We start from the raw sequence: 144,179 nt of genomic DNA, 5'->3' as shown, positions 1-144,179 counted from the left end.
TGATGCTGTAATGACAGACCCAGTCAATGATATCAGGATCATCGGTGTCATAACTGTTACAGCTCTTCTCCTCATATCATTAGCTGGAATGGAGTGGGAAGCGAAGGTTGGTTTGACAGCATAAATTCTGTCTTTGATCATTACATGTGTTAAGGATCATCCCGAGCTGACTTTTATCTCTTCAACTTTCTCCAGGCACAAGTAATATTTTTCCTGGTTATCTTGGTGTCTTTTGCAAGTTACATAGTGGGGACATTCATACCTGCTAGTGAAGAGAGACAATCCAAAGGGTTTTTCAGTTACCAAGGTAAGATCCCATGAAATACCTGTATGTTAAGCCTACAGACATGAAATATTAACTAATATCAATCTCTGTTATAAGATCATTCATAATTGTTGGTATATCGGAATATCGTAGAACAGATGTTATCTCATAGGGCTGATAATACCTGTGCCATTTAATTTACCAGACTATATACTAGTGGACAATAAGCAATGTTATTTTATTTTCACCTCATGCTTCATAACCAATTATGTCTCAGCAGGACACTAACTATTACTCTACATCACATAACTAATCCTTCCATTTATCCCAGGTTCCATCTTCTTGGAAAACATTGTTCCCAACTGGCGAGGTGAGGCTGGAACATTCTTTGGCATGTTTTCCATCTTTTTCCCATCTGCTACTGGTATCCTAGCTGGTGCAAACATCTCAGGAGACCTAAAGGTAAAGCTAGCTTCATCTTATATATGTTATTTGTGTACATTTTCTCACAATAAAAGTCATATTATAGCACACTTGCATTTCCAGCTACAGCTATACATTTTCTGCTCTGATGTCTATTTAAAACATAAAAGAGTCAAGATTTAGTTAACTCTTCTTAAAATCCAAATTTCAGGACCCAGCAGTGGCCATTCCCAAAGGAACACTGATGGCCATATTTTGGACCACAGTCTCATACCTTGCCATTTCTGCCACCATAGGTGAGTTTTAGCTGGATCAATGAAATAATGTTGAATATTACTACTTTCCCATGTCACACTTTCTTTCATTCTAAACTTGTGTCCATCCTCCCATCTCCGTGCAGGTTCTTGTGTCCTACGTGATGCTTCTGGCATTCTGAATGACACCATACCGCTAAATGAAACAGACTGTGAAGGACTCAGTTGTCAGTTTGGCTGGAATTTTACAGCATGCGAAGAAACAGAAACTTGTTCCTATGGACTATCAAATTACTATCAGGTAAGGGAATTTCTCAGTTTCTTAGAGCCCAGGCAACTTCTTCTGATTTTGAGACTGGGGGCTAGATTTACTAAACTACAGATTTGGAAAAGTGGAGATGTTGCCTATAGCAACCAATCAGATTCCAGCTTTGATTTATTTAGTGCATTCTACAAAATGACAGCTAGAATCTGATTGGTTGCTATAGGCCTCATCTTCACTTTTTCAAACCTGCAGTTTAGTAAATATACCCCCGGGGTCTTTAAAACAGCATAACCCTGAGCAAACAATTTTGATATAGAGCTATTTTAACAAGTTTTAAACAACTTGCTTCCTCAATCCAATTCTCTTTTGTTTTATAATTGTTTAACTCTAAGATTATAAGCAGTACTTACATAGATTTGGCTCAGAATAAGAAATGTAACATATACTAACAAATACAATTGCCTCTTAATAAACACCCATACTGTTGCATTACATGATATAGGCAATTTAGTTAAATGGATATCCCATGCTTTGTTGTGTTGTGCAATAAGTAACTGTTCTTTTCTTATACAGTCCATGAGCATGGTGGCAGCATTCAGCCCTCTCATCACAGCTGGAATCTTTGCAGCTACTCTTTCCTCAGCTTTGGCCTGCCTGGTATCTGCCCCCAAAGTCTTCCAAGTAAGAAATTTTTTTATATATCCCTGTATTTCATTCCTTGCACTCTCTAATCTGTGATCTGGTAATGTTATATTTTCATTGTCTGCCTACTAACACATGAATACTTCTCATTGTATCCATTGTATTTCATGATGTTAAAAGCAACCCACAGCAGTGGCTGCTTAAAGCTGTATTTTAACAACAGTCAGAGTGCAATGGATCACCTACATGTTCATATTTACATTTCTATTTTTCTACTATTGAGTACTTAGGTTCATATTTAAAATCTTTAATGTCTTATCTTATATATCTAAACCTTCCCTGTCTCTAACACATCTTAATTCTCTACAGTGCCTCTGCACGGACAAACTGTACCCTGTTATTGGATTCTTTGGGAAGGGTTACGGGAAGAACAATGAGCCTATCCGTGGGTACATTCTGTCTTTTATTATCGCTACTGCATTCATCCTTATTGGTAAGTATATCTTGCAGCCACTATAATGATCTTCACTAACTGTATAGCTTATAATGGTATGTCAGGCCGAGTATAAACAATTCTATTATCATACTTTATTCCATATTTTGCCACACATATTTCAATGACTTACTGTGTAGGGAATTAGATATGTCATAGACTTTGCTCTTGTTGGCCAATTATTACCTTTCAAACATGTATACATTAACCACAATTCATAAAGTGAGATATTTAATTACTAACATGGAAAAAATATATAGCAAAACACTGTGGCTTGTTAGGACCAACTTATAAATGGAATTTACTTTTGCATGGAGTTTTTTTGCGTTAGTCCAGTGGTTAATTATCTGTATCAGCCACGGATTGTATTACCATACTTATTATATTTAACATCATTCTCTGTTAAACCATTAGTTATCATTTAACACTAATCATATCTCCACAGCTGAACTGAACACCATCGCTCCAATTATCTCCAATTTCTTCCTCTGTTCCTACGCTCTCATCAACTTTAGTTGCTTCCATGCGTCCATTACCAATTCCCCAGGTAAAGATAAAGGTTTAATATGCTTCTGCCACTACTGTTATTTTTTGTTACTAACCAAAAAGTTATCAAGTGATGGATTTATTTTTTTCATCTCCCTGTCTCTTTTTCAGTTTTGTTTCCTTTTTCAACTGATATTAGCTGTCACTATCATGATTTGTCTTACAAGTGACACTGCTTGTAAATTCACATGCATCCAGTAGATTATGAGTGATAGAAGATTTAGCCCACAGTTTTGATGTGCTTTAATCTGCTATTATTGTTTTTATTCATATTTTATTGTATTTTTTCCAATAGGCTGGCGCCCGTCTTTTCGTTACTACAGCAAGTGGACCTCTCTTTTCGGTGCTGTAGTGTCAGTGGTGATTATGTTTCTCCTGACATGGTGGGCAGCTATAATTGCTGTGGCTATTATTGTAATTCTGCTAGGTTATGTCACATACAAAAAGCCAGGTGAGAGTTTTAGCCAGTACAACAAGACAAAAGTACAACTGCAGTGTGATAAATGTTTGTGGTACAATGTAGTATTGACCAATTTCCTTTCTCTACTTGACCTTTAGATGTGAACTGGGGATCCTCTGTCCAGGCTGGGGCTTACAGCATGGCACTGACCTACAGTATGAACCTGAATGAAGTGCAGGAACATGTCAAGAACTTTAGGTATTGTGATCGGTCTAAGCCAGAGTCCCCAGATGCCTTATTCTCTGACATTGTATTAACTTTTACTATTCTCCACCCATCCAGGCCACAGTGTCTCGTATTTACTGGACCCCCCAACTTTCGCCCTGCCTTGGTAGACTTTGTCAGTTCTGTAACAAAGAACACAAGTTTGATGATCTGTGGAAACGTTGTAACTGTAAGTATAGTATTCATTAACCCGTAACACTGGACTATTTGTTATAGAAATAAGGTGTGTGAAACAGGGGCTCTAGTGCTGACTTTGAATGTAATAGCTATAGTTTATGTTATGTAGAAATATGTAGGATGTAACTTAAAACGAAGCAATTATATATTTAAATCAATGCTATTATCCACAGGACTCTAACATGACGCCAGACTCCGATGGACATCTGCGGTGGTTGAACAAAAGGAAAGTGAGATCATTCTACAGTGTGATTCATGAAAGCACCTTAAGAGCTGGTGCCAAAAGCTTAATGCAGGTACAGAAACAGTTGATTCACTGCTGTTCATTCAAATTGACTTTTCCGAGCATTAGTTATATGTGCCTTGGCTTTCACATGACAATTCAGGTTTTGATACTGGAAAATGTATAACCTCAAATTACTATTTTCCTAAAATATACACTTTTAATCACCATATAGTGAGAATGGATCAATGTACTACTCTTTCTGAAATGATTCATTTACATAATTGAGTGAGCAAAGGTTATATATCATTTTCTATTTAAAAATGCAGACTTCTATGCCATATTAACATAGCTGACACTTACTTCAAATAATGGCTTCCAGCACTCTTCAGCCAAAATTTCTTTGTTGACCTTTTTAGCATAACTTAATGCCAAATTAAAATTAACTTGCTCTATTGTGAAATATGCTACTGCACAGAGCACTTTAATGACAGTAAGTCACTGCATATCATAAAATAGTCTTCACTCAAACCCATTTATAATTAATGACAGACTAAGACACACCTTACTGTGTTTTCCTAAATGTTACTAACACGTGATCATAATATGTTCTGTCAATATAGGTCTCTGGTCTGGGTCGTTTAAAGCCAAACACCATGGTGCTGGGTTATAAAAATAATTGGCAAAAGGTTCCTGGCCAGTGCTTAGAGGAATATGTGGGAATCATTAAGTAAGTGGCCTCTTACTTACTTTCCCCTGCTCACTCCTTGTGTCGTCCATCACTTTAGCTCTACTGTCCATACTTCCAACTACTCCACAACTGCTTGCTGAATATTGTTCCCATACAGTTCTCTCTCTTGCTACTATTATCTATGCATCATTTTTTTTTCTTATCACCCTGATATTGGTGAAAGCAAATCAATATTATATTTTTTACAGTGATGTATTTGACTGTCAGTTTGGTGTATGCATCGTATGCATAAAGGATGGCCTTGATGTGACACAGAAGTTGCAGGGAGAATGTAAGTGTGACAGAGGGTATATTTTCAGTTGAACAAATGAATGTGAATGAATATAAAAATGGCTTAAACTAAGAGATAGTAAGCAGATACATTGAGTGTATTGTTTGTACAGTTGCCCTGTTGATGTTGATAAATTCATTGTATGTTATACAGTTCATCGTGACATTATATTATATTGTTGCTGTTACCTATATATAGGAAACTGGTCATATTTTTCTCTTAATTCAAAAGGCCAGTGTTTATTTCTCAGACCTGGAATACTAGTTTTTTTTATATATGATCCAAATAAATATAAGCATTTTATACTGATACCACGCCTTGTGCCTTCCAGGTACACTCTGAGCATGGTTTAAGGTTAGTGTGGCCTAAGTGTAAAAGCAGCCAAGGACTGTGCTACAACTTTCATTGTGCTGGCGCGGTAAACAGAATGAAAACCTTTACATAACATGCATATTTTGCTTCTGAGGTTACAATTTGTTGTCTATATGGAATTATAGAGTGACAGATGTAGGGGTAATTATATTTCTGTGAAGCCTTAGTTTCCTTGTTTGTCTTTCTTTGACGACCCTAAATACAACGTGTGAGGATTTACACTCATCTGAACATGAAATACTCTCCTGTGACACTATGTTTACAAGAATGATTCAGTTAAATAGGAAAGCATAGGTGAAAAATGCAGCAAGAAAATGACTCGTCTGGCACTAGGCTTAGAAATCAGCAGTATTAATGGTGATTTGATTGGATGGAAAAGAACATATATGGAACATTGAATGTTGGTGTATGCCATCTATAAACTATTATGAGCTCCACTTAATGTGCTTCATAAATCACTTTGAATGACTTTCTTTACCCTCAGATAACATGGCATTCCAGGACTCTGATAACGAAGCAATGTCTGATAACGAAACAGAAAAAGAAAAAGGTATGGGCTTATATTCCATATTATAGGGTCTTTGCACTGCAGGTTTTGCTCTCTAATGCCCTTTTGTGATGTGACTACTTTTGCGCAAATACACAGCGAATCACACTTGTGTGCAAAGTTGGCAGCACCTGCAGGGTGCAAAAAAAATTGCGCCATCTATTGAGATGAGTTGGGTGGATCGGGGAAACGCCTTGCTGAGTACAGATTAGGAAAATGAATGCACATACTTTTGCAGCAGCATGCTAAAACAAGATTTGGTTTTGCAGGAGGATATTTAAATGAAATAGTGGAGTAGACAGGACGCGTTTACTGGAAGGGTGCACAGCTTTTTAACCCATCACGGAGATACCAGAGATTTGGTGTTGTACTGTACTTTTAATTTAGATGCATTTTGCAACTACAAGCTGCACTTCAGCAGGAAAAAGCATTCTAGGTGCACTTCAATCAATGTAAAATAAACACACAGTGTAACACATGTAATACATAGTCCCTTCACTCACAAGAGTAATTTAATCCGTCAATAAAGCTAAACTGAACTGAATTCAGCTGCATCCGCAAATCAACAATGCTGGGAACAGATTGATTTTACAATGGTAGTTCCAGGTACTGGGAAGTGGTCCTGCACCTTGAAATATGTTATTTGGACAAATAGGCTCACATGTGCACATAAAAAAGCACTTTCTGCGGTCTGTAAATTACCCTTTGTGTCTCTGCCATAATCAATGATCAGAGTCTTGATTTGTTTTGTTTTGTTTTTTTTATTTTGTCCTCATTGTTTTGTTCTTTAATCCAAATTCTTCATCGTCTCTTTTGTTTCTAGAAACTCCATGCACAGTCCCAGAGATTATGAATCAGACCAATACTCAATTCCAGAGCCGCCAGGGCAAGAAAAGCATCCACATTTACTGGCTATATGATGATGGAGGTGAGTATGTGACAAAGGCAATGCAATTAAAACTATATATATATACTAATCAAAACTAAGCACAGTTTTATAGGGAAATATTACAAAATATATTTAACATACCAACCGATGCTTTGTATATACATTTAGATTAACTACAACTGCAGTATTCTAAGCACTTCAATATTTGCTCAGATGAGTTTGTTTTTTTTACTGCCCTCAAGGTCTCACCCTGCTCATCCCATACCTGCTGACTCGCAGAAAGCGTTGGAGCCAATGCAAGGTACGAGTCTACATCAGAGGAACGCAGAAAAACGCAGAGGAAGAGAGGAAAGAGTGAGTTATTATTTACATGACTTAAGGTGGAGGGTTGACAAAGAGAAACTGGGTTGTAGGACAGAGAACAGTTGAACAATTATATGAGTGTGCTTTGACAGTTCACCCTTCCAATCTCTCTCTGCAGAATGCAGTCGCTCCTAGGGAAGTTCAGATTGGGATTCCATGATGTTGTGGTGCTGACAGACATTAACCAGAAGCCCCAACCCAAAAAGTAAGTACATGAAAGTATTGTACTGAGATGTCAGTTATGTATGTACCTTCCAGGGGCAAGATATCTAGCAAAAAAACATATTCCATTCATTCTCGAAATTCTATTTAAAAAACCATGACAGACATTTTTAGTTAGTTATAAATGAACATAGATTATAATTTGTAATACACAAATGTTTTTTCCTATTTATATGTCTGTATAAGTTTGATTTGTAGTTGTTTTATTTGTTTTTTTTGAATAGCCCCATCTAAAAATCTTGTTCTTGCCTGTCAGATATCTAAAGATGTATCTTCATGGAGCCTTGTAAAAAACAAACCCCTACACTTTTGAGTATAAAATTTAGTGTGTGACATAAAAACCTCCTAATATTCTGTATTTGTAAACTTTTTCTGTCTTCACAGCATGCAGTTGTTTGAGGACCTTATAGCTCCATATAATATAGAAGAGCCGAGTGGGAATGAATCAGAAATCCCTCCCTGGAGTATCAAGGAAAAGGACCTTCTAAACCACGCACCTAAGGTACAAAAAATGTTACATTTGCTGTGATTGTTATCTATATACCTCAATACTTATAAATCAATGAATTGTTAGTTCAGAGAATCCATTCTCTTCCCTTCCACTTACTATGTGTAGGAGGCTCCTTTCCTTCACTTTGTAAGACAAACCCATGACTATCTTATCAGCCTGATTGTCTTCTTATAACGCATTCTTCCCTTCCCATAATCCCTCTGTGCGGGAAGCTGGTATTGCTGCCTCAGCCAGACATGGTATCTCAGTTGTAAGCTCATTATCAGTAATACCACTTTCATACTGCCGCCCTGGCAATATCCCAGTCTTATGACCCGGGATATTGACGGGTAACAGTGCAGGACACCCTGGCAAATACCGGGTAGACTGTGTTCAGACTGAACACGGGTCTGTCCGGGTCTCCCCGGCAACATCACAAGAGGAGCTTTGATTGGCTCCTCTTGTGATGTTTTTTTCTTTCTTTTAACTTTACAATAGCTTTCAATGGGACCCAGGTCTAATTAACGGGTCATCCGACCCGGGAGTTAGACCTGGACCCACTCACACTGAGCCTCGACCCGGGTTGTCTGGGCTTCCCCACCGATAACCCAGGTTTTTGAGGCAGTGTGAATGGGGTATTAGAGGCCTTCCTCCTTTGTACATGATGAGAAAGAAAAAAGGGGAATTGTTCTGTGAGCGAGAATGCTGACAAAACGGGTGTTCCAAAGCCTGTCTGTGCCCTGTGACTGTGGTTGCTACCATAGTAACTTGTAGATCGTTAATAGAGGTTTGAAGAAAAAAGAGGTTTGAAGAAAAAAGACGCTTTCTCCACTGAGTCAGCCAATTACATGAAAACCTGTACCTGCCTTTGAAAATTCCAGTTGTAGATTTATCTTTATAATAATATGTACACAATACATCCAAAGTTGCAAATGGTTCCTAATTTATAGGACAGCCCCACACTTCAAAGATTTATCGCTGAAAGATCCCCCTACGTTTTCAAGCATGAATATTTAGAATAAAATAAAAATTACTATATAATCATGTTTAGTGAACATATTGTGATGGGTATTGTAGTACACAAAGTTCTGACTAGTCTGTACCTACTGCATGTTATGTACCTGCCAAGCAACGGTTACCTGAAAATTACTTAAAAATATTAGCATCTATTTAAATCACAGCAGAACCAAAATAGCCAAATCTTTACACAAAGTCCAAAATACAATAGCCAAATGTCATATACACTTACGTTGGATTGCTGTGTTGCAGTTTCCTTTTCTCTCTGCAATACAGAATTCTTATGGTCTTTATGCACTAAACCTCTCAGCTGCTGTCCTAAACACTACACTTAGTAATTACTAAACTGCGAGTTTGAAAAAGTGGAGATGTTGCCTATAGCAACCAATCGGATTCTAGCTGTCATTTTGTAAAATGTACTAAATAAATGATAACTAGAATCTGATTGGTTGCTATAGGAAACACCTCTACTTATTCAAACCTGCAGTTTAGTAAATATACCACTTAGAATTTTTCTCGTCCTTCTCTACATCAATTTATGTTATTTGGTCTCTGTAACAGTTCTTCCCTAAGATAGTAATGTTCTTGTCCTTTACATCACTCATAACTCTGTAGAACTATTTCTTATAAGCAACTCACATACTCCAGTGCCTTTAACATTCAGAATAAGTTTTCTTGTAATAGAACCTGCATTCTTGTTTTAACACAAGGAATAAGCATTAGGAGTTTCACTTATGTATGTGTATCTGACTTTCTGTTGTTTTTGTCAGTCGGAGCGATATGTGAGAATGAACGAGATCCTTCAGGAGAATTCACGGGATGCTGCTCTTATTGCAATGTAAGTACAGTACTAGAAATTAGCTTAGCTATTATTCCTTTTCTTCTAGGGTATGGATAAGTGCATACATCCATTAGGTCATTTTGTTTCTCCACCATTCCGTTCCAGGTGAATGGAGAAGAGATAGAAGCTGACGTGGAGATGCAGGATGATGGAATGATAGGAGAAAGTAGAACAAACTCTACTTTCTCTTAGCCATTCTGTGTATGCTAATGCAACGGTGTCAGTGGCTGGCTGGGCTGTGCCACTGGGGTACCTGCATTATTTTTCCTTTCAAATGGTTGTAATGCGCTTACCCCCTGGGCTAAAGTTTACCAGCAAGCCCCTGAACGGTGTGCCCTGCACTAGTCTCTTTTTATACTGATAAATGATCTTGATGAGCTTCTGTCTCTTCTGTTTATCTGTCAAAAAGCAAATGAAGACTATTACACAGTTATCAATTCTGATTGATTTACAGAAAGATTAACTTTATTTAAAAGTTATGGTAAATATTCTGACAAAGCATTTCTTTGTTGATAACCCAATACCATGATTGTCAGAGGCAAAAACAATGATGTCTTTTGTAAACTAATACCTGAGCACTGCCTGATATTGAATGGAACAAGTGTTTTGTTTTTTTAAATATAAACCTATTCTCTAGATTTGATCATAGTACAGATTTTGTTAAACAGATGCAAGTCTAACACTATACTATCCATTTTTGAAAAAGTGTTAACACTATATGTGCCTCTCGCTATTTTTACAGAAGCCTCCCAATTGCAAGTAAATCAGACTGCCCCAGTTCCCTCTACATGGCTTGGCTTGAAAGCCTATCTCGTGACATAAACCCACCAATCATCTTCATCCGTGGTAATCAGCAAGACACACTCACAATATACTGCCAATGAGCCAAGAGCAATGACTGAAGGAGTAGAGGCACCAATCTGAAGTTATGATTGACATTAAGAGTTGTAATCCCCTTTGATGCATATTTTTATGCAAATGAAAGGTGTATTTTTAATTGCTTATGTGCAAAATATTGTATATTATTCAAATGAAAAAGCAAATGTATGTAATAGTTTAAAAGAGAGATGTAATAAAGTCATAGAAGAATGGTATGCCATAATAATCAAAATAAAACACAAGGAGAGTGGATAGCTTAATGTTTAAAAGGCTTGTAATATATAGTTTGTTCTTATTGCCAGCAAAATGTATCACTTTTATATCACTTCTAGTGTTTATACACTAAGGAATTGATTACCAAATATTGCCGTTAGCCATATAAGTATTACACATTTTTAGTGGAAGAGTTGTGTTTGTTCTGTTCTCTTTGTAAACCTGTAATATACCTTGTAAATAAAATTTGCCTTATAATAAAGGTGTTGCAAAAGGATTTCAGCTGTTGTTTTGCCATAAAGAATATATATTTCAGCAATCTTAATGGAACAAAACGGAAGGGGTGAAAAATACAATAGAATATTTTTATTAGAGAGATAAAGCTCTTCAGTGGCACTGCAATCCACTCTGTACAGAGCCTCACATGATGTCTCTGAATTTCACTGTAACAATAATGTAATAAGTACTAAAAGGTAAATCACATATCCTTTCAGTAGAGGTACAGCATTCGCTTATGAGGAGCTCTGAGTGACGATGTAGCTCTAAATACCTTCTGCACTGCAAATATGGGAAAGTGCAGTGACAAATTGAAAAAATAATTTATGCAAGGGGATTCTAATTCTTCAATTGAGCACTTAAAATGGACAAGTCATTTGCCTACACTGAAGGCAGACATTTTGTGGGGCAAACCAATATTCAGAATTTGCAAGAAAGAAGTGGTAGCACTGGGGCATATAGTAAGCCTCAGTAATGTCACCAGGTCCTGGTAAATCGTTAAGCTGTATTCTTATGTGTTAAGTCCAAAAAACACATGATTTCACTGTGTGCAGGTCACTGGTCAACTTTAAAGAAAAAACAGTAATTTACAGATATTATTTAATTACTTAATAACTGTCACATTCTTAAGTCCTAGGGTTAAATGTATCAAACAGAGTTTTCTGGCAGGTTTGAACAGATTCTAGCTATAATTTATTGTCTTTTTGTGTGAATAAGGTGATTCAATGTCATTGTGAATCTGATGATTTGTCAACAATTCCATCTTCCGTTGCACCACTAGTACCAATTACATAAATACACCACAGGAGAAGGGGCTGTTGGAGCTGGATCCAGATCACAGAGAGTGTGAAGTAACCTTAGGGTAATTTCAACAATGTCTTCTAATTACAGGACAGGAGGGGGCAAAGCTAGTCAAACAGGCCAGGAAGCACTCATTCCACTAATTTTACTATTTAAGTGTGCAGCAACAAATATGGGAACTTACACTGCTAATAACTATGGCCTGCATATTTGTGGATATCCGCTTGACTGTAAGGCTTGGACTACACATGGTAGCCCAAGTATGTCTATGGGTATAACATATTATATGTAGTATTACTTCACAAGACGTTTAGCACACAGATTATTACAGGGCCACAGGCAGCAGCAACTATTGTAGATGGTCTCATAACAGGGAGGTAACGCTGAACTTGTTGAAAAGATCTATCTGGATAAGATGTTTATATAGGACCTGTCCCCTCTGTGACAAACATAACTGTCTGCCTCCAGATCCTAACTTGTCCCGCAAGGGAGCAGTGCTCTCTGCCTTTTTATATGTAACAGAAACAGTGGATGAAAAGAGGTGCCCACTTTCCTGTTTAAATACTGGCAATATTTTTTGTTTACTAGTTAACCATCATGAATATTGAAGTACATACAAATATCATAAAGCTAGATAACAGTTACTTGTAGTTCCCCTGTTCATACACATGAATCCCAAGCGGAAAACAGTTTTCCTTCACGCTATTTTCAACTTTCTCAGATTTCCCAAGAAGTTTTAAAAAAAATGGTACTTTAAATCTGGTAAAGGTGTAGGTAGATGTGTGTAAATTATTTTACTATTAGCTCTTTACTACCGTAACTTTTTAAGGTGTGTTGTATAATATATATTTATTATAGCTAATACATAGATTGGAGTAGTGCGTTATCAACTAGAAGGAAAAAAATAGATTGAGATTCAAAATGTCATCTTTATTTTTAAACATGGCCTATAAAATAACCGAGGGACCAAACATATACACGCTCTGTCAACCTTTCAGAAAACAAGTACTTTTCGGTTTCCTCACCAATCCTGAGAGGCTAGTCCAAGCATCTGGAACTATAATTGTCACAACACGTCAAAGATAATGAATTAACAGTATTCAAAAAAAAAAAAAAAAATGAATCCATGTAATGGTTATAGAACATGCAGATTTCCAGTGTTTACTTCAGTGAAACAGATAATTTCAAATTAGATACAAACTGTGTAATCAATATTCATTTTAATTATATTTTCTATATTTATGGAGCTGCAATTGTTGCTGTGGCCTGTTACAATTTGTACTGACTGCACAAGATCTAAACAATCATATCTGCCAACACACATGGAGAGCTGGACTGTATATTGTTTCTACAGTGATTGGACTTAATAACAATACTGCAAAGGTCCATGCATTGTGAACAATGATCAGCCAACCAGAATATTCCCCAGACCTGAACAACCATATCACAGTTTGGCAAAGCTATTATAGTGGACCCACACATGGTGCAGGTTTAGGCAACAGTCAGTAATTCTACATCTGTGTGTAGCAAGATTTAAATTTCAATGGCTATTTACCATGCTGCAGTATCACCAATTACCTGACTAGACTGAATTGGCCAACATTGAATGGAAGCGATATTTTCAGGGAATAGACTGCTATGTAAGGCCCTTGTAGAGACACAACGTACCTGTGGTATAAATCAATATACCACAGTGAAATATTAGCATGACATTTTATTTTTAGTATTACAGACTAAAGGTCACTACCCTATTAGTAACATTGAACATAAAATATTTTTTGTGATATTTTGGCTATCATATTCATTATGTGCTCCTAAATGCTAAAAGTAAACATGTTAAAAGCTAAATGCTAAAGACTGAAAAATTATTGATCTATACAGAGCTGTTGTTGGGCATAATCACGTCATCAGATCCTACTCTTTCCTGAAACTTACTGCTCTCGGCATTCTTTTGTGTGTAAAGGATCAGCAGTGGATAAGAAGAGCTGCCCACTTTTCATGTTAAGCTAGATAACAGGTAAGCAGTTTTCATTTGCCATATTCAACTTTCAGAGATTTAAGTGGAAAACGTACTTTAAACTTGATCAAGGTGTGTGTATGTCCTCCTAAGTACTTTCATACAAGATTAACCTGTGCCCTTGGTTTCCATTTCCTTGCGACACAAGTTGAGAATAGTGTCATCTGTGTGTGGAATCTACTTTTAGTGAAAACCACTCAAAAATATAATAAAAAAAAAATCTATACATGTAATTTCCTGGATGCGTTCTTCTGTCAGAGAAAACATTAGGTTATTGCTTATTAAATATGACATTATATACCTGACACCTATGCTTCATAATATATGCTTACAGTGTGGACAAAGTATTTACTGTAGAGAACTCATCCTTATGATTCAGGATGGGAAAAGTCATACTGGGAATAATCTGGGTGAACATATGTCTTTCTATTGCTCTAGTTCTTGCAGTGAAATAACAAAGGGAACTGGACACAGTTTATTTTTGCTTACACTAACCCAGGAATTTGAAGTAACAAATACATACTCAAGTCATATATTCTTGTTACAGTCTTTATACACATCAGATCAGGAGAACCCTGCATTTGGGAAATACAAAAAACTAAAACATTTTTGTTTTCATGGAGTCAAAGTCTACATGGCACAGAGGCACACGAGGGAGAAAGCACCACAAAGTTTGCTTTATGGCTGACATCAAACACTTAACAGGACCATAAAAGTAGTGGACAATGTCCAAAATAGAACATGTCTACAACAATGATTAAAACATTTTCTATATATTTAGTATTGGGTGTATGGAGCACCCAATACTAAAGATGATCAAGAGTACATTCCTTGACCCTATGATTTTATACCAGAGAAACTGTACGTTTATGGCCATGTAAATCGTTGCATGTCAGTGGCCATATAAGTACATATTAGCTACAGTGGAACCTAATGATATTGAGCTAGTGACCACTCCTTTCCTTTATATGGCCATATAAAGGGTTATAGGGCAGTGGTCACTCCCCATAGCTTTGCTCCTGATCTTACTGTCACACAAAGCCGGCCGCAAGGCTTTTGACAGGACAAAATAATCTAGTCTCCACCCAACATTCTTGGCTCGGGAATTCATCATGTAGGTCCAGAAGGTATAGGCAGATGGCTTCTCAGGGTACAGCTCACGAAAGCTGTCCTGAAAGCCTTCGGCCAGCAGCTCTCCAAATCCTTCTCTCTCTTGTGGGGTAAAACCAGGTGTTTTCTTGTTGGTTTTGGGGTTCTTCAAATCAATCTCTTTATGCGCAACATTCAAGTCACCACACAGAATGAGAGGCTTTTTGCTGTCCAGCCCCTTTAGATAAGCACGAAAGTCTACATCCCAGCGCTGGCGGTAATCAAGACGTACTAGGCCACGGCTGGAGTTGGGAACATAGGTGGAAACCAAGTAAAAGGACTCAAATTCTGCAGTGATTACACGACCCTCTTTATCATGCTCTTCAATTCCTAATGAAACAGTAAGGACAAAGATAATGGAGCACAGTCTGTACTAAGAACCAATAAAGGCGTAGTGTGGCAATAGCAAATAAACAAAGATTACAACATACAATCTACTAATGGGAATTTTTGGATCAGAAAAAAAGAAAAAACAAAACAAAAAATAAAACAGATGGGTACTTTCAATGCACCATTGAATATTAGCAATGATAACAGCAATACACCAAGTATTATGCAAATAAAACTATACCACAATTTAAATGTTTCCCATTCTTGGGTCGCTGTACTTACCAAGGCCATATGTAACACTTAGCGGCTTTTCCTTGCATAGCATTGCCACTCCACTGTAACCCTCTTTTTCATCAGAGCAAGCCCAATACTTGTGAGGGTACTCAGGCATGTCCTTAATGTCTGCAGGCAGTGCCTTCTCAGCACACTTTGTCTCCTGAAGGCAGATGATGTGAGGGTCCTCCTCTCGTACCCACTACACATGATACAAACAAAAGTGTGAAAAATATGGGGACATTTAGATACAGGTCATCTTCTAATACATTAACCTCCAGAAAAAGTAATAAACAATGTGCAGATTACAAATAGAAGAAAAGATGCACAAACATAAAAATGGCAATATAAAATATGTACAGTCTTGGAAACAAAATTCAAATTTCAAAAGCATTTCATATGCTTAAAAGATGCACTGCACTTACAGACAAACCATCCTTTTTGACCCATGCTCGAAGACCATCAACATTCCAGGAGCTGATCTTCAAAGTGTATTTCTTTCCATCATCTGTGGTCAACTTGTCAGGGGAATCCTCATACAAAATTGCAGGCTCAGCATCCTTGCTGGCTTTCTTTCCCTTCTTTTTCCCAGGTTCTGAGGGATAGAGAAAAATACTATGAAGGATGAAATCCGCACAGCCCCTGCCTATCATGTATGCGACACCTGACATTTAATTTACCCTCATCCTCCACAGGCTCTGCCTCACAAGTAACGTCTTCCTTCTTCCCTCGTTTTGGCATTCTGACGATGACAGAAATCAGACGCACAGACAGAGAACGGAGCGTTTTGAATCTTGCACCTGTGCAAGACAAATGATGAAGTCTAATGTATCTACCATTCAGGCAATGAAGAGTTTCTCAAGAAATCAATGTACCAACATCTCAAACAAATAAAACAAGGAAATTGCTTTATTTAACTATTGACTCCACTTGGTCTCCTTGTTATATTTTTTTATGCTAAGAACAAATAATGCAATTTATTTTTTCATACTGCCGCTAGTCAGTTGTCTACACTGCACAAACATTTTTAACTCCAATTAAAAAATAAAATAAAGCGCATTAGTTAAAAGAATGTGATTTAAACCTACAACAAGCATACCCTGTATAATAGGATTGCTGTATGCAATATTGAGGAGTAAGAATTTTAACCAATAACTTTGCTATTAAAGTTTTACATTTTTGTAGTTTGGTGGAAACCCCGAGTCCAATATGTCTGTGTAAAGTAGCCATCACCCATTCTCAAACCTATTATTTGCTCATTAATAACTTCCATGATTTGAATAAAACTTGTAAAAAAAAATCATCTGCAACTGAAAGATAAATGAAGCAGTATCTCACATGAAGAATTTATTTACCACATGATGCTACTTTACTGACACCCATTTGCCGGTATCTGTTTAGACTCTCCTGTTTTAAAGAACAGGTTCTCCTATTCTCCTTCAGTTTTAAGTGTTATAAATTATATTTAATTCCTCTTATCTTACATTTACAGATTGTAGTTTTGCTTGCTCAGTTTCTGCACTATTTTACATTGATACTTGATTTAAGTTTAAGACCTTCAATTATTGGAATTGGCACATGCAACCCGTAGAAACATACATATACAAGTTCTTCATATCCCTCTCCACTTCTATTTCATTTCGACAAGGGAACAAAGAAAAGATGGACAGTTGTGTAGACATTGCAAGAGAAGAAATTAGTACTCTCATAGAGACCACTGATTTCTAAAGAGAGGCACAGTATACTATAAGTGCACCAGTGGACACAGAAGTCTAACAGAAGGGGCTGACAGAACTGGAGTTGTAAGAGTAGAGCATGTTCTATATTCCCCCACAAAAGCTTCAGTGTGCGATAAGCCAATGTCACTACATAGAGTTAAATTATCCCTCTGGGAGTATCTCTCCTCCGTTCATCTGTCAGATAAGAGAGAACATAGGGAAGGCCTATGTGCACATAAACATATGGTAATTGTATGGCCTATGTATGAAACGAGCCATCTGTGCAGAATCGCAAGTAATATTAATTTAAAGATCGGTTCAAATCATGAATCCGTCCATTCTGTTCACACCCATCATAAATTAGCCATCTATCCGGCTGGACATTCAGAATCTTGGCGGCAACCAATGTCTGATGCTGTGTCGCTAGTTATTAAACAAAAATTGCAATGAAATCAAAGCAGATATATTGATGAAATCTGATAGAACCAACATGCATACAGCCTACACTGCAATCAGTGGTAACGTGTGTTACACGTAACATAACGATACCTAATGCAGCTATGCAATCTCTTCCAGCGCTGCCTGTGTGCGGGTATCACTGGCAGTAATTACTGCACATTAGCCATCACTATTCGGTACGTTTATAGCATGTTCCCCGGTACCCGCACACAGCCTGCAGCCGTGGAATCGGTGAGCCAGGTAAGATGCACGCACCGAGCGCTGTACCTGCAGCAGCAGCCGATGCACAACACAAAGACGCCGGAGCGGAAGTTCCACGCGCTGTACGCCGGAAACACGTCACGCACGAGACACACAACAGAAACACGTGGTGCGCAGAGCCTCGGCGCTGGGGGCGGAGCTCCGTGGTGAAGGTACAGTACTGGGGTGGTCATTACAATCACGCATGGTCCCCAGAGCCATGTAGGCGAATGGGGCATGTTAATGTGGGAAATACACATGTGATGGGTATAGCTTGTCTGGTGTGTAAAAATTACGAGCTTGATTCATTAAGGAAAGTAAAGCAAGACATAGGGATAGGCCATGTGTTATATCAACTTTAAAGTTTAGTGTAAAAATAAAGCTATTAAGTATGTGTGTGCTACATGAAAAAAGAGTCAGTGTTTATCTTATGTGCAAAGTAATAAACTAATTTGCACCCTTTGCATTGTGACATGGTTTGTCCAGGAGGGAAATTACTCATTGGTTTGCCTTACTTTCCTTAATGAATCAGACCCCACATGTTTAAGTTCAATGTTGGAGTCAGTAAAACTAAGCATGACACTTACAGAACTCATGGAATTCATCTTTGCCTTCTTTGTATCCCCGGCCACTCAATCAATGTGCAGCTCTGTGTAATATGTTGGCGCTATATAAATAAAGAATAATAATATATGCAGATATTAGTAGCACACAATATTGCACTGCTTTACTTTGTTGCCAATATTACGCATTCCCACTAAATCATTTCCAATGTACTTTTCCACTGGGCTAAACTTATGGGAAAAAGGGGAAAATGTATTTTTCTCCAGAAAACTAACACTGATACATTTTTACAGTAGATAAAACTTGCTGTTAAGATGTAATTATAAAGATGTAGGCTCCATTTGGTATCATTACAGATCTATTATCTTTCTTTCTAGGTAGCCACAATGACCATTGTTCTTGGGTTTGAAGGCAGTGCCAACAAAATTGGAGTGGGGATCATTCAGGATGGCAGAGTCCTGAGCAATCCACGAAGAACTTACATTACCCCTCCAGGGCAGGGTGAGATGGAACCACTAGAATATTATATCTCTCCATATAGCTATTCCTAGGGTAGCGAAGACAGTACAGAGCTGACCTTTCTGAGCTGTTGCATGTACTGTGAATATTTTTTTGGTCTACTGTATCATGATGATTTGTTAGCCTCATTGTCTAAAGCTGGGTGCACACTACACTGTTTTCATCCAATAATCGGCCCAAACAGCCGACATACGACCGCTCGTTCAAAAGTCGGGTCAGTGTGTGCAGTGACACGATGGTCGAAAGTCTGCCCAAATGGACGATTATCGCCTCATTTGGTTGGTCGTACCGTTTAATATTTTCGGTCCAATCTCGTTTCCGCTGTGTAGTGTGTATAAACTTCCAACCGATCCACAACAGTGAGTACGAAATTTCAGTCATTGCTCACGACAACATGGCTGTAAAGAGTCTCTAAAGTGACGTCCGCTCTTCCCTTTATCGTCCTAAACAAGGCTAGTGTGTATGCAGTCCATGGACCGAGCGATCGGATCATCGATCGCATGTAAAATCGCTCTGCATAAAAAGTTGGTTGAAATTTCTGTAGTGTGTACCCAGCTTAACCTATAGATCTTTACTGTTTCTGTTGTTTTTTTTAACACATTAAATATGTTAATTTAACTGAATAATGCTGCTTATATCTACCATGCTGCAGGTTTCATGCCCAGTGATACTGCTCGACACCACCGCTCCTGTATATTGGATGTGCTACATGAGGCTCTAGAGGAGGCTCGGTTACAACCAAAGGACATTGACTGCGTGGCTTACACAAAAGGTAAAATTAGAATTGTCACTTTTGGTGCAAAAAGCAGCAAAATATAAAATATTTAAAGTCAAGTGTGTCTGGAATCCCTAAAAGGAGTTAGGTAGGAGAATGGAGTAAAAGTCATTGGGCCTGATTCATTAAGGAAAGTTAAGTAAAAAATTAAGTAAGTATTCTCCTGGAAAAAAACATGTGACAGTGCAAGGGGTGCAAATTAGTTTATTATTTTGCACATAAGTTAAATAATGTTTGTTTTTTCATGTGTCACACAAATACTTAATAGCTTATTTGTACACTGAAATTTAAAGTTGATATTTGTGTGCTACATGGAAGAAAATCAGACAGTATTTAACTTCTAATAAAGTAATTTGCACCCCTTGCATTGTCACATGGTTTTGTCCAGGAGACTACTTGCTTATTTTTTTACTTAACTTTCCTTAATACATCGGGTCCATTGTGAGAGTAAGGAGAAATAAGTAAAAGTCTACACTTGCTGTGCTTTTGTCAGAGTGTAGCACAATGTGTGCTGATGGCTGCACACATAGCATCAGGCCTAAGCACAGCTTTCAAAGATAATTTGGATTTCAATGCTGCGTGACTGAAGACTTTAGAATAAGTAAGGGATTATATGCAGTATTTTACGGGCAGAACCAAAGTATGGTTCCAGATTTTGCAGGTGTTGGGGAATTAAAGAAAAATCAATGGTAACACACACTAGTGCAGATTTTGCCCCCACTGTGTTGGTCTCTCCAACCCCACCCAATGGCAGAGAAAACAATTGGGAGGGAGACTATGGTGCTCTAGTGAGAGGAGGAAGCAGAATTTGAATAGTAACTGTAGAACTGATTGTATCTTCAAACCATTAAACAGTGACAAGCTGTTTTGTACTGTTTACTCTAAGTCAATACAGATAGCAGTGCATTTTAATAGGTAAGCTCTTATTAGTCATAGGGATGCTTTGAAGCCAATCCTGAAGACATATGTCAGTTACTGACCAAAGCTGACAAAAGCAATTACTTAAAGGAATTCGTATTCATTTGGACAATCCCCATTAAATAACTATTTCTAATTCAAATACTATCTACATATATGTTGGCCATTTTTGCTAGAGGTACTCATGTTGTGATCTTTGTTTCTTCAAGCTCTATAGTATGCAAATGAGAGGAAGAAATAGATGAAGCTGGGATTCTAGTAGAATGAAAAGTAAAGAAGATAAATCAGTGTTCAATCAGCTGTTACTATTTTATAAATAATGAACCTAATCATCTTCCCTATGCAGGACCTGGAATGGGAGCACCTTTATTGTCAGTAGCAATAGTGGCACGTACAGTAGCTCAGCTGTGGAAGAAACCCCTACTGGGAGTGAATCATTGCATTGGGCACATTGAGATGGGGCGGCTGATTACAGGTGCCGAAAATCCCACTGTTCTGTATGTGAGTGGGGGCAATACACAGGTATGTCAATAGAAAGCATAACATATTGGTAATGGCAAGATAAGGCATTTTTACCTCAATGTGACTATTTATGTAAACAAGAAAGTTAGACAACTTTATGTACAAGAGTCATTCAGGTAAATTTGGCTATAACTTTTTTTCTATGGTAGAAAGGCACCAACCTTTGTCTCTTGCATAACATTGTTTATTTAGACTCCATTTTGTGGAGTGGGTGCTCCTTCAGCTTCTCCATTGTATGATTATAATATGTTAGGGTGGTTTAGTGGTTAGCACTTCTGCCTCACAGCACTGGGGTCATGAGTTCAGTTCCTGACCATGGCCTCATCTGTGTGGAGTTTGTATGTTCTCCCGGTGTTTGCGTGGGTTTCCTCCAGGCGCTCTGGTTTCTGCACACACTCCAAAAACATACTAGCTGTTTAATTGGCTGCTATTAAAATTTACCTTAGTCTCTCTCGGTTTGTGTGTGTGTATGTTAGGAAATTTAGACTATATGCTCCAATGGGGCAGGGACTGATGTGAGTCAGTTTTCTGTACAGCGCTGGGGAATTAGTGGTTCTATATAAATAGATGATGATGATATTGTATCCCTCCTTCCCCTCTAACTTCCAGCCACCGTGCCAGGATTGAACCGCTCAAAGAGTTAGTGTTAGGTGTTATCCAACCATAACTGACATTTTCTTTATTGGTCAGGGCATCCCTGGCATATGACTTCCATTAGTTATAACATAGCAACATATAATATCAGGGCAGAAGCTTCCCCACAAGTATAGCTTTTTTACACTCATATTTAGTGTTCTCAGAATGGATTGGTGGGTATATAACTGTGGGTATCATTTTATACCAGTTTCACGACTGTAAGTAGCTCTTTGGTTTTAGAAAAAAAATATATACAGGCCGTTTACACAAGACTAATTGGAATAAGCTGAAAAGTCTTATTTCATAGCAAATCACCATAATAGCATATAGACTTGCTTTATGTTATGAACTCAAGGATTTGAAACTTTAAGGCATATCAGAAGGGATTTGTTTTCTATCCATCATGAGACATCACAGGGGAGTAGAAGAAATGGTATTAAGCCCCTTCTTATTGTCTTAAATTTTGAGGAAGGCAACATTTAATATGGGAGTAGAAGTTCTTTTAGTCATAGTGCAGCCAGTTGAAGTTTAGACCTCTGTTTCTACAGTGGCAGAGAGAAATAGGGATAGGCAGTCCGTATTTGTGTACCTCTGCTGTAATCTTTCCTTGTAATGCTGAATAGACAAAAAACACATATATCTCAGGCACAAAGAAACACATGCCTGGACTCCTTTGTATAACAATACCGATCAATAATATAATCCATTAAACAAAGGTATGTCCAGTATACAACAGCATAGTTCCAAATAGTCTTAATTTGGAGAAGTTCATAAATGGTTTCACATGGAGTTGAAATCCTGAAAGATAGATCTCCTTATGATCTCATATATTAGGGAGAAAAAAGAGAAATAATGGAAATCAGCTTTAACTAATAGAACTGCACACATAAAGTTCTAAATGACAGGTACAGCCTTATGGTGTTGGTGATGTGGAGTCAAACTTCCTTGTAATGCTGTTCAGGATGACTATACACTTTAATCTATATCTGCATACATAAGATATGTCAATATGGACCCAGTTAGCATAAGTATGTTATGTAACAGGTAGCTCCGCAATATATGGTATCCAAACATAATACCCTCTTAAGAAAAGTCTTGTTAAATGTTGAGTCCTGTTGAGTAACACAGAATAATGGTTATATCAGGAGAGCAGATGCTTTATCGCAAGTATAATTTCTTACCATTTTACTCATATTTACTCTCAGACGAGTTCAATATCCAACTTTATTAAGTAATTTAATTAGTAATAAGCTCTCTGATGTAAAGTCGTATTGACGAGACTGTTTAAGCAAGTTCAGATTAACTAAAGCAGGAGGGTCTTGTATCCACAGCATGCAAGTAATAATATATTGTTACATGTTGAAAGTTCAAGAGTTTGAAAATCTAGGCAGATAAAATAGGAATTTGTTTTGTATACACTGGCATCCTCAGAGGATTGAATCTTTCCACTATCTTCAGTTTAGAGGGAAACGGCATAGAAAATAGGAGCTGAAGCTCCCTTAACCACTTTTTAATGAGTTAAAAATGTTTATTTCTGCTTCTGCAGCTCTAGGGAGAGCTTTGGATAAATCTAAATAGTAGTATTTTAAACTTTTATAGAGCCTTTGTTCCTCAAAAGTTGGCAGATGTATCTATAACATTAATTCACCATCTTAGCAATAAATGTCACTGGGATAGGCCTTTAGCAGGGGTGGGCAAACCTGTCCTCAAGGGCCATATCCAGTTCATGTTTTTAGGATTTCTTTAATCATGTACAGCTGAGTTAATATATTTGGCTGGGTCAGTAATTATCCCACCTGTTTCTACAGACAGAAATCCTAAAAACATGAACTGGATATGGCCCTTGAGGACAGGTTTGCCCACCCCTGGCCTTTAGGGTAAATATATCAAGCTGCGGGTTTGAAAAAGTTGAAATGTTGCCTATAGCAACCAACCAGATTCTAATTGTCATTTGTTTAGTACATTCTTCAAAATGACAGCTAGAATCTGATTGGTTGCAATAGGCAACATCTTCACTTTTTCAAACCTGCAGCTTGATAAATGTACCCCTTAGACTTTTGAGCCTTCGCACTTCCTGACTATCTACACGTGCAGTCAAGCCATGCCCTCTAAAGGTTTCTTTAAAATGTAAATATGATTACAGAAATGTACTTGATTTAGTTTTGTTATAAATATGTGTTTAGTAATATCAACAAATCTGGTGGTAGAAACCATATTCTGTGGCCCTCTTGTGCAGGTCATTGCATATTCTGAGCACCGGTATCGGATATTTGGCGAGACAATAGACATTGCTGTAGGAAACTGCTTGGATCGGTTTGCCAGAGTACTGAAGGTAACATACATTCACTATTATTCCACTCAGAATCGTCCATGTAAACCATAGTCTTTTATTAAATAAATACATTGAAATAAGCAATTTTTCAGTATGTCCCTTTGAAGGTAACTAAATGTTGCTTACTTTGCCCCAGAACTAGCATTTAGCTCCTTGAATATGTGACAGTGTTATAAACCAAAATCTGATGTCTTATTTCTGAATATATATTCCTTGCTGGGGTAGGTGCAGGGTCTGTTACAATGATGCATTTTTCCCTTTAAACACCAGTTTAGCACTAGTGGGCAGCCCTGTAGCATGGTTGTTAGCATTGCTGTCTCAGCGCTGGGGTCACGAGTTTGATTCTGACCTAGGCCCTATCTGTATGGAGTTTGTATGTTCTCCCGGTGTTTAATTGGCTTCTGACAAAATGGATCCTAGTCTGTGCATATGTGGTAGGGAATTTAGAATATAAGCTCCAATGGGGCAGGAACTGATATGCATCATAACATATTCTCTGTACAGTGCTGCATATAATGATTGGCTCTATATAAATACATTATGATAATAAATAATAATAGCCCACATGTAACTTTATTCAATATATGTATTTTTGCTCATGCTAAATTGCTTTCTGTTTTTTTGTCTTTTTGTTTATTTTTGCAAGATATCTAATGATCCCAGCCCTGGTTATAACATTGAACAGATGGCTAAAAAGTAAGTATAGAAAGGTTTTTATTCTATTTATCCATTGCCAACTCACTTAGTAATAAACAAACTGCCATTTTTGATGTTTTATTTAACAGCAATAATGCTAGTTTACTCTTCTTCCTTTGGAGCCAATCAGTAGATTACATAATGGTGCTATATATATATATATATATATATATATATATATATATATATATATATATATATATATATATATATATATATATATATATACATACATACGATGATGATGAAGGCATAACAATTGACAGTTCTGTTCCTTAATGAAATTCATAACACACATCTGCCATATCTGTCTTGCAGTAAATAATTGCTCTGTAAGGAGAGCTGAAATCTTCTTTAAGGATCACTTAAGCTAAAATACAAAACAATTATTTCTAACTTTGATAAATATTTACCTAAAACTTCTGAAAAACTGAATATATTTAACAAAAAAACGATAATTTCTCTTTCATTCTATCTGGGGGACACTGCTACTATGGGGTTGTATGAGGGGAGTGTGGAGTGTTAACTTGTTAAATGTAACATGCTGACAGACCACTCCCCTCTGCAACCCCCTGCAGTTCCTCAGTTTAGATTAAGTGCCCAAGGGAGTTGGGCTTACTTTTTATACTATCTTACGTTTCAACTTATTCTTTTATTTCTTTTAAAAATAGGTTTTTTTTTTCTACAAACTTATCGCAGGAGTGTGCTCTAGAGAGAGAGGGCACACTCCTATTAATGCAGCCGCAATACAGCTGTACTATTGTGAGAACCGAAGGCTCTCACTGACAGCACCAGCAGTGTTTAAGTGTTGACAGGGGCTTGAGAAGCTGCTGTCACACTAACAGCTTCCCGACATACCTGCGCTGCCACCCAAGGGAGAGAGTGCCGGTAATCGGAGCGATGGCGGCCGCCATCTTGCTGGTTGACACCAAGGTCCTTCCTTATAAAAAGGAGGGGGGAATCTTGTAAAGCTGCACAAATCATCAGGAGATGAACAGAGAATCTCAAAATGGCTGTGGGCTATCTAAAATAAGAAGCCACAGCTATCGATTCTAGCTACAGGAGCAGGAAAGCTTGGGGTGCGGAACTAATGTTTATAGAGCTCCCCCACCTCAGCTTGGATTTTTGTACTCTCTTCAGCCTGATACTGGAGACGCTGCTAACAGACTCTTCCTACATACCTGTCTTAGCTGGAAGACTAAGTACCGAAATATTACTATACTCATTGCTAGCAAAATAGGGATATATTAGTAGCTGGGATGCAAGTAGCATAATTATAGTATTCAACTTAAAAAATCCTTTTTTTCCCACATAGGCTTGTTACAAGATACTACTTTTGCCTGTCATAGATTAGTCAGTATACTTGTATTTATATCAAGCCTGTATCTTGTGTGACTGTCTATATTGCTCAATATTGTGACACTTTCTCCATTCTAAATATGTCTGATAAGGAAAAGGCACCACGTGCAAAACATTTCACTTGTTGAAAGTGTAAACTTAAGTTACCAATTGGACAACAGGATCCAGGGCCGCTTTGTATTAGTTTCAACGTGGGGGCACAGACCACGCAGGCCCAGATTAATGTACTACCACTACCGGAGCAACCGGAATGAGCATCTTCTCTTGCGCAAGTGGTTGCCACACTGGTACAGCTGCTTACTAAGCCTGTAGCGTTACCAGCAGCCACTGCGATTCTCCTCTCCACTCCAGTATAAGTTGCCCCCCCTTCATGACAGACAGGTTACTAGTGACCACTGAGACAGCAATATTGGCACCAGCTGGTCCATCATCCTCTCTCTAACTCAGGCCTTCCTCCAGGAGAACCACCTTGGTCCTCATACCTGGTCAGAGGCCTAGATCGGTTAAACAGTTTCCTGGTCTAACCAAGACCTATACTGTCTAGAAATAAACATCTCCAGTCCGCTAATCTTTCCTGTCCCTCTAGGATTCCAAGAGATCATCAGAAGAGGAGCAGGAGCCCTTTCCTGACTCTGATTCTGCGCAGATCACTGACCTGGAAGAATCCCTTAGATATCAGGGCATTGACGACATGGTATTGGCAGTGCGTGAAGCTCTGGACATCATGGATTTGAACGAACCAAAATCTTCGGAGCAGGGTCTTTTAAAAAAAAAAAAAAAAGAAAGACGCGCTTTCTGTTTTCCTCCGTTTGTGGAGCTAACAGAAATCGCGGAAGCAGTTTCAAAACAGCCAGATCGGAAGTTTACTATTCCGCTGAGATTCCTGGCTCTGTACCCAGTACAGGAAGAGGATATGGCCCGTTGGAAACTGATCCCAAAGGTCGATAATCCTGTTGCATGCTTAGTGCACCACACTACACTTCCAGTGCCAGGAACAGCTGCCCTGCAGGACGCCACCGACCGTAAAGTAGAGTAGATTTTTAAAATCCATCTATGTAGCGGAAGGCACCTCCTTCAGATTCATGTTTTCATCAACGTGGGTTGCTAAAGCTATGGAAGCATGGGCTGACCAGTTGGCGGATGGATTGCAAGACTCAGATTTACTCCCTCGTGCCCTGCACCTAAAGGAGGCATCAGGATACCTATATGAAGCTGTCCAGAACGCAGCCTCCATTTCTTCCTCTATATCTGCATCGGCTGTGGCACCCAGATGGACCCTGTGGCTGAGGTTCTGGGACACAGATAGAGAATCTAAAAAAATCACTAGAAACATTGCCTTATTCAGACGCAGTGTCATGTGGTCCTGAATTGGACAATATTATTTGCCAGGCCACCAGCGGCAAAAGTTCTTTCCTTCCATTAAATGTACCAAAACCAAAGGCACCTAGATTTGGTTAATTTAGGCAGCACTTTTGGGGTGGCTTCTCCGCCAGATGGCAGACGAAATAGAATCAAACCAACAAGGGACACTCTCACAGAGTTAGGTCCTCCTACTCCACAAGATGCCCTTCTCCCAAGCTTCCAGAAAAACCAGCAGCCTGACTGTCTTCCATCCCTCCTTGCGTCAGCAGGAGTGGGGAGGCAATTGCACCTGTTCAAGGAACAGTGGACAGTGTCCTCCGAAGCCCAATTGATTTGCGGGATCATGATAGACCTGTCAGGTCCAGCCCCACGTTGGTTCTTTGAAATCACCCTGCCCCGCAACCCAGAAAGGAGACAGACAATGTGGCTCTGTGACGCCTCTTTTCTTTCTGCCAGAGTCTTCTGCCCGGTACCGGCCAACCAGAAAGGACAGGGCTTTTACTCAAACCTCTTCTTGGTCCCGAAGCCGGATGGCTCATTCCGACCCATTCTAAATTTAAAAACGTTAAACCTACACCTGCGGGTGGACAGGTTTCGCATTGAATCCCTTAGGTCGGTAATAAATGGATTGGAAGCAGACAAATTTTTGCCATCAATAGATATCAAAGACGCCTACCTTCACATCCCCATTTGGGAGGGACATCGTCCCTTCTCAGATTTACGGTGGGATTGGCTCACTACTGATTCCAAGCCCTACCCTTCATTCAGCCTCTCCACAGTGCCAAGGGTGTTCAAAAAAATCATGTTGGTATTGGCAGCATGTCTTTGTTCCAGAGGGGTAAAAATAACACCTCATCTGGACGACCTCCTTATTAAGGCCACTTCAGCTCATCTGTTACAACAGCACCAGACCCTTACCATCAAGAACACCATGGCTGGTAAATAAACCTACAAAAATCACAGTTGATCTCCTGCCAGCAGATGACCTTTCTGGGGTTTATCATGGACCCCAGCAAACAAAAGGTATTTCTCCCAGAGGACAAGACACGGTCCTTACAGGACTGAACTTCATGGCCTCTAGCCTGTCACAGACTACCCATCCATCTATGCATCCGACTCATAGGAAAAATGGTGTCGACCTTCGTCAATTCCATTCCCTCTGCTTTCAGTGGGATCTCTTAACAAAGTGGTCAGGATTCCATCTGCATTTGGAACGCCAACTGATTCGCTTGTCATCCGAAGTGAGGGTGTCCCTTCGGTGGTGGTTGGCAGTTCCTTTTTCCCGTGGTCCTGGATCATAGTCACCACAGACACCAGCCTGCGAGGGTGGGGAGCTGTAGCCCTTCACTTACGACTTCAGGGTCTTTGGTTGATTCAGGAGTCTTCACTATCAATCAATATTCTGGAATTGAATGGCCCTTCAAGGCGCCCAGACTGTCCTTCATGGATCCCCGGTCCGTTTGCAGTCCGACAATGCCACGGCAGTGGCTTATGTAAACAGACAAGGCGGAACCAGAGCTGCAGGAGCAATGGCAGTGGCAACGCAGATCTTGGCCTGGGCTCTGCATATACAACCTCCGTATGTTCCGCCCACGGCACCCTGGGATCTCAACCTAGTATTGAATATGCTACAGGGTCCCCCGTTTAAACCATGGCATTCTACAGAATTCAGATTCTTAACGTGGAAAGTGGTGTTCCTGCTGGCGATTGCATCGGCTTGCAGAGTGTCGGAGTTGGGAGCTTTTTCATTCGTGAGCCATCTGGTATTTCACGATGACAGAGCAGTTATCTGTACAATTCCTTTGTTTGTTCTGAAGGTAGTTTCAGCTTTTCATATAAACCAAGAAATTGTGGTTCCAGTGTTCAAAGAAGGGGCATCATTCGGACCGAATTCTATGGAATACCTGGTTATGGTCAGGCCTCTCCGGATTTATGTATGGAGGACCACCCACATTCGGCGCACAGATTCTTTATTTATTTTGTTAGATTCCCGTAAACGAGGATGCCCAGCCTCAAAGCAGTCCATTGCCAGATGGATTAAATCAACCATTAAGCAATTTATCAATTCCATGTATTTGCGTCCACGGATGCCAGTTTTGGCTCTAGTGCTCTATGTGCATGGCTGTCAGAGTGGTCCCTCCCTTAGGGGGTCTTCTTTGGAACGTCTCCATGGTAGCTATGTCCCCCAGATAGTATGAAAGAGAAAAAGAGGAATTTAATACTCAATAAATTTGTTTCTCTGATTCCATCTGGGAGACACTGTGTCCCCTTCCGTCTGCTCTTCTGCTGTATGGTCTCTGGTTATTTGGCCTATCTTTCTTGGGGCTTTATAATTAAACAGAGGAGCTACCATCCCCGGCATTAAATCATATTCACATTTAATAAATAGCCATCCTCCTCAAACTCAGCCCCATATTCAATTAATTGCCATTGCCTCACACATCATAGTAACGTAACCCCCCCCTTCCCTCACACATTATAGTAACATAACCCCCCTCCCCGAACACATTATAGTAACATACCCCACCCATACACTGCACACATGGGACAGCACCTGTGACATGGTGCCCACGCCATGTGACGGGGACTGGAGGAGGGAGCAAGCAGAAACACATAGGGGGAGGGACAGATCATTAGATCCGAGGCCACTAGAAGGAAGGTGGCTGGTTCCGGGGCAGGGACCAGCCACCAAGTACTATACTGTCCCCTGCGGGCACCCTTCTAGAGTACCTAGTCACGGGGCACGTGCTCCCCATTAATCCCACTGTGTCGAGAGAATTTTAGGGCCTAGAATCCTTGGTGGTAGGACAATATCTGTACAATAAGTGCACATATTTTATAAAGTATCTTGAGATAAATGTCATTGGACATACTTTCTTATTGAATCAACCTGTATTCTGTTGAATGGCTTTTTATTTTAAAAAGAGGTAACATTTTTCTTTTCCTAAACAATTGTGAATATAAAATAAAATTCTGTTAGATGATGACGTTCTTAACTTGCCATCCCTGTTTTTTCAGCTTGTAGGTTAAAGTAACTTCATTTTGATTCTTAGGGGCAAAAAGTTTGTGGAGTTGCCATACACTGTGAAAGGGATGGACGTGTCGTTCTCTGGTATTTTGTCTTACACTGAGGTGAGAGCTGCTGGCAAAACCAGAGAATTTCCTATCCTTATTTTTATTTAGGTCTATACCATCCGAGCTCTGCTAGCTGAATAATGATTATGGCATTTTCTGAGAATGTGATGTTCTGTAGCACTAGTAAAAAATTAGTATTATTCAATAATGTGTATATTATGCATAAAATTCTGAATTGGTGACGTGCTATCTTCGGAACGCATGTAAATTGCGTGAATTTTATTCTTTGGTCTTATTTTTTGAGCATAAGTCATTATTTTATCGTTCATTGTTATTAATTAATTAACATTTTATAGCTAGCCAACATATAAGTTAATTTAAGTAACTAGCGCTGAAGATTTTAAAAACAAACGGTCTGTTTATGTTTACTCAAGAAAACCTGATGACGTTTAGGGCTGAAGCTGTGAAGTAACTGGACTCTCTTTACATCCATAGGGGCATATTCAATTAGCTTTCCGGTCCGCAGGGATCGCGCCGGAACAGCCGCGAAACTTAATTCACGTTACCGCAATAACGTGGATTTTCGTTCGCAGCCCATAGGGTTGCGTACGAAAATCCGCATTAATGCGGTACCGTATTAATGGCAATAGTGCGCAGAACCGGAAAGCTAATTGAATATGCCCCATAGAGTTTCCATGGATAAACCTCATTTTGAATCTGTTTGTCACAACTCTGAGAATCCCATTAATGACCAGCTTAGTTTAGGTCATTTTATTGTAGTACTCTTTTATTGTACTATTTTCTCCACTAACATGGTAAGAAGCTTCCACTGGTTTTGTGTGATCTGCTGGGTCAGTCTGATCATATACCTTTCCCACATGTATTAATGTAACCCAAACAATAATCCTTAATACTTTGTATGTCTAGGATGCTTTGTCCTATCTTATCTATTCAAACGATATCCAAACACCGTTAGAGTGGGAATGTGGTAGGTACCTTTTGGATAGTATCATTTTAACCCACAAGGTACACCTGCCTAGTTGGTGGATTGGCAGTCAAATCATTTATGACATTCACATTCTTTCAAGACCCATGATATAATGCCATCTACTTCACTGATCGAACAGTGAGCACAGCTCATAGAGAACACATTACTTTTCATGGTCTCTCCCAGGCAGCTACATTCTGTCAGATGAACTGTGACATAAGAAAGAGGTCCCCTGGGAGACTGTATATATCAGTAAGCGGCCCGACTCTTAAGTCGACTTAAGTAATCTGCAAATTGTGCGTGCGATTTTTTTTTTTCAGTGGTTCGACTGAAAAAGGTACTATGTGAAACCAACTCAAATGCAACCATATCTGTTTAAGCAAATTTCAAAATGGTGATCTATTGAGAACCATTAAGATAGTCTGTTCTCATTTACCAAAATAGATTTCTTCATAAAGGTCAATAAATCACTATTTTGAGGTCCACTTACAGTGCACCACCATCCATTTAACACAACGCAAGACAGCTTATCACTGTTGAGTGGAAAACCTCTTGTGAGTACAAGTCTTGAACATTTAAGGTTTGTTTTAAACAGACAAGTTTCATATACAGTTATTAAAATATATATATATAATATGTCAAGAACATTTGTCAGGCTATTATTTCTGTTTTTAGGAATGTGTGGCATTGATGTTAGAAGATGATCACAGCTATTGGACTGAGTGCAGTCATCTCCCACCCACACTAACTATTTTCTGTTTTGTTATAGGAGCCTAGTAGGACCATTGGCCATATGTGGGTCTTCTAAAAAATAGTACTGTATGTGTTTTCATTGTGAATTGTGTGCAGTTGTACATTTACACTGTAAACATGTTTCCCTTTCCTTGACAGGATATGGCACATAAGATGCTGTCATCTGGAGAATGTACACCTGAAGATCTCTGCTTTTCCCTGCAGGTTAATATTGAAATACATGTGAAAGGGAGATATTCCCCAACAAATTGCTGTTGTAAAAAAAACAAAAAAAAACATTGGTGAATTGTTCAACATTATGTAAAGGGTAAATTCATATTTTATTGTTATGTTCTGCATTACAAAGTACATATAGTGGTGTGACAGTACGAGGGTTGTTTACTAACAATGCAAATATGACATGTGCACTAATAAGATGCATTTATAAAACATAGATAATTCTTTCACAAGAGTGGTGCTCAGCAGACTGCCATACTTTTAATGTAGGGTGAGCAGAAAATAGTCCACCTGAAATGTGGAACAAAAATGGGTCAGGGTTTAGATTGGAAAGGGATGCAGCTTCTTGGTGGAACCTGCGTTGCAATATTTATAAAAGCCAAGACTCACCGTATGGACTTAATTTGCCACCCTGTCAGGACATGGGTTGGAGATTTACAGATTGTTGGGGTTTCACTCATCGTCAGTTACTTGCCCTTCTTGACCACTCCAACTGCTGTTACTTGGCCATTGGCCAAACTAGCCACTCACTGACTATCCACTGTGCACCAATGTGGTGCCTCCAGTTGTAGGAGTACAGTTGCTGTCACCACCAGGCTACTTCATCAGCACCTGGAACTGCTTCCTTCTGGTGGTGTGTATAACTGCTGCAACATCTCTTTGCTGGTTACTCTTAACGACTAACTTTGGATCAGCACTGCTGGAAAGCAGGCAGAATGTTGACTCAGGACCCGGGATCCACAATGTACAGCTGATGGATAAGAGTGTTACCTCTTATCTGTAGGTCATCAGAATACAGCAGGAACTTTAGTCATAGCAATTTGTTTTGCACAGAGATGGCTCTTAAAACAGCTATATACACAGCACCCACTTTACAGTAGTAGATGTTCTACAATTACATGGGGCTTTTTTGCCATTAACAGACCGGTATACACGCACATGTTGGCAGGGGGTAATATCATCCCCTGTCCCTTTAACCTTGCTGACATGAATAAACCTTCACCGTGTTCTTTCTGCCTGCCATGAATCCTGGTTCCAATAAGTCTCGGCTATGAGACTTAATATTTAAATATTCCATCCAAACTAACTTTCAGGATTACTGCTCTGAGTTCTAGCACAAACCACAATCGGCTCCAGAGAGTTGGTAGCCAGATCCTGGGGCAGTAATCTACTTCCTGCCACTTCTGAAGCCCTCAGGGCTCCAGTGTGGTGATTCGCCTGCTGGGAAACTCTGGAGGCATCTTTAGAAGACCCTTCAGTGCAGGTGAATTATGGCATTTAGATGCCACGGTCCCTCTAATGGACCACCAGAGCTCTAGTTCACAATAAAACCGCATAATGGGGCTAGTACTTATAAACATTTTATATCTTTAAAGCAGTAAAAATACAGGAATACTCAGATGCTCTGCACCATGGTTATAAACCATTCCCGCAGCATGTGAGAAGGACGACCTGCCGCACAAATAACAATTGCAGGGCTCTATACTCATGGTGGTTTAAATGGGTACTGATATATCGTCTTGCTGCTGTGCTTTGAACGTGAATTTTAACACAGTATTAATTTAAAGTTTGTATTTTATTTTTTATTTTTATTTTTAATAAAAGCTACTGCCAGGTGTTTATGACGGGTGGTGTGGCCATAAGCCTACATTTTTAATAAATTTTATTTCTTTAAATTGTAACTCAAAAACTGTTGCTTTTCATTTACTCACATTTATATTTTTCTTGACAGGAGACCCTCTTCTCTATGCTTGTAGAGATTACGGAACGGGCCATGGCTCACTGTGGTTCACAGGAAGTGCTTATAGTAGGTGGAGTTGGATGTAAGTTAAATGCGGACTGACCGGCCAATTAGTGATGACTGAATATATTTATATTTTGATTTCCTCTTACGATCCTAACAAAACATCTCTTACATCATTCATCATAAATGTCATGTTTTGCGCAAAGAAAAGGATCTGGAAATGTAATGGTTAACCATTTCTTACATTATACAAATACCTCCTATATGCCCACACCTACATGATGGCCATACAACCTGTGATATCACAGTCAATACCATCATGTGACCGCACTGCCAGATAATTATCCTACAGTCATGAATTGGAGCCCGTCCAATTTTATTTCATCCACCCACATGTGGCCAAATTGAACAAAGATTTTGACGCATTGGTCAAGTGGCAGTATCAGCCTGTGTGAGACACCTTCAATTATTAACCAGTTATCCTACTTCAAGCTTTTCAACATCTTATTCCCTTGTGTAGTATGCACTAATATGTCTGCGGCCACAAGCCTCAAACACTAGAGGGCACATAGGTTTATGTCTTACAAATTCAACATTTGTCTGCATAGGAAAACTGGCCATTACTGCAGTAGTGTGAAGGTGAAAACAATGTAGATCCTGGAAAATGGACCCTCCTATTGCAGGTCTTACAGCATATTCCTTGTGGGTGGAGATCTTTATGTACAGGCAATAATGTATTGATCCAGTATATGACAGCCAGTGCAGGAACACGTTGTAAAGTACCTCTTCAAGTTAGCTGCCGGAGTCTGCTTCTGGCTTTCATTTTATATTTATTTTTGTAATTATGTGTCCTAATTCAGGTAACATACGATTGCAAGAGATGATGGAAGTGATGTGCAAGGAACGAGGTGCCAAGCTTTTTGCAACAGATGAGCGGTAAGTGACATTAGTGGAAATTGTCTGATTGCAGCCCTATATTCAGTTTTTCCTCCCATAAAGTGTCCCACTTGCACTTAATGACATACCATGGATTTTTACACACATTCTCTGTCTCTGTACCTTCTAGGTTCTGCATTGATAATGGTGCCATGATTGCCCAAGGGGGGTGGGAAATGTTCCGATCAGGTCAAGTCACCCCCTTGCAGGACTCATGGATAACTCAGCGGTCAGTTTCCGCAATGATTTTCATTGGCAATGTACAGTATTATCGAAGTAAAGAGCAGAATTACCTAATATCTCTTATGTCTCTACAGATACCGGACTGATGAAGTAGAAGTAACATGGAGAGACTGAGATTGAGCTGTAATGGACTGTCAGAACTGTGTTTCTTTCCATGTGAGCCAAGGTTTGAATTATTGGTCAGGAGACCATAGAAGTCTGGATCCTAACCCTGTCCATCTGACTAAACCTGATTCACAGTAAAGTCAGTTTAAAGCAGAGCGCTAATCTAATGTTGCATTTCTAAAACACAGACCAAAAGGCAAGAAGCTGGTATCAGTGATACAACTGTTGTATATATTTGTATAAAGTATTACACAAGTAATAACAATTAAATGAGTGTTCTGTTTTATTCATTTCACATTTATTGAATTATTGTATTTCTTATTGGTCCTTCCAGCACCAAAACAAGCTTGATCACAAAATTACAAACTCTTGCACTTGGCTCATTTTATTTACCTAAAATAATGTTCTTTTACTGACCTTGGAGTGACAAAGCATCTCTTTATATTCTGTCCCACCGAGTGTTGCAACAAAGAAATGACATTTTAGCATAATACAATTAATGCTGTTTGGCTGCCAAGTTCTTATGTGTCAACAATTTGAGGTGGAGCACATACATTGCAACTGCAGCCTGTCTAGTACCTTCATTGTACCAGATTTGGATACCAAGGGGGTAATTGGGAGTTTGAACATATTTATGTAGGGAAAAAAAGGTGTAAAGTAATTATACTGGACATGAAACTAAATTCTAGGTGTGAACCAGTTATCCTGCTACATATTGTGGGTATGGCACACTATAATATATGCACAATGCTATTATTATGCAGTTTTGGGAGTGTATATATGATGGGAGTAGGACAGTTTATTGTGGGGAAATGGCTGTAATACAGGTATGAGGTTTTTTATTAGGAAGACGTGAGATTGTATGTGTGGAGCTGTTATGTGGTTTCGCAGCTACCTGGGATACTGGGCTGTGTTTGGAGGACAGTCTGAGTTCTACATATTAGACATCTGGAAGTTTGATACGTTGGAGTCACTTAGTTGTTTGCTATGTACAGGATTTGTTTGGTTATACCATACTCTTATGCTTATGTTGTACTGTGACACATTAAGCATATATTTTTTCACCATATCACTCACACAAAATGATCTTTTTCAAGGTGCTAGTTTTGATATTTTGATTGACTCAGATATGGACTAAACAATTACCATGGCCCAGATGCTTTTTCTGCAAACAGAGTCTTTATGTGGCATCGTTCCATTGATGTTAATGGATGATATCTTACTTTAGAGGCAAATAAGGTTGTTTCCCCTAATTAATGCATACAGACATTCATTTTTCTGTCCAGACTACCATGTTACTGAAAATTTCTCAAAAAAATGTAAACGTAAAAATAAACGAGTTAGAATTAAGGATATTTTGGAGATATTCACATAATAGTAAAAGAGCAATGAGCAAACAAACATGTTATAAGTAAATAAATTTGCCAAATTACCACTACTGCAAATTCAAATGTCTGTCTAGCTCCACAACTCCTAGTAAATTATCTGACAGTGGTAGGTGTTTGCTATTCATTTAGATTACATAAGCAGTACATTTTGTATGTGTCTATATTTTGTAACCCTTTCTACTGCATTGTAACATTTCCATGTATTTTTTTTATAAATATGGTTTTAAAGGAGTACTAGCAGCATAATTGTTTAATACAGTGGACAAGAAGCAGACATCTTAAAATACATAAGAAAATGTAACAAGCACATTTCGTGTAAATTTGTACATCTTTTTGATTTTTATTTTGGGAAGATTCTCAATATAGAAGAGTGTTTTTTGCTAATCATCACACACGTCAGATTTGTTATAGCAATGTTGCAGTGGCACAAACAGGAATAAAACCTAACAAAATGATACCTACAGTACATAACCTTAATTGAGCAAGATATATGGATAAGTGAACATAGCTCATTAAAACACGTATCCTTTCCAGCAGATATTTCACAATCGTATACCCTTTATAAAATAATAAAACCTAGGAGTCATATCATGGTGCCCTACATTTACATAGAACTTTTCTTCAACTTGTTACAAAAGTGGGTATATACCAAGCCAGCTGCACTGTCCCAAAACAGGAGGAAAAATAAGAATAAAAAAAAAAAATCAACATTAGTTGTAATTAAACTTGCAGTTGTGAACCCAGCTCAACTGAAGCATCAACAAGTGACTAGGTTCATACAACTTACATGTCACATTGCATTTATAAAGTACTGACAAGAAACTACAATATGTACATGTTGCAAAAGGGGGACTACAGAGCCCTCTTTGTAAAGCTAGCCAAAAATGGACCACATCCTACTACTCTGCATTAATAGGTAAGTTGTAAGGGACTGAATATGAAATGACATATCAGCCATCTGTAGGAATGCCTGGTGATTGATATATACTATAGTCAGCCGATCAAGTCTGAATCCATTACCCACAATCTTAATTTTTGTTTGTTTGTTATTTTACAAGATTTAGGACATTTAAAAACAGTTCTTGATTATGACTAAGTAGTCATTTCCATTTTACAAATAACACAAAAACACTTGTTTAACACGACTTAAAGTTCCTCTGCAGTGCTCTGCATAGGTAAATATATTTGTATTTACTTTTCAGTGCAATCGATTAAACGGAGTACTCTTATTGTGAGTAGATTCATTATTCGTGTTTTGGTAAATTGCGGGTAGCTATTTGCTATCGATAGATTGCATTTAGTCAGTTAACATAGGCTACATATATGATTTCATTCTCCCATGCACTTAAGAACAGGGATCATTGATAACTATGGCTATGCAATACACCCAATGTATTATAAGAAAATAGTGCTCCATGGCCTATTCTATGTTCACAGTGAGCACATGAATTGTATAGGGCCTTTGTTAAAAGGGACTAGTGATTCCTAATTTAGGTTTGTCCTAGGTACAATTCCCTGCAGTGTAAAGCTCTACACTGTTCAATTGCTGCCTGAAAACTGCACATGTATTTGTAGCCTAAAACACCAAATAATGTGTAAAACAAACAAAAAAAAAAAAAGCCAACTGCACCTTTTCTCCAATAAGTGTTAGGGCACATCCTTAATTAGTAATATAAGCGCTACAAAACACATATTGAAGTGGAATTTCCTTTTAATGTTCTGTTTCTGAAAGGGCCCCAATAACTACTCTGGAAATAAACCAAGACAAAATAAAAACGGAAACAAAAACATTTATATTTTCCAATGAAATAAGATTTGCAGGAAGCACAGCAGCCATAGAAAGAGAAAATAAAATTATTTACAACTCAGCTGCACAAACATAAGAAATGATTGGACCCTACAGATTCACAATGGATTTCATCCTCCTAAGTTACACTTAGTTTATATCCCACCACTTTACTGATCAAATGGTATTTAACCCTTTATAAGAATAATGAGCAAGAAAATAAAAACATTGTAGGATACTTTTGGAGCACCGAATCTAACGGTGTTTGTGAGTGACTTTATGTAGTGTCCCAGAGGTAGCAACATAAAATTCCTAGCCATGAGGCTTTTTTCACTTCAGAACAATTAAGGTTGCGAAATGTAAAATTCCAGTGTCCTAAAATGTTGGCCTAATATTCAGGAAAGAGTCAGACACGATTGATGCGGCAAGTCATTTGAAGACACTGCAGTGCACTGATATTCCAGGTATAACAGTCTTTACTTCTATTTTACTGACTGTTGCCTCTGTGATTAGGGATGACATCAAAGAATGGAATGGCAAAAAACAACTGTGGGCAAGTTTCTTATATAACCAACACAAAATGTCACAAGGTTTTGGCATGAGGACTGGTGAATCCACATGACTACCTTGATGCGTTACTTGAAGAACACCCAGTTGACTAACTGTTTGACTGGACTATAACAGGTCCTTTCATAGCGAAATATATAGTGTTCTAAAGGCCTCTCCGGAAAGGCTGAAGGAGAAATGCCATTTCTCAGGTATGGGGCTTTAAATAAGCCCTTTTGACACTCCCCCCAGAAAATAAAAGGTTTTAAGGTGCAACAAACAGAAGGATATGACACAATATGGACAAATATCCTCGCAAGGCAGGCTCACCATTCTGGCTATAAATTACTCATTCTGACAATTCGTTTTTATGTGCCTCATCCTTTAATATGTTATCATTTCTTGTGATGTAGCCAAAGCTTTTGCTCCTCCTTAATGTAAACATCACCTTGCATCTGCTACAGGAATCATAGCTTGCAGCCCTACCAGAATGCCCTTATAGTGTCCCTACAGTCCCCTTAAATATATAAATGGTTATTCAAAAACAATTAACCCCTTTGCAGCTACAGGGTCCTGCAATGATTTGCAGCCCCTGGCGGTGAAGAGGTTAACCATGGGCAGCAGTAAACATTATCAGGTGGTTTGAAAATAGTGGAGTCATATTCACTGCTGCGTCATAAGGCAGCATGGATTCCTTCTGCTGTTCAATGGCCATCACAATGACGCCATCCGGTGCCCTCAAAAAGAAAGTTGCCGTTCTCGCAACCAAGGGGGAGCTGAAGGAGGCAGGTCTAGATAGGCTCATGAGAAGCTCTGGATGGGGTGACTGACTCGCATACATGCCCAGTAAATGGCACGACCCAAACAAATCAGTACCAGCAACAGCAGTAATGCCCAGGTAGTGTAGATCCCACCATATTTACGTGCCCAAGTCCATGTGCCCGCCTGAAAAACAGAAGAAACATCTTTGTGTAAAAATGACCGAAATATTTTGTTGGCTTTTTAATTCTAACGAGAAGTTTAGGCAAGGAGATACTGACCACAAGTCCAGCTGCAGCCAAAGCAAAGAAGAATGCCATTGCGAAGCAGCAAGCACATCTCTTTCGTGGGTATCTCAGTCCAATAGAGGAGCTGAATATAGAACAAACAATGAGAATGATACTATGCCTACACCCCACACTCCCTTAGCCAACTTCTCACTCCGAGACTTACACTTTCCGGCAGTGTGGGCAGCGTGCCAATGTCCGGTCTGAAAAATCTGTCCACTGAAAAGGAAGAGTGGATAAAAATAAGCTTCCATAATGGCAATGTCAAGGGCAATAAATCAGTCTGCATACAATTAGCAGCAGAGACACAGGCTGTGGTATTACCACACTGTTTTATCCGCATTACTACCTGTGCAATCTGTGTCGCCTAATTGTACAAATCAATATATGGTCTTCCTAGTAATATATGGACATGTATTATGATGAATTAACCTCCTGTCTCTACTTCTACTCTCAATGTGCATGGAGAATAAAAAAAAAATGTACTAAGTACCTATTATGCTATTCGTACACATACAAATAGATCAATTTGTTACATAAACAACAAAAACACACAGTACCAGAAAGTTGTTCTTGCAGTGTCCACAGATGACTCGGACACCAACAGGCTGTGGTTCTGGGCTCAGGGGCCCGGCGTGTACAGGACCCAGGTTGATGATTCGTTTACTGGTACAAAGAGAGATCTGTTACTCAACTGTCAATTTCTAGCTTAAGATTACCTCTTAATTATACAGTCAGTCTAGTGAACATATAGGAAATGTGTTTAATTAGTTAGCCAAGTATAGCCAAGCACAATATTCCATCATCCTTGATTCTCACCAGTATGGTCTGGGACAGGCTATCCGCTGGGAGGTAACTTTACAGATCAGCAAGCAGTTGCAAGGACAGCGCACATACTTCTTTCCCTGGGGAGCATTCTTTATGGGCTGTAGGATTAATAAACAGTCACTGATGTAGGATCACTGGAATAATTACATTCCTTTTCCTCAAAATAATGTTCTGCTTTATAATTCTATTATTTTCAAATCAATACTTAAAAGACAAAAAAAAAAAAAACACTACTCCAAAATATGCCTGACCCAATATGGTTGGATTCCCTACCGTGGCCTCATTGCAGACCCCACACTTTACAACATGTTGGTGCATTTTTCCTTCCACATTGATGAGCGACTGGCAGACCCTGCATGTTATCATGGGGGCAGAGCCGCTTTCTGGACTTGTCAGTGGGGAGTAAGGTGGAGGGTCCTCGCTGGGCATTACTGAGCCATGATCTGCTGGGAACACAGAAAAGCCTGGAGAGAGGAGGCAGAACAGAAGAAAATGAAGAGCAAATATTTACCAAGAAAATATTTGCAGGATAAACATGGTTTAACTAGCAATCCTACCATCATGTTTTCTATAGTAATAAATACAATTTAACTCTGCATACCTTGTTAAAGGCACACCTAAAAACATGCACAGAAGATAAAGTGTTCAAATTTTAAATCACCCACACATGTAGGCATTTTGCCACAGAGCCAAACCAAATAACTGCCCAATTAAGCCACACGCAATGAAAACAAGACATTCAGACCTCAGGCTGAACATCCAAATCATGTCCTGCATCTCTGTGAGCTTTTACTGTAGCGCTAAGATGACCACAAACACATGCAGTTGTTTTAGAACCACATACCTGTCATTATCGGGACAATTACCCAGTGTCACAGTATGAGCACTAGCATTGCACCTTTCAAAATGGAGATTAGAGTTTAATAGTAAACAATTGTACTTTTAATACAAGTATGCAACCATGAGATCTATGATCTGGAATGCCTTAGACTTTCCCCCCTAGTAAATTGTATGTCTGAAGTGTTCTAAATTTCATTTTGAAATGATCATTGTATTTCCCCACACAACGTTTATTTCAAGACTATAGATAAATACATTTTTGCAGCTCATTTAGAGTTAGGAGTGAGGCGGGAAAAAAAAAGTACAGATTTCCTCCTTGCAATACAAGGGGTGCAAATGCAATTATTTTTCTTTTGCAAGCAGGGAACATACTGGCTGCATTTGCATGTAGCACACAAATATGGGACAACGTTATTTTTACATTGCAATTTAGAGCTGAGCTAGGCCAAGCTCACTCCCAACTCTAAATCGGTCTGTCTACTTTAAATCACCCCTTGGTCTGCTACAGGGGCGGGCTGGCTCAGGGGGCAGGGGGGCATTGGTCCCCCGGGCCGGTCAGTCTGTCCCGTTTGGGCCGGCCGCCCCCCTGTGGATCGTTGTTTTTCTTTCTTTTTAATTGCGGCCGCATCACAAAGCAAGTGATGCGGGCGCCTCAGCGCACAGACGGCCGCATCACATGACAGGCGATGCGGCCGCCTGTGCGCCCCCCGGGCTGAACTGTGCTAGCCCGCGCCTGGTCTGCTACATAGTTTTGCCACGATGCAAAAGTTGCTCTTTTTTAATTTTATTTTGCTTTGCTCTTCTAACTGAGGTCCTTTGTGCTCAGGTTAGCTTGATCAAATAGTTAATTAAATTAAAAAATATGCAGCAAGATGTTGTATACACAATAATAAGCAGTATCAGAATTAGTCACGGGCATGGCATGCACTACAAGAGCCAGTGGCCTTAAGATGGCTCACTTCTAGATAAGAGCGTAAATAATGAATCGGATAAAGTGGGTTACTGCAGGGACAATGCAACCAAGCAAACCGAAATAAGATTTCATTGCCCTAATCTACATAATATTGTTCAACACCTCTCAGATAATACAACACTATAGAATAAGCAGGTACTATATAGAAGCTAATAATATATAAAATCAAATATCTTTTTATACAAACTCATGTTTCTTACTTTAAATTGCAAAGAGGGAGCAAGTGATCATTGAAAATATAATGGATTTGGTATTCATTACAAAACATGCACACCATTCTAAAGAAAAGGGAAAATAGTAACAAAACAGGGCAATATGAAAGTAGATTAGCCTTGGTGTAAACTACATGATTACCATAAACAGATAACAGAAGAGTGCAAGTTCCTTGAATGGGTAAATATTATGTGTTTCTATCTGTATGTGCTATGTTAAAAGAAGTTGGTACTGCTTTGCTCTTCTCACCTCTATCCATAAAGTCACAGGTTCAATAACCCTTTAGATAAGAATATAAAGGTCACTCCTTGTCACAAGACAGGTCTGTATTGTGCAACTTTGTAATCTCATGCATCATGTATTATGATGTATAAACCCGTCTGTCAATAATGCTACAATTTTGACGTCACAGATAACAAGACAGATCTTCTCGCCTTTACCATATTAAAACGTTTGATATGTATGCAATGACAATTTTACATGTGCAACGTAAGCACTTGTGAGAGAGGACTATATCATGGTGATCATCAGGCTTATCTCTAGCTTCATGTAATATGGCCACAGTGAGACAGTGTATAGTCTTCCAGCTATGCATATTGCCCATATGATTAGTGTATGTATTACAGAGAGGACACCACGCCCCTGGTTAGCTATGACTCCAGCCTCTATCACCTTCTCCCCACTTCCTTCACCAAGCAATCACATCTCCGCACACCAGCCACGCCCACTATGGGCCGGCAGCTTCGCCCTACCAGAGCACACAAGCTGCTGAATATGGAATGAGCTGGGCGGAGCTACGAGTATCACCCATAAACAAATGTCACAGTGGGCGTGACCTTACCTTGCGGCTTGTTGCTGGGGGTGGGGCCAGGACCACCGTACGGAGGAGCCGAAGGAAGTGCATTAACGGGAGAAGGTGCTCCAGGCCCAAGGGAGGCTCCCATGCCCCCTCCATCCCCGGCATCCGAGAGGAGAGGGGAGCGCTCTCCATCCGCCATGTCCCTCTCTCCCACCTACAACCGGCACACTCTGCTTCTGCTACTGCTTCTCCCGTCTGCTGACGCACCTCACAATGCGGCTGCGCGGTAAGCATGCGCAGAAGCCTGAGAGAGGAGGATTTCAGGCGACACATGCGCAGAAGTGATTCGTCACGTGCGTTCAATTGTGACAGTCACCTGATCTACTTGCGTATTTTTTTCCACATAACTTTATTGATACTACATGTACTACGTGCATGCTGACATGCTCCTTTTCATCTGAGACGCAAAGTGTGAACTGTAATATATTTTGAGGCACTTTGAGCAGATGCATGTCAATGGTACCGTCTGGTCAAACCTCTGAGCCCTACAATCCTAAAGAAGTTCTGCTTATCTTTATTATATTTATAATATCAATTTTCAATTTGAAATTCTCTTTAAAATGTACAACAAAACTAAAATAGCAATTATAATAATAATAATAATAATATTAATAATAATAATAACAAGTGAGGACATAGCCCTCGAGATTTTAGGCATACTAACCTACTCTGGGATCCTCTCCGATCCCATCCATTTTTATAGTGAATGGGGTAAGATCATAATTGCCAACTCTCCCGTAATGTCCGGGAGACTCCCGGGAGAGTGTGGCAATCTCCCTGATCTGCCCACTTCCTAGTGAAGTGGGCAGAATTCGGTTCAAATGCCGCGATTTACCGGGAAAATGATGTAATTTTCGGAGCCCCGCCCCCTGCATGCCCACTTTCCCCGGCAGGCTCCGGGATCATACTTGCCATAAGTTGGCAAGTATGGGTAAGATGGGGGTCTTGATGTGATTCACTACAAATTGTGTTATCATGGCCCCTCCCACTGGTGTGCTATGATGGCATGGCATCGTGAAGGGGGGCTGTGATGAAGCAAATTGCAGGGAACAAGATAACTAAAAAGCCTAGGCAAGTATGATTTGGGACCTGCATTGTATAGCCACCAAATATGTTTTGGTCTCCAGAAAAGGGTCAATATTGTCTATCTCCCTGTATTGTAGATTGGTCATTAGGATTCTTTCTGTATTGAATGCAGCCCACTAGAATGTTCTCTGTATTGTATACTGGACAATAGTATACTTCCCAACTTTCACAATTTAGGGTTGACAGTCCCGAAATTAAGGGATCTGCCCAGACATCAGAATCGAGGAGTCATAATTGTATGTAAATTTGTCCCAAAAGTAGGGAGTTCGAATGCTCTCTGTATTGTATATTATTTAGAGGCCACTCAAACACTTTGTGTATTGTACAGACATCTCTATAATGCTTTTTATACTGCATATTGGGTCACTCCATGTCAGTTCAACCAAGGTTGTCCACCACCCATCTCAGATTTCTACAAAAAAATTTTAGTTAAGAGAGGACGTCAAACCAACTATTTCTGCCAAATATCTCAACTGTCTGACAATTAGTTGATTATTGATTTTTCAATTTATTAAATAATTTACTAATCGCAGTTTCTTTATCCAGTTTATTTGAAGTATTACGGGTTTTTATTAAGGAATCAATACACAATTTGGACCCCTAAGGTAACTCTTCCTCCTAAATCCAAGAATCCGAACGAAATTACTTTTTCTGCCTCATGTTTTGCGTTACATCAAAAACACAGGTTTTTCGAATATAGTTAAAAATGCTAGATTCAATTGACATTAGGGATCCCATTTTTGTTTTTGAGGGGGGGGGGGGGGTGTTTAAAAAAAAGTATAAATTACTACCACAAAAAAAATCAGCCGGGTACTCTCTTTCATAGTGGAGAAAAAAAATAATGAAGTTGATGTTCGATTACGGTTGTACCGCATACATAATTTACACATTGTTAAAAACCATACCAAAATAGCTCAAGTAGTTTAGAGACAAAAAGGAGGAGAAAAATGGGGTGATGGTTGAAGAGACAGGCTGGATCGAAATATAGTTTCTTTAGAATTAGTGAGATGAGTGAAAGTTTATTGGTGGTTCCTACTGAGAAATAGGGGGTGGACAGAACACACCTATCACACTAGGTTAACCCTAAACTGAGCAATAAAACACACCCATGGAGACTTGGCGCACTAGTCTTAATAACAGTTTCTGAATGACTAGTCTAATACCCCATTCATACTGCACTAAAAATCCGGGTTTTTGCCGGGGCAAGCCCAGACGACCCGGGTTTAGGCGCAGTATGAATGGTGTCAGTGAAAAATCCCGGGTCTAAAAACTTGTGATTTAAACCCGGGACTTTTGGTGGGCTAATTCCCGTGTCGACCCTGGTTAGCCTGCAGTATGAATGGTGCGAATTGGGTTTTTCTACCCGGGTCTCACAGAAAGAAGCTGATTGGGTGTCTGGGACGCTTGAGGATGACGTCATCGGCATGCTGCTGCAGAAGAGTGGAGAAGGATTGAGAGAAGCATTGGATATGTCACATTGGATGGAAGAAGAGGTCAGAGAGTTGCTAAATATAAGAGGGGAGGAAGAGATAAGAAGACAAATTACAGGGACTGTAAAGAATGCAACCGTTTATTAAAACATTGCAAAAATCATGACACAACGTGGAAAAAAGAACAGCCAACAACAGGAACAAATTAAAATCTCTCCGTAAACAATATGCAAAAGTCCATGATAACAACCATCGCAAAAGCGGTGCTGGAGGATGGAATGGACGTTCTACGGACAATGCAAAATGGTGTTTGAAAATTCAGCATTTTCAAATCCCATTGAATCCCATCTTCATCTAGTTGCCGGGATGCTCCTACTCCTCCAGAAAGCAGTCAGTCTAGCCAGCTCGCAATGGTGACTAGCGACGAGTCAGTAGAGGAACATGCTGATTTGGAGTGGTCCAACAGTGCAGAAGACTCAATCAATCTGTCCGCAGGTGAATTTCAAGGTTCGCAACCTTTGACATCAGCACAGGCTGCAGCAGATACGCAGTCCATTCAAGAGACACAACCGTTGTCAGCGAACCAACCTTTGCAATCAGTGCAGAGCACAATGTTACATTAAAACAGTAAGTTTCTTAATTTGTGAATGAAATAAATTAAATTTATGAAAGTAAAATTACTAAACTAACAACTAGGCAACAATATATATATTGTTATTTAAAGTTAAAAAAAGGTTTGTGATCTAAGCAAACACTGAAAGTGTAGACTTTCACTGCTGTTTGCAAATATGGGTGCGCACATTTATATATTTTTTTACTATTGTTAAATTTTTGCGTTTTTTGCAAATCAGCACTTTATATAGGTACATATTATTATTATTATTATTATTATTATTATCATTTATTTGTATGGCGCCACAAGGTTTCCGCAGCGCCGTACACAGTACAAACAGTAGACCAAAACAGGGTGACAAAGTACAGAACAATAAACACAAAGTACCAATGCTTCAGGAACTCCAGGGAGACATATGGAGTAAAGACAGAGCAGAAGAACCGGTATGGAGACAGGAGGGGAGGGGTGCCCTGCTCATAAGAGCTTACATCCTAAGGGAGGGTGAAACAAAAACAGGCACGAAAGGAAGCCAGTGCAGCAAGGGGGAGAGAAGAGCGGGGCCAGGGGAGAGAGGGAGAACGAGAAGAGTGGATGAGGGGTTAGGTGGATGTTTGGTAGGCTTTAAGGAACAGGTGGGTTTTAAGTGCCCGTTTGAAGGAGCACAGGTTGGGAGTGAGACGGATGGAGTGATGGAGGTCATTCCAATGCAGGGGGGCAGCCCGAGAGAAGTCCTGGATTCTAGAGTGGGAAGAGGTAATCAGAGTGGAGGAGGGCGACAGTCATTGGCCGAGTGCAGGGAGCGGGCAGGAGAAGTTCTGGATTCTAGAGTGGGAAGAGGTAATCAGAGTGGAGGAGGGCGACAGTCATTGGCCGAGCGCAGGGAGCGGGCAGGAGTGTGATTGGTGAGGAGGTTAGAGATATAGGGGGCAGTAGACTGGGAGAGAGCTTTGTAAGTGGTGGTAAGGAGTTTGAAAAGGATCCTGTAGGGGAAGGGGAGACAGTGTAAGGCGTGGTAGAGAGGGGAGGCAGAGGAGGAGCGGCGTGAGAGAAAGATGAGTCGAGCAGCCACATTGAGAACAGAGCGGAGGGGGGCTAGAGGGGAGAGGAAATGTGTACCATTTAAGAAATAAAACAATATTTTGAATAAAAATATTTTCTTTACTAATCCCTTGTCTGCTCTACTCAATAATGGAGAACAGATTGGCAGTGATGGTGGTACGAATGAGTTCTGCAGAGGTATTTGTGTGTTCTAGCTCATAACTTGTAGAGTCCACAGAAAGCTCTGACAGTTCAGAGTCCTGTATATTCCAATCTGGTAGAAACAGCTCTTTCTGTATTTCACAAATATAAACACCGCCAACGTCCTTTCAATCGTCCAAAGGCATTTTCTACCACCAGCTGAGCTGAGGGTATGGGTGAACTGAATTTGTTCCGCAGACAGTTGATGTTGCTGTGTAAAGTCCTTTATCAACCATCACCGCAAAGGGTAAGCTGCATCCCCGATGATGTGTACTGGGATCTCCACACCATTCACAAACTTTGATCTCTGAAAAGAAATGTAACACCTTAAATTTCAGTAGTGCTATACAGAGAATATTGGAACATTTAAAATAATTAGTACACCTATTAATCTTTCAATTTATAATGTCTAGCTCCAAATAAAAAACAAACATGAACACGCTACCCAAATGTTGGTTACAGAACACAATACACCTGCTGGTATATGTTTTAAGTGTATTTTGAAAGCGGAACATCTAGAGAGAAACCGGTGCAGTAAATACCAAAAAAAATACATGAATGTATTATCTAGCTGAGGAAAACATCATCCAACAAAATATAGATATTTACCTCTCTAGGGAACAACCAGCCATCTTGTCTGTCCTCTGCAATCTGGTACAGATCTGAATTGGCCAGAACACTGGCATCATGGGAACGTCCAGGCCAGCCAATAAAGACATCTGTTAAACTGAAAATAAAATATATTTACCTTTGTTTTACAATACATATCATAAGACACAGTCACATTAAACTAAAAAATTATGCTTACCAATAGTTTTGGTCAACTACAGCCTGCAGAATGAATGCCAGCCATTGCTGTTGTAGTAATCCGCAGGGCCGCCATCAGAAACTGTGGGGCCCAGTACTAATTAATCTGGCGGGCCCCCCCTTGGTCCAATACTAATTAATCTGGCAGGGCCCCCCTCCCCATATATGTGCACCCCTCCATCTTCGCCATACATGCGCCCCCTATCCCTCATCACAGTACATTCCCTCCCACTCCCTCGTCACAGTAAATGTTCCCCTCCCCCCAAAGTAAATGTTCCCCTCTCCCCTCCCCGCAATCACAGTAAATGTTCCCCTCTCCACCCCACAGTTAATGTCCCCCTTTCCCCCCCCCACAGTTAATGTCCCCCTCTCTCCCCCCTATAGTTAATGTCCCCCTCCACCCCCACACAGTTAAGGTCCCACTCTCCCTTCCCCTTCCATAATTAAGGTCCCCCTCAACCTCCCTTCCACAATTCAGGTCCCCCTCAACCCCTCTTCCACAATTAAGACCTCCCTCAACCCCCCTTCCACAATTAAAGTCCCCCTCCCCCCCCCCTTTCCACAATTCAGGTCCCCCTCAACCACCCTTCCACAGTTAAGGTCATCCTCAACCCCCCTTCCACAATTCAGGTCCCCCTCAACCCCCCTTCCACAATTCAGGTCCCCCTCAACCCACTTCCACAATTAAGGTCCCCCTCAACCCCCCTTCCACAATTCAGGCCCCCCTCTCCCCCCCTTCCACAGTTAAGGTCCCCCTCTCACTCCACAGATCAGGTCCCCCAGGTTCTCCCTCTCCTCCCTCCCTCCACAGTTATGGTCCCTCGGGCTCTCCCTCCCCCCCCCCTTCAAAAAAATAATAGATTATTTACTTACCTTCTCCGCGATGCTGCAACTCTGCCTCCCAGTCACTGATACACTGGGAGTGCGGTGCGCGGTGATGATGTCACCACGCTGCGCTCCCAGCCTATCAGAGTCTGGGAGGCAGAGCTGCAGCATCACGGAGGAGAAGGTAAGAAAAAAAAAAAAGTGGGAGGCACGGTCGGTGACTGCGGGGCCCGGACAGTCCAGGGAGTCTGGACAGACGGAGAGGTCTGTCTGGGCCCCTCACAGCAGTACTGGCCGTACACCCCTGATGGCGGCCCTGGTAATCCGCAGGGTTGTCTATGGGGGCAATGATAGGGATGTGTGTCCCGTCGATTGCTCCACCACACTGTGGATATCCATGTCACAGTAATCCAGTGATGGTGTCATCCAGTCGCTGTCCTTCAGGTAAGGAGATGAAGCGATGGTAAAGGGCTTCCAGCAATGCCTTGGTGACTTCATGCACTAGAGTGCAAACTGTGGATATCCTAACTCCAAACAAGCAGGAGATTGTGCGGTATTCGCCTGGGGTAGCATACCACCACAACACAGCTGCTAGCCTGCTACTTGGTGCAATGGGCTCTCTGAAGTTTGTGACTGTTTAGAAAGTGCTGGGATGATAAGGTCCAGTACATACTGAAATGTCCCATGTGACATACGAAAGTGTGCCATCCACTGCTGGTCCTCAAAAGATTCCACAGTAGACCAGAAAGCTTCTCAGTGGCTGCATTCTCTGGCACACATTGTTCGGTCAGTCGCAGCACTGAATCTCAATATGGAGGAAATGCTGGCCCTGAGAAAAGCTCTCCTCCTGTGCATATGCAGATGCCGAGTATTGTACCTCTGTGCCAGAAATTGCTCCTTTCTCCTCCTGAAATGACACTGTGTAAGGTAGCACAGTGTTAGCAGCTGCATCGAGCTCTCATTTGCTGTATAAATCAGCAAATAAACATGAACTCCGGGCTACACAAAAGTGACTCGTCGGCCATGATTAAAGCAATGCTGTAAACAGTCACCACCCACTTTGACCTCATCTTTGTGGTCAAAAAAACTAGTCCCCTTTAAATGATCTCAGTATATTTCAGCCAATAAAAGCGCCTCTTGTGTTGACTCGCACTTATTGCCAGGGCAGACCGGGAAATTCCAGGGTCCAAGGTGCAGTGTGAACAGGGTCTCTGATCTGGGACGCTCTGTGCCTCAGGAAAAACTTGGCTTGAAAAACCCGGGAAATTGCAGGGGCAGCAGTATGAAAGCGGTATAACTGTGCCACTACTATCTAACAAGATGTGGTGTAATGAAACAGAAATCCCATTGACAGTGCCGTAACTAGCCATTTTAGTGCCCTGGGCGAGACAGGAACCCGGCGCCCCCCATCTAAGTGGGAGTGTCAATTGTCGAGTGGGCGTGGCTAGCTCTTTACAAGTTCTAGACCGCACTGAAACCCCCTCCCTCCCCATTCTTCACGGCCTGGCTTTGTAAGGATCTTTATGTAATAAGCCTCCATAGAATCAAAGTACTTTAAATGCAGCTATCACATGCTAGCTGTATAAAAAATGAATTGGTTATTGAAATAAAACTCACTGAAACAAATTAAAACATAAATGTAACGGTACGATCTGTATCACACTGCCCCTTCATCCCACTGTGCCCTCCATCACAGTTTCTCCTTTATCACACCGTGCCATGGAGCCATCTTTATCACATTGTGCCCCCTTATCACCATCACACGAAATTAACAATTATATATATATATATATATATACACACACACACACACACACACACACACACACATACAATATAAAGAGCCTCCTAGTGTCCGCCATACCTTACAGAGAGCATTCCTGTGACCACCATACCTTACAGAGAGCATTCCTATGATTGCCATACTATACAGAGAGCATTGCTATGATCATCATACAATACAGAGAGCATTCCTGTGACTGCCATACAATACAGAGAGCATTCCTGTGACCGCCATACAATACAGAGAGCATTCCTGTGACCGCCATACTATACAGAGAGCATTCCTATGACCGCCATACTATACAGAGAGCATTCCTATGACCGCCATACTATACAGAGAGCATTCCTATGACCGCCATACTACAGAGAGAGCATTCCTATGACCGCCATACTATACAGAGAGCATTCCTGTGACCGCCACACTATAGAGAGAGCATTCCTATGACCGCCACACAATATAGAGAGCATTCTTGTGACTGCAATACAGATAAATACCTCACCTGAAATTAATAGACCCCACCATTAAATTAAAAAGCCCCATCAATAAATTAAATTGACCCACCAGCACCCCACAAATAAAATAGTACCCATTAAATAATTCGCCCCCACCTAAACGTCACCATTAAACTAATAGCCTACCTCCCACCCATGTACTAAGACACCCAACCTCCCTACCCTCATATAACACATTATATTAATACATCCCCCGTCCCTCACACATTATGGCAGCATACCCCTCCTTCCCTCATAAAGCATAGCAGCATCCCCCCTCCATAATAGCAGCTTACATCCCCCGCCTTCCCTCCATAATTGCAGCTTACATCCCCCTCCCTCCCTCCATAATAGCAGCTTACATCCTCCATCCCTCCATAATAGCAACACACATCCCCCTTCCCCTACTTTGAAGCTTACCTTCTTTATTCCTGACCAGCCGTCCTGCCTGGCTCCTCTCTGCTTCTCTGCTGCCTAGCAACGTCATGACATCAGATGCTGAGGCAGAGGACAGAGTTCAGAAGGGGGTGGAGCCGGGTGCCAGCTGCCATTTTGGATGCGCCGGGCGGCCGGCAGTCTGAATCTGAGGTCTGTTTAATTTTTTATTTTTTTTTCACTCCTCACACAGAGGCCGGTGCGGGCGGGCACTGCGCCCCCTTGGGACTGCGCCCTGGGCGGCGGCACCGCCCGCACCGGCCTCGTTACGGCTCTGCCCATTGACAACAACACACAAACAGAGAATCCTGCACACCGCATCTTATTGAAACAAAGACCCTAAAAGGATTGAGCAAAGGCACATGAAGGCCTGGTGGTGGCAGAGTCTGTGGCCTGTGTGTCAGGGCCTGGTGTTGGTAATGGTCGGATATGGGGTGTGGTAATAGTCGAGCTGAGTGTGGCAGGGCCTGGTGCTGATAATGGCTGGACTTGAAGCCTGGTATTGATAGGCAGTGTTACAAAACCCTTGTTAAATTATCAGAACCAATCTTGACAAGAGCTTAACTTATAGCAACCCCTGTTGCAATGGAACTCGATATATTCGCTGATACTTGATTATTCCCAAGACTTCATTTCAAGTAGTGTTAACAAGTGTTGGTTGGTACAATAGGATACAAGCGAAGGTAACAGACTGACCTGAGAGAACCACAATCGCTAGGATAGGGGCTCCAATAGGATACCTATTGGTGTACCTATTCCAGCAGCAGGTATGGATGATGGGACAGGAAGGATGCAGTTCAACTAGTATTATTCATGGCAGTAGAGAGTGCTAAGTATTGTGCAAATCAATTATGTGCAAGTTGCAATTCCAGTGCTGGCCACTGTGGCAGTGTAGAGCAGTACAATTGCTGATAGTACCTGACAAAGCAGTAGCAGTAGGGAAAACAGCAGCATTAGTAATGACAGGCACAACAATAGTGAGCTTTTCTGCCAAATGACTAATCAAAAGAATAGCAACCATGGAGATAGGAAAGCACCAGTCTATAAACAAGGCGTGCAAAATCCAGAGAACAAAACAAATGGTAGAGCAGAAATTAATGTGCAAAATGCAAACATTGGTCCAGGTATCAAATAGGATAATCAGGGTCATAGACTAAGGTTCAGTCCAGGCAGCAAACATGATAAACAGGGCACAACTAAGAGTCAGATACCAAAAAGCAGAAAGGAATCAGAACAGTACAGAGCATGAGCATGGAAATGCTGGTGTGTGAACACTATAACCATTAAGATGTTTTTTATTATTCAGGTAATTCTTTTTATAGTATAAGGCACCAATGAGAATAAGGTCAGGGTCAGCCTCCAGGTAACATATAATCATGTGAGTACAATCACTATAAAAAATCATAGCAGCACCCATGAGAGATACCAAAACACTGCTTAGAAATGCACTCACCTGCTCTTAGGGACAAAGCAAATATGGAGCAGTTACCCAGTCTAGTCGCTTGACAGGAGCCAGGAAAGGGCATAGCGATTGTTCTTTTGATTCCCTGTTTCTTGAAGATCCATTATTGTTTTCCTGCTTCATTTACAACTGGACTGTTCGCCTTGTCGTCTTCTTCTCATCACCGCCTGTTGAATTCGCCATCTTTTTTCGCCTTAGCGCCACCAGTTGATCTTGCTGTTTTGTTTCTTCTTGATGCTGCCTGTTGGTTCTGTTGACTTATTTTTTGTCTTCTGCATTCTTCTCACTGGAACCTGCACCATCGCACTGCTCAACCCAAGCAGAGTATCTCTTTACACAGCCGCTCAGAGGGGGCCGGCTGATGATCACCTATTGGCTTGGCTTGCCATGGCAAGCCCTGGTTGTTCCATTCTTGTGAGTCCCAATTGGCTCACTTCGACAACCCCTGATTGGTACAAAGCAAATTATTTTAGATTCACTTTGCACAAAACAGGAAGATGACACCAATCCACTACCTGTTGAGAAAGGACTGCTGCTGCTCCCGACCGACCAATGAACAGGCAAGCCAATATCTTCTCCTGGGCAGGCTTCCACATACTCACTTGCATTTTTGTGATAATTTTTGGAGGGTAACCCCCTGTTAGAAAGGCTGCGTTTGTCCCTGCTATATCTGGCTCATCCTTATCAATTATTCTTTTTTGACCCCATCATCAATACTAATCTGAAAGCACCATCTTCATCATTATCATAGTACTTTTTAAAAAAATCCACACTGTGATGAAATATTTTATTTAAATAAAAACTCCCCCAATCTCTCATTCATTTAATGCTAAATAAGTTCACTGTCTGTATACGATCCAATGTAGGTGATTGATGATGGTGGATATGGATATTTCTCAAAGCAGCTTATTGCTGGAAGGGTATGCTGGGACTTGTAGTTTCTCAACACCTGGAGTGTCACAGGTTAGCCAACACTGGCTTAGGATCTCAAGAGGCCATAGATGGTTTTCCTTAGAATAACCCAGGAAGAATGAGTGCCATACGGACTGGACGATCTGTTATAAGACTATAGATATGGGCCATTTGTTGATGCGTTTTGATTGGCTTCTTTACATTCCATACAGGGGCAGATTGGTCTTAGGCCTTACCGGGAAATTTCCTGATAGATTTGAACATGCCCCACTGTCTTAGTTAGAATAACAGGTTTCTAGCCCCAACTTCTGTCTCCCGCTGTGCCTCACTGGTTACTCGGCTCTTTGTGAATTTCTCCTGGCTTGTCTGACTATGAGTCCTGCTTAACCATCGTACTGTGTGCCTCAGTGTGTGCCAGATCTGGCTTGTTCACTGACTTCGCTCCATGGATTATTCTTTGTAGGGATGTGCACCGGCGACTTTTGGTGTCTCGTGTTTTGTGTTTTGGATTCGGATTTTCGTGATGTTTTGGGTTCGGATTTGTTTTGCAAAACACCTGCCGAAAGGTTTTAGTTTGGATTTAAGGTTTTTGATTCGGATTTTTTTTGAAAAAAGCATAAAAAGTTCAAAAATCAAGTTTTTGGGCTTATTTTCACTCCTACGCTATTATTAACCTCAATAACATTCATTAACAATCATTTCCACTAATTTACAGTGTATTCTGAATCCCTCACAATATGGTTATTAGTCCAAAACGTTGCAACGAGGTATCTTTCTGGACTGCGTAGTGGAGTGGTCCCCACAATATAATAAGAAAACCATCAACTGGTCTTAATCGCACCAATAAATGTACCTGGACTGCGTAGAGGAGTGGTCACCACAATATAATAAGACAACCATCAACTGGTCTTAATCGCACCAATAAATGTACCTGGACTGCGTAGAGGAGTGGGTCACCACAATATAATTTAAAAACCCTAAACTTGTATGATTTGCATCAATAAATGTATCTGGACTGCGTAGAGGAGTGGTCACCACAATATAATTTAAAAACCTTGATCTTGTAGGATTCGCACCAATAAATGTATCTGGACTGCGTAGAGGAGTGGTCACCACAATATAATAAGAAAACCATCAACTGGTCTTAATCGCACCAAAAAATGTACCTGGACTGCATAGAGGAGTGGGTCACCACAATATAATTTAAAAACCCTGAACTTGTATGATTCGCACCAGTATATGTATCTGGACTGCGTAGAGGAGTGGGTCACCACAATATAATTTAAAAACCCTGAACTTGTATGATTCGCACCAATAAATGTATCTGGACTGCGTAGAGGAGTGGGTCACCACAATATAATAAGAAAACCATCAACTGGTCTTAATCGCACCAAAAAATGTACCTGGACTGCGTAGAGGAGTGGTCACCACAATATAATTAATAAAAAACCCTCCACGGCTCTGAATTTCCCCAAAAAAAATTCTGGACTGTGTAGTGGGGTGGCCCCGGTACTAAATTTGTTACCGGGGCCACAATACCTCCTCCAAGTTCCAAGTGTAGTGTATATAACATATTAACACTACAATAATTCTAGTACGTCAAACCCTCTTGTTTTAAATAATGACAGGGCATTTAACTTTTGATTAAATTTTTTGAATTTGTTGACATTTTCTTTTACTTTTTGAACATGGCAAACGACTGTTGAATGGTCACATAATGCCAAAAAAATTGTTGCAAGATGGAATTGTCCTTGGGCCCTCCCACTCACCCTTATGTTGTTGAAATAGGACATGCACACTTTAACAAACCAATCATTTCAGCGACAGGGCCTACCAAACAACTGTGGCTGAAATGATTGGTTTGTTTGGGCCCCCACACCAAAAAAACAATTCATCTCTCCCTGTACAAACTAAACAGGCTCTACTGAGGAAAGATGTCGTCCTCATCCTCAACCTCTGATTCCTCTCCCCCTACAGTGTGTACTTCCTCCTCCTCACACATTATCAATTCGTCCCCGCTGGACTCCACAACCACAGGTCCCTCTGTACTATCTGGAGGGCAGTGCTGTACTTCATTGAGGAATTGATTATTCATTTTTATAAACATCATTTTTTCAACGTTGTGAGGAAGCAACCTCCTTCTCCGCTCACTGACCAGGTTCCCCGCTGCACTAAAAACTCTTTCCGAGTACACACTGGAGGGGTGACAACTCAGGTAAAATAGAGCCAGTTTGTACAGGGGCTTCCAAACTGCCTTTTTTTCCCTGCCAGTAGCAATATGGACTGTCTGACATGTCTATTTGGATGGTGTCAGCAAAATAATCCTCCACCATTTTTTCAATTGTGACAGCATCCAATGCAGCGACAGTAGACATGTCTGCAATGGTTGGCAGGTCCTTCAGTCCGGACCAGATGTTATCAGCATCCCCGCCAGCGGCTCTTTTAGGAAAACTGAGCTTTTTCCTCGCAGCCATAGATGTGGAAGAAAATGAGGGTGGAGCTGTTGGCATGTCACGGTCCTCTTCAGAGGACAATCTCCTGACCAGAAGGTCTTTGCACCGCTGTAGACTTGAGTCCGCCGGAAACAGAGACACAACATACGCTTTAAACCGAGGATCGAGCACGGTGGCCAGAATGTATTCCTCTGACTTTAAAAGAGTGACCACCCTCGGATCCTGGCAAAGCGTACGAAGGGCTTCATCCACAAAAGCTACATGCTTTGTTGGATCGCAATGCTTTACCAGCTCCTCCCTCACTTTCTCCAGCTGCTTCTGCAACAGCCTGATCAGGGGAATGACCTGACTCAAGCTGGCAGTGTCGGAACTGACTTCTCGTGTGGCAAGTTCAAACGGCTGGAGAACCTTGCACAACACGGAAATCAGTCTCCACTGCGCTTGACTCAGGCGCATCCCCACTCCTTTGCCTATGTCGTAGGTGGCTGTGTAGGCCTGAATGGCCTTTTGCTGCTCCTCCATCCTCTGCAGCATATAGAGGGTGGAGTTCCAGCGTGTCACAACCTCTTGTTTGAGGTAATGGCAGGGCAGGTTCATGCTTTTTTGATGTGCCTCTAGTCTGCGGTAGGCACTGGCTGAATGCCAAAAGTGTCCAGCAATTTTGCGTGCCACCGCAAGCATCTCCTGCACACCCCTGTCACTCTTGAGGTAATGCTGCACCACCAAATTAATGGTGTGTGCAAAACATGGGACGTGCTGGAAATTGCTCATATTTAATGCCCGCACAATGTTACTGGCATTGTCTGACACCACAAATCACCATGAGAGTCTAAGTGGGGTAAGCCACTGGGAGATAATTTCCCTCAGTTTCTCTAATATGTTGTCAGCGTTGTGCCTCTTATTAAAGCCTGTAATACACAATGTTGCCTGCCTTTGCACGAGCAGCCATTTTGTAGATGCTGCTACTGATGCAGCTGTTGCTGTTGCTGCGGAAGGCGATGCATCTACCCAGTGGGCTGTCACAGTCATATAGTCCTTTGTTTGCCCAGAACCACTTGTCCACATGTCCGTGGTTAAGTAGACAGTGGGTACAACCGCATTTTTCAGAGCACTGAGGACACTTGATTGTACTTCTCTGTACATTTTTGGTATCGCCTGCCTAGTGAAGTGGAATCTCGACGGGATTTGGTACCGGGAACACAATACTTTCATCAACCCTCTAAATCCCACTCCACTGATGGCGGACACCGGGCGCACGTCTAACACCAACATTGCAGTTACAGCCGCAGTTATACGCTTTGCAATAGGGTGACTACTATCGTATGTTGTGGTCATGGCAAACGACTGTTGGATGGTCAATTGTTTTGTGAAAGACTTAGCGGTTTTACGACTTCCCCTCTGGGAAGATGACCGACTAACAGCAGCAACAGCAGCAGTGGCAGTAGTAGGCGTACCGCTGCAGGATTCCTCGGATGAATCCCGTATTGGAGAGGACTCAGTCTGGCTGCTGACTTGGGCTGCAGGACTCAATCTGATGGAGATCGTGGAGGAAGTTGACGAGAAGGGTGTTGCTGGTGTGTATCCAACTGGACCACGGGATTTAGGTGTCCCTGTACCGATGACGGTCCTAGCCCCAGTTCCTGAACTAACCACTGAACTATGAAGGTTATTCAGGTGACGTATAAGGGAGGATGTCCCTAGGTGGGCAAGATCCTTACCCCTGCTTATTTGAGCTTTACATAAGCTACATATGGCCATACATTGGTTGTCCGGATTTGGATAAAAATAACTCCAGACTGAAGAGGTGCATTTTTTGGTCTTCTGACCAGGCATGACGATGGGCTTTTTCATCCCATGGACATCAGCTGTTTCCCCCCCTGGTGCCTCATTTACAATAACCACATCACCATCCTCATCATCAAGTTCCTCCACAGCGCCAGCTACATCATCAATAGCCTCCTTCCGAGCCACCTCTTCCCGTACAGTGATGGGAAGGTCAGGCTTGACAACCACCAACACCCTTGGACTCGCCTTGGGGATTTGTGATAATTTCTCTTTAGAAGGCAGAGTTGTTTGCTGTTTTGTTGCTGACAGCATAACTCTCTTAAATTTTTTGTAGGGGGGGGGAGGAGGAGGAGGGCTAAGATCCTTGGGTGAAGATGGACCACTAGTCATGAACACGGGCCAGGGCCTAAGCCGTTCCTTGCCACTACGTGTCGTAAATGGCATATTGCCAACTTTACGTTTCTCCTCAGATGAATTTAAGTTTCTCTTTTTGCTTTTTTTTGAGAACTTGGGCTTTTTGGATTTTACATGCCCTGTACTAGGAGATTTGGCATCGGGCTTGGAAGACGACGTTGATGGCATTTCATCGTCTATGTCATGACTAGTGGCAGCAGCTTCAGCATTAGGAGGAAGTGGGTCTTGATCTTTCCCTACTTTATCCTCCAAATTTTTGCTCTCCATTATATGTAGCACAAGATACTGCAGAATGTGTGAACTTGGTAATATTGCAGTACCAATGGGCTTATACTGCAGGATAGGTTTTGCAAATTTTGTTGTAATTAAATTTTTTTAAAATTATTTTTTTGTATTTTTTTTTATAACTTTTTTAAAAAATTTTAAACACTTGGGAATATTGGGGAAATAACTATGCCCTTAGAAGCACAGAGCACAGGACAGAGGACCACTGGACTGAACAGGACACAGCACAGGACCCAGCAGCACCACTGAACTCAAAATTGACAGAGCACAGCACACAGCACCACTGGACTGATACTGCAGAATGTGTGAACTTTGAAATATTGCAGCAGTACCACTGGACTTTTACTGCTGAATGTGTGAACTTGGTAATATTGCAGTACCAATGGGCTTATACTGCAGGATTGGTTTGGCAAATTTTGTTGTAATTCAATTTTTTTTTAATTAGTTTTTTGAATATTTTTTTTATTAACTTTTTTAAAAAAAATTAAACAATTGGGAATATTGGGTAAATAACTATGCCCTTAGAAGTACAGAGCACAGGACACAGGACCACTGGACTGAACAGGACACAGCACAGGACCCAGCAGCACCACTGAACTCAAAATTGACAGAGCACAGCACACAGCACCACTGGACTGATACTGCAGAATGTGTGAACTTTGAAATATTGCAGCAGTACCACTGGACTTTTACTGCTGAATGTGTGAACTTGGTAATATTGCAGTACCAATGGGCTTATACTGCAGGATTGGTTTGGCAAATTTTGTTGTAATTCAAATTTTTTTTAATTCGTTTTTTGAATATTTTTTTTATTAACTTTTTTTTAATTTTTTAAACACTTGGGAATATTGGGGAAATAACTATGCCCTTAGAAGCACAGAGCACGGGACACAGGACCACTGGACTGAACAGGACACAGCACACAGGACCCAGCAGCACCACTGAACTCAAAATTGACAGAGCACAGCACACAGCACCACTGGACTGATACTGCAGAATGTGTGAACTTTGAAATATTGCAGCAGTACCACTGGACTTTTACTGCTGAATGTGTGAACTTGGTAATATTGCAGTACCAATGGGCTTATACTGCAGGATTGGTTTGGCAAATTTTGTTGTAATTCAAATTTTTTTTAATTCGTTTTTTGAATATTTTTTTTATTAACTTTTTTTTAATTTTTTAAACACTTGGGAATATTGGGGAAATAACTATGCCCTTAGAAGCACAGAGCACGGGACACAGGACCACTGGACTGAACAGGACACAGCACACAGGACCCAGCAGCACCACTGAACTCAAAATTGACAGAGCACAGCACACAGCACCACTGGACTGATACAGCAGAACAGAACACAGCACAGCACAGCACAGAACTAAACAGCACAGCACGAGATCTACCAGAACAGAGGACCACCTAACACACCCTCCCTCTCCCTGATCAATGCCCGAGTGAAGATGGCGGCGACTAGCGAGGAATTTATAGGTTCCGAGTATCGCGAGATCCGACAATGGGATTATGACTCGGAGCCTCGCTTTCAAGTTTTCATTTGGCGCCAATACCCGGATCTGTCTCGGATCCGACTCGGATCGGCAACGTTCGGGTGGGCTCGGATTCAGGAAATCCGAGTGCGCTCATCTCTAATTCTTTGTACAGCTAGCCTTAGTGTGTATCCAACCCAGATTGTTATATTGACCTCACCTCCTGTATCTACCTGTGTTTATACTACCTGTGTCAAGGAACTGGCTCTTCTCCTCTGGGCTCCTGGGAGCAAAATTCATCATGCCTTGCAGTAGTTCTTGGAGAAGACCGGGGGGTCCGTTAGACTCCGCACCTTGGGAAGGTCTGCTTCAATCCTGATTGATAGTTGCCTCAGTGACCGTAACATCATTACATTTTCCGCGGCTTCCAGACACTAACCCACCAGCCTTAGTTATCGTCTGGCTGCTATTCAGCGTCGGAATCCCTGCCCACCAGATTCCACACCACAGCAAGCACACGCAAGTCGTAAAATCTTTCCTTGTTGAAGGAATAACACCTATGCAATAAAATATCAGGAAAATCCACATTCGGTGTCAGTAAGCTAAATTCTAAGACTTCATTCATACATTTTATTTAAAACATTATGTTATAGCCGATCACTGTACTGAGTTCTGGATTGAGAGCAATTCCAGATTGCAGCACTTGAAAAATCTCTTTACTAAAATCATCTCTGATAAACAGAAATTGGTGGTTGTTTGTTGTTGTGAGTTCATTCATAAGACTACTGGTCCTTTATGTCTACAAATGTGAATGATAAAACATGGCTATTGTTCTGTATACATCTATAAACCTGGCTCAGTGCTCATGGTTTAATTTGCAAAAAGAGAATCATGGTGACCCACTGTAAATGGCATGACGAACTCTCTTTTGAACTATAGTTCAAGAGCAAATGAATATTATATATTTATTTTTATCTAGCTATCTGTAGAGTAAAATAGTTACCAATATAGGGCTTCATTTAGAGTTAGAAGAAAAAACAAGATAGACAGTGCATCGGTGGGGTGGGGAAGGGGTTTGGGGATGTAAGGGGAGCAGTGGACATTTTTAACCAAGGACAGACTCTTGCCTTGAGAAAGGGCTGCCACACTACATTTTACATACTAACTTGGCTCACTAATACTAACATACTAGACTCTACTGGACATTATTACTGGCATATTATTTTGTACTAGGCATCTTTAGTGGTATGATATATTCTATTTAGAATTTATAATGACATATTACAATCTAGTGGGCATTATTTCAGGTATATTACATTATATTGTATATATCACATCCTGCTGTGCATTTTAAGTGATATATATTATTACATATTATCCCCCTACTGGGTATTATTACTGCATATTACATGCATACTGGCCAATACTCCTCATCAAATCAATGTGATATTACACTGGGCAAAGTACATTTTGTTGGGAATTATTACTAATTATTTTGCTGAGTACTATTACTGGATTATATCTTCCTGGGCATTATTACTGTAAATATTATATATTGCTAGGTATACAGTATTCCCACAGAGCACCACACCTGTCATGCAACAATGTATCTCTAGAAATTGTTATGGAATACTGGGAGATGTGGTAATTTAGTGGTTTTTATAATGCCAATCTCGGCAACAAATTAAATAACCTGATGAGGCTATGGATAACTGTGTGATAATCCCACCTTTTGTGTTGCTGACGTTGATTTGGTCCCAGCCACATGACACCACTTCCAAAACTTTTTCAAGGGCCACTTTAAGTTCCTGATACCATGCACTGTGATTGGCCTTTTTCTCCTGTGGGAATAAATTATTCTGTTTTCTACTTATCACAAAAAGGAAGCTCTGTACTCCTGAGCACACCATGGGAGCTGTGTACTCCTGAGTAGAGATGCTCAGGCTCGGTTTTCCGAAAAAATGAGCCCACCCGAACTTATGGGATCCGAGTAGGCTCACGAGCCGGCTCGTTACTTTCGCGAGTCCTCAGATCTGAATTGAGGCAAAACGTCATTGTTGCGTTGTCGGATCTCGCGGGTTTTGGATTCTATAAGTACCTCCCTCGCCAGGATATCCAGCACTATTGCTCACACAGAAACAGGGGTAGCAGTGTTCTTGTCACTCTCCAGTGACATTTCTCAGTGCTATTGCCCACACAGAAACAGGGGTAGCAGTGTTCTTGTCACTCTGCAGTGCCATTTCTCAGTGCTATTGCTCATACAGAAACAGGAGAGGTAGCAGTGTTCTTGTCACTTGCCAAAAATTGTCTGGAAATGATTGGAAATTAATGTTATTGAGGTTAATAATAATGTAGGGATAAAAAGAGCCAAATTATGTGATTTTAGCCCAAAAAAATTGGGATTTTAGAAAAAAAACGGGATCCAAAATCAAAACACGTGAGGGAGCAGTGTCAGAACAGGAGAGGGGAGATCTACTGGCACATTAGGGGAACTGTGCACTAATAGGCATATAATACTGTATCAGGGCATAATCCTGACATTACTTAGTATATTATTTGGCTTCTCCATACTGTTGGGTATGATATTATATACTGTATATTCGACACCAGAATTGGTTCAGTATGCTAGTCATCAGATAGGACTCTATATTGAATAATGACCTCAAATAAGAATCTGTATTGTGCACTGGACATATGCTGGTCATTGAGTGTTTTGTACAGCATCACTCTTTGCCAAGCTCAATATCTCATATTTTTTTCTCCTCCCAAATTGGAGTACTAGAATCTGTTTTTGGGGACTCCGATATGCATTAGTTTTTACTGTGAATCCTCTTTTTTGCTGCTTTGAGAAATTGGTCTTGTAGCAAATGAAACAAACATAATTTCCACCAAACAGACAATAACGGTTAAGTACCTGTTTAAAGGTTACCTCTTCGCCGGTTTTAGAAATATGACAATGTGCAAGTCACATCACATATTGCTCATGTTAATTATCATTTCTTATTGCAATGATAACATATAAATGAATGTAGCAATTTATTAAAATTGATTAGCAGGGACAGTGGCTCCAATAGAAGCCTGTCCCGGCTAATTATCTGTTGTACAGGAACTTATGACCCTGCACAATTTGTGTAGGAGAGGAGCACGAAACCTGCCATGGAGGGATCCGTAATTTTCTCTCCAGCTATGCTCTCACCATAGGATAGAACAGCTAAATCCATCTTCAGATGGCGATAGCTGTCAGTGTCAAGCCACAGACACCAATGGGTACTGCATTTGCAATTGTAAATTAAAGAGACTGGGACTGTTAGTTTAAAATGTTGTAATCCCCTTAAAACTGCAGTTTTTGGGTGATTTACTGTGATTAAAACCTCTTTAATGGTTAATAAATAGACCTCTTAGTGGCTTCTGTGGACAGTCCATTTTTGTAATAAAAAAAAGGGACTACTTAATATAAAGCTGAATTTTAATTAAACAGAATACTGCTCTCAAACACATACCTCACAACATTCCAAATTTTGGAATTGTTATGTGTGCATAGCTGTCTCCTGGTGGTGGTGGTATGATTGCATGTCACAAGGTGATGTGGAGGTGTTATGATTAGAGATGCTCAGGCTCTGTTCTCGGAGAACTGAGCCCACCCGAACTTAGCAGATCCGAGCACCGAGCCGAGCTGGCTCGGCACTTTCGCGCACCCTCGGAATTGAAAACTAGGCAAAACGTCATCATTATGTCGTCGGATCTCACGAGTTTCAGATTCTATAAGTACCGCCCTCCACGGCGATCAAGCTCCATTTCATAGAGAGACACAGAAGGGGTAGCACGGTTCTTGGCAGTCTCTAGTGCAGTTAGGCAGTGTCATAGCTAGAAAAGAAAGAGGAGGGGTAGTAGTGTTCTTCAAAGTCTCCAGTGACATTCTACTGAGTTATAGCTCACACACAAACAGGAGGGCTCCATTGCTAATTGTCATTGCTGAAATAGAAATAATAGGGCTGGCAGTCTTGTTTTAAATCTGCAGTCACATTGTACTGTGTTATATAGCTCACACACAAACAGGAGAGGTCCATTGCTAATGTCATTGCTGAAATACAAATAATAGGGCTGGCAGTATTCTTCAAAATCTGCAGTCACATTGTACTGTGCCATAGCTCACCCAGAAATAGGAGTATCACGCATCTCACCAGTTTAGTTCCTTGTTGTTCATTGTGTTCATTGGTTTTCCTTGGTTACCGCTATCTGCTGTTCAGCCTGGCGATCCTCTATCATCAGTCGCCATCTTGCCTATTGGTCTGTGCATGCGCTACCCCGGGAACCTTTAAAACCTCTGCTCCGCAGTGATTGGATCATCTTCTGCCAGTTCCCTTTATAAGGGCCCTCCTCCGTTTAATGGGTGTCAGATCATCAGGTTTTCCTACCTGATAGGAAGCATCTACTCTGACTCCTGTTCATATACTTCTGTTGTTCCTGACATCGTGGATTGTGCAGCTCACTGCATCTTAGCATTACCTGTGCAGCTCACCGCTTCTCAGTATTACTTATGCAGCTCATCGCTTCTCAGCATTTACTGTGCAGCTCATCGCTTCTCAGCATTACCTGTGCAGCTCATCGCTTCTCAGTATTACCTGTGCAGCTCATCGCTTCTCAGCATTACCTGTGCAGCTCATCGCTTCTCAGCATTTACTGTGCAGCTCATCGCTTCTCAGCATTTACTGTGCAGCTCATCGCTTCTCAGCATTACCTGTGCAGCTCATCGCTTCTCAGCATTACCTGTGCAGCCCATCGCTTCTCAGCATTACCTGTGCAGCTCATCGCTTCTCAGCATTACCTGTGCAGCTCATCGCCTCTCAGCATTACCTGTGCAGCTCATCGCTATTCAGCATTACCTGTGCAGCTCATCGCTTCTCAGCATTACCTGTGCAGCTCATTGCTTCTCAGCATCACCTGTGCAGATCATCGCTTCTCAGCATTACCTGTGCAGCACATCGCTTCTCAGCATTTACCGGTGCAGCTCATCGCTTCTCAGCATTACCTGTGCAGCTCATCGCTTCTCAGCATTACCTGTGCAGCTCATCGCTTCTCAGCATTACCTGTGCAGCTCATCGCTTCTCAGCATTTACCGGTGCAGCTTATCGCTTCTCAGCATTACCTGTGCAGCTCATCTCTTCTCAGCATTACCTGTGCAGCTCATCACTTCTCAGCATTACCTGTGCAGCTCATCGCTTCTCAGCATTACCTGTGCAGCTCACCGCTTCTCAGCATTACCTGTGCAACTCGCAGCTCATCGCTTCTCAGCATTACCTGTGCAGCTCATCGCTTCTCAGCATTACCTGTGCAGCTCATCGCTTCTCAGCATTACCTGTGCAGCTCATCGCCTCTCAGCATTACCTGTGCAGCTCATCGCTTCTCAGCATTACCTGTGCAGCTCATCGCTTCTCAGCATTACCTGTGCAGCTCATCGCTTCTCAGCATTACCTGTGCAGCTCATCGCTTCTCAGCATTTACCAGTGCAGCTCATCACTTCTCAGCATTACCTGTGCAGCTCATCTCTTCTCAGCATTACCTGTGCAGCTCATCTCTTCTCAGCATTACCTGTGCAGCTCATCGCTTCTCAGCATTACCTGTGCAGCTCATCGCTTCTCAGCATTACCTGTGCAGCTCATCGCTGCTCAGCATTACCCGTGCAGCTCATCGCTTCTCAGCATTTACCGGTGCAGCTCATCGCTTCTCAGCATTACCTGTGCAGCTCATCTCTTCTCAGCATTACCTGTGCAGCTCATCGCTTCTCAGCATTACCTGTGCAGCTCATCGCTTCTCAGCATTTACCGGTGCAGCTCATCGCTTCTCAGCATTACCTGTGCAGCTCATCGCTTCTCAGCATTACCTGTGCAGCTCATCGCCTCTCAGCATTACCTGTGCAGCTCATCGCCTCTCAGCATTACCGGTGCAGCTCATCGCTTCTCAGCATTACCTGTGCAGCTCATCGCTTCTCAGCATTACCTGTGCAGCTCATCGCTTCTCAGCATTACCGGTGCAGCTCATCGCTTCTCAGCATTACCTGTGCAGCTCATCGCTTCTCAGCATTACCTGTGCAGCTCATCGCTTCTCAGCATTACCTGTGCAGCTCATCGCTTCTCAGCATTACCTGTGCAGCTCATCGCTTCTCAGCATTTACCGGTGCAGCTTATCGCTTCTCAGCATTACCTGTGCAGCTCATCTCTTCTCAGCATTACCTGTGCAGCTCATCGCTTCTCAGCATTACCTGTGCAACTCGCAGCTCATCGCTTCTCAGCATTACCTGTGCAGCTCATCGCTTCTCAGCATTACCTGTGCAGCTCATCGCTTCTCAGCATTACCTGTGCAGCTCATCGCCTCTCAGCATTACCTGTGCAGCTCATCGCTTCTCAGCATTACCTGTGCAGCTCATCGCTTCTCAGCATTACCTGTGCAGCTCATCGCTTCTCAGCATTACCTGTGCAGCTCATCGCTTCTCAGCATTTACCGGTGCAGCTCATCACTTCTCAGCATTACCTGTGCAGCTCATCTCTTCTCAGCATTACCTGTGCAGCTCATCTCTTCTCAGCATTACCTGTGCAGCTCATCGCTTCTCAGCATTACCTGTGCAGCTCATCGCTGCTCAGCATTACCTGTGCAGCTCATCGCTTCTCAGCATTACCTGTGCAGCTCATCGCTTCTCAGCATTACCTGTGCAGCTCATCGCCTCTCAGCATTACCTGTGCAGCTCATCGCTTCTCAGCATTACCTGTGCAGCTCATCGCTTCTCAGCATTACCTGTGCAGCTCATCGCTTCTCAGCATTACCTGTGCAGCTCATCGCTTCTCAGCATTTACCAGTGCAGCTCATCACTTCTCAGCATTACCTGTGCAGCTCATCTCTTCTCAGCATTACCTGTGCAGCTCATCTCTTCTCAGCATTACCTGTGCAGCTCATCGCTTCTCAGCATTACCTGTGCAGCTCATCGCTTCTCAGCATTACCTGTGCAGCTCATCGCTGCTCAGCATTACCCGTGCAGCTCATCGCTTCTCAGCATTTACCGGTGCAGCTCATCGCTTCTCAGCATTACCTGTGCAGCTCATCTCTTCTCAGCATTACCTGTGCAGCTCATCGCTTCTCAGCATTACCTGTGCAGCTCATCGCTTCTCAGCATTTACCGGTGCAGCTCATCGCTTCTCAGCATTACCTGTGCAGCTCATCGCTTCTCAGCATTACCTGTGCAGCTCATCGCCTCTCAGCATTACCTGTGCAGCTCATCGCCTCTCAGCATTACCGGTGCAGCTCATCGCTTCTCAGCATTACCTGTGCAGCTCATCGCTTCTCAGCATTACCTGTGCAGCTCATCGCTTCTCAGCATTACCGGTGCAGCTCATCGCTTCTCAGCATTACCTGTGCAGCTCATCGCTTCTCAGCATTACCTGTGCAGCTCATCGCTTCTCAGCATTACCTGTGCAGCTCATCGCTTCTCAGCATTACCTGTGCAGCTCATCGCTTCTCAGCATTTACCGGTGCAGCTTATCGCTTCTCAGCATTACCTGTGCAGCTCATCTCTTCTCAGCATTACCTGTGCAGCTCATCGCTTCTCAGCATTTACCGGTGCAGCTCATCGCTTCTCAGCATTACCTGTGCAGCTCATCGCTTCTCAGCATTACCTGTGCAGCTCATCGCCTCTCAGCATTACCTGTGCAGCTCATCGCCTCTCAGCATTACCGGTGCAGCTCATCGCTTCTCAGCATTACCTGTGCAGCTCATCGCTTCTCAGCATTACCTGTGCAGCTCATCGCTTCTCAGCATTACCGGTGCAGCTCATCGCTTCTCAGCATTACCTGTGCAGCTCATCGCTTCTCAGCATTACCTGTGCAGCTCATCGCTTCTCAGCATTACCTGTGCAGCTCATCGCTTCTCAGCATTACCTGTGCAGCTCATCGCTTCTCAGCATTTACCGGTGCAGCTTATCGCTTCTCAGCATTACCTGTGCAGCTCATCTCTTCTCAGCATTACCTGTGCAGCTCATCGCTTCTCAGCATTACCTGTGCAACTCGCAGCTCATCGCTTCTCAGCATTACCTGTGCAGCTCATCGCTTCTCAGCATTACCTGTGCAGCTCATCGCTTCTCAGCATTACCTGTGCAGCTCATCGCCTCTCAGCATTACCTGTGCAGCTCATCGCTTCTCAGCATTACCTGTGCAGCTCATCGCTTCTCAGCATTACCTGTGCAGCTCATCGCTTCTCAGCATTACCTGTGCAGCTCATCGCTTCTCAGCATTTACCGGTGCAGCTCATCACTTCTCAGCATTACCTGTGCAGCTCATCTCTTCTCAGCATTACCTGTGCAGCTCATCTCTTCTCAGCATTACCTGTGCAGCTCATCGCTTCTCAGCATTACCTGTGCAGCTCATCGCTGCTCAGCATTACCTGTGCAGCTCATCGCTTCTCAGCATTTACCGGTGCAGCTCATCGCTTCTCAGCATTACCTGTGCAGCTCATCGCCTCTCAGCATTACCTGTGCAGCTCATCGCTTCTCAGCATTACCTGTGCAGCTCATCGCTTCTCAGCATTTACCGGTGCAGCTCATCGCTTCTCAGCATTACCTGTGCAGCTCATCGCCTCTCAGCATTACCTGTGCAGCTCATCGCTTCTCAGCATTACCTGTGCAGCTCATCGCCTCTCAGCATTACCTGTGCAGCTCATCGCCTCTCAGCATTACCGGTGCAGCTCATCGCTTCTCAGCATTACCTGTGCAGCTCATCGCTTCTCAGCATTACCTGTGCAGCTCATCGCTTCTCAGCATTACCGGTGCAGCTCATCGCTTCTCAGCATTACCTGTGCAGCTCACCGCTTCCCAGCGTTACCGGTGCAGCTCATCGCTTCTCAGTATTACCTGTGCAGCTCATCGCCTCTCAGCATTACCTGTGCAGCACATCGCTTCTCAGCATTACCTGTGCAGCTCACCGCTTCCCAGCGTTACCGGTGCAGCTCATCGCTTCTCAGCATTACCTGTGCAGCTCATCGCCCCTCAGCATTACCTGTGCAGCTCATCGCCTCTCAGCATTACCTGTGCAGCACATCGCTTCTCAGTATTACCGGTGCAGCTCACCGCTTCTCAGCATTACCTGTGCAGCTCATTGCTTCTCAGTATTACCTGTGCAGCTCATTGCTTCTCAGTATTACCTGTGCAGCTCATCGCCTCTCAGCATTACCTGTGCAGCTCATCGCTTCTCAGTATTACCTATGCAGCTCATCGCTTCTCAGTATTACCTGTGCAGCTCATCGCTTCTCAGTATTACCTGTGCAGCTCATCGCTTCTCAGTATTACCTGTGCAGCTCATCGCTTCTCAGTATTACCTGTGCAGCTCATCGAATGTCAGCATTACCTGTGCAGCTCATCGCTTCTCAGCATTACCTGTGCAACTCTTCGCTTCTCAGCATTACCTGTGCAGCTCATCGCTTCTCAGCATTACCTGTGCAGCTTATTTCACAGTAAAGACTTGTGGCTTCACTGCAGAGCATTGCTCATCATCTTTCCTGTTCCAGAGTTATAAACATTTGTGTGGATCTCAGTGCTTCTGCTCTCTGCAGTTCATCTCCTCATTGCTATACCTATTTTGCCTTACAGCTATTAGGTGATTCAGCGCATTATCTGCTCTGCACCCCCTAGAGGACTGCGACCTACGGTTCAGAGCAGCTAAGACCATATTCCCTTGCGAAAATCCCTGGTGAATACCTCTCCTTCATTAGTTCCAGCAGCTCTCTGGCGGTAAGCTATCACTTGAGCAGACATCAAGACCATTCTCATTATCTGGCTCTCGTGACAAGGAGAGGTGGCAGTGTTTAGTGCTGAAACAGAAATTGGAATAATAGGGCTGTCAGTGTTCTTAAAAATCTCCAGTGACATTCTACTGTGCCACAGCTCATAGAGAAACAGGAGGGGTGGCAGTGTCCTTGTCACTCTCCAGTCTCAGTCATGATGATACTAATCCCTCTACCTCATGTGCTAAAGCTTATGTTCAAGTGCATAGTAGTTTTAAGTAAGGGAAACAAAAATGTAAATAAAAAGCTTGTACCTTTTTAAAGAAGGAATACCTCTCTAATAAAGGTGAAAGTTTACTGTAGAAAAATATAAAATTGCAACCATGCCATTCTACCCAAAATATTACCAAGCATACCAGCATCAGCTAGCTCCCTTCTCTCGGCTAGATCTCTACAATCTACACTGTCATCATATTCACCCTCATCAGTGTGTACATCATCCTCAAACAATACTAATTCATCCCTGTAATCCACCATCACAGAAGTCTGTGTACTTTGAGGTACTTGCTGGTAATGGCCTTCCTCATGGAATTTGTAGTTCATTTTACGGCACAGCTGTCACGATTTTTGGGTAATTCTTTAGACCAGACCAAATGTCAAAATGTTGTTCTGACTCATCTGCATCACCACTGGGTGTCTTGGGAAAGCTAAGTTTTTTTCTAGTAGCAGTTGCCAGAGAAACTGAAGGAGGAGAGGTCGTTGTGTCATGTACCACTTGAGCTGTCAGCTTGCTGACCAAGAGCTCATTGCATCTCTTGAGATTTGGGTCAGTTGGAAAAAAAGAGAAGACATAGCTCTTAAACCTAGGATCAAGCACAGTTGCCAAAATGTAGTGATCCAATTTCAAGATGTTGACAACTCTTGGATCCTGGCAAAGCGAATAAAGTACTTAATCTACAAGTCCAACATAGTTAGTGAAATTGCTTTGTTTCATTTCCTCGTTCAATTTCTCTTGCTGCTTTTAAAAAAGTCTAATTAGGGAAATCACTTGACTCAGCTAACAGTGTCTGCACTCACTTCACAGGTGACTACTTCAAGTGGTTTCAGCACCTTGCACAACACGGAAAGTATTCTCCACTGCGCTGGACTAAAGTACATTCCCCCTCAAATTCTATTCTTCTTGCAGCTGCTGCATTCTCCTACATGCTGTTGCAGAATTCCGAAAAGGACCTGAAATATTTCGGGACACAGACAGCATCTCCTGCATGTCACTGTCATTTTTAAAAAATGTATGTACCACCAAATTTATTGTATGAGAAAAAACAGGGAATGTGATGGAATTCCCCCTGCTGTAATGCTCTAACAATATTGGTGGTGTTATCAGAAATCACATATCCTCAGGAGAGTGCAAGCAGGATAAGCCATGTTGCAATGACATCCATTAATTTTTTCAAACAGATTGTCAGTGGTATGCCTCTTAGTGAAGCAGATGATACACAAAGTAGCCTGCCTCTGAAAGATTGTTAGATGCTGCTGCTGTTCCTGCTGCTGAAGGCGATTTACCAACCCAGTGGGCTGTCACAGTCATATAATGTTTGGTTTTCCAAGTTCAGCTTGTCCCAATATCTGTGGTTAAGTGGGTAGAATGGCATTTTGTATTCCAATTATTTTCTTTTTTGTAACCTCCTGGTACAGGTGAGGAATTGCTTGTCTAGTAAAATGGTGTTCATATGGAATTTGGTAACGGGACACAGGTCCTCATTTAACTGTCTTATTCCTGCTGCATTAATGATGGATATTGGACAAAAATCTAATACTGGTATAGTCGCCATGGCGCCTGTGATCTGCTGTGCTACTGGGTGACAGCTGCCATACTTGCTTCCTCTTGCAAAGGATTGTGTAATAGTCAATTGTTGTAAACTACTAGTTGTCTGCTTCAGGGTTGAAGATCCACCCCCAGCAGCAGGAGCAGCAGCAGTGGGCCTAACACTCAAGAATTCTTCTGTGGAGTCCTGGATAGGGGAGGAGTCATATAGCCTTAGCAACTTGGATGCAGGACTAACTCCGATCACTTGTGAGGATATTGATGATGAAGGTGTTGGGGGTGTAGATTGCAGGTGCTGGGATCTAGCTGAGAGAAGGGAGGTAGCTGATGCTGGACTGCTTGTTGTTATTTTTTTAGAATAAGTTTCTGATTTTCCCAATAGCTTTCCATGAACTCACTTCAAATGGCGTAACATGGGTGAGGATTTTAGATGGTTAAGGTCCCTACCTCTACTGACTGTGGCTTTACAATGCTACAAATGGCTAGACAACTGTTTTCAGGATTTGGTTAAAAATAATTCCACACATAAGAGGTGGATTTTTTGGTCTTATACCCAGGCATGACAATGGCCTTCTTATCACTGGCAAGAACTGCTTCCACTGGTGCATGACTTGCCACAATAGAGTTCATTAACAGCACTGTCTGCTTTGGTGCCTTAAGTCCATTCTTAGCTTATTTTGTGTGGGCCCTAACAAACCAAGCACTTCAGCTATAAAAGTTGCACTTCTTGTCGCTGAAGCACTAGCTTTGTTAAACTGTACATGTCCTTTTCAAAATCTTACATAAATGTGGGTGGGAGGGCCCAAGGACACTTCCATCTTGCACCACTTTTCTTTTTTTTCTGCCACTGCTGTGTGCCAATGTTTCCTAGATGTGCTATGAACTGCAGTGTTTGTGTTGTTGCTCTTTCGCTTAGCATCCAGTCAGCTCGCTGCAGTCTTTGTCCGAAAGTGGATGAATATAATATTGTGATCTATGAGGTGTTCAAAACTGATTGGAAATTAGTGTTATTGAGGTTAATAATAATGTAAGAACAAAAAAAGAGCAAAATTATGTGATTTTAGCATATTTTAGCTATTTATTTTTTTTAAAAAAAAAATACAGATCCAAAACCATAACACGCAAGGGCGGTTTTGCCAAAACCAAAACACAAACTTAATCCAGATCTAAAACCAACACCAAAACATGGGGGTCAGTAAACACATACTTGCCAACTCTCCCGGATTGTCCGGGAGACTCCCGCATTTTGCGAGAGTCTCCCGGACGAGTGTGGCAATCTCCCTGATAGGAAGGGGGAAAAATTTAGTTTAAACGCCGCGATTCACCCGGAATCGCGGCGTTTAGCCCCGCCCCCACTGTAAAATGACGCGATTTGCGTCATTCCGTCACGGGGGCGGGGCCAAAATGACGCGATTTCGCAGCCCCCCCCTGCACGCCCACGTCCCAGCCGGCATCTCCCGGAAAAAGAAAAAAAAATGTTGGCAAGTATGAGTAAACATCTCTAGTTATGATGAAGCACTAGACTAAACCCAACCCAGGAAAACACCCTTGCACTGCCCCGCTCAACAGTGACAGGTGCATGCAACAACTACTTACCCTTGCTCTGCTGGGCAAAGCAGTGAAGAGCAAAATTAGTTGGCACAGCATACCAGAATCTGTACTTTCTCTACTAAATCAGGACCTTTGTAAGGTATGCATACCTTTCATCAGGTTAGACTAAATTTATAAGTATTGTCCATGTTCAGATTATAAAATGTCCATAGAAACTACTTTAAATTAATATGTTAACGCAAATTTGTTTTTGTTTTTTGAAGATTTCTCCCTGGTAATACCCCTGGTATTTTTTAATATGATTAGCAGCACAATAATTTTTTTGTCTGAGATGCAGCTGTCTTGTGCAATAATTCGAATGTAAATATATTTAAGAAGAAAAAAAATCACTGATTTTATAATATGTATTTGTTAACACGCACATGATGACGATCATTTACATTAACGGAGATAGATTTTTGATACCAGCAAAATGTCTCCTGCAATGAGGACACAACGATTACGTGCTTTCCTTCCTCTAGTGCTGGAAAAGACACGTGATTTCCAGCGCCATGATGTCACTGACAATCGTCTTTCAAAGCAGACAGCTGGGAACGCTGCTGGCGGAAGCGGCGGACGGTAAATTGGCAGGGTTGGGAGAGGAGCTTCCAGTGCTTTCATGTTAAATATTGATATACATGTATTTATATTTGTGCAATCACAGACATATAGGGTTTTTTGGTCTCCGTATTACAAGACATCCCTTATGTTTTGTTGAGGGACCATTACCTTATTGCAGTATGGGCACAAACCATATTGGGCAATCCAACCGTGTATAGAATAAGAATTCTAATAGGTGGCAAAGCAAAATGCTTGAGATTATTTAAACAGCTTTTTGTATGCTTCAGTTCGTAAGTGCAGTTGTGATTTATGCTGTATGCCAAGCAAGGTTCATTAGCCTGTGTGTCTCAGCACAAAAAAGGGTTTTGCATTTTTGTTTCAAAACTATGTACTGCTAATAAAATTAATACTATTTTAACATTATTTTCTACACAATTTCCTGTTCTGGCCATAATATCATTTTGCAGCAGTTTATATTCAAACTCTGGGTTATCATAGGACTGAAGAAGTCGGCGGTGGAGAGTATTTGCTAGTTGGGGGTTCAATGATCATGCAGCTTATAAATTCCTTGGGAGTGTGTGCCTAATGAACATTGGACATGAAGTGCATCACTGGTTCCTAGTTCATTAAATTGCTACGTTCATTCCACAAATGGCTTCCTTGACTGTTTATACTGTTTAAAAACAGTTCAATTTAAGAATCTGTGGCATAATCCTTGTCGAAGAACTATCCTTACCTCACTGTTATACAAATGTCAATGAGAATTGTAAGAAACAAATGACAACATAACACTTCCATTTCTTGTGGTTCATTCTTAAGTGTTTTTTTTTTCCAGTAAATCCTTCATTAGTCAATCTAGAAGTTGATGCCTTGTATTTTTTCTGTTAAGGCCCATCACTTTATTGTTGATCTTGTGTGTCACTTTTTTTTTATTCTGAGCTTTCATGATATCCTTCCTAGCTACTCTACTTCAAAATTAACTGGAATTTTTATGATTTTGCTTATTATGGAATCAGTAGTCAGTTGATTTGTGACATAGAAAAGGTAAGATTCATATAAAGTAATATGGTACATTTGACAAAAGCTGTCTGTTTTCTCTCTGCAGGAAACAGTAATGGCAACTCCAGCAAATCTGGTCGCAAAAAGCGGCCGCCGATTTAAGTGGGCTATTGAGTTTGGGAGTGGAGTAAGCAGGTAAAGATCCTTACCAACAATTAATGGAAAATATTATTCTCAATGAAGTTTAATAATGTTTTATATCCCTAAATTAAGACATTTATTACAGACATTCATTGGCTTGTATATATCTTCAGTGATTGCATTTTGTCTTGTGGCATTGGGATTATTAAGGGTTTTTTTTTGCAATTAAACAAATATAGACTATTTTATGTTGTTTGTCACTTCCTTCTTTCCTCATTGTCAGAAGTCGAGGTGACAGGGGTGCTCCACAAGACAGTATGTATCCAGTAGGATATTCTGACAAACAGGTTCCAGACACCAGTGTACAAGAGTCTGATCACATTCTAGTAGAGAAGGTAAGATGGTGCAGCTTCTGACAACAGCCAGTCATTATTTCTTGTTACTGTGAGCTGACAATTCTATTTTCTGTGCAGCGTTGCTGGGACATTGCTCTTGGACCACTGAAACAGATCCCCATGAACTTGTTTATCATGTATATGGCTGGGAACACAATCTCCATCTTTCCTATTATGATGGTGTGTATGATGGCATGGCGACCCATACAAGCACTGCTCGCTACACCAGCCAGTAAGTGTTACTTCAGCCTTTTGGGTGAGGTAGACATTTCAAATAATGTGGAAGTGTGTGGTGTCAGGAATGTGTGTATCTTGCTATGTATCTACCATTCTCTCCATACAATAATGTTTTATAAGGCTTGACAATGTTAAAGACCAACAATAGGGGTATGTGCTTAGGCTTTGTCCATGCTGTATTGATTTGTTTTAGTCACTTTGCAAGGTGCGTGTATGTTCAAATGTAACAAAATAATGTGTAACCTCATATAATCCATTTGTCAGTGACATAGGAACAGTAGCATAGATTGTATTGTTATAGAGCACTGCAGCTGATACTTCGTTAGTTTGGATTGCTTTACTCAGTTTCACTCTGTTCTTTATAAGCCTTCAAGCTCCTGGAAAGCTCTGGTCAACGTTTCCTGCAAGGGCTGGTTTATCTGATTGGAAACCTTTTGGGTCTCGCATTGGCTGTTTACAAGTGTCAGTCTATGGGACTTTTGCCTACTCATGCTTCTGATTGGCTGGCCTTCATTGAACCGCCCGAGGTGAGTCTACGATTCTACTTTAAAATCTCTATTAAAGCAACAGTCCCAGAGACATTAAGTGTGTTTTAAGCATGCATCTGATCTCCTCTTTCTAAACAATCCTTGATGAAAATCTTTGACGAAATGCAATCACAACTAACACTCATGTTGATGATTGCCAAAATGTCTTTCTCTGTAGCTCTGATTGTATACTCGTTGTGTAAAATGTGTGTCAGTGTTCTGGGGACCTGGAACTGTAATTTTCATTATAGTCTCTGGTTATAATACCCGCAGTGTTTTTCTTTTTTTTCTGTTTTCTGTGCGCACAGGTCGACATTCATAAAGGAGCCATAAATCTAGATTTATGCAAAACTCTTTTGGTTGTAGTGTGAGTTACCTAATAGATTTAACCCCAGTTTCTCAGCATTTGTTCAATATATTGCAGGAGATTTCCGGTTGGGGTCTAGTGCAGAGTTCCTAAGCCTTGAAAATACTTGTTACTGACAATTTTGTAAGGCAAAACATGTTCACTAGCACATTATCCAGCTTTTATCAAAGTGTCTAGTAGTGAAAGTAGGGGTAACAACTACAACACATTGGAGGTTAATGATTTTAAATAAATGGTTTGCAACCCTACAAACTCTGAAAATCATTGGTGCAACACTTCTGTGTGTATTTATGTTGTGCTCAGGTTCAACTCTTTTTTTCTTACTGATGAGAGCAATTGTTGCTTTGGTTTACCGACTATAATGATTAACAACTCTGTTCAGGTTATGTCTCAGTAGGGATCGGATGAATACAGATTTGGCATGCTCTGAGAGTAATGAAACAATATCTGATAGAACATGCTGGTAGTTGTAGTTAAACTACAACTGGGGAGCTAAGGGTGTAAATATTCCTTTGCATACAGGAAAGTGTGTTTTTAAATCTATTAATACACAGTGTATTGTATAGTTAGAGCTGCACTGTAAGTGAATACATTCTAAATTAGTCAAATGTTCATGCCCCTCTACCAAGCACCCAGTCCTCCAATATTTTTCATCAAGACAAAATAGATCTTTGACAGAGAACACGTTGCAACTATTGGTGCAGTGTCCTATAACTGGCTTGACTTAGGCATGTGTCTATACATACAGCCCTATTTATGCCTATTAGTTGTAATAGGGATTCTCACTTTACCAAGAAAGAGAACTTGGATGTTCACCTCTGTGTATTTTGCTCACGACTTGTCTATGCTCATGTGTTTATCTCTAATGTGTTCTTTACTGTAGTTTGTCTCGGTCATATTTGATGGCAGCCAGTTCCGGGCATCTACCACTATTTTAGTAAATTATTCATGCCTAGCCAGAACTTTCCTCTTGACTAGTCTGAAATGAGGTCTATTGGTCTCGGTTTCTTACATTTCAAAAATACTCCTTTCCTGATATTTACTTAGGCAAGATACATAAATCCCTATATAGTAGATTTAATTACTGTACTTTTCTGTAAAGCTGTAGGAAGTTAATGACTTGCCTGTTAAATTTTGGGCTTAAAGGATATGTCCTCCTTTGTGGACAATTTTAAATGTAATAGACCCACATGGTCTATTTTGCAAGTAAAATGAAAAACCTATTGTATACCATTTGTTAGATACTTTCGAGTGGAGTGTATCTAAAAGGTACCTGAAATTACAAACATGTATGTTTCTTCTGCCTTCACTGGCTAGGTATAGTATGAGGACAAGTATACATAGATTGTAAGCTTACCACTCTGTATGTATGTATATTACCCAGTATTGTTTTATTACTGGTTGTTCCCAATTGGAAAGCGCTACGAAATCTGATGGCGCTATATAAATAAATGTTGATGATCCGTCTACAAATCATCCCCTTTTCAAAATGTCTCTGGAAGTTGCGAGAAAACACACACACATATATATATATATATATATATATATATATATATATATATATATATATATATATATATATATATATATATATATATATATATATATATATATATATTATAATCAGTTAGACAGCTCTCAGCATGTAACTTGCATGCAGAGGAGAGAAAAAGAATGGGGGGATTTTATAATACACAGAGTAGACAAAATTCTGGCATTCTTGTAGACTGCTCAGTGATTAATGGTTAAATAAAAAAAAAGTCATTTGATTGCTGCTTTACCACTTTATTTGGCAATGTTGCTCTCAAGCATCATGAATTTTGCATGATTTTTATCCTTTCCTTGGCAGAGGTGTTCTCTAGCATCATCTAAATGTGTGTTTACTGTAGTCAGTTAGTTCCAATATTGATCACTAGATGGAGCATGAATACAGTGCTGCAAAAAAAATGTTTTCCTTGAAATGTTCAATGCTTGCCAAATAAAGGATTAAACAACTTGATAACACATTTATTTAAAGGCCCACCACTCTTAGAATGGAATTCAGTTTGGCACAATGTGTCTCTAGAACAGTCCCATAGACATGCGAGGAGAAAATAAGCAGAGACTCTGTGCCTTACTGGCTGACAATGTGCAGAGCTGGACATTGCAGTAATGTCCGGCGGCACATCACCAGCATTTAAGTCCACCTCAAAGAAGTAACTGTTATTACACATTTGTGTACTAATCTCTTTGTTTTGTTTTTTTTGCAGAGAATCGAATACACCGGTGGAGGCCTCTTGTTATGATCATGGAACAGAAGACACACACAATAGTCTTATCGTAAAGGAGTTTGTGAAATCCAGAAGCTGACATCTAAATTTATGGCTATCTGTGTATATTTGTTCTGCCCCACTCTTAATAATTTATTATATTTCCATCGCTGTATGGAATATTCACAATATTGAAACGGTTCTAATACAATTCAGAGGCAGGGTTATAGAAAACACTTTATTTTGTTGTCTATTCGTTTATAATCCCCCCTCCCCATAATAAACAAAAATGGGTAAAACACACACAGTGACAATTGTTGTAGATATGTCCATAGAACTAGGCAGCTGGTGCATCCTGCAGTCTTATAATATCAGGGGAAACTGCTTTTACCCCCATACAATATTAAACATCACTAACAACAATTACAGAAAGGTTTAACACATGGAATGATGCATCAACCAATAAATTAAATCTGGGTAATTGTCCCATGAAAAATTAAAAAAAAAAAGGACAGTACAACTAAAAACATTGAACTGTGTTTCTCATCATCTTTTCTCTGCTAGCGACTTGTAACTAAAGTGTTGCTGGAGATCACTGCTCTCTTACTATGCGCTCTTGGATCAGAGGTAATACTTCTGCATTTACAAAATAATTGTATGCAAGGGCCAGGCCTAAGCTTCCAAAACACAAATTCAGGTGTTTTTTTTACAGTAATGTAACATTTCTATAAAACAAGTACACAAGATTTTGTTCCCCATTTTAGATTCAGGGTAAAATGCATATCCACCAATGTCGTATAAATTTGCATGCTCCCAGTCACATTAGGAGTGATTAAGGCGTGGTAAAGCATTGTACCCTTCAGTTGAACCTCTGTTTCCAACAATGCGCCACAAAGAGACTGTTCCTAAGAGATGGAACAGTTTTACATATCCCTTGTAAGAGGCGGATTCCAGATATATATAACAAGCGGTTTATGCTTGCTGCTGCATAGAGAGTTGGGTGAGGGGTCACTGTCCATCATAAAAAAAAAAAACACTGTTCGGTTTCTCCCTTTTGTAGCCATAGTGCTTTCAAATGACAGAAGCTACCACTATCTTTTTTTGGCATTAGAAGTGGTTAAAATGGATCAGTATTTAGAGATTTAACAGTGGTAGGACGTTTCCTAACTTCTCTCATTGCTTTCACTGAATGACTTCTATGAAAGTTTGGTTTGATTTTCAGCATAGCAATCTCGATCCACATACACATTCTTGGTGTACTCTGCTATAGTTGGAGCAATGCATGGTGGTGCAGATTTGTACTCGTGTTAGGAATAAATGGTAATGACTTCTGTTCCACCACCTCTTACTAGCAACACACGCTCCAGGCCCTCAGTCAAGACTTCTAGAAATTCCATATCTTTAGAAAATGTTGGTTAAGGAAGCATTCACATTACACCAATGTTACAAAAAGTAATCTGAAAACTATACTGGAGCACACACATGGCTGGTTTGTGCTGAAGTTGGGTCACTGAGAAATACTGTATGTCACAAAGCAATCTTCGCAAATAACTAAGCTGCCCCCCCATGTGCAGATAGAATGATAAATAGATTTTCTAGCTATACAAACTAATATCTGGTTTTGATTGGCCTGCTTGATAGATCTATGATCCGTGTAATTATGGTTTTGGTAAATAAAACAAAAACCATTGTTTTCACTTATGTTAGTGGCAGTGTAAAATCTAGGTGAGGCCCAGTCAGTTGTAGACTAGTGGTTCCCAAACTGTGCACCGTAGCAATTTCACAGGGGTGCCTGGGCCAGTGGGAAGCATAGCAGGGGAGTACTTGGTAATTATTTTGGCTTAGGAGTGCCTTGGAAAAAAAACTATGAAGAGCCTAAGGGTGCCTCGAACAGAGAAAGTTTGGACTCTATTGATGTAGACTATGACTATAATGGATAGCAGGCTATTTATCAAAAATTTGCACAATGAGATGACAATATAGTTGTTAGAGTTGGCTTCACTTTAAATTTAGGGGTTTTTCTGGTCTTGGGGTGGTGGTTAGTGCCGTTTTGTAGGTAGTTTTGCCTTTCCAAACCCTAAGTGATATTTTTAAATAAAATTGTTGGGGTTTAGTGTCGGTATAAGATTTTTGTTGTTTTAGCTACACTTGGAACCATGGTGCCTGTCTTAAGTATATCATGTGGGCGATAGAATTAATACCAATTGTCATGTGCCAGCCTTGGTTTTCAGAATATATTTCATACTTTGATATTGCCCCATTTTTATGCCCCGTATTTTTTATCAAAGAATTTAACCTTAAAAGGAATACTTTTGAAAAAATAATATAAATATATATATATAATCATTGATTCATTCATTTGTCTTTATAGAAGGATACAGTTTTCATCACCCTGTGTGTTGCGAGGGGGTCCTGGCATATTTAACAGAACCAGTTTAGCATCATGAGATTTATTGACGATGACCTCGTTCAGTTTCACAGCTGTATGCATGCGTCGCACATTTGACTGATCCCTGGAGAGCAAACCAAAAGTTAGCAAAAAAAACTGCAAATGGAACTAAATGTGCTATGTGATTTTCAGTTAAAGTCTCACGGGCGCATGCTGAGTAAGTCCTGGAAGCTGGGCATTGGTTTGCTTTGGGCCAAACGTACAGCATGGTGTTTATCTTTGGTCCATGTCATGTGCACTCTGTCTGGCACAGCCTCAGTCTCCTCATCATCATCTGAGCCCACACTAGTCAGACGCAGCATGGAGTTTCTGTCCTTCACTAGCTGGGCCTGTGTGGACAAGATTACAAGCTCGGTATTCTCTGGAGGTACAGTACACCATTACAATCAACATAATTTACCATCTCTTTCAATCAGTCTTGCAATAGCATGGTTGGCACGAAGAGCACTAGGATAGGGGCTTGGCAGCCAAGTTTTCACTATGGATATGCTTGCTTAAAACAACTTTGGAAAATGGGCTGTTGTATCTTCAGTTTTAAGCCACTCTTAGCTTTTGTGCACTACAGATTATCCGAAGAAAAATGTAAATGTTTAGGGTAGACATCCCCTTTAGTATAATTTCATACTCCTTATATAGTGTTAGTTAGTGGGTGCTGCAAGCTTAAATGTATCATATTTCATCTTAATTTTATTATCTCCATATCTACCCACACATGGGAGGAGGTTTATTTTAAACTTTATGCTAAGCCGGCCTGGAAACCTTCAGTAGCTGAGGACATGACATCTCTTGAGAATAGCCTCACCTCTCGTTCTCTGTCTGTCTTTGAGAGGCGCATTTGCCTTAGCATCTGTGATCTTTGCTCCATCATAAGCGTGCGCTCATATGTATAGGCAGAAATGTCACTGTCATGCTGCACAAGACAAAGGATCAAATCAGATCAGAGAACTTTGCAGAAATTAATAATTATGGGAAACAGCAGACTCACCATCTCTACTACCTCTACATCAGCCTCCATACGTAGATGGTAGAGGAAGGTGGCTAAATCTTTCTTCATCTGAATACTGTTATCTTCCATTTGGGCCACTGTGAAGATGCGCATCTTGCATTTCCTCCACACCTAGACAAGATGCCATATGCATACACACAAGGAGAGGTGATTACAAGAGGGAAAACCACTATCTAGTACACATGGGTGTCTTTTGCTTTCAATTACATGTATACATTCTATCATCAAACATTTTTACAAATAATTTCTGTGACACAACTAATGGGCCTATTTATTAGGTACACAGCACACAGGTGGATTGGGTGGGGATTCCTCTGGCAAGAAAAAGAGAACTCATTTACAAGACTGCAAAGGCAGATTTGCAACTATATAAGGTAAAAAGCAAAATTATAGCATTAAATGAAACTGATGGGTTAAATCTACAACTGAAGCTCAGGAGTGTGAAATGAGGTTTCATAGAAAGAAGTGTATGGAATTGAGAATGATACAGTCCCATTCTTACCTTGTGCTGTTTGAGAAGGAAAGGCAGCAGCATTAGCATACCTCCATCATGTACAACCCACCACACATCTATGTTACCCTCTGCTAGAGTCTCCCGAGATCCAGGGAACAAGGATATATTCTTAGCCACAAGCAGGGCCTGGCGAGCAGCTGTGGTGACGCGAACAGTGGCTGGAAAAGGAAAGCTGAAGTTTACAAGGGCGACTTTGTCCAATAAGTAAAGTCACAGAAAGGTATTAAACTGAAAAGTACATTTAGCTCTTACTAATGAATGTTTTCCAGGCCCGAGAGTCATCACTCTGCCTCCAGCCACTTGGCCAGCCCATGATTACAGTATTGTGTCTCATTCCTCCAAGGCCACAAGACTGGATAAGATGGGACAGACCCTCTTTCTGCTTCTGTGCCACCACCACCTGGCAAAAGCCTTTCACCCGTTCTTGCTCCATCAGCTGTTTCAGTGCCTATGGAAGACAAAATAATATATTTTCTAAAGCAGGGCTATGCAAGAGACACCTAACAGCCTGAATAATGTTGATTTCTCTTTCCTACCATTGGGGGGACACTGCGAGACATTTCGGTATAGTAGGTGGGACTAGGAGTTTATGCACTTAGACTTGTTTTAATTCACACATTCCTTCCCTACTATGCTCCTCCTCTCCTGCAGATACCTCAGGGTTTTTTTTAAGTGCCTAGGAGATATGTCACGTAGGTATAGGCTCCTGCCTATATTTGTGTTAGTTTAGGGTTACATGTTTTTATTTTAATTTCCCTTTCAGGTACAGCGTGGGGATCGATCCTAAGACACAGGGGTGAATAGCCTGTCGGCTCTATTCACTCTTGATCCCTGCGAAGGTAAGCAGCAGAATGGCTCACTTATCTGGCATCTCTTTGCAGGTAGTCTCCCCTAGAAACGAACAGATGGGGCCATTCTTGATTTGTTTGCCATTAGGGCTTTAGGTCCGTGTATTCGGCCACAGCTAGACACAGTCGTGCGGCAAAAAAAGCTGCAGCGATACTCCGCCCACTAACCCTCCCGCTCTGTGGATGTGCCCACAAGTCCCCGCTCCCCTAGACTACGTACAGCTGGGAGACAGAGTAACGATCGCACTCCTTAGGACAGTGTTGGTTTACAAGTCCCAGCATACCCTTCCAGCAATAAGCTGCTATATATTGGCAGAGCATGCTGGGACTTTTAGTTTCACAACACCTGGAGTGTCATAGGTTAGCCAACACTGCCTTAGGAGGTGATTCAATTGCTGACTGCACAAGCTGCCTGGACATTATTTCTTACGCGTGCTTGTAATGCACGCTGACAACCATACTAAAGCATGCGCTGATCGGCGGTTTAAGGAGGTGGCCATCTTTGGGGAGGTACTGGAGGAAGGACTTCCCTCCACCCACTATCTTCTTCCTGGCACAGAAGCGGCCATATTTGGACACTGGGACACGGATATCATCGTGCTGCGGGCTGTTTCCCTGCTCTGCTTCTCGTCAACTGGTATTGTTGTATCACTTTTATAATTGTGCTCTATAGAAACAGATTTCAGTCTTTTAAGGCTTTTAAACAATCAGGAGTATTGTGTTTCAGTGTCTTGGGATTGGTGTATACTCAATAGAAATACTTAGTACAAAGACTTGGTAAGATCTTTTGTGCTATGTGCAGACTCTAGTTCTCAGACTTATAAAAATAAAAAAAAAATTATATTTCTTTTTAATATTGTAAGTGACTTTTTTCTATAGATTAAAAATATGTCTGAGAAGGGGACATCCAAAAATAAGGGAACCTCTGGTATGTCTGTGCTGTATTATACATGTGCCAAATGTAATGCCAAATTATCTCTTGGACAGCTTAACCACGATGCTCTTTGCACGGCTTGCGAAGCTGAAATCCAGGAGCGACGCAGTCCACCGTAAGGGGCAGCAGCCATGGAGGAACCGCTCTGGGTTAAGTCACTAACAACAGCCATGGCAGAACTCACTAAGGTAATGTTACGGTCCACAGAGGTACAGGAGGTTCCGGTTTCTCACACTTCTACACACTCTCAGGCTGTCGCAGGCACAACCTCACAGTCCGATTCTGCTCAGGGAGAGGAACGTTTGCTTTCAGTATCGCACAGGGCCAAAATAATTATGTCTGATGCAACCCAAAGCCGGGATCAGGATTCAGAACATTCCTCAGAAGAGGAAGGTGAATTGGATATTGATCTGCAGGAGGATGACACACTTCGTTCTGTAGATTCTGCCCCTGCCCATAATGTGTATAGCCTCATTTTAGGTATCAGACATACTTTAGGCTTTGCAGAACTGGAGCCCACGGCCCCCATCAGGACTCCCTTTGTTTTAAAAAGACAAAGGTGCAAGTGGCTTCCTTTCTACATCTCCTCAGATGATGGTGATGGTTTTCAACGCCTAGCAGAGGCCAAATAAGCAGTTTATAATGCCAGACAGATTTAAGTTGCTTTACCCTCTCCCGGCAGAGGACTGTTAAATGGGAGGCCTCCCCTAGGGTTGACACACCTGTAGCGGGTTTGTTCTCCTCTTCGGCTATAACCACACAGGTGCGGGTTTCACTTAGGGATCCCACGGATAAGAAGTGCGTCCAGGCCCTCCACTCAGCTTATATTGCGGCAGGCAGTATGTTTAGTCCCACTATGGGGGTTGCCTGGGCTAACAAAGCTATACAGCAATGGGCTGAACAGTTAGTGAAGGGTATTCAAGACAATGTCCCACATGCAGAGCTTCTCACTTTGGTCGAGCATATCCAAGAGACTTCTGATTATGTGGGCCAGGCAGCCATGGATGCTGTATCTGTATATTCCAGATTCTCAGCCCTCACTATCTTAGCTCGTCGTACATTATTGTTACACTCTTGGACAGTGGACGCTGATTCAAAGCGAGCTTTAGAGGGCTTGCCCTTTGATGGTGTTACTCTGTTTGGGTCAGAGTTAGAAAAGGTTATCCAGGTAGCCACTGGAGGGAAGAGCAACTCTCCCCATCGGCTCAAACAGACCACGACAAGGACGTTTTCCTGTCATCCTGTCGAGAGGTCAATCCTCCGCCCCTAGGCGAGCGTATAGCAGAGGTAGGGGTGCTGTTAGGCGAGGAGCCTCGAAACCGGGTGATAAGCCTGCAGTGTGACAAACTTTCCCCAGGGAAAGCTGTGGTGGGGGCACGGCTTCTTCGTTTCCAAAGCCAGTGGTGGGCATCCACCACAGACATTTGGATACAAGGAATTGTGTCCCGGGGCTAGGTCATAGACCTAGTCCAGCTTCCACAACGGAGGTTCTTCACCACAGCTATTTCCCTTTGTCCCCTCAGGCGCAGGGCACTTTAGGAGGCACTCCTCAGCGGGAAAGAGGTCAGGGGTTTTACTCCAGCCTCTTCCTGGTACCAAAACCAGATGGATCATTTTTCCGCCACAGCAGATACTTTTCTTTGGACTCATGTTTGACACAAGGACCCAGGGAATATATTTACCGGAAAACAAAGTCCTCGCACTGCTGCGCAGGACCAAGACCCTCCTGATGCAGAAAGAGGTCTCTCTCTTCAGCTGCATGAAACTCCTGGGAACGATGGTATCAGTGTTCGAGGCAGTGCCTTTTGCGCAATTCAATTCTCGCCCTCTTCAATGGGAGATTCTTCAGAAACGGTCTGGTTCCCAGATACATCTAGACAGGCAGATGATCTGCCTGTCGAGACCCACTCGCCTTTCCCTGGCATGATGGTTATCTAGACAGAATCTGGAAAAAGGTCAGCCTCTTCGAGCCTGGTCATGGACTTTGGTTACGACAGACGCATGTCTGTTGGGTTGAGCCAGGGTAACAGGGTCCCTGAGATTCCAGGGTCTCTGGTATCCCCAGGAATGTTCCCAGTCAATGTCCTGGAACTCAGAGCGGTGTACAGGACGTTGAAGCAAGCACAGAGGTTTCTGTCAGGAAAGCCTCTTCAGATTCAGTCAAACAATGCCATGGCCATGGCGTACCTAAATCACCAGGGGGGAACTCTCAGCGTGGGGGCCATGCGGGAGAAGGCCAAGATCATGGAATGGGCGAAGCGTCATGTTCCCAAGTTATCATCCATTTACATTCCCGGCATGGAGAATTGGGAGGCCGACTTCCTCAGCAGGCAGAGGATTCACCCAGGTGAATGGTCCCTCAACAAGCAGGTCTTTACTCTCCTAGTGGAACGCTGGGGCAGGCCAGAGATTGATCTCATGGCGTCCAGGCTGAACTATCAAGTTCCTCTATACTGTTTAAAGTCTCGAGACCCTCAGGCAGGATTCATGGATGCCATGACAGTTCCATGGCACTTCCGGCTGGTGTACCTGTTCCCCCGCGATACCCATGCTTGCGCCGGTGCTAAAGAAGTTAAAAAGAGAGCGGGTTCTGGCAATCCTGCTAGCCCCTCATTGGCCACGCAGGGCATGGTTTTCAGACATTCTGGAACTGGCGGCGGGACCTCCCTTCCATCTGTCAATGCGACCAGATCTTCTCGTTCAAGGACCTCTTCTCTGCCACTCTTTAGATCGTCTAACTTTGACAGCGTGGCTGTTGAGACCCTAATTCTTAGGGCCAGAGGTTTTTCGCGGGAGGTGATTGGTACCCTGATCAAGGCCAGGAAGATGTCTTCCTCAGCCATCTATCATCGGGTCTGGAAGGCATACATTCTTTGGTGCAAGTCCCAAGATCTCTACACATCCAGGTTTAGCCAATGTCGACTGTTGGCCTTCCTGCAGGCCGATCTGGATAAGGGGCTCCATGTGGGGTCCCTTAAGGTTTAGGTCTCAGTGCTCTCAATTTATTTTCAGCGCAGGCTAGCGGCCTTCAGGGATGTTCAAACCTTCTTGCTGGGGGTGCTTCATGTGCAGCCCCCTTTTGTTCATCCGGTAGAGCCTCGGGACCTCAATTTATTGCTCAATGCACTTACCCGGGTTCCATCTGAATTCGGTTGATTTACGGCTTCTCACTTGGAAGACGGTATTCCTTTTGGCTATCTCGTCAGCTAGTAATGTCTCAGAGTTGGCAACGCTCTGCTGCACGCCTCCATTCCTAATTTTCCATGAGGATAGAGCGGTACCTTACACCAAACTTTCGTTTGTTCCGAAGGTAGTATCAAGGTTAAACTTAAATCAAGTATTGTGGTCTCGGCTTTCCGTCCGTCCCCCTCTTCAAGTGACGAGTTACTATTATTGGATGTGGTTCGTGCTCTTCGATGTTATGTTGACCGCACGGCTACTGTCCGTAAGACTAAGGATCTTTTTATTCTTTATAATGCCCAGAAGCTGGGTTGGCCGGCTTCCAAGCAGTCTCTTGCTCGCTGGATCACTTCCACTATTAGGCTGGCTTATGTTCGGACATCTTGTCCTGTCCCGGTAACGTTGAGAGCTCACTCTACCAGAGCTGTTGACTCTTCTTGGGCGACATGTCATGGAGCTTCGGCGGAGCACTTGTGCAGAGCGACAACATGGTCATCTGTCCACACATTTTAAAAATTCTACGGGTTGCAGGGTTTTGCATCCACTGATGCGAGTTTTGGGCGTAGAGTATTGCATGCAGGCCTTCCAGAGCATTCCCTCGCTTAGAGGCAGCTTTGGTATGTCCCTAATGTTTTGCAGTGTCCACCAATTGTAGGAAAGAGAAAATAAGACTTTTACTCACCGTAAAATCAATTTCTCCGACTCCATTGGGAGACACTGCGCACCCTCCCTTGCTCTGTAAATAGTACTGTTTGTGAATTTTACGCTTGGTCATTGCTCTAGTCTACCTTTTTTTGCTTTGCAACATGTACAGATCTGGCACAAATTGAAAATAAATATATACTGTATACAAATCACTTTAAAAAACTACTAATTAAAGTATTTGTGCAGGGACACTTACCTAATGTCCAAAATAAAGTTATGACTTCCAATCCTGTGTGTGAACCTTTTACTGGGATTAAACCTTGCCTTGGTTTTCCATAGCTTCCTTAAGATCTTAAACTCCTCCAGTGTATCTCAAATAAAAAAGAAACATAAATAATGCTCTCTGTATCAGACAAACCCTGCATAAATAAATGTGATTGATAGACTTGTCTATAAATTGGTGAGATATAGAGGCGAGTCTATAAATCACGTTTATTCATGTAGGGAGTGTCATATACAGAAAGCACTATATATAAATCTTTTTATTTGAGATTTTAAGATCTTAAGGAATCAATGAAAACCCTGCAATCTTTAATCACAGTAAAAGATTCACACAGATGATATCAATAATCTATGATTGAATGTTAACCAAGTGTCATGAAGCCTGTGAGAAGTCACGTGAACCATAAAAATATGTAGTCAGGAGGATTTTTTTCTATTGCATCCTGACAGAGTAGATTTGTGTAGCCTTAAAATTGGTCAGTGCCATCACTCCTTACCTGAATCAGCATGCATAAAAGTCTGTCAGAGGTTCTAGTGGAACTGTTACTGTATAGCTGCATTGCCCGGTAGTTGAGAGATTAAACTGCTGTCTCCAGGATATTACCATGAAATCTCAGGTATGAGGACAATGCTAGAGTGTACCAAGTCGTAGAAGCCTAAAAGTCTTCATCCTCGCACTCTGACCTCTTTTAAGTGACAAGCAACTGGGAAATCTATTCACAAGTTTGTTTTAACTTTAAGTGTTTGAACTTTATTACCCTTTGATTGTTTAATTTCCATCAATTTCTCCTATTTCTTAAGGTTTTTTTTTTTGTTTTTTTTTACTAGCCCCAGATTATGTAGCTGTAAAGCAGAAAACCTCTTGGATATGCTTACAAAGCACTGATCTACAACCTATGTAAAAAAAGAAAAAGAAAAAAATGTATCAACAAAAACCTTGACAAAAGTGTCAAAAAAGGTAATCGTACCTGCTCTGCTGCCAGCGCCTCTGCATAATTCTCCAAGTAATCCCCAAGCAAAACAGACCCAACGATAGTTAAACCTTTCCCAGCTTTCAGCTGAGAGGCAAAAGAGAGAAGGCGTGGTTGCGACACATGGAGATCAGAGTCTAGCTTCACCAGAACAAGGAGCTGGGGTCTAGATAAAATATAGAGGAAATATGCAATAAAGATATATAGATTAGATAGACTGGAACTTAACTATATGGCCAAAAGGATGAGGACACCCAAACGTCACATCCATATGTGCATGCTAAACATCTCATTCCAGAAGCATGGCGTCCGATATGGAATCCCCTTTGCCGTTATAAAAGTTTCACTGTACGCTGTAGCATTAAGATTTCCCCAGGCTATTATTATTTCTCCTCCTACAAAATTTACAGATGGCAGTAAGCAGTCAAGTAGGAAACAATTTCCTATCATCAACCAAACCCAAACTTGTACGTCAGACTGTCTGATGGTGAAGCGCGATTAGTCACTCCAATGGCGGTGTGCTTTACACCACTCCAATTGGCATGGCGCATGGTGATTGCTTGTGTTTGGCTACTCGGCCATGGAAACCTAATCCATGTAGCTCCCAACATACAGTTCTTGTGCGGACACTGCGACCAAGGACAGACAATTTTTATGCACTTCAGGGGCACCGTTCTGCGAGCTTGTGTAGCCTACCACTTCGTGGCTGACCGGTTGTTGCTCCTAGTCGTTACCACTTCACAATAACAGCACTTACAGTTTATTAGGGCAGCTATAGCAGGTAGAAGTCTGAAGAACTGACTTGCTGGAAAGGTGGCATCCTATCATAGTGCCACATTGAAAGTCCCATTCTACTGCTAATGTGTGACTATGGAAATTGCATGGCTGGATGCTTGATTTTCATGCACCTGTTAGCAATGGGTGTGGTGGCTGAAATGGCTAAACACACTAATTATAAGTATCATATACTTTTGGCCATGTAGTGTGTATATAATGCTTATGAAATTGCGTGTATATATGCTAAGCTTGGCTACCTTTACCTCCAATTTTTAGTGTGTGGTGGTCCTTCTTCCAGTCGCAGTAAAGCAAACCGTGCGGCACTAAGAGAGAGCCCTCGTATCCCATCTCCCCATTCTTTTTCAGCTCTGTGCACACAGGAGAGGGAAGAATTACACAATGTAAGGAAAAAAAAATTATTCTGATATGGCAATAAGGTGGCAGCAATGTTTTATAAGAAAGGAGAACAGTTTGCAGGAGAGGATGAAAACCAGGGACTCTGCTCACCCATGATACTCTATGTACTTGTAGATCATTCCTGCAATCACCATGGAAATGATGGCATAATACCAGGAGGAAATGAACATTAGAGCCAGACAAAGTGCCATACCCAAGAAAGATAAGGTCCTACAATGGGGAGAAACATGGTGATACATTATTCTGTTATAATATACTGTTATAGGATTCTAAAGAATGTTTAGCAAGTAAGTTAGTCTTAGAACTAATTTAATTTGATATTTAGATCCTCTATGGGCAACAGCCACAAGTTGTTTCAATGAAACAAGTGCCGGTAGAACAAAGAAAAATGTGCCACTCAAAGTACCTTAACACAAAAAAGTGCTACACTAAATACAATACAGTGAATTCTTTAAAAGAATCCTACAATGTTAGTTAAAAACAACAACCACTCAAACTTTTCCAAACTTTTATATCAATGTGGACATAAAGTTTACTACAGGAATTCAAAACAACAGTTAATGCTTTTCAACTAGGCAACTGCAAGAGGATCCTGGTATACAGCATGGTAGAAAAGCTGCTGGCAAGACTTACCAGTGGTAATACTGAAAGCGTGGACGCCAATTGGGAGAGTGGAGCAGAGTCTGTAATCCACAGGCCAAGTTCACAAAAAGATAACACATAAGGAAAAACCTATGGTAATGAGAGATTGGAAAGCGGGAATGGTTAGTGTCCAGCTCAAGGAGAAAGATCCACTGATGTATTGAGCAATTCCCATGGCCAAACAGATTTGAAAAGAGAATACAAGTTATACATGGTGTATCTCAATAAATGCTGTAACTGTTACATTTGGCATAAAAAAGGCTGTAATAAAAACGTCAAAGATAACTGGAATAGGTCAACACTCAGAAGCAGATGCTTGGAATACCATAACCAACATAGGCTTCAAGTATAGAGCTAAATAAACAGACTAAGAAGCCTGATCAAATTTCCTTTTCATAAACATAATTAGCATAATGTTATCCTGGCTATCCATTAATATACTCCACATGTACCCAGCAAGCCAAAAAGTACATGGTTGCTATGTCCCAGAGTGTAAATTATGTGTGAGAAAAAAAATAATCTGCATTTATTCTCCAAACCTGCACAGACACAGTCTAGAAAATGCAGATTTATCCACCACTGCACTCATAACAAATATACTTCTGGGTCCTAAGTATTTATAAACTCACAGTGGAGATGTGTGTATGTGTACTCGTATTCCTATACTTGTGGGGGCATTGACCTGTTGACACCAACACTGTGGGGACCTTAGTCGTAGTGGGGACAAAAAATTAGGCCTTCCCAAAGCTTACCAAGGCTAATCCATAAGCTCATATGGGGCAGGGACTGATGTGAGTGTGTTCTCTGTACAGTGATGCTATATAAATAGCTGATGATGATAATAAAAGTTACCAATTCTATAACCCCAAAAAATGTGATTAGGAAAATCTCCAAAAGAAAACACTAGCCAAATTCTGTAGCATCTGAGCTTTTCTGCTTGACACATCTCATTAGCAGAATATCACAATTGTGCCTTACAATGCCATACATTTTAGTAATATTTGTAAGCTCCGCCCTCACACATGAGTTTCTTATGAGCATTGTCATGGCTCTATGACATTTCTGTGCAACAGTGCTGATTTCCAGAGATGACAGTGTTTGCATGACTGCAAACACACAAAAGCATTACATATGGAACTAGGCTGTATCTAACTATCTGCACTGATAAAAGCCAAGAAGGCAAAACGTTAACCTGTAGGGGGCATAAACTAGGGACAGCTTTGAAGTATGCAGCATTGCCTTCTAGTAGCTCAGTGATGTTAGTGACATCTTATGACAGCCAGATGATAACATTACATACATGGACAGGATTGGTGCTACCAGATCCAAAGAGGCAATGAGGATTCCCAACTCAGCAATCACAGCTGTGAGGAGCAATGCCCAAGTAGGTTCCCCGTTACTTTTTCCATGTCCAAACACCTGTCATTAGGAGACAAAAATAACAACACAATAAACAAACAAAAATGAAACGTTAAGACATAGGTTAGCATTCTTTCTTTTTAGTATGGTGTAACACTGGCGCTTTTTACTTTATGTTTAAAGTGCAGCGTGTAAACACTACAAACTGAAATCATTCATTTCTATGGGTAAAATGGAGAAGACGCACATAGGCCCTTTAATAACACAAGTGGCTTTTTCTTTGAAAAACAAATGCTGACAGCATAGTTTTGGACAAGTGTCTAAATAGCTCAATGAAAATTATCTCCAATTGAAACAGATTATTAGAGCAGACACAGAGACTTAAAGTTATCAAACTGTGGGTTTGAAAAAGTGGAGATGTTGCCAATAGCAACCAATCAGATTCTAGCTGTCATTTTGTAGAATGTACTAAATAAGTGACAACTAGAATCTTATTGGCTGCTATAGCCAACATCTCCACTTTTTCAAACTCGGAGCTTGATAAATTTACCCCAGTGTGTTTTAATTTTTCATTATAAGGTTTGAGATATAAAATCACAGTGCTTTTCCAGTTGCCAAAAAATGAGCACTTCTAAAACCGAAAAAGCACCAGATGGCACCACCATTAGGATGTACTTTATAGTCTCGTATATGGTTGATAACATTTCTCACAACGTCTCCTCTCTACTTCATTTTCACTGACCATCACTAATACAATGGACTTTTCCCTTTGTCATGGTCTTTCTCTTGCAGTCTGATCTCTGTCCCCACTACAAAATCTAGGATCAACGTGCTTTAAGCCAGTAGGGTCTCTTTCCACACTCACCCGCAGAAAGGGGATGATTCCATCCTTAGCGATAGCCTGCAGCAGGCGAGGGGCTCCAGTCAGGCTCTGCAGTCCAGCTCCACAGGTGGAGAAAAAGGATCCAATCACTATGACCCATGGTGACGGCCATGACAGGGCTCCTACCACAAGAGTCCCTTTCACTGCATCTCCAAACCTGCAGGAAAAATGTCCCGATTGTCATTCTGTACAAAACCAGCCTCTCAAGTCACTGATCACTCCATACTTACTTGTCTCTGAGCACCACACCATCAATACAGGCTCCAAACAAGATGACATTACTGAGATCTGAAGACCACGCAGAGTCAAAGGAATTAATTCAACAGCAAGTAATTATTTTTCTGTGCATCTGGTCCATGATTTTACAAAGTAGTGTTCTGTTAAATTAATAGTTTTCTATGTTACAGATGTGAAATTGATGTGTGTGCAGATTCACTGGAGGGCATTTAACACAGAGAAGACTACAAAGGCGCAGTGCGAGAGTGGAACATTTTAGGTACGTTTCTTGCTTTGCGTAAAAACGCACAAACACATCCACTTGAATTACGCGCCAGCTTAGAGATGGTGGAGATCATGTGCTATACTTTAAATGAGGTCACCTCCTAGCATACTTTACAGAAGCACCGATCTATGTGCATTTTGCCCAATATAAAGTAAAAGCTTCAAACACACAAAAAAGCCACATGTAATAAAGATAGTCCCAATCTTCCCTCACTACCATTATTAATTTTAAACATAAATGAAAAGAAACTGATCAGTATTTAGGGCTAAAAAAAAAGTACAAATAAGTGATTTGCTCCAGCAGCATCTATACGCTGGGGTTTAAGTAGCATGTTTGCACTCAAAACACACACATAAAAGTGAACTTTTCTACACCGTATACATTTAAGCAACATTTTTATGTGCAATTCTAAATCAGGCTCTTTCTGTTCAGTGCAAAATGCTTTGGCTGTGCACCAGAGGGCTTAGATGGTTCACCAAAAGCACATCACCGCCCCAGGGATGCGCACTGTTCAAAAGTGTATCCTTATCTTAATAACAAATCAAATCTGCAGAATATTTTACTTAAAATCAGCTAATATTGTAAATCTGCGCCTCCTCTATGACATTGCCTCAAAAATCTAATGCTGCACAATGTACATCAGACTGTCAGCTACCCATCACTGAACTGTATATGGAATCATCAAACTTATTCAAGATTTAATTGGACTGGATACATGTGTGTGTAGGGGGAAGTGGGGGCAGGAGCAGGTGGCAGCATCTTTTTGCTTTGTATAGTGCAATTTTTTAACTTTTGATTGATATAACATGTGTTAACATGCAATACCGTAAGCTTAAATATCACTTACTTACTTAAGTCTATGTTAGAGCATATAAGCACACCATAGGTGTGTGTGGGAAAGATGATCTGAGTCGTACTAGACCCAGACCTCGGTGATTGCTGTCCCCCGTGTTCAAGAATTCAGTAGTCAAAGGATCAGAGTGCGTGGATGTCTGCCACAGGACTTACAGCGATAACCTCCCAACTGTGAGAGAGCTACTGCCATAAATCCTATACCAGTAGCAATTAAATGGTTAATACAGTAAGTACAATTGAAGTTGCAAAGGTAAATGTAATTGCCTCTAAAGCAGAAACTATCTACATGATTGCGTTCTCTTATGAGAGATATTGAGAACAACAAGTAGATATTATAAATTATGGCAGAATAGTGGGCTCTTCACATACAGAAACTATGCAATCACACATACAGGATACAGACTAAAGAAGTGGTAAGGATTGCAAGAATTGTGCCAATCGGGATGGATTTTTGAGCATCCTTGAGGTCCCCAGAACGATTGGAGCCGGCCATAATTCCTGCAAAAGGAGTAAAGTGCAGAGCTGAGTACAGTGGCATTAAACATCATTGAAATGCATCTCTCTCACATCTAGCAAACATCAATGGTATCGCTCAATCTGCCCTTCTGCTTCATGGAAGGTTACAGTCCTCCCCCAGCTCACCATAGGACACCTGCATTACTATTTGACAGATGTACAAACTGTCAAACTTCCCACCAGCCACGATACTCAGAGCAAGTCAGATCCACAGAAGGAATATATGCATAAATTCAATTTAAGGAATATTACATTAAAAAAGTGCATTGATCCTACATGGCAAATAAAGTTGTAAAATTTACAAATACATCCCTAAAATTGAGGCATCTCCTCAGGAAAAGGTCGTAGCTCTTAATGATGATTTATAAACTGGTTAGATGTTCCCACTTGAAATTCTATGTATAGATACGTTCTCCTCATTTCTCTCTCAGTGTGTATATGTCATATTTTATAAATATATAATGCTTAGAGGGATTATCCCCGTCTTTATATCATGTACATAATATAAGAGAGAGAGAAAGAGAGTTTGAAAATTAATATAAAATTAAATAAAAATGATCTCTAAAAGGTGAATAAACACATTGTTGTTTAATTTACCCATGGTACATCCCATTTTTGTTCTAGTAGACAGAGGAATTGCAGTGGAGAAGGAGGTAGACTAGGAATCTTTGATTCCTATGAGAAAATACATAGTTTATATACACTGAATTCTTTATATAATACATGATAAGCATGTGGACCCAAAAAAAGGGTACATCTGTTTTTTAGTATCCAAGTTGGTCCAGCTATTTTTCAGTTACCGTATATGTTAGACTAATAGTTATTCCCTGCAGTGCAAGTCAGTAGCATTACAAACTGGAAGTCTGAAGTGTTCATAGAGAAAAGATCCCCTGCAGTCACAGTTATATCTCATACATGTCTAGTTCTGGCAAGTTTATGAACTTTTCAATCCATATTTGTCAATGTAATTTGTAGGTTTTTTTGTCATTTAAATCTTTGTATATTATAGGTTTAGTTTTAATGCTGTTGATGAGCAAAACATACACAACATACCTGTAACAGATGGGAAGAAGATGCCAACAAGGAGGGTGAAAGATGTTGTAATGTCAGCCAGAACATATTCATGGGAGGCAGAGCCCAGTGCATCGAATGATGGTAAAGATGCTTTTTCTATAATCTCTTCCTTCATGAGATAACTGCTCCACAGGTTCTCTGAGAACAAGAGGGAAGAAAAGAGATTACACAATATGAAAGACCATAGACATAAAAAAGGAAGAGAAAGAGAAGAAAAGGAAAAGTACCAGCAATGATTCCACTGCTCAAGCCTGGAATCCCATGGATTTCTGTAACATTATTGTGGACAAAGTAGTCATCACAAGTCGCATTCAACAGCCCGGGGGGATGGCAGAAAAGGTCCCACAAATCGGACACTGCAGTTGTGTTGTCTCTTTCCACGGTCTTGGCACAGGTGGCAAACTGAAGTCTGGAGAGGGTTCGGTTCCCAAGGAAACAAACACTGCATAGAAGAAAATATATAATAGACAATGGTGATGACAATTATTTCCCAAATATTCTACTGGCTCCCAAAACACAGCCAGAAACCTCAATACAACAGGACTGCAAAAGAATGCCCCCACCACCCCCCACCTCCATCCAACAAAGGTAGGCCTCCAAATTACATGAAGAGTGATTTCTAAGTATTTACATGAAGAAGGCAGCATATATGTTATTACTATATGACTTTGGGCCAAATACTGGTAAAAAAAATAATGTTACAGGCTAGTCTATAGAGTTGACAGATAAAGTCTGGTCAGAAAAAGACCTTGTGACTATAGACACGGTGCAATGAGCCATTTTAAAATGAACCAACTGATCTCACTGTGCAAACTGGAGTAACCCCAACAATAGCATGATTAGATATTTGATTATTAAAAATTCTATTTAAAAAAAAATATGATTATGGTGATCACCGGGTAGAAAATAAAGAATACAAATAAGTAATTTATACATACAATACTAATAACTTTACTTTTTTATACAACACATGCCAGGACAAAGTACATCTCCTGCTAATATATGTTAGTATCATCCCCAGGTCACCCTTGGACTGTGCAGTGATGAATATATGAACACCAGCCAAGTTATTAATTTCAGACGCATTATACAATTGTCTAGCTGTGTATTTATTTTGAATATCCTCCTTCGTGATATTTCCTATTCACAAACTGTTTGAGATAATTGCAGTGCATTATTTATTTCTCTTTATTCTTTACAGACTCACGGGAAATCAGGAGGAGCAAAGGCAGATTTCAGCGCCCCTGCATAGATGGCCAATATAGACAGTATGACGCAGGCCAGGAACAGAGACGCCAGCTTGTTCACGTAGCGTACGCCCACAAAGACAATGACAGACATGAGAAGGAGAAATCCAGTGCCATAAACCCGCATGTTGTTCAGCATCGCTGCCGAGACCTCAGACACTCCCTCGCCTGTGAAAATGACAGCCTGTGGAGCAATGTAAACCTGCACAAAAACATGGACTGTCAGAAATTGGGCTATGAAATTAAATAAATACAGCAACTACAACTCCAAGCTAGCTTTGGAAATTACTTGCAAAATATAATCCATGGGCTAGATTACAAGCTTGCTTCTAATAGAGGCTTGGTTTCAGAAAAAAAAGGATTGTTTTTGGTTGATTTGTATTGCCCTACAACCTCATAGAAAAGGCTTCAACAATGTGTACAAAAAAATAATTAAATATCCTTTTCTTTTCAGTGATAGAGGGACCATGGGATTCTCAAAGCCAAAGCCACACTTTATAGGAGAGGAGAAACGGCTGCCTTGGGGATTTTCTTCTGAGACTTTTTGAGTCAACCAACAAGGATTTCAGATTGAGAACTTTTCAATCTACCACTGTATTATCTGATGGTCTAGTTATTAATCTGGCAGAGTCCAAGCCCACATCTTCTGTATAAGATGCCAGCTGCATAGTTCTGCCCCAAGTGTATAATTCGTCTCCCATACTTCAAGACTATTCCAAAATGACAGATTGAGGTATTTGTCTGGATCAGTCCATTCCCAGGATACCAATCACTGGATACCAATTCACAGACGCTGGCCTGGGAGAACATGCCATTGCCTGGCATGTCTGCTTTTTAAAAACAGATTTGGGAGGTTGACCCTGGACTTTAAAGGTCCTAAATATTAGGCAATCAAAAGTACCACCTTAATTAGGCTGTCAACAGTGTACAAGGCCAAAATGAAATTATCAGTTTCCCAGTGAGAGGTTGAATTTTTCTTTGCCACATGTCTGAAAAAACTTATCTGACAAGCTGCATAAAAGCCTAACTAGCAGGTGGCGCTTTGGGGAGCATGCAAACTGAATAAGGGACCTGGACCAGGCTGGCTCTGGAATACAGGTGGATGAAAAGCAGGCCCTCTCCAGCTGGGATATTATGGTGGGAAATGCAGTCCACAGACCCCATTCTGGTTCTAATATTACCTTAGGGTTCTCCAGCCCCAAATGCACTAGTTGGAGATTCACTGCTGCATAAGTAGATCAGAGGGAGGTTGGGTTTATGATTTAGGTTAGCATTTAGAGCAGATGTAGTTATGTACCACCTCTTGCCCGCAAGGATGACTCTTGGGAATCAGGCATACCACATCTAAGACAGATAATTCAGAAGAAAGTGGAAACTCAACTACCCCTACATGGGAAATTAGCGATGAATAACTAGAAGCATTTTCCTGAGATGGAGTGGTCCTGCATGTCATCGGAGAACAGAAGTCAGTATTTTCCCAGGTATCACCACTGCGTCCCTGAGGGCTTTAAACAGGCTGTAAAACATGATGTTAGATTGCAGGCAAAGTGTTCTACAGATGCTGAAGAAACTGCTGCTCTTTGAATCACTGCTGTGCAGAGGAAAGCTTTCACACAGAACATATCCTCTGCGATAAGCTGAGAAAAATCACATGTGCAGGATCTGATTGGCAGAGCAGCGTCCAGGCGCAGTAAGCAGGGAAGCTCAAGGTCCATAAGTGCCCTGCGTCCTAGGGGTGAACTATAACTCAATGTCTGTGTGGGCCTACTTCTAAAGGAGAAAGAAAAGAACCCCTAATATTGATTTTATTTACATGTATGATAATCATTTTGAAAATATGGAGGAACAAGGAAAATAAATGATGATGCCAAACCCAACATAGATATAGGGACAACCTCACATAAATAGTGTTCTTTTTCCCCAAGTTCTACAAATACTGGACTGACAGTCACACATATGCTCTGATTTAGGGCTTTTCAGTGGTTTGGAAATCTAGTTTCATCACACTGATGGGTAGTTTTGAGCAGTAAAATCTCATTTTTTTTTTCCCCAAGAAAGTAATTTGGCTAGAATTAGGGGCATAGAGGAAGACCAACATAACCCACTTGTTTTCTAAGTTACCAGTTAAGATCAAATACCATCCCTGTTTATCCTCCAGCTTCTGATGAATAAAGGACTGAATAAAATAGCGACACAATTGCGTTTGAGTGGGCCGTTAGCAGAGTAACAAATAGGGTAACGTTGGTCTCTAAGGAGAGGGGGTGCGTTTGAACAAAAATGGGTTTCCTGTAGTGCTACTACTCCAGCTCTATAGTTGTGAAATGTGTTGAGTGCTAATCGCCTTTTATTTGGGAACTCTTATTTTAAGTTGTTTTTTTTTGCCAAGCTCTTTGGGGATGGGGTGCTCAATAAGTGCCTGAACCTGCTGATGATGGATACAAACGCTATTCGGTATGTAATATAAATTTACACAAATAAAAAAAAATGATTGCCACCTTGTTAAGACTTGCATATTATCTGTAGTACACAAATAATCCACATTTTTAACAGGTTGTTCATACAAACCGAAAACAATCAATAAGCACTATATTGAATAACTATTCTTTTAAAGACGGTTAACAATTTATGAAAGGTGATATGTAGATAATCGCTCCCAATATGTTCCAAATAAAGTAACATTTGTTTATAAAGAGATCTTTTTAAATGTTGAATTGCTATGGGAACTATTTCAGCAAATATAAATTTATTTGCAAGAATTATAACTTCGCACTGGTATGGCTCTGCCTTGAGGGCAATATTCCCAGTGGTTGTTTGTATGTACAAACGTTCACATTATATTCCAAAGTTCTGTACACGAGAAACAAGTGGTAATATGAAACATATACATACACTAGTTTTATTCCAGCAAAGCACACTATTATAATATAGACTTTCATCTTTTCACAATCAATACTAAACACAGTTAAAAATAGTATTTAAAAGCCCAAGTAAGGCTATTTGTGTCTTTGAAAGTGAGAACTCACAAGATGAGCTGCTCTATCTAGGAAATGAAAAACCGTGCAGATCGCTTTCTACTGCTGCAAATCAATGTTTTTTTTATTGCTGCACTTTCAAAACTCTGTTTAAACATAGATATGGCCTATGGGAAATGGCAGGATCTCTTACCAGGAAAATCTCGATGGCTCCAAGTATATACATAGCTGTGGCAAATGTTGTTCCTAAGTAAAAGCAGAGACCAACAGCCCCTCCGAATTCAGGGCCAAGAGCCCGGGAAATCATAAAGTACGAACCTCCTGCTAAGAAAAGAAAGAATATGTAAGAAGACGACAAAGTAAGATAGCATGAGGGAGAGAGAAGGAGAGATAGGAAAGGAACAAGGAAGGAGGGAACGAAAGACAGGAGGAAGGATGGAAAGGAAGGAAAGGTGGTAAGAAGTATTTAGTGTTACATGACAAAAAAAACAGAAGATCTAACAGCAAAGAATAGAAACGGAGATTCATTTTCAGAGAAAAGACTTACCTGGTACCACCCCATTTGTTGCTATTGCGCTCATGGAGATTGCAGTGAGCATTGTCTGAAAACAGAAGACGTAGATGACATTGCATATATGTAGAACATTTACAGCTCTTAACTGCCAAATGTTATCTATGGTCTGAAATACTCACACAACAGCAGCAGGCAAAAACAATACAAAAGGAGTGTAAGATACCAGCGGTCCCCACAACCCATGGCAAGCGAAGAAACAGGATCACACCAAAAATGTTTTGTAGGCATGGGAGGTACACTCCCATAATTGTGCCCATTCGAGGAGCCTAGGAAAAAAAAAATAATGTGTAAAATTGGTGCATCTCATTTCATCCTATCTTGTTGGCTACTGCTTTGTTTTGAAGGATTCAAGATGTTTTTTTCTTGTTTTATCTCCTCACCTTAGCTGGCTTCTTCTTACCCTCGCTCTCTTCCTCATGCTCTCTCGCTCCCTGAGGGAGATTGGTGTAATTGGCCAAACGGTTAAGTAGAGAGGAAACCTTGGGACGTGTGTCCATCTCTTCCTGCACATAAAAAGATATATATAGAGCCGAGGTAATTAAAAAGTTCTGTAACCATATAACAGCACCAGGCTGTAGACCAAGTTCTTTCATACAAGTATGGCAAACCAAGATGATTTCTATTATCCAAAGTAACTGACAGTAGAGGTGCATTACTGCACAATACATTTTCCTAATGAAAACTATGATGGCATATCAGAACTCAATGTTTATACAGATGTGATTGAAAGGATCGCTAGTGTAATGGTCAAAGTTCCAGCAATTGCAAGGGGGAAAAACAATAATAATAATTGCTGTTATAATATCATACAAACAGAATTAACTTGAATTAAGTGTCTTTTCCTACAGTTCTGGACCACAATTATGAAAAGAACTGGATGCACTCCGCCTTGTTTTTGAACAAGTGCGTTTAACTGGCCTGCTCAATGGAGGTCACAATATACGCCTATTTCACACCATTAAGTCTAGGACAAGACTTAACTTCCGCCTGCCCTCAGCTGATGCAGAAACCAATTCCTTTTACAGAGTGAACACGGCTGTGCCTTCATTGGCACAGCAAAGAACACCCATAAAAATGTGTCCACTCCACCATGTCTCATTTCAATAGTCTTGCTCCGAAAAATGAAATCTCCTTTCTGCACTATTCCATATAACTCAGTGCACCAGTGCACATACTCCAAACTTAGCAAGGAATACCGTCGCTCCATACAACTCCTATTGGATGGTGTAAACTTCAGCTCCTCTGTAAGCATTGACAACTCGCTCTGTAAACAATGCATTTTGGTGGAAATTTAGGTGCACCTGCTCAAATTGAGTAAATGAGGCCTACTGTGAAGCGTACTACTAATAATTATTTTGATTAGGAGAGGAATGCCTGAGTCAGTGAGCGGAAAGTGCATTTAACTTAATTTTGGGTATGATGTTCCAAATTATGAACAAAATTCTTGCATCACTTTGAGTAAAACGCTGCTATATTATTTACCGATACATTATATAAAGGTGATGCGAGACCTGAAAAGTTTAGCTATTCAACAATTTCTTAAGGTAATTTAAAAAGTGGATTCCCTCCACCTCTCACCTCAAAAAGAGCCAGGTTTCTGTCATAGGACTCTTCCCCCTCTTCACTGTGGTTCTGGTACAGAGCTGAGTTTTTCCTTCGGTCAATCTCTGCAGGAGAGAGCGTTTGGTTAATAAGAGGAAAGAACGCCCACCAAGTGCTAAATTATTGTAAGCTGTAAAAACTGTACCTAGGAGCTTGCTATTCTCCTCAGTTACCGATGTCTGGCTCGGATCTTTAGAGAGAAAACATGTTAGAATTAGAACTGAAAGTAAGGAGAAAAGCTTGACTGGCAGTCACATCATCATTTAAAAAGCTTTTATTTATGGTATCTCCAAATATGTAGATAATATATTACACATATCCCTACAACTGCTACAAGACTTCTGCTATCTCCGTTTTCCTCCATCCAATTTCAAAGTGTGTCCCCTTGTTCTAGCAATCCTCTTATTTTAAAAATACTATTTTCCTAAACTCTATGGGGGAGATTCAATTCAGCGAATGTGCTGCTGAACATCTCCTCGATTTTGGGGTGCGCTTATTTCCGACAATTACCGTAAGAAATCGCTGCTCATTTTTCTGGGCATCTCTATGGGACACGAGGGAAAATGAGCAGAGATATCATTCAGAACATCAAGGCAATGTGTCTCAGGGGCCTGTTCCTGGGACATATGCTGCTAAAGTGAATCTCCCACTATTACTACATGTGATACACATTGAATGTTTCACATTAGCTCTGTCCTGTCTCTTCTCTAAGCTGTACATGTTCAGCTCTTGAAGTCTTTTCTGATAAGTTTTGTTATGTAGTTCATGCATCAATTTTTTTTTTGCGACAGGTCCTCCAGAACTGTACACAATAGACATGTGGAGGCCTTACCAGAGGCCAATAAAGTGGAAATATAACCACCATCTGCCTGCTACGAACACCTCTTTATATAACACCATGTATTCTACTGTCTATTCCCCCAAAATGCTTGCCGACTCATCTGAAACTACAACAACTGTAAAGCAGAGGCACACTGAGCATGGGTTTCCCTGCAAAAACAGCATCCCCCACCAAGCCTTGACAGGCTCGACTGGTCATAGTATTATAGCGAGACCGAAAGAGTGGGGTCCCTCTGTGATAATGTGAATCCAGCCCTAGCATGGGACTGGATTTACATATAATGAGCCTTGGAAGAGACTTGATGAGATTAAATGAAGGATTAGCATGCAATCAGCCAATCAGGTCGGCTTAGATCTAACTGACAGGTTCATGGGCAAACAGATCTAAATGGCTGGTTGCGTACTGACTTCTTCAGGTTTATAAAGTTCATTAATTTGCACTGCAGGTCCGCATGGAGCAAGTAGCTTCATTCCCTTATGGTTTTTTGTTTTTAGTCTCTTTGGGTTATGTCAGAAAAGAAGACAGAAGATTCCATATGTATTTAGGAGTTGTATAAAACAAGAGCTTTGGGGGAGATTTTATTTTAATTAAAATTACTTTTAAAGTAATTATCTGGTTTTTTTCTTATTAGGTACTATTATGGAGCTAATCTTCCAGCGGTTCCTGGCAGCCAAAGCATACTAGAGTTTGTAGATCTACAATAGTACTTATTCTATTTTTTTTTATTTTCAACTATTACCCTGGCATCTACCACTCCATAGCCCCTGTGCTTTTCTGCGTGGGTCTGGTTGTCCCTGGGGAAATGGGAGGAGTGGCACAGTTTTTACAGCACTGATTTCAGCTGGGCAGGGGCTGGTTCACATTATGACAGTTGGAGTCCTGCTGTAAGTCTCCCTGTTATATTGTGACCAGCCAAGCCTGGCATAGAAAGCTGGCAGATGCCACTTTTGCAGGGAAACCACATGTTTTTTGTCCCTTTGCTTTAGTTGTAGCCGGTCCCTTTTTTTTCTATTAATTTCTTTAATCTTTTTGTTAAAACTGTAGATACTGCCATCATCATCAGCACACATCTTTACACCAAGGTTTAGGCATCCACAACAGATCTCTCTCCTATACAGGTGTATATGGGTATGCAGCCAAGTATAACTAGGCAGCATTTCCATGGGCGTGCTACATTTACATGTATGCCTCTCTACTGTACTCATACTTGGCAGGAACAGTGAGGCAATGCGGATTTTTGCTGCCTGTAGTTACATTCAACTAAATCAGGCCCATAATGTGTAATTGTCTAGTATGGGGCCATTTACAAATCTAATATTTTGGGCTCAGTGACCCTTTAAGTTTTAAACTACTGACATTCACATTACCTCACTATGTAACCTCTAAAACACTACAAATTATTACTAGAGGAATGAAGTCAGCACATCACAGGTCCTGCTTGAAGGGAATCAGCAGCTGCTTCCATTAGTCAGTGATGTGATGCTTTTTGTGATTCATGCTACAAATTATATCTATAACTGTTGATCTGGTAAAGACAAGACCTTGTTGGGTGGAGTAAGGTAGAGTCACGGTCACTTACCAGCTCCCCAGAAGTCTTCATTTTCAGCTCCTCTGGGGGAAATGGAGCCTGCCCCCTCTATGTGATCCTCAGGATCAAGGACTTTAGTGACCGTGAAATGTGGCATGTTTCACACTGCTGTGTCTATTTCTTACTTCTTCCCTTTACACTGCTCCTTCACTCAACCTCTCCCACTATCTTACTGACCTAGTAGTTATATGGTGCCCATTACCCACTTCTTTATTCCAATTCCTTTTGTCTTTGTCTCAATCTTCTTATCCTCTCCTCTAAAGCCACCACTCAGTATATCTATGACTCCTTCCTAACTTATGGCTGCCTATTTAACACTGATTACTTCCTATATTCATCCAAACCTGCCCAGCTTTGCCTCTTTTGTCTACATGCCTTCAGGATCTACTGCTGACTCCAGCTGTTCTCTCTCTCTCTCCCCCTTGTTCTGAAAGCCTTATGTCTTTATTGTGCTTTCATCTATTTTCAAAACTTTTTTTCCCTTAGCCTCCGGTACACTATGTTCCTCTTTCTCCCTTCTAGGACAAAGTCACTATCAGTGCTTCCCTGTCACATGTCCTTTTCCTATGCCAGTGGGAGGTGCATGATCTTAAAGTCACAGTTACATAAGCAGCATCTCTATAATTACACAGGTATTAAAGCCCTGCCTCCCTCTGACACCTAAGTAAAGGTGTTGTGTTGTGAAGTAGTTCTCCATGCAGTGGGTGGTGGGTTGCAGTTCCAGTGCTTTCCTGTCAGTACAAAAGGTGCAAAGCTGAGCGTCTGTCATTAAACCATTCCCATAACCTGCTTCCAGCCTGGGGTGTGGCTCATAAATGTACAACAACAATGACTGTCTGTCATAGCAACAACATACCACAATTAGCAAGGTTGAGTCACTTGTAACCTGGGGTCACCCTCATATAAATAAAACCAATGTGGGCAGACTCAAATAATGGTGTGCTTGGACATAATTTACAGAGACATGCTGACAGCAGTCAATCACCTTGTGTATAGGCAGTTGTGTTTACAAATGTATCACTACTGAGGAATGTCATGACATGACCAGAGAGAGACAGATTTCTGTGGAAGGATAGAGGTTTCATTGAATGGAAATTACATGACAGTACTGGGGATGTAAAGCAATGTGATGCAATTAAGACTAACTTTCCAGCTATGGATTATCAGCATGGCTTCAGGTATGTATGTAACTGGTGGTTGATAAATCACAGCAGGTTATTTAATCGATTTCTATAATGGGCAGTTCTGTTGTTCTGAATGAATGCCTAGTGACAGACTTTACAGGTACTGTCATACTCCATGTTCTACAGGATTGGAGCAGATACAAAAGTATCTTCATCACAGATAAATACTGATGGAAAGCTATGTATGGCAAGTAGAGTGTGTGACGTTTTCTGTCGGGCAGCCCAGTGTGACACTGTATACTGTGACAATGACATTCCCTATCAGCTGCATAAGTGACAATTACTCCTCACTGGAAATGCACAAATTCCACATGCTACATCCCCTGTAATACATAATTACATTCTGTCCGTGTGACCTAAGGGCAGAATAAAACAGAGATATATTAATAAGTAATGGGGATGTAGAATGTCAGCTTCAGATTTATACTGTATTATTGTCTCATGCAGAAATCTGTGCTCTCACAGTATCTTATTATAGAGAACTATATGTAGATAACTAAATGTGTTACTAAATCCCTATGTGATAGAGAGCAAGTGAAAATACATATAAGGCTGCAATGCTGATAACTGCCCCCTTCGTCTGTTGTGTCTAGGAGCCGAGGGTTGTATATTACATATGTTGGAAAGTGTGATTAACAAAACATGTAACTACATCACCATGGAAAAACACAAGATGGCAGCACTGTGGCATAGCGGTTAGCACTTCTGCCTTACAGCACTGGGGTCATGAGTTTAATTCCCAACCATGGCCTTATCTGTAAGGAGTTTGTATGTTCTCCCTGTGTTTGCATGGGTTTCCTCCTGGTGCTCCGGTTTCCTTTCACACTCCAAAAACATACTGGTAGGTTAACTGGCTGCTAACAAATTGACCCTAGTCTGTGTGTCTGTCTGTGCGTTAGGGAATTTAGACTGTAAGCCCCAATGGGACAGGGACTGATGTGAGTGAGTTCTCTGTACAGTGCTGCGGAATTAGTGGCACTATATAAATAAATGATGATTAAGATGAAGACCTAGAACATGGCAATTTAACCTATTCAGGTTGATAGGTTTGTAAAGAGGTTACATTCTAAAATAACAATACATCTAAATTTACAAAACTTGATCCTGTTTTATTTGCTTGTCTAGTTAAAATCAAATACATTTAAGCTACATATCAGAAAAAAAACAGAGCAGCCTTACTAGACAAATATAAAGTAACAAGCTCATTCTAAGGTGCTGATTTAACACCTTCTTGGCTAGACATTTGTGTGTATGAATTGTTTTAATGAGCAAATTAGTTGAGAATCAATTTTCCAGGGCATTTGCTTGTATGTAAATAATCGTAAAGTGCCACAGAGTATACTGGCACTATGTTACTAATACTACTATTGATTTTCTGAATGCATCCGACTATGCTAATTTTAGACACTGCTGTTAACAAATGCGTATTATCAACTCTCTTGGCCCCGTTTATACAAGTGGTATTTTTATGGCATTTAAGTGTCTTGTTCATCCATGTGTGAAAGCCTTGGCTAGCTCAGCACAATATAGGAATCATTGGTTCCTTTGCTGAAACGGATAGGCAGTGTACAAGGATGCATACTGCATTACTGATCCAGCATGCCTTTTCTTAAAAACCTGTGTACACTAAGTCCAGATAAATATAGATCATATGAACGGTTGCAGATATAATTCAGCTAAGCATTGCGCAATCGCTTTCAGCATTCTAGAGCAGGGTCCTCATCCTAGAGTAATGCATCTCATACAGATTCATGAGATAGTTTAGCCTGTCAATCTGTTGCCGACTGCCAACAGTAAATTTACATTGGTAGCCAGTGTTTCTTGTGCTAAGGTGTCATTTATTCATGGCACATCTGTACAGTTGACTCTATGTGACTCCATACCTGGAATCCAGCTGCCAGTGAAGTAGCCAGGAACCCGTGCCTATAAGCCACCCAAATCACTATATACAGCATAAAAAGTGAAAACCTTTGACGTCACAATGGTGACATAATTAGGAATGTCTTCCAGATTAGGGAAACCCTTGGTGCTGTAGTAGAGTCCTGTCTCACATCTGCCCTGTTTGATATCACTGGTATATTTAGTGGCATTTGGAAATAAGAGTGACTGATATGTTATCTGATATTAGATCCAGATTACATAGAGCCTACCAATGCTAGCATAGCAAAGACACCTGATATAGGATCTATAGATTCAAGTAAATAATAAATGAATAAAATAACAATGATAAATAAAACAACATTTTAAAGATCACACAATAAAAACAAAACAAAAAATAAAATCTAACTTGATTTCTAGGCCCTAACTTGCCTTACATACAGTACAGTATGGTTTCCATCACTATACAGAAAAATGTGATAATTAATGGGGTAACATTCTAGGGATTCCACTAACTGAGTAAAAGTAACTGGAGAATTTTATATTGTTCAGGGTCATTAAATGCATGCACTCCTCAGCCACTCCTGATCCTAGAACATTGATTTTTTTTGCTCTCAAAACTAGTGGGCCTATTTTTTTTTTTTAAACACTTACATTTTTATTTGTATTTTTCAAAACAAAGAAAGACAAGAACAAAAATACAACTACACTATTGACCCAAAGAACCCTGTATGCTACACAGTAACATCGTGGAATCCGGCATGAAACCCAAAAATAGACAAACAAAATACACATGGTATATAAAAGCAAACATATATGTTGCTCCCGTTTAGATAAGGAAGATCAAATATTGGATGAAGTACAAAAGTTTTTATCGTATAAACATAAAGTAAGTAAACATGCTAAACACAAAGCAGTACAGGTTTGTACTCAGGAGCTCCCGCCAATGGTATTTGGAATTTGTTTATTGTATACTTTTTATATGGTTATGCTTGGGTCATCTGATTTTAGAAGAAATAATTCTTTATGAGAGAATGGATGTTTATCGACTACATACTTACCATTATTCCATTGATCTATCTCTATTCATGTGTGGAGATACCAGAGAAGCCAGTCGAACCCAAGCCTTGTTTTCAATCATAGAAATATCGTAAACAAATGATGATTCCTCTTGTTCAAGCCTTGTTGTGAACTTCCTATTGATCTATGCTACTTGGGGACTTCCTGATTCCAAGCCTCACTATAAGAGGCCAGATCAAAGTATAGAGTAGAATACAGGACAGAAATAGCCTTGTGAGCACCCAGTGTGGATAACAGGTGTTTAATCGGTGAAGTCTGAATCGGTGGTGGAGAAGGGGAAAACTGTGAGGCAAGAGCATGTCAGAGTTGGAGGTAACAGTAAAAAGCGGAGTTAGGGATCCCAAATTCCTACGACAATTGCTATAGTTGGCCTAAATTGGTTACCTTAGACCTCCGCTATATGTTATAATCTTGCAAACTGCCAAGTTCACGGAGAGCGGAGTTAAACCAAAAAGATGTAAAGAGATCATACTCACAACCCCCCAACAGAATGTGCAAGTCTCCATATGTCAACAGTTCGTTTAACAATTGGGGCCACCTTTTTCATATGTTTCCCCACCAAAAGAACCTGTACAGGAATCAGACACAAAGAAAGCCCCGCCTGCTCACCCAGGAAACCAACCAAAGCATCAGCGAGATTGTTCCCCCAACCAATCAATCAGGTGTGTTAGCTGCACTGCATAGTAGTACAATTTAAAGTTCAGGAGGGCCAGATCCCCATCAAGTCATTGGATATACAAAGAGTCTGTAGACAAAGTTTAGCTCTTCTGTCCCCCAACACAGCTGAGGAGATGAGCCTGTTGATACATTGGAAAACAGTATTGGGGCATAGACAGGTGAGTGTTGTAGAATATAAAGGAATTTGGGTTGGATAATCATTTTGAATAAATGGATTAGGCCAGTACTAGCGGACAAGGTACTTGAAGGGCCAACTTTACATGAAACTACGACAAGGCCTAAAATTATAGTGATCGCTAAAGCAGGCAAAAACTCACTGTATGCTCAAGTTACAGGCCCATATCCCTCCTAAACACCAACTTCAAACTATATGCAAGAAATCTGACATTCAGACACAACATCATACTGCCGGCCATTATCCACCCTGACAGGCGGGTGTTATCTCAAAGCGTCAGGCCTGAGATTTTATTCACATTGCAAATAAAGAAAACTTCCAGCAATAATTATAGTGCAGGACACTTTAGAAGCTTTTGATAGGGTGACCTGGCATTTCGTGTTACACACTGTGGACCAGATGGAGTTCCAGGGCAGTTTTGTAACATACATTTCGGCTTTATACCACAATCCTAATGCCCCATCTCCCCATATGAACATTATTAATGGTATACACCAAGATGCCCCATAATATTTGCTCTGGTTATATAATCTCTGGCTGTTTAAATTCAAGCCAACTTGGATAGAACTCAGTCATAAAAAAAGCAATCAGAGCCGCTAATGTATGCTGACAATGTGTTCATGCCTCCAATTCCTTACCTTATTCAAAGAAATACAAACATACAAGGAATTATCAAGTGCTTGCTGGAGAGTAACTATGGGGCTCATTCAGCAGTGAACACACATGTGCCTTTGGCGCATATAGGAAAATACGCGAGCAAGAAAAAGCATTTGGAAATAGAGGTTTGCGAATGATGTGCAGATGCTTATTGTGAGATTTCAGTAGTCGATCGACCATAGATTAGAATTTGCTTAACGTGTTCTAGCAAAGATCTTTTTGTTTTATACACGTCAAGAAGTTGTTCCTGCTGAATTGGCTATTTTATTCAAGTTTAAAATGATGTTTCATACCAATTGTGTTCGTAACACATAAAAGGTTTCTGTACATGTTATCAAGTTGGATATAGGTGTATGAGGGGTGTGTCTGTTGTCAAGCAGACACATCTGCTATTCATTCAGACATGGATGCATCTTCAACACTGCATATTACATGCTTATACTTGAGTTCACAGATTAAAAAACACAGTTGAACAAACAGCGAACAACAGGTGAGAACTACAGACAACAATCTTCAGCTGATATGTACAGAATCTGCATTTCCCATTTCTCTACCAGGACAGTGTAGCCTGTTAGATTTATATCTCTCTACTTAATTTGCTTATTAGCCTTATCACATATTCTCTAACCCTATCAATACTCACAATGTTTACCAAACTGTTCTTCTTAGTATCCTTCTGACCATTATTTTCCTATCTATTTGCTCAACTGTAATACCTCAAACTGACATCAGAAAATAAAAGCGTCTACATCTTCACAATCATCTTTTTTTTAGCTCTCTTGCCACCCCCCAACCGATGCACGCACACACATACACACACACACACACACACACACATCTCCCATACATATCATTCTGATTCAGAAATCCATCAAACCTAAACATATAACCTGTCTCCCATCACTTTCAAATCCTTTAAATGTGCCCAGCAGAATACACTCTGGGGCATATTCAATTAGCTTTCCGGTTCGCGGTAACGCGCGTTACCGCGAAACCTGCGCAGTATTGCCAGTAATACGGTACCGCAATAACGCAGATTTTTGTACGCAACCCTATGGGGTGTGAACGAAAATCCACATTATTGCGGTACCGTGGATTGACTTCGCGGCCTGTTCCGGCGCGATCCCGCGGACCGGAAAGCTAAATTGAATATGCCCCTCTCTGTTTAACAGACTAACCTCCATCCATGAACTCCTCCTCCCAAGCAATCTTAAACTTCTGGCAATAACAGAAACATGGCTCACACAATCAGACACTGCCTCACCAGCAGTCCTCTCACATAGTGGCTTCCACTTCACCCACACCTCCAGGCCTGGAAGCAGACAAGGAGGGGGGTTGGACTACTTCTCTCCCCACAATGCACATTTACAGTTCTACCAACTGTTCCATCACTTATATTCCCATCTTTTGATATACATCTGGATTTCAAACCCTTATCTCTGCGCGTTGCTTTAAGCTATGGCCTCCCTGGACCACATCGAGAATGCCTTGAACAATTCTGTCTGGCTCCCTTATTTTTGTTCATTTATTTTATAGAATTTTTTTTTTTTGCTTGAGTTCTGATGGGGCTCTATATTGCACATATGCATGTGCGTATTCTGCGCGGCGTTCTGTCTGTTAACGTATGGCAAATAACATTTAGGCAAAGATTATTTTCCAAGATTCAAATGGAAATGTATCTTGAGATCTACTTGAATTTGAACACAGTTGGAACTATGCAGGTTCCATGCTCTTTTTTTAAACGCAAGTTGTGTGCAGGTTGCGTCCAAACATGAATCAGGCCTAGCACCTCCACATCTGTTGTTTATACCTTTAAATTGAAAATTACAAGGCTATCGTCTTTCCTGCTGCAGTCCATATGGAAATGACAATTAAATAGAGTGAATCCTTGGTCACTATTAACTCAATTAATTGATCTAACATAGCCACGATGTTAATGAAGAACAATCAGCTGGTGGTCAATATGCAATCAGCTGCTACATGGTGCTGCTGATAGTCAATATCATAATCACGTATAGTGCAGCTGCCATCTAGCATCTGCAAGACATACGCTTCCGGTCAGTCCTGTGTCTGAGCAACTTCCAGACCTGGGTAGACACAAAAGTTAGATTTTTAACAAACATGGCCTTCACCAACACTTTCCCTCGGGCACCCAATTATGTAAATTTGTACAAATTCATAACTTTAACCAATCCGAGTAACCGGTTATCACCCAGAGGCCGGAGATTACTGTAGAAGCTCTGCCTACTTCACTCCAAGGCTTTAGTCCTCTGTTGGAGGTGGTGCTCAGATAAAGGCATGCTGTACCACATATGGCCCTAAAATGAAAACTGCCAGCTGGAGGCATCCTGAAAATCGTCAGGAACCACCATCCACCGCAACGATTATTAGCAGGATCTGGCACATGCACAGAATGGAATACATCATCAATATTCTTAATAATAACACTTCCAGAATCTGAGAACCTTGGTGGTCCATCTTTGGCACAAATCGGCCCTTCTTTTAGTGCTGATCAGGACTTATATCACGATGACATTGAATAGTGAATGATATACTGTAAACTCTAGTGGACACTGCGTCTCCTGGCTATCTAATTCTCCGATTCCCCATCTACTAAGTTTACTGAGACCACCTCTCCTTCCATGTCCTTTTACCCTAACCCTCTTTTGCTTCACTTTCATACCCTGAAACATTAGGGGGGGTATTCAATTGTTAGCGTTAACAAAAAAAAACGAGCGCTCCAAAAATCTTAGCGTTAATACGGTAATTACTCGCGGAATTTCAGTTCGCCACTCCCTGAGCGGCGAGCTGAAATTCCGCGAGTAAACTACCATATTAACGCTTTTCGCTCGCAATATTACCGTATAAATGGTAATATTTTTTGAGCGCTCGTTTTTTTTTCGTTAACGCTATCAATTGAATACCCCCCTAAGGGTCACTATCATGTTACAAGTTTACTTTTGTTGCCTCACTGCAGCACAGAATTATAATTTATACCTTACATAACTTTTGTACACCTTTGCGCAATATATGATATTTATGTATACCCATGTCACTGTACCTCATTAATTTGTATTGAAAGAAAAAATTATTTTATATTACCAAACGAAAAAACTATCTGTTTATCAGTTTAACTAATACATCGCAAAATTGCGAAATGTCGTCAGGTCACAAAGGTATGAAATAACCTGATCATGATGGGGTAAAAATTAACTGATAATAAATTGCTGAATCAGTTAAAAAAAAGAATATTAAAGATTAGGACTCATGAGGGTTTTCCTGAAATTAAACCCCATTCACTTATACCCCATTCACACGGCACAAAAGACCTGGGTTTTTGCCGAGGCGAACACCGACGACCCGGGTCTAGGCTCGGTGTGAATGGGCCTCGGGGTATCTACCCAGGTCGGATGACCCAGGAATTAGACCCGGGTGTTTTGGAGGGTTAATTCCCAGGTCAGACTCAGATAGACGCCAGTCTGAACACTGAGACCTGGGTTTTTCAACCCGGGTCTCACCAAACACTATTGTAAAGGTAAAAAAAAAAAAAAAAACTTCAGAGCTCCTCTTGTAATGTTGCCATAGAGACCCTGTAGACCCGTGTTCAGAGTGAACACGGTCTACCCAGGTATCTGTCTGGGTGTCCTGCACTGTCCCCTGGCAATATCCAGGGTTCATATACCCGGGATATTGCTGGGGTGGCAATCTGAAAGTGGTATAAGAGGTACTTGGTAAGCATATGTTTTTGGGATATGGAAACAGGTTGGAAAAACTTGTCACAATGGCAGACTGGTCTTGTTCCATCTGTTGCTGAAAGCTCATTCCCCAACAATGATACTAGTGAAAACGATCATGTACATTTTTTAGATATTCCTATAAATCTGACCAAAGGGTGATCCCAATCGGCCTGTGTGTGGTCATCTGCTAACTGCACTTACTGTAACAGGCCCCCAGTGTGATTCAGCCACTTGGCCCACATTAGGTCAAGTGACAAAATAAACCTGCCTGTGGCCAGCTTTAGGTCTAATCTTACAGCTATACTAGTCACAAGATTACCAACCTTCTCCACTGTCCATTGGGTTAGTGGTCCTCTCGCTAGCTGGATCCACAGCAGTGGTCGCTAATGAGCTGTCGCTGTACGCCTCACTCCGACTTGCATCCCGGACACTCTCTCGAGAGCTGAATCGAACACGGGAAGAAGAGCTGAGATCTGGGCTCGTGTCGGATATCCCCCCCAGATCATCCATCCTGGTTGGGGTAACTGTAAATCGCACAGACGCCATTTTGGGAGGCATTGGCGCCAACTCCTCGCTTTGCGCGGCCACTTTTTCCACCTACCCAAGAAATATACCGCATTTTAGCACAGAAAAACATTTCAAATAGCACATGCACATACAGGAAACACAACTTACTCCATGTCAATGATACAAGTAATCACTTGTGGAAACTAATATTGCTTGAAATAGAGAAAGATATATTTATATATATATATAGTACTCCCAATTTATAAAGCAACGCTCATTCACCACAATAATATAAAGAAAAAGGCCATTACAGTGTAATAACTCCATTATATGCACCTTTGCTATAATATCAGTCTAGGCCTGAGAATGTAGTTTTATCTATAAGACATATACATGTATCTATAGACATATCTAAGGAATATTTGCATGCCGAAAGGCAGAAGTAAACAAACACTGCTAAATAAATGTAAAAAGCCCAGCCCAGGATAAACCATTATAACATATTAAAGAATAAAAGCAAAGATAACCTTACAAGATTGAGAGTACTCACAAGAAACTCAGGCAAATAAAATGTAAATGTTATTGACAAATATTGTATTACCACGAGAAAACACAAAAAAGGAAGTTGCAACACAGGAACCAGCAAAACCACAGTTTTATCCCGGAATCAAAATAATGTAGTACATGAAGAACCCTTCTGCGCAGCGAGAATCCAGGTTGGAGCAGTAGAGAATGATGACAGATAATAGACAAAGTCACAATGTATAGTGACTGGCTGCAATTATCAGAAGACTAAAATAAGGTTAAGAGTAATAGGTAACAGAAAGTGATGAATGGGGAAAAAACAGGGACTAGCAGCAAAGATTTTTTCTCTTGTATATGCGGATGATGGGAGAGAATGAATATAATTGGGGGGTGGAGTGTTCAGTATAGTAGAAAGGGTAGGGGCGTGTAAATGGGAATATTCTACGAATGGGGTAAGAAAGAAAATTAGTATACAGGAGCGGAGGTTAGTAATGGGGAGGGGGGTGTAGGGGCGTACAAAGACAGGAGAACCAAGAACAAGAGAATAACAGGACAGACAGATGGAGGAGAGCGGCTGCAGCGACGTGGACGCGCACATCCGCTATTTTGCATAGTACAGCGTGCGCGCCAGAGACAGGCGCTTAGGCGCGTGTAGCCGGTGCATGGCTGCGTGTGCGCGCCTTCAGGATAAGCGCCGTCCGGGAGCGCGCGTAGCTTGTAGTCATTATAGGCTCATTGCTATATCGGTATTATAAGAGCATGCTACAGTGTTGTACTGTACAATTTGGAAACAATACACGTCCTTCACGGAGAAATAGAACGAGCAGAGATGTATATGCATTTATATGTCTTATTTCCGTAGGAGAAACAGCACACAAATCAAAAGTGCAGTAGGCAGCATACTTAGTTATTTTCATTTATGACAACTTTAGATAGGAAATTTACATTTTAATGAAAACAATATACTAAAAAGTTACCTTTTTTTAACAAATGTCTAGTTTTGTATTTTTAGTACAGTAGTATTTTTGGACTATATTGGTTTGTGCAAATGTGCTATTGATCTCCCCTCTGACCCTGCCTCCATTAAACTTCTCGCCCTTTCTTCCTCCCTTGGCCTCACGCAGTGGACCTCTTCCCCCACCCACTGCCTTGGTCACTCCCTTGACCTTGTTTTCTCTCATCTGTGTGATCTCTCTGACTTCTCCAACTCTCCCTTCCCACTCTCTGACCACCATCTACTCTCCTTCAATCTGTCCTCTTCCCCTGCTTACCCCCTCCCTAAAACTACCCTCACTAGGCGTAATCTTGCTGCTGTTGACCCTACTTCCTTTTCCTCCTCTCTTGAAACTCTGCTATCCCCTCTTCCCTCCCTGGTCTGCCCTGATAACGCCACCTCTCTTTACAACCACTCTCTCACCACTGCCTTGGACGCTGTTGCCCCTGCCACCTCTGTCCGCCGCCGCCGCTTAATTCCCCAACCCTGGCACTCTAATTCCACCCGCTTCCTCCAGAAGTGCACTCGTGCTGCTGAACGCCTTTGGAGGAAATCTCGCTCCCTGGCTGACTTCCTCCACTTCAAGTTTATCCTCTCCTCCTACTGCTCCGCCCTCTCCCTCTCTAAACAATCTTTCTTTAAATCCCTCATTTCTTCTCAGTCCTCTAATCCCCGCGGCCTCTTTGCCACATTCACCTCTCTCCTCACCCCTCCCCCTCCTCCTATCCCACTCTCCCTCTCTGCTACAGATTTTGCCTCATTTTTCTCCTCCAAAATTGAGTCTATCCGACTCGATATATCCTCATCCCCTTCCTCTCCGGCCCCTCTCTTTGCTCCTCCCTCTCCCCTTATCCCACCCTGGGACTCCTTCCGCCCTACTACGGGCGATGAAGTCCACTCCCTCATTCTTTCTTCTCCCCCTTCTACCTGTCACCTGGATCCCATCCCCTCTCACCTTCTTCGCTCCTTCTCCCCCACCGTCTGCGCTTACTTAGCTCACCTCTTCAAACTGTCTCTCTCCACTGGTACTGTCCCCTCTTCCTTCAAACATGCCCTCATCTCTCCTATTCTAAAAAAACCTAATCTTGATCACACCACACTCGCCAACTACCGCCCCATTTCTCTTCTCCCCTACGCCTCTAAACTTCTCGAGCGTATTGTTTGCAATCGGCTCACCTGTCACCTCTCTGACAATTCCCTCCTTGACCCTCTTCAATCTGGCTTCCGCCCCCTCCACTCTACTGAAACTGCCCTGACCAATGTAACAAATGATCTCCTCTCTGCTAAATCCAGGGGTCACTTCTCCCTGCTCATCCTCCTGGACCTATCCGCAGCCTTTGACACCGTGGACCACCCCCTCCTCTTGCAGACACTTCACTCTCTCGGTCTCTCTGGCTCTGTCCTTACATGGTTCACCTCCTATCTCGCCAACCGCTCTTTCTCTGTATCTATGTCCGGTTCATCCTCCCCCCCCTCTGCCCTCCCTGTAGGAGTCCCTCAGGGCTCTGTTCTTGGCCCTCTACTCTTCTCACTCTATACTTCCTCTCTTGGTGCTCTCATCACCTCATTCGGCCTTCAGTATCACCTATACGCCGATGATATTCAACTTTACATCTCTTCTCCTGAACTTTCCCCTCCCCTCCTCTCCCGTGTATCTGACTGCCTCTCTGCCATCTCCTCTTGGATGTCCTCTCGCTTTCTCAAAATTAACATTGAAAAAACTGAACTTATTGTTTTCCCTCCGTCCAAGTCCTTATCCCATCTGGATCTCTCCATCACTATTAACAACTCCACCATTTCCTCCGTCCCCCAACTACGCTGCCTGGGCATTACCCTCGACTCCTCCCTCTCTTTTACCCCCCACATTCAATCTCTTGCGCAATCCTGTCGCTTTCAACTTCGTAACATTGCCCGCATCCGGCCCTTCCTATCTAATGAAGCAACCAAAACTATTATCCACGCGCTCATCATTTCCCGGCTGGACTATTGCAATCTTCTCCTCACCGGCCTCCCCCGCTCTCGCCTTGCCCCCCTTCGTTCTATACTTAATGTGGCGGCGAGGCTTATCTTCCTTTCTCGCCGCTCCTCTTCTGCCTCCCCTCTCTGCCTTGCCCTTCACTGGCTCCCCTTCCCCTATCGAATTCTTTTCAAACTTCTTACCCTCACCTACAAGGCCCTCTCCCAGTCTACTGCACCTTACATCTCCAATCTCCTCTCCATCCACACACCCGCCCGTTCCCTGCGCTCGGCCAATGACCGTCGCCTCTCCTCCACTCTAATAACCTCATCCCACTCCAGAATTCAAGACTTCTCCCGAGCTGCCCCCTTGCACTGGAATGACCTCCCTCGCTCCATCCGTCTATCCCCTAACTTGTGCTCCTTCAAACGGGCACTCAAAACTCATCTCTTCCTCAAGGCTTACCAGCCCTCCACTTAACCCTCTTTCCATGCTCGCTCTTATCTCCTAGATCCTCCTTTGAAAAGGGTGCGCTTGCTCCCCTCCTCTGACTCCCTCTGTGCCTATTGTCTGTTGCCCTCCCTTTAGGATGTAAGCTCTAATGAGCAGGGCCCTTCTCCCTCCTGTCTCTCTACCTTCTCTTCTGCTCCAACCTCAATATTCTTGATTTTCCTGGAGCATCTGAAGTCTCGGCATTACTCGTTTATTGTTCTGTACTGTTATTCCCTGTACTGTCCATTGTTTGTACTGTGTTCGGCGCTGCGGAAACCTTGTGGCGCCTTATAAATAAATAATAATAATAATAATGTGGTGTAACCCATAGCAACTAATTAGATTATCAATACTTTTCTGGTTGCAGTTTTGAACATTTTCAAAAACATCTATTTGGTTGCAGTGGAGTATGCTACATTTAAGCACATTGCATAACTTTATAGTCCCCTATATAGAGTAATTCTAAAGTAGCACATACAGAATTTACAGATGTTGGCTGTGCTCGCCTGCTCTGGTTTGTTTCCTACTTTTTTCAACTTTTCTTGGTACATAATTCCCCTCAACCCCCCAATAGAGTAGAAAGTGACATTCAATGCCTTTGTTTCGTATATATTCTGTAGTACTAAGGGGCATATTTATTAACTAGCACATTTTTAAAAATCATTTTTATTCCTTATTGCAATGATAAGGAATAACAGATTGTGAGCATTCATTAAAAGTGTTCTGCATGAACAGCAGTCATGATAGATGACTGTCCCAACGAACACAGTTTACCTGTCTCCTATCTCCTCTATGGCCATTATCTGAAAGTGGCCACTTTTGCAATAGTAACTGGAGGGGAGAGCATCTAAGATGTGGTGAGTGATCCAATGCTCTCCCCATAGGATTCAATGGCTAATGCCATCTTCAGATGGTGTTATCCATCGGGCACAAATTCCAAAAATCTTTGATCTTCAGAACTTGTTAAATCACAAAAATTTTTTATAATAGAGGGGATGCTTAAAATTGTGGTGTTCCCCACAAAATTGCTATTTTACAGGGATTAGGAGCTTGTTAAATAGGCGTGATACACTGGGCCCTATTAGACCAAGAGTCTCTCCTTCCAGGAGGGAAATCCCACTGATGAGATCACTTGGGTTTCATACAAAACAAAATGTGGTTATTGCAGCACATAACAATCTAAATGACACTGATCTGCCTTTGATATCAGGAAGCTTTTCAGGACAACCTGTCTATTTCTGTATGTTCATTAAGGCTCACTTTTCTGTGTGTAATCATGCTTATTGACCATGATAAATAATATCAAAGATAAATAAATTGCATTAAATTGTGTGAATATTCTATGCTGTTACTTATCAAATCACTTCCTGGGTGTTCTGGCTAGTGGATGAGAAAATTTATGAAGCAGGTCGTAGTACAGCTTTACACCACACTAATTTGTTATCCCCAAGTGTTGTGAACCTAGTGAACGTACAGTTATTTATATGGGTTAACCTATCACATAATTGTGGGGAATAAGGGATAAATCATAACTGCAGTGTAAATATGTTATATTAAATTAATCTATTGTTAAGTTTAACTACTACAGTGTAAAATGTGAAGACAGAAAGTCTGATGTAAATGTATTTGATGGCTTTGGACATTCCAGTGTGAGAAGATAGGAGTGTCACCTGTGGCAGCTTCAAAGACCTCCTACTGTGAGATATACCCTGGCCTGGAATGGAGTTGTGACTTCGGAACAGACTTTTAGGAACTGCACAGCATGTTGTCTGGCTCAAAGAGGCCATTTGCTGACGTAGGCTATATGTGATATAGACAAAAAGAATTCAGTTTTAAAATATGCCACTTAAAATCAATAAAAGTAATGATCAACCACATATTCCTCAATAGCATGATGAAGGGCAGCTCTTACGTCAAGTTAAGAATTATGCCCCACAGAAAAGTTAAGGAAATGATTGTAAGCTCTGCGAATACACTGTATTTAGGCGTGTTTGGTATCAAAAGATAAACCGATTCATAAGGGATTTATTAATAATGAAATTGCATCTGTGTGACGTTCCACAGAAAAGTTAGGTCACATAGTAGAATTGGGTAGTAAATCAGGCAACATGCAAATGGTGATTAGAAAAAGTATCACGGACATAAACCCTGGGGGCGGGGACAGGTGTGGAAGTGTCTTTAAAAAACTGAAACCAATTACAACAAATTCTCAGACTTTTGGGAAAATCAATCCACGTTGAGAAGCTGTCCATCTTCCTTGCCAATTTCCCATGGCACAGAGTATGCAATTTATGTATTATTAATAGGTGACACTCTGAATGTAATCCCTTTTATTTTAAATTGTTTTTCTTGTGTATGTCAATCTATTAATCGTTTATTAATTATTTTTTTATATCTGATTGCCCTGTACTTTTGTATATTAAATCTATAATTTAATATGTGGCGTCCTTGATACTCTACAAATCCATTAGCCTGTTAAGAAGTATATAGCTCAACCAAGTGAACCCTTTGAATGTCGGTGTGTAATTTGTTGATACATTTGATTAACAAGGTGTGCGTGCTTGTATTTACATATGTGTAACAGTCTGGAGGTGTGAACAGTTAACCCTTTGTTCACTGGTGTGGATCTTGCTATTATGTAACCGGCTAGAAGCCTTGTGTGCCAGTGTGGGACAGTATATTGGGGTCCTATTGCCATATTCAATAGGTGGTGGCTGAAGTGTGTGAGGTGTGAGCGCTGTTTGGGGGCGGTTCAGTAGGTCTATAACCTGTGTGATAGGTAAAGAGAGACTGCGGGCTGGAATCATGTAACCTCATACAGCAAACACCCCCAGAGTCACTGCAGTTGGGAGCGTGTTTGTGACACCAAGTAATAAGGGGTTACTTGAATAATAATGTAACTGGTCTTTGTTATGGATTAATTAGGCATGATTTAAAAGCTACTCAGTTTACTTCATTTATAAATTCACTCGATTACATATATAAATTAAAAATGTACCATAAATAAATGTAAATATTATTAGTGTATAATAAACAAAATACTAAATTAACATAATAAGCTGTAGGTGGTGATAAATTCATTAGTAATGAATATAATACATTCATTTAAGTGAATAAATATATGCATATATTAAATAGTTATAAAGGCACATAGTTGTTAGTAAGGAATACAAAATGTAATAAACATTTTGACTTTCTAGATATTCAGATCATTGTTGATTCATACATTATGAATCTGCAAAGTGATATATCGTGACACTTTATGTGACACACTACCACATGCTAGCAATGCATAAATAAAATATACAATAAAGGTGACAATTTTTTTGTGTCAAATGTATATGCTGCTGTCAGGATGAGAGCATAACTCTGATATGCTGAAATAGAATATTGGATGTCAGGACCCAAATAAATATTTGCATGAATACCTAAATTAACCCAGGAGGAGGTAATTGAGTTAGGCAAACCCTATGTGCAGAGACCAGCTTAAGATATGCAGATCACAGACCTCCATTGTATTTGATCATGTATTTCCCTAGCTAATTGACTTCCTTTCAATAGGTAGTGTAAGCACAAACTAACACCTGGGTTTAAATTGGAGAGCCATATGCCTAGGTGCAAATCTTGGAGACTCTGGTATAAAAATCTGCATGGTTCTTATGCAGTATATAGAAATGTGACCTTCAAAGGAAAATGTCATTCTAATATATAAAAGAGAAAATTTGTCCTTTTGTCCTTCTGTCTGTCTTTCTATACAAATCCACATTTTTCAAGCGAAGATCATGAAATTTTGCATACGAGTGTATTAAAACATGATGGAGGCAACTAAAAAAATTTAAAATTGAAATTCATTACGGGGTGGGGGTGGCGAGGGGGGTAACACCTAAAAATCATCGAAAACGACCTTAACTCTGGAATGTCTGGAACAATTTACACCAAACCTGGTAACATATGACTTACAGTCTGACAACAAATATTGTGGGGGCAAGACACCCCTAACACTCCTAAGGGTGGGGGTGGCGAGGGGGGTAACACCTAAAAATCATCGAAAACGACCATAACTCTGGAATGTCTGGAACAATTTACACCAAACCTGGTACACATATGACTTACAGTCTGACAACAAATATTGTGGGGGCAAGACACCCCTAGCACTCCTAAGGGTGGGGGTGGCGAGGGGGGTAACACCTAAAAATCATCAAAAACGACCATAACTCTGGAATGTCTGGAACAATTTACACCAATCCTGGTACACATATGACTTACAGTCTGACAACAAATATTGTGGGGGCAAGACACCCCTAGCACTCCTAAGGGTGGGGGTGGCGAGGGGGGTAACACCTAAAAATCATCGAAAACGACCATAACTCTGGAATGTCTGGAACAATTTACACCAAACCTGGTACACATATGACTTACAGCCTGACAACAAATATTGTGGGGGCAAGACACCCCTAGCACTCCTAAGGGTGGGGGTGGCGAGGGGGGTAACACCTAAAAATCATCAAAAACGACCATAACTCTGGAATGTCTTGAACAATTTACACCAAACCTGGTACACATATGACTTACAGTCTGACAACAAATATTGTGGGGGCAAGACACCCCTAGCACTCCTAAGGGTGGGGGTGGCGAGGGGGGTAACACCTAAAAATCATCAAAAACGACCATAACTCTGGAATGTCTGGAACAATGTCTTGGAGGAAGTTCCAAAAAAAAGGGGAAATATATTTTTTCTGGATGCACCCGGAATAACAGGTAAGACGTTTCTTATCAAGTTGTTACTTGCTAAAATTCCAGTACATTCCAAGATAGCTATTGCTGTGGCCTCTTCTGGAATTGCTGCAACTTTGCTCCCTGGTGGAAGAACAGCACATTCAGCTTTCAAGTTACCGCTTAATCTGGCCCGAAGTGAAACTCCCGTCTGCAATATCACTAAACGAAACAGAAAAAGCTCAGATTCTGCAGGAATGTCAGGTCATTGTATGGGATGAATGCACCATGTCACACAAAAATGCTTTACAGGCCCTCAATCAAACACTTCAATTTTTAAGAGGCAATGATTTACTAATGGGTGGAGTCACTGTTGTATTGGCTAGAGATTTTCGACAAACATTGCCGGTCATTCCAAAAGGAACAATGGCGGATAAAATTAATGCATGCCTTAAATCATCACATCTTTGTAGGCATGTTCGCACTTTGCGACTAACCACAAATATGAGAGTTTCTCTGCATGGCAACACAATGGACGTTCAGTTTCCTAATCATTTGTTAAATATTGGGAATGGTTTAATGCCGCTTCATCCAGTAACTAAAATAATTGTGTAAACAACATCAACTTAAAGATTCAAGAACAGTTGCCTGGAGAAGCCATATTATTTAAATCAATAGATACCGTTATTAAAGAAAATGAGGCTGTGCACTATCCTACTGAATTTTTAAACTCTTTAGAACCTCCCGGAATGCCATCGCATAACCTGGTACTGAAGATTGGATCACCCATTATGCTTCTCAGAAATTTAAATCCTTCAAGACTTTGTAACGGTATAAGATTAGTAGTCCAAAAGCTCAATTCTCATGTCATTGAAACAACTATTTTGACAGGCTGTGCAAAAGGTGACAATGCTTTCATTCCACGCATACCTCTCATTCCATCTGATATGCCATTTCAATTTAAGCGTTGTCACGGGCACTAGTAGTCTTTACCCAGTTATCACCAGGTGATGGGCTTACCAGAGCAGTATAGATGGTAATATGGTACTCTGGTAGCGGGGTGATCACGGAACAGGAGACAGCAGATGATAGAGATGCTCGTGAAAGTCTATGACTAGCAGCACTGGCAATATATATGTAGAAAGTACACGAGGAACTGAATGGACAAAGGAAACGTGAGGGTAGTCAGTGGTCTGCGGTAGCAAGTTGTACCACTGCTATAGTGAGGAGGAATGTCCAACAGCAACGAGGAGGTGATGAGAGTCAGCGGTCTGCGTTTAGCAAGTTGTACCGCTGTCTAGGTGAAGGAATGGAATCCAGGTGGAGGTATCCGGGGAGTCAGTGGTCTGCGTTAGCAAGTTGTACCACTGCTATGTGAGAGGACACTGGAACAGGTGACACAGGAAACAGGGATCAGTGGTCTGCCTCTAGCAAGTTGTACCACTGAATATATATGTGAGGAGGAGCACGGGGAGAGACTGCAATACAGAGGATACACGGGCACCTTGAACTTGATCCATGATGACATGCACAATATAGTAATGACTGAACAGCACTGCAATAATACAAAGTCACAGAAACTATCCGGGCAAAAGATAACACAGTCAATGATGGCAATAGTCTCAGCGGATAGTAAGCTCCAGAGGAGAACAACTAGGTCCAGCAAGATATGCAATACACCAGCACAGTCAATGAGAAGTATGCATACCGTGGTTCAGGAGCAGGCTGTCAGACAGGAGTGCAGAGATACCTGAACGGCTGGAGGCCGGCAGGATGCGGAGTCCCTGGAGGGTGAAGCGGTAATCAAGTAGGTGCAGCGCACAGGTAGGTAGACCAGCAGGGAAAGCAACAAATACTCAGGAAGCAGTAGTATGTAGAACTGGACTCCTGGAGGACCCTGAAGAGTAGCGATGGTCTAGACGAGATGAAAGCAGCGAGGCGTAGATCCGATGCAGACTGGCGAGTAGACACCGGCAGGAACACTGAGAAGCACGGAGAGCGGATCAGCTGCTGCAGACACAGGTAGAACTGAGGAGTAGCAGCCAGCAGGACTCTGCAGGTACACGGAGGTAGCGGGTAGAAATCAGCAGGTGCAGTCACGATGAAACACGGGAGAGTAGAGCTGAGCTGGAACAGTTGAGCACGGAGAGCAGCAGATAGGAATCAGCTGTTGCAGTCTCGAGGAAACACAGGAGAGTTGAGGTAAGCTGAAGACTGTAGTGCACGGAGGCAGCGGATAGGAATCAGCTAAACAGTCACGATGAAACACAGGAGAGTTGAGGTGAGCTGAAGACTGTAGTGCACGGAGGCAGCGGATAGGAATCAGCTAAACAGTCACGATGAAACACAGGAGGGTTGAAGTGAGCTGAAGACTGTAGTGCACGGAGGCAGCGGATAGGAATCAGCTAAACAGTCACGATGAAACACAGGAGGGTTGAAGTGGTCTGGAAACCACAGGAGAGTTGAAGTGGTCTGGAAACCACAGGAATCTGCAGCGCTGAATACACGAGGAAACACAGGAACACCTTCAGAGGCTCATGGGGAATGAGACTCCAAGATCAGGCCACGAGGTATGGAACTCAGGTGCTTTAAATGGGGAGTGTTGCCTGATCAGCCAATTAACTAAAGGGACAGGTACTGAAGGTTTGAAAGGGCTGCGCATGCGCAGACCCTCAGGATGGTGGATGGCCACGGTTCCTAAATACACGGGAAGAAGCACTCACAGTCTGGTGAGTGACAAGCGTCTACAATTTCCAGTTCGTTTAGCTTTTGCCATGTCTATCAATAAGGCCCAAGGACAATCTTTACATGTAGCTGAAGTCAACTTGGAATCACCTTGCTTTTCTCATGGACAATTTTACGTTGTGTGCTCAAGAGTTGGATCACCAAGAAATTTGTATGTATTTGCCCCAAATGAAGAAACAAGAAATATAGTTTATCAAGCTGTTTTGAAGTAATTGTTTATCGGTTCGTTCCATCATATACAGTTCAAATACAGTTTGACTTTTCACCTTCTACTGGTCTAATTTTAACATGATATTTACATGTATGTTTAATATTTAGATTGATTTTTGTAAATAAACATTCTTTAAATCCCGGGCAATGCCGGGTATTCTGCTAGTCTAATATATAAAAGAGAAAATTTGTCCTTCTGTCCTTCTGTCTGTCTTTCTATACAAATCCACATTTTTCAAGCGAAGATCATGAAATTTTGCATACGAGTGTATTAAAACATGACGGCGGCAACTAAAAAAATGTAAAATTGAAATTCATTACGGGGTTGGGGTGGCGAGGGGGGTAACACCTAAAAATCATCGAAAACGACCATAACTCTGGAATGTCTGGAACAATTTACACCAAACCTACTACACATATGACTTACAGTCTGACAACAAATATTGTGGGGGCAACACACCCCTAGCACTCCTAAGGGTGGGGGTGGCGAGGGGGGTAACACCTAAAAATCATTGAAAACGACCATAACTCTGGAATGTCTGGAACAATTTACACCAAACCTGGTACGCATATGACTTACAGTCTGACAACAAATATTGGGGGGGGGGGCAAGACACCCCTAGCACTCCTAAGGGTGGGGGTGGCGAGGAGGGTAACACCTAAAAATCATCGAAAACGACCATAACTCTGAAATGTCTGGAACAATTTACACCAAACCTGGTACACATATGACTTACAGTCTGACAACAAATATTGTGGGGGCAACACACCCCTAGCACTCCTAAGGGTGGGGGTGGCGAGGGGGGTAACACCTAAAAATTATTGAAAACGACCATAACTCTGAAATGTCGTGAACAATTTACACCAAACCTGGTACACATATGACTTACAGTCTGACAACAAATATTGGAGGGGGGCAAGACACCCCTAGCACTCCTAAGGGTGGGGGTGGCGAGGGGGGTAACACCTAAAAATCATCGAAAACTACCATAACTCTGAAATGTCTGGAACAATTTACACCAAACCTGGTACACATATGACTTACAGTCTGACAACAAATATTGTGGGGGCAACACACCCCTAGCACTCCTAAGGGTGGGGGTGGCGAGGGGGGTAACACCTAAAAATTATCGAAAACGACCATAACTCTGAAATGTCTTGAACAATTTACACCAAACCTGGTACACATATGACTTACAGTCTGACAACAAATATTGTGGGGGCAACAAACCCCTAGCACTCCTAAGGGTGGGGGTGGCGAGGGGGGTAACACCTAAAAATCATCGAAAATGACCAAAACTCTGGAATGTCTGGAACAATTTACACCAATCCTGGTACACATATGACTTACAGTCTGACAACAAATATTGTGGGGGCAAGACAACCCTAGCACTCCTAAGGGTGGGGGTGGCGAGGGGGGTAACACCTAAAATTCATCGAAAACGACCATAACTCTTGAATGTCTGGAACAATTTACACCAAACCTGGTACACATATGACTTACAATCTGACAACAAATATTGTGGGGGCAAGACACCCCTAGCACTCCTAAGGGTGGGGGTGGCGAGGGGGGGGTAACACCTAAATATCATTGAAAACGACCATAACTCTGGACTGTCTGGAACAATTTACACCAAACCTGGTACACATATGACTTACAGTCTGACAACAAATATTGTGGGGGCAAGACACCCCTAGCACTCCTAAGGGTGGGGGTGGCGAGGAGGGTAACACCTAAAAATCATCGAAAACGACCATAACTCTGAAATGTCTGGAACAATTTACACCAAACCTGGTACACATATGACTTACAGTCTGACAACAAATATTGTGGGGGCAACACACCCCTAGCACTCCTAAGGGTGGGGGTGGCGAGGGGGGTAACACCTAAAAATTATTGAAAACGACCATAACTCTGAAATGTCGTGAACAATTTACACCAAACCTGGTACACATATGACTTACAGTCTGACAACAAATATTGGAGGGGGGCAAGACACCCCTAGCACTCCTAAGGGTGGGGGTGGCGAGGGGGGTAACACCTAAAAATCATCGAAAACGACCATAACTCTGAAATGTCTGGAACAATTTACACCAAACCTGGTACACATATGACTTACAGTCTGACAACAAATATTGTGGGGGCAACACACCCCTAGCACTCCTAAGGGTGGGGGTGGCGAGGGGGGTAACACCTAAAAATTATCGAAAACGACCATAACTCTGAAATTTCTTGAACAATTTACACCAAACCTGGTACACATATGACTTACAGTCTGACAACAAATATTGTGGGGGCAACAAACCCCTAGCACTCCTAAGGGTGGGGGTGGCGAGGGGGGTAACACCTAAAAATCATCGAAAATGACCAAAACTCTGGAATGTCTGGAACAATTTACACCAATCCTGGTACACATATGACTTACAGTCTGACAACAAATATTGTGGGGGCAAGACAACCCTAGCACTCCTAAGGGTGGGGGTGGCGAGGGGGGTAACACCTAAAATTCATCGAAAACGACCATAACTCTGGAATGTCTGGAACAATTTACACCAAACCTGGTACACATATGACTTACAATCTGACAACAAATATTGTGGGGGCAAGACACCCCTAGCACTCCTAAGGGTGGGGGTGGCGAGGGGGGGGTAACACCTAAATATCATTGAAAACGACCATAACTCTGGAATGTCTGGAACAATTTACACCAAACCTGGTACACATATGACTTACAGTCTGACAACAAATATTGTGGGGGCAAGACACCCCTAGCACTCCTAAGGGTGGGGGTGGCGAGGGGGGTAACACCTAAAAATCATCGAAAACGACCATAACTCTGGAATGTCTGGAACAATTTACACCAAACCTGGTACACATATGACTTACAGTCTGACAACAAATATTGTGGGGGCAACACACCCCTAGAACTCCTAAGGGTCGGCGTGGCGAGGGGGGTAACACCTAAAAATCATCAAAAACGACCATAACTCTGGAATGTCTGGAACAATTTACACCAAACCTGGTACACATATGACTTACAGTCTGACAACAAATATTGTGGGGGCAAGACACCCCTAGCACTCCTAAGGGTCGGCGTGGCGAGGGGGGTAACACCTAAAAATCATCAAAAACGACCATAACTCTGGAATGTCTGGAACAATTTACACCAAACCTGGTACACATATGACTTACAGTCTGACAACAAATATTGTGGGGGCAAGACACCCCTAGCACTCCTAAGGGTGGGGGTGGCGAGGGGGGTAACACCTAAAAATCATCGAAAACGACCATAACTCTGGAATGTCTGGAACAATGTCTTGGAAGAAGTTACAAAAAAAAGGGGAAATATATTTTTTCTGGATGCACCCGTAATAACAGGTAAGACGCTTCTCATCAAGTTGTTACTTGCTAAAATTCCAGTACATTTCAAGATAGCTATTGCTGTGGCCTCTTCTGGAATTGCTGCAACTTTGCTCCCTGGTGGAAGAACAGCACATTCAGCTTTCAAGTTACCGCTTAATCTGGCCCGAAGTGAAACTCCCGTCTGCAATATCACTAAACGAACAGAAAAAGCTCAGATTCTGCAGGAATGTCAGGTCATTGTATGGGATGAATGCACCATGTCACACAAAAATGCTTTACAGGCCCTCAATCAAACACTTCAATTTTTAAGAGGCAATGATTTACTAATGGGTGGAGTCACTGTTGTATTGGCTAGAGATTTTCGACAAACATTGCCGGTCATTCCAAAAGGAACAATGGCGGATAAAATTAATGCATGCCTTAAACCATCACATCTTTGTAGGCATGTTTGCACTTTGCGACTAACCACAAATATGAGAGTTTCTCTGCATGGCAACACAATGGACGGTCAATTTGCTGATCATTTGTTAAATATTGGGAATGGTTTAATTCCGCTTCATCCAGTAACTAAAATAATTGTGTAAACAACATCAACTTAAAGATTCAAGAACAGTTGCCTGGAGAAGCCATATTATTCAAATCAATAGATACCGTTGTTAAAGAAAATGAGGCTGTGCACTATCCTACTGAATTTTTAAACTCTTTACAACCTCCCGGAATGCCATCGCATTACCTGGTACTGAAGATTGGATCACCCATTATGCTTCTCAGAAATTTAAATCCTCCAAGACTTTGTAACGGTACAAGATTAGTAGTCCAAAAGCTCCATTCTCATGTCATTGAAGCAACTATTTTGACAGGCTGTGCAAAAGGTGACAATACTTTCATTCCACGCATACCTCTCATTCCATCTGATATGCCATTTCAATTTAAGCATCTTCAATTTCCAGTTCGTTTAGCTTTTGCCATGTCTATCAATAATGCCCAAGGACAATCTTTACATGTAGCTGAAGTCAACTTGGAATCACCTTGCTTTTCTCATGGACAATTTTACGTTGTGTGCTCAAGAGTTGGATCACCAAGAAATTTGTATATATTTGCCCCAAATGAAGAAACAAGAAATATAGTTTATCAAGCTGTTTTGAAGTAATTGTTTATCGGTTCGTTCCATCATATACAGTTTGACATTTTCACTTTTCACCTTCTACTGGTCCAATTTTAACATGATATTTACATGTATGTTTAATATTTAGATTGATTTTTGTAAATAAACATTCTTTAAATCCCGGGCAATGCCGGGTATTCTGCTAGTCTAATATATAAAAGAGAAAAATTGTCCTGTCTTTCTGTCCTTCTGTCTGTCTTTCTATACAAATCCACATTTTTCAAGCGAAGATCATTAAAATTTTGCATACGAGTGTATTAAAACATGACGGAGGCAACTAAAAAAATTTAAAATTGAAATTCATTACGGGGTGGGGGTGGCGAGGGGGGTAACACCTAAAAATCATTGAAAACGACCATAACTCTGGAATGTCTGGAACAATTTACACCAAACCTGGTACACATATGACTTACAGTCTGACAACAAATATTGTGGTGGCAAGACACCCCTAGCACTCCTAAGGGTGGGGGTGGCAAGGAGGGTAACACCTAAAAATCATCGAAAACGACCATAACTCTGAAATGTCTGGAACAATTTACACCAAACCTGGTACACATATGACTTACAGTCTGACAACAAATATTGTGGGGGCAACACACCCCTAGCGCTCCTAAGGGTGGGGGTGGCGAGGGGGGTAACACCTAAAAATCATCGAAATCGACCATAACTCTGGGATGTCTAGAACAATTTACACCAAACCTGGTACACATATGACTTACAGTCTGACAACAAATATTGTGGGGGCAAGACACCCCTAGCACTCCTAAGGGTGGGGGTGGCGAGGGGGTAACACCTAAAAATCATCGAAAACGACCATAACTCTGGAATGTCTGGAACAATTTACACCAAACCTGGTACACATATGAATTACAGTCTGACAACAAATATTGTGGTGGCAAGACACCCCTAGCACTCCTAAGGGTGGGGGTGGCAAGGAGGGTAACACCTAAAAATCATCGAAAACGACCATAACTCTGAAATGTCTGGAACAATTTACACCAAACCTGGTACACATATGACTTACAGTCTGACAACAAATATTGTGGGGGCAACACACCCCTAGCGCTCCTAAGGGTGGGGGTGGCGAGGGGGGTAACACCTAAAAATCATCGAAATCGACCATAACTCTGGGATGTCTAGAACAATTTACACCAAACCTGGTACACATATGACTTACAGTCTGACAACAAATATTGTGGGGGCAAGACACCCCTAGCACTCCTAAGGGTGGGGGTGGCGAGGGGGTAACACCTAAAAATCATCGAAAACGACCATAACTCTGGAATGTCTGGAACAATTTACACCAAACCTGGTACACATATGAATTACAGTCTGACAACAAATATTGTGGGGGCAAGACACCCCTAGCACTCATAAGGGTGGGGGTGGCAAGGGGGGTAATACCTAAAAATTATCGAAAACGACCATAACTCTGGAATGTCTGGAACAATTTACACCAAACCTGGTACACATATAACTTACAGTCTGACAACAAATATTGTGGGGGCAAGACACCCCTAGCACTCCTAAGGGTGGGGGTGGCGAGGGGGGTAACACCTAAAAATCATCGAAAACGACCATAACTCTGGAATGTCTAAAACAATTTACACCAAACCTGGTACACATATGACTTACAGTCTGACAACAAATATTGTGCGGGCAAGACACCCCTAGCACTCCTAAGGGTGGGGGTGGCGAGGGGAGTAACACCTAAAAATCATCGAAAACGACCATAACTCTGGAATTTCTGGAACAATTTACACCAATCCTGGTACACATATGACTTACAGTCTGACTACAAATATTGTAGGGGCAACACACCCCTAGCACTCCTAAGGGTGGGGGTGGCGAGGGGGGTAACACCTAAAAATCATCAAAAACGACCATAACTCTGGAACGTCTGGAACAATTTACACCAATCCTGGTACACATATGACTTACAGTCTGACAACAAATATTGTGGGGGCAACACACCCCTAGCACTCCTAAGGGTGGGAGTGGCAAGGGGGGTAACACCTAAAAATCATCAAAAACTACCATAACTCTGGAATGTCTGGAACAATTTACACCAAACCTGGTACACATATGACTTACAGTCTGACAACAAATATTGTGGGGGCAAGACACCCCTAGCACTCCTAAGGGTGGGGGTGGCGAGGGGGGTAACACCTAAAAATCATCGAAAACGACCATAACTCTGGAATGTCTGGAACAATGTCTTGGAAGAAGTTACAAAAAAAAGGGGAAATATATTTTTTCTGGATGCACCCGTAATAACAGGTAAGACGCTTCTCATCAAGTTGTTACTTGCTAAAATTCCAGTACATTTCAAGATAGCTATTGCTGTGGCCTCTTCTGGAATTGCTGCAACTTTGCTCCATGGTGGAAGAACAGCACATTCAGCTTTCAAGTTACCGCTTAATCTGGCCCGAAGTGAAACTCCCATCTGCAATATCACTAAACGAACAGAAAAAGCTCAGATTCTGCAGGAATGTCAGGTCATTGTATGGGATGAATGCACCATGTCACACAAAAATGCTTTACAGGCCCTCAATCAAACACTTCAATTTTTAAGAGCCAATAATTTACTAATGGGTGGAGTCACTGTTGTATTGGCTAGAGATTTTCGACAAACATTGCAGATGTATTGTATAAGCGTCTACAATTTCCAGTTCGTTTAGCTTTTGCCATGTCTTATCAATAAGGCCCAAGGACAATCTTTACATGTAGCTGGAGTCAACTTGGAATCACCTTGCTTTTCTCATGGACAATTTTACGTTGTGTGCTCAAGAGTTGGATCACGAGAAATTTGTATGTATTTGCCCCAAATGAAGAAACAAGAAATATAGTTTATCAAGCTGTTTTGAAGTAATTGTTTATCGGTTCGTTCCATCATATACAGTTCAAATACAGTTTGACATTTTCACTTTTCACCTTCTACTGGTCCAATTTTAACATGATATTTACATGTATGTTTAATATTTATATTGATTTTTGTAAATAAACATTCTTTAAATCCCGGGCAACATCGGGTATTCTGCTAGTAGTTCATATTTTGGGAAAATCTGGATGTCACTCTGTACTGAGGGGCAAAAACCACACAAGGGTCTTGAAACATAGATACCAACTACACAGGGAGCAGCCATATGCACATGTATTTCAGGATAAGATTGGATATTGTTGTAATTCCATTATGTTTTGTTATTTAAATGTGCGGGAGATTATGACCGGTTTATTGAGGGGGGTGTTATTTCTCTGAGATATATATGTGAAGAATTACAAACAGGTCAAGACTCTGGGAATATTTATGAGCAAAGTATAGTGACACCCAGGGGACGTTTCCGCCCCCACATTATCATTCACACTGCCCCTGTGAATGCCGTCCCATTTGAGTTTGCTTAAAAATCTGTGTTCTGAAAGAAAAAACTGTCAGACTTTTGGGGAAATCAATTTACATTGATAAGCTGTCCATCTTCCTAGCCAAATTCCCCTTGGCCAGAATGCAATTCATGTAAGTGCAAATCTGAAGGTAATCCTTTTTATTTTAAACTGCTTTTGCTTGTTATGTCAAATTTATTAATTGTTATTCATTATTTTTGTTATCTGTATGCCCTGTACTTTTTGTATATTAAATGTATAATTTAATAAGTTGCGTCCTTGATACTCTAAAGAATCCATTAGCCTTTTAGAAGAGAGATTGCTCGACCAGGTTAACCCCTGGAATGCCAGTGTGTGATTTGTGGATACATTTGTGTAACAGTCTGGAGGTGTGAAGAGTTAACCCTGTGTGTGCTGGTGTGGGTCTTGCTAGTTTGTGGAACTAGAAGCCTGTGTGCCAGTGTGGGACAGTATATTGGGGTCCTATTGCCCGTACCCAATAGGTGGTGGCTGAACCTTGAAGTGTCTGGGGGGGTGAGAGCTGTGTTTGGGGGCGATTCCATAGGTCTAGAACCTGTGTGATAGGTGAGAGAGACTGCGGGCTGAAATCGTGTGTGACCTCATACAGCAAACACCCCAAAGTCACGGCAGCTGGGAGCGTATTCGTGACAGCTGCAATGACATCATCATTATCATCAACATTTATTTATATAGCGCCAGCAGATTCCGTAGCGCTTTACAATTGGGAACAAACATTAATAAAACAATACTGGGTAATACATACAGAGAAGAAGGCCCTGCTCTCAAGCTTACAATCTATAGGACAATGGTTTGATACACAAGGGTAAGTGCTACATCATATTGCATATTTGTCCAGCTAAAATGCAAAGGTTACAAAGTATTTAGTGGACTGTATGCTCAGTCATACAGCTATGTTGGTCAGAGGGTTGTTGTCTTGTGTTAGCTGTGTAGAGGGTGGTAATAGGGTAACCTAGGGAGATTAAGAGGATGGTAAAGTAATACTATAAGCTTGTCTAAAGAGGTGGGTTTTCAAAGAACGCTTGAAGGTTTGAAGACTAGAGGAAAATCTTGTGGTGCAAGGGAGTGAATTTCATAAAGTGGGTGCAGCCCGAAAACATAATAAATAATATATCCTAATAAGTCAAAATAACAACAAATAATCATCAAGTAATAAAGTAAAACAGTATTTGTTTTGTTAGTACTTTTAATAAACAATAGAAAGACTTGGTTGTCTGTTTAAAAGAAATAAAAGAAAAAATATATTTCATAAAAGAGAAAATTCCATTTTGTGTCCTTTTCCTTTCTTGAACTATAACATAGCAGTTGGAGAATGAATGGTTAATCTCCTTGCCAATCAGAAGCACAGGAAATTGGCCAGCTGTTAAAATTCCCACTCCTGTTCCATTCCAGCAGCCTTCTTGATCTGAGATGGAAAAGAAAGGTATATGTTGTAGTTATTTATACACACACACAGCAGAAAGAAATTAAGTGCCAATATTTACCCGACAGTAATGGTTTACGTCTAGACTATATTGCTTGATAAATCGTGAAGACGGCACAGCTGCTCTGAACAATTCTTCAGATGATGCTACCATCCTGGTAGAATGAGCCTTAACTGTTGAGGGTTCTTTACTGCTCTCTTCCCTTTTTTACACATAATATAATATATTGAGTGATGGTTCTTTTACAACATGACGTCCTAACTTCAAGCCCCAAAATGTGACACACCTCAGCAACAGAACTGACAACCTCTTGATTGCCAGACTGGACTTTAACTGCTTGGCCTTTAATGGAGTTCTAGAAGCCCTGGAAGGTCAGCTACACTGCTCCCAGTTCCCTCAAATTCTAAGGAGAGATGAGGTACCATAAGGATCAGCAACCTTGGATGTTCTGTTTATGGAATTAGGCGTCCCAATCAGTCAAGCATAAGTTGATATCATTTTCTAATATAATTAGACGGTTGCTTACAGTCGTCACTTACAGTAACTCCTCTAAGTATTTTCAAGATTCATATGGATTTATACTCATTTGGTTTACCTGGATACATACAGATAGAGTACTTCCCTTTACCTCAAAGGACCACAGAAACAACTATTAGGCCCTAATTACAGCCATACGTAACACTTTAGAACAATAGGTAAATATAGTCCAAGTCACACATATCACAATATATCTATGTTTTTGGTAGATTACATTCAATATTTCATCTATGGTTGATGTATGATTAATTTCATAGAGATTCATTTATTGCATATTTGATTCACTTCCTTCCAAGATCTAAATGCAAAACATATGCAAATGGCAACAGGTAGTTATGTTCCCGGTCTGGCAAAACTTACAGTCATGGCCAAAAGTTTTGAGAATGACACAAATATTATTTTTCACAAAGTCTGCTGCCTCAGTTTTTATGAAGGCAATTTGCAATTATTTCAGAATGTCATAAAGAGTGATCAGATGAATTGCAATTAATTTCAAAGTCCCTCTTTGCCATGACAATGAACTTTATCACAAAAACAAAATTTCCACTGCATTTCAGCCCTGCCTCAAAAGGACCAGCTGACATCAGGTCAGTGATTCTCTCGTTAACACAGGTGAGAGTGTTGTTAACACAGGTGAGAGTGTTGACAAGGACAGGGGAGACCACTCTGTCATGTTGATTGATTTAGAATAACAAACTGGAAGCTTTAAAAGGGGGGTGGTGCTTGAAATTATTGTTGTTCCTCTGTTAACCATGGTTAACTGCAAGGAAACACATGCAGTCATCATTGCTTTGCACAAAAAGAGCTTCACAGGCAAGGATATTGCTGCTAGTAAGATTGCACCTAAATCTACCATTTATCGGATCATTAAGAACTTCAAGGAGAGAGGTTCAATAGTTGTGAAGAAGGTTTCAGGGCGCCAAAGAATGTCCAGCAAGCCCCAGGACCATCTCCTAAAGTTGATTCAACTGCGGGATCAGGGCACCACCAGTGCAGAGCTTGCTCAGGAATAGCAGCAGGCAGGTGTGAGTGCATCTACACACACAGTGTGGCGAAGACTTTTGGAGGATGGCCTGGTGTCAAGAAAGCCAGCAAAGAAGCCACTTCTCTCCAGGAAAAACATCAGGGACAGACTGATATTCTGCAAAAGGCACAGGGATTGGACTGCCTTGGACTGGGGTAAAGTCATTTTCTCTGATCCCCTTTCAGATTGTTTGGGGCATCTGGAAAAACACTTATTTGGAGAAGGTAAGGTGAGCGCTATCATCAGTCCTGTGTCATGCCAACAGTAAAGCACCCTGAGACCATTCATGTGTGGGGTTGCTTCTTTAGCCAAGGGAGTGGGCTCACTCACAATTTTGCCTAACAACACAGCCATGAATAAAGAATGGTACCAAAACATCCCCCAAGAGCAACTTCTGCCAACCATCCAAGAACAGTTTGGTGACGAACAATGCCTTTTTCAGCATGATGCACCTTGCCATAAAGAAAAAGTAATAATTAAATGGCTCGGAGATCAAAACATCAAAATTTTAGGTCCATGGCCAGGAAACTCTCCAGACTTTAATCCCATTGAGAACTTGTGGTCAATTCTCAAGAGGCGGGTGGACAAAGAAAAACCCATAAATTCTGACAAACTCCAAGCATTGATTAGGGCGGCCATCATTCAGTATGTGGCCCAGAAGTAGAGATGCTCACTGACCCCCGTGTTTTGGTTTTAGTTTTGGATCTGGATTAACTTCGTGTTTGGTTTTGGTTTTGGCAAAACCACCCTCGCATGTGCTGGTTTTGGTTTTCATTTTTGGATCTGTATTTTTTTAAAAAAAAGAAGATGCTAAAATGTGGTAAAATCACATAAGTTTTCTCTTTTTTGTTCCTACATTATTATTAACCTCAATAAAACTAATTTCCAATGATTTCCAGTCAATTTTGACCACCTCACAGGTCACAATATTATTTTCATACACTTTCGGACAAAGACTGCAACGAGCACAAACACATGGCAGTTCACAGGACATCTAGGAAACATTGCCACACAGCAGTGGCAGAAAAAAAAGAAATGTGGTGCAAGATGGAATTGTAATTATGCGCTCCCACCCATCCTTATGTAAGATATTGAAAAGGACTGTTTAACAAACCAAGCACTCCAGCGAGAAGGAGTGCCATGTTTGTGGCTGAAGTGCTTGGTTTGTTCAGGCCCCTACAAAACAAGCTACCAATAGCTTAGCTGCCTTAAGCCCAACAGAGGCAGGATGATAAATATGTCCAGTTTAAAGAACAGCTAAGACACCTTAGAAAACAAATGGGTGTGTCACAGGTCCCTGCAGACGAAGGTTTGGAAGATGAAGACGAGGAGTTTGCCATCACCCAGAGCACACGGCCAGTACACTGAAACTGAGAATGGCTCATTAAATCAGTTATGGTTCCTTTGATCGCTCTACCCATTACTTGGATAACTGTGGTAATTCTACGGCTAATTCATGGCGATGAGCGCTGACCCCCCTGGGATGCGTGTATTTATCAGACAAAGACCAATTGAAGGGGGAAATGAAACAAAGAAATTACGCTAAGCATGTCGCACTTGTAGATGAAGTACTTTAATCGTTTCACCAGGATCGAAGAGTTTGGCGACTATGCTTGATCCTAGGTTTAAGAGCTATATCTTCTCTTTATTTCCCACTGTCTCAGATCACAAGAGATGCAATGAGCTCCTGGTGAGCAAGTTGACAGCTGAAGTGGTACCTGACACGACAGCGTCCCCTACTTCAGTTTCTATGGCTACTGCTGCTAGAAAAAAACTAAGCTTTCCCAAGACACCCAGTGGTGATGCAGATGAGTCAGCAAAACATTTTGACATTTAGTCTGGTGTAAAAGAATTGCCCAAAAATCGTGACAGCTCTGTCTTAAAATGAACTACAAATTCCACGGGGAAGGCCATTACCGGCAATTACATCAAAGTACAGAGACTTCTGTAATGGTGGATTCCAGCGGGGATGAATTAGTATTGTGTGAGGATGATGTACACTGATGAGGGTGAGGATGATGTAGAGGGTGTATATTGAAGGTGCTGGGATCCAGCTGAGAGAAGCGATCTAGCTGATGCTGGTATGCTTGTTAATATTTTGGGTAGAATGGCATGTTGACAATTTTATGTTTTTCGACAGTAAACTTTCACCTTTACTAGAGAGGTGTTTTTTTCTTTAAAAAGTGCAAGCTTGTTTTTTACATTTTTGTTTCCCTGACTTAATACAACTGTGCACTTGAACATAAGGTTTAGCACATGATGTAGAGGGATTAGTATCATCATGACTGAGACTGGAGAGTGACAAGAACAATGTGACTGGAGAGTGACAAGAACACTGCTACCCCTGTTTCTGATTGAACAACGCACTGAGACTGCAGAGTGACAAGAACAATATGACTTAAGACTGGACAGTGGCAAGAACACGCTACCCCTGTTTCTGTGTGGCCAATAGCACTAAGATTAGAGAGTGACAAGAACAGTGTGACTGAAGACTGGAGAGTGACAAGAACACTGCTACCCCTGTTTCTGTGTGATCAACGGCACTAAGCAATCTGACTGGAGAGTGACAAAGATGCTGCCACCCATCCTGTTTCTGTATGAGCTATGGCACATTAGAATGTCACTGGAGAATTTTATAAACACTGCCAGCCCTATTATTACAATTTTGGTTTCAGCACTAAACACTGCCACCTCTCCTATTTCTGAGTGAGCTATGGCACACTAAAATGTCACGGTAGACTTTTAAAAACACAAGGAAACCAATATCTGCTTATTAGTCCACTTCAATATCTACCTGGGGCCTGAACAGATGACCCGGGAATGTGCGGGCCTACTCACTGAGTACCGTTGGCCTTCCTCAACTATTTGGGGGCTAGCTCTTGTCAGACCCGAGCCTCTGTTTGATGTCCTGCGAGCTGCCTACCCTCTAAGACACGCCATCGGGGGACACTGCATCATTGCTGGCAAGCAGTGAGACGCCGCAATCAGAGCCTGGTAGATGCACCGAGGTAGGCGGTGCCTTGCTGAACCACTCACCCGTGTGAGCTTGCTGGTGAGCGGTCTTCCACCAGGGAATCCCCCTGCTTTCCTAGGTTCGTATGGATTCGGCTGCATCAAACCGGAAACCGCGGACGCCATCGTCACCTTCACTTCCGGTGATTTAGCCGGAGCGATGCCTGCTGGGAGTTGCACTGGGGCTCGGTAGATGGCGAGGAGCAGTTGTTAAATTACCAAGACAGCCCAATGGTGCCTACCTCTCTATCCACACTGTGGTGACTCAAGGGAGAAAATATCTGCACATTTCTGCACATCTCAGCAGCCACTCAATCAGAACGGACCTCTCATAAATCTCCGGCTGTCGCTGCCTCTGTACTATCTCAGCAGCTTGTTATCAGCACCTGAGTAACCATAGTTATACGCTGCTGCCATCTAGAGCATGCTATACTACACCGCTGCTTGTGCCTAATAAATCTTTACAGGCTCTCACAGTGAAGCTGCTGGAGCTACATCTGTTTAAGAACTTAAAGTGCACCTAACATCGAATATTTCCTCATCATCATCATCATCATCATCATTTATTTATATAGCGCCACTAATTCCGCAGCGCTGTACAGAGAACTCATTCACATCAGTCCCTGCCCCATTGGAGCTTACAGTCTAAATTCCCTAATATATACACACACTCACACAAAGACAGACAGAGAGGGAGACAGACAGAGACTAGGGTCAATTTTTTTTTTTTTTTTTTTGATTGCAGCCAATTAACCTACCAGTATGTTTTTGGAGTGTGGGAGGAAACCGGAGCACCCGGAGGAAACCCACGCAAACACAGGGAGAACATACAAACTCCACACAGATAAGGCCATGGTCGGGAATCGAACTCATGACCCCAGTGCTGTGAGGCAGACGTGCTAACCACTAGGCCACTGTGCTGCTCATCCTGTACAATTGGGGTCACACGTGGGCCCCCCCCCCCACTCCAATTCATACTTAGTGCAGTGCTAATAATGCCCACAGAGCAGGAAGTTAATGCACAAACTAGTGACTAAATGGGCTACTAACATATCGGGACACGGGAATCCATGGGGCACTCGCTTTATAACGTCTGCACCATAGCCGCATGAGAGAGAAATCTAACTAATTGTTTACTGGGATCGACTATTTTAACTGCCAGATCTTAGAGAGCTTGACAGCCTTCCAGACCAATGCCGCTCAAGAATAAAAAAATCACCACCCCGGGAAAGGCCTCTATTTTCACTCAACCTAAAAAAAGAAATACCTCTCAGTCAATAACATCCTCACCGACACCTCATTCTGATTCAGAAAATGATGACACTAGCTCTACAAATGAAATGTCTATATCTACAGCACTGAGTGACATTATTAAGTCTACCATTCAGTCAGAAGTTTGCACCGTTATACAGGAGGAAAATAAAAAATAGTAGTGACCAAGCTCCGCAGAGAAATAGCAGCCATTGGTGCCAGAACAGCAGACTTACAGCAAAAAGTAGATGAGATTTGTAATTTTCAGGAATTTGTGTCCACAGAATTCTCAGATCTCCGCACAGATAT

The 144,179-nt window shown here is 41.4% G+C and overlaps 6 protein-coding genes across 15 annotated transcripts in view; 3 read left to right on the top strand and 3 right to left on the bottom strand.

The window, feature by feature from the left end:
- LOC142108490 (solute carrier family 12 member 3-like) overlaps positions 1-11,074 on the top strand; it is a 14,092-nt gene extending 3,018 nt beyond the window's left edge. Inside the window, exons 6-26 of the mRNA XM_075192185.1 lie at positions 1-106; positions 196-307; positions 597-727; positions 900-984; positions 1,089-1,243; positions 1,781-1,888; positions 2,219-2,342; positions 2,788-2,889; positions 3,184-3,339; positions 3,447-3,546; positions 3,631-3,742; positions 3,924-4,046; positions 4,597-4,703; positions 4,913-4,995; positions 5,852-5,917; positions 6,738-6,842; positions 7,046-7,157; positions 7,285-7,371; positions 7,773-7,890; positions 9,666-9,733; positions 10,479-11,074. The exon at positions 1-106 is cut by the window's left edge and continues 5 nt beyond it. Of these exons, the coding sequence (XP_075048286.1) occupies positions 1-106; positions 196-307; positions 597-727; positions 900-984; positions 1,089-1,243; positions 1,781-1,888; positions 2,219-2,342; positions 2,788-2,889; positions 3,184-3,339; positions 3,447-3,546; positions 3,631-3,742; positions 3,924-4,046; positions 4,597-4,703; positions 4,913-4,995; positions 5,852-5,917; positions 6,738-6,842; positions 7,046-7,157; positions 7,285-7,371; positions 7,773-7,890; positions 9,666-9,733; positions 10,479-10,620 (2,302 nt within the window). The 3' untranslated portion in view covers positions 10,621-11,074. The remainder of the gene's footprint in view (positions 107-195; positions 308-596; positions 728-899; positions 985-1,088; positions 1,244-1,780; positions 1,889-2,218; positions 2,343-2,787; positions 2,890-3,183; positions 3,340-3,446; positions 3,547-3,630; positions 3,743-3,923; positions 4,047-4,596; positions 4,704-4,912; positions 4,996-5,851; positions 5,918-6,737; positions 6,843-7,045; positions 7,158-7,284; positions 7,372-7,772; positions 7,891-9,665; positions 9,734-10,478) is intronic.
- Positions 11,075-12,814: 1,740 nt separating this feature from the next.
- On the bottom strand, positions 12,815-18,194 carry APEX1 (apurinic/apyrimidinic endodeoxyribonuclease 1). 3 transcript variants are annotated; one of them, XM_075212669.1, is made up of 5 exons: positions 18,107-18,194; positions 16,355-16,474; positions 16,100-16,269; positions 15,684-15,876; positions 12,815-15,401 (listed from the first exon to the last, which is right to left on the bottom strand). In XM_075212669.1, exons 2-5 carry the CDS (start codon positions 16,413-16,415, stop codon positions 14,887-14,889), a joined length of 939 nt encoding a protein of 312 aa, XP_075068770.1. In that variant the 5' UTR covers positions 16,416-16,474; positions 18,107-18,194; the 3' UTR covers positions 12,815-14,886. The 3 variants fall into 3 exon arrangements, with proteins under 3 accessions (XP_075068770.1, XP_075068752.1, XP_075068762.1); XM_075212651.1 differs by having other exon boundaries at positions 18,119-18,186; XM_075212661.1 differs by lacking the exon at positions 18,107-18,194 and adding an exon at positions 17,942-18,094.
- On the top strand, positions 18,163-36,104 carry OSGEP (O-sialoglycoprotein endopeptidase). Its single transcript, XM_075212638.1, has 12 exons — positions 18,163-18,264; positions 19,033-19,156; positions 19,827-19,946; positions 21,214-21,389; positions 24,262-24,357; positions 25,004-25,053; positions 30,828-30,906; positions 32,729-32,794; positions 34,539-34,629; positions 35,411-35,486; positions 35,617-35,715; positions 35,804-36,104. Exons 2-12 carry the CDS (start codon positions 19,042-19,044, stop codon positions 35,841-35,843), a joined length of 1,008 nt encoding a protein of 335 aa, XP_075068739.1. The 5' UTR covers positions 18,163-18,264; positions 19,033-19,041; the 3' UTR covers positions 35,844-36,104.
- A 2,888-nt stretch (positions 36,105-38,992) lies between these two features.
- Positions 38,993-44,564, bottom strand: PIP4P1 (phosphatidylinositol-4,5-bisphosphate 4-phosphatase 1). Of its 2 annotated transcripts, XM_075212682.1 has the most exons (7): positions 44,296-44,561; positions 41,702-41,892; positions 41,420-41,526; positions 41,161-41,266; positions 40,767-40,819; positions 40,595-40,685; positions 38,993-40,499 (listed from the first exon to the last, which is right to left on the bottom strand). In XM_075212682.1, the coding sequence occupies exons 1-7, from the start codon at positions 44,450-44,452 to the stop codon at positions 40,356-40,358; spliced, it is 849 nt and encodes a 282-aa protein (XP_075068783.1). In that variant the 5' UTR covers positions 44,453-44,561; the 3' UTR covers positions 38,993-40,355. The 2 variants fall into 2 exon arrangements, with proteins under 2 accessions (XP_075068783.1, XP_075068793.1); XM_075212692.1 differs by lacking the exon at positions 40,595-40,685 and having other exon boundaries at positions 44,296-44,564.
- Positions 44,565-50,618: 6,054 nt separating this feature from the next.
- EMC4 (ER membrane protein complex subunit 4) lies at positions 50,619-80,769 on the top strand. Of its 5 annotated transcripts, none has more exons than XM_075212625.1 (6): positions 50,619-50,757; positions 76,657-76,745; positions 76,975-77,086; positions 77,165-77,318; positions 77,690-77,850; positions 80,467-80,769. In XM_075212625.1, exons 2-6 carry the CDS (start codon positions 76,666-76,668, stop codon positions 80,500-80,502), a joined length of 543 nt encoding a protein of 180 aa, XP_075068726.1. In that variant the 5' UTR covers positions 50,619-50,757; positions 76,657-76,665; the 3' UTR covers positions 80,503-80,769. The 5 variants fall into 5 exon arrangements, with proteins under 5 accessions (XP_075068726.1, XP_075068689.1, XP_075068707.1 ...); XM_075212588.1 differs by lacking the exon at positions 50,619-50,757 and adding an exon at positions 74,972-75,090; XM_075212606.1 differs by lacking the exon at positions 50,619-50,757 and adding an exon at positions 75,468-75,569.
- On the bottom strand, positions 80,691-118,172 carry SLC12A6 (solute carrier family 12 member 6). 3 transcript variants are annotated; one of them, XM_075212568.1, is made up of 26 exons: positions 117,591-118,172; positions 116,857-117,130; positions 104,861-104,905; positions 104,692-104,780; positions 103,494-103,616; positions 103,233-103,379; positions 103,087-103,141; positions 102,733-102,863; positions 99,528-99,769; positions 98,548-98,762; positions 98,300-98,458; positions 97,130-97,228; positions 95,604-95,661; positions 95,356-95,530; positions 94,432-94,550; positions 93,123-93,221; positions 92,580-92,699; positions 92,336-92,440; positions 91,293-91,461; positions 84,688-84,883; positions 84,424-84,593; positions 83,901-84,032; positions 83,718-83,825; positions 83,060-83,244; positions 82,846-82,979; positions 80,691-81,865 (listed from the first exon to the last, which is right to left on the bottom strand). In XM_075212568.1, exons 2-26 carry the CDS (start codon positions 117,089-117,091, stop codon positions 81,774-81,776), a joined length of 3,402 nt encoding a protein of 1,133 aa, XP_075068669.1. In that variant the 5' UTR covers positions 117,092-117,130; positions 117,591-118,172; the 3' UTR covers positions 80,691-81,773. The 3 variants fall into 3 exon arrangements, with proteins under 3 accessions (XP_075068669.1, XP_075068661.1, XP_075068676.1); XM_075212560.1 differs by having other exon boundaries at positions 117,642-118,172; XM_075212575.1 differs by lacking the exons at positions 116,857-117,130; positions 117,591-118,172 and adding an exon at positions 107,136-107,720.
- Positions 118,173-144,179: the final 26,007 nt, after the last annotated feature.

Source organism: Mixophyes fleayi, chromosome 1 (genome assembly GCF_038048845.1).
Source record: "Mixophyes fleayi isolate aMixFle1 chromosome 1, aMixFle1.hap1, whole genome shotgun sequence".
NCBI classification, from domain to species: Eukaryota; Metazoa; Chordata; class Amphibia; order Anura; family Limnodynastidae; genus Mixophyes; species Mixophyes fleayi.
The sequence above is the reverse complement of the archived record's forward strand: the minus strand, read 5'-3'. Positions and strand labels throughout refer to the sequence as shown.

Bases quoted from the DNA above. Each gene is read 5' to 3' on its own strand.
- APEX1 (XM_075212669.1), bottom strand. From the start codon at position 16,415: ATGCCAAAACGAGGGAAGAAGGAAGACGTTACTTGTGAGGCAGAGCCT. The intron at 16,270-16,354 runs GTAAATTAAATG...TCTATCCCTCAG, and splicing joins AGAGCCTGTGGAGGATGAGG to AACCTGGGAAAAAGAAGGGA. The intron at 15,402-15,683 runs GTAAGTACAGCG...CTGTTTCATTAG, and splicing joins AAGTGTTACATATGGCCTTG to GAATTGAAGAGCATGATAAA.
- OSGEP (XM_075212638.1), top strand. From the start codon at position 19,042: ATGACCATTGTTCTTGGGTTTGAAGGCAGTGCCAACAAAATTGGAGTG. The intron at 19,947-21,213 runs GTAAAATTAGAA...TTCCCTATGCAG, and splicing joins CTGCGTGGCTTACACAAAAG to GACCTGGAATGGGAGCACCT. The intron at 34,630-35,410 runs GTAAGTTAAATG...GTCCTAATTCAG, and splicing joins TATAGTAGGTGGAGTTGGAT to GTAACATACGATTGCAAGAG.
- PIP4P1 (XM_075212682.1), bottom strand. From the start codon at position 44,452: ATGGCGGATGGAGAGCGCTCCCCTCTCCTCTCGGATGCCGGGGATGGA. The intron at 40,686-40,766 runs GTAAGTCTCGGA...TTCTATATTCAG, and splicing joins TGCCCACACTGCCGGAAAGT to CTCCTCTATTGGACTGAGAT. The intron at 40,500-40,594 runs GTCAGTATCTCC...TCTGTTTTTCAG, and splicing joins TGGCTGCAGCTGGACTTGTG to GCGGGCACATGGACTTGGGC.
- EMC4 (XM_075212588.1), top strand. From the start codon at position 74,980: ATGCAACAACTACTTACCCTTGCTCTGCTGGGCAAAGCAGTGAAGAGC. The intron at 77,319-77,689 runs GTAAGTGTTACT...GTTCTTTATAAG, and splicing joins ACTGCTCGCTACACCAGCCA to CCTTCAAGCTCCTGGAAAGC. The intron at 77,851-80,466 runs GTGAGTCTACGA...TTTTTTTTGCAG, and splicing joins CCTTCATTGAACCGCCCGAG to AGAATCGAATACACCGGTGG.
- SLC12A6 (XM_075212568.1), bottom strand. From the start codon at position 117,091: ATGCCTCCCAAAATGGCGTCTGTGCGATTTACAGTTACCCCAACCAGG. The intron at 95,531-95,603 runs GTAAGTATGGAG...TTTTTCCTGCAG, and splicing joins GGTGTGGTGCTCAGAGACAA to GTTTGGAGATGCAGTGAAAG. The intron at 84,594-84,687 runs GTAAGAGCTAAA...TTCCTTTTCCAG, and splicing joins GGCCTGGAAAACATTCATTA to CCACTGTTCGCGTCACCACA.